This window comes from Prionailurus bengalensis, chromosome E2, assembly GCF_016509475.1.
Source record: "Prionailurus bengalensis isolate Pbe53 chromosome E2, Fcat_Pben_1.1_paternal_pri, whole genome shotgun sequence".
Classification (NCBI taxonomy): Eukaryota; Metazoa; Chordata; class Mammalia; order Carnivora; family Felidae; genus Prionailurus; species Prionailurus bengalensis.
In genome coordinates this window covers 3,376,257-3,477,191 of record NC_057352.1, presented here as the reverse complement: position 1 = coordinate 3,477,191, position 100,935 = coordinate 3,376,257, and the positions used below count along the sequence as shown (strand labels likewise).

At 57.4% G+C, this 100,935-nt stretch overlaps 7 protein-coding genes and 1 long non-coding RNA gene across 15 annotated transcripts; all 8 read right to left on the bottom strand.

Moving 5' to 3' along the window:
• Window positions 1-6,866: 6,866 nt before the first annotated feature.
• Window positions 6,867-20,866, bottom strand: TNNT1 (troponin T1, slow skeletal type). 2 transcript variants are annotated; one of them, XM_043598306.1, is made up of 14 exons: window positions 20,801-20,866; window positions 18,809-18,850; window positions 18,688-18,701; window positions 18,484-18,510; window positions 18,210-18,242; window positions 17,453-17,474; window positions 15,018-15,078; window positions 14,622-14,738; window positions 14,338-14,415; window positions 12,452-12,565; window positions 11,412-11,521; window positions 8,235-8,325; window positions 7,702-7,742; window positions 6,867-6,991 (listed from the first exon to the last, which is right to left on the bottom strand). In XM_043598306.1, exons 2-14 carry the CDS (start codon window positions 18,838-18,840, stop codon window positions 6,946-6,948), a joined length of 786 nt encoding a protein of 261 aa, XP_043454241.1. In that variant the 5' UTR covers window positions 18,841-18,850; window positions 20,801-20,866; the 3' UTR covers window positions 6,867-6,945. The 2 variants fall into 2 exon arrangements, with proteins under 2 accessions (XP_043454241.1, XP_043454242.1); XM_043598307.1 differs by lacking the exon at window positions 18,210-18,242.
• A 1,364-nt stretch (window positions 20,867-22,230) lies between these two features.
• Window positions 22,231-25,559, bottom strand: TNNI3 (troponin I3, cardiac type). The gene is made up of 8 exons (XM_043598308.1): window positions 25,411-25,559; window positions 25,147-25,156; window positions 24,915-25,001; window positions 24,480-24,521; window positions 24,072-24,203; window positions 23,579-23,668; window positions 22,844-23,020; window positions 22,231-22,386 (listed from the first exon to the last, which is right to left on the bottom strand). The coding sequence occupies exons 1-8, from the start codon at window positions 25,419-25,421 to the stop codon at window positions 22,303-22,305; spliced, it is 633 nt and encodes a 210-aa protein (XP_043454243.1). The 5' UTR covers window positions 25,422-25,559; the 3' UTR covers window positions 22,231-22,302.
• A 437-nt stretch (window positions 25,560-25,996) lies between these two features.
• DNAAF3 (dynein axonemal assembly factor 3) lies at window positions 25,997-32,488 on the bottom strand. Of its 2 annotated transcripts, XM_043598304.1 has the most exons (12): window positions 32,400-32,488; window positions 32,199-32,287; window positions 31,768-31,910; window positions 31,499-31,592; window positions 29,597-29,754; window positions 29,142-29,324; window positions 28,734-28,859; window positions 28,505-28,627; window positions 28,177-28,306; window positions 27,282-27,393; window positions 27,044-27,118; window positions 25,997-26,959 (listed from the first exon to the last, which is right to left on the bottom strand). In XM_043598304.1, exons 2-12 carry the CDS (start codon window positions 32,281-32,283, stop codon window positions 26,506-26,508), a joined length of 1,683 nt encoding a protein of 560 aa, XP_043454239.1. In that variant the 5' UTR covers window positions 32,284-32,287; window positions 32,400-32,488; the 3' UTR covers window positions 25,997-26,505. The 2 variants fall into 2 exon arrangements, with proteins under 2 accessions (XP_043454239.1, XP_043454240.1); XM_043598305.1 differs by lacking the exon at window positions 31,768-31,910 and having other exon boundaries at window positions 32,400-32,414.
• Window positions 32,489-36,432: 3,944 nt separating this feature from the next.
• On the bottom strand, window positions 36,433-43,143 carry SYT5 (synaptotagmin 5). 2 transcript variants are annotated; one of them, XM_043598303.1, is made up of 9 exons: window positions 42,996-43,143; window positions 41,827-41,950; window positions 41,098-41,270; window positions 39,417-39,536; window positions 39,136-39,303; window positions 38,613-38,780; window positions 38,221-38,335; window positions 37,818-37,951; window positions 36,433-37,035 (listed from the first exon to the last, which is right to left on the bottom strand). In XM_043598303.1, exons 2-9 carry the CDS (start codon window positions 41,903-41,905, stop codon window positions 36,835-36,837), a joined length of 1,158 nt encoding a protein of 385 aa, XP_043454238.1. In that variant the 5' UTR covers window positions 41,906-41,950; window positions 42,996-43,143; the 3' UTR covers window positions 36,433-36,834. The 2 variants fall into 2 exon arrangements, with proteins under 2 accessions (XP_043454238.1, XP_043454236.1); XM_043598301.1 differs by having other exon boundaries at window positions 38,221-38,338; window positions 42,996-43,142.
• A 590-nt stretch (window positions 43,144-43,733) lies between these two features.
• PTPRH (protein tyrosine phosphatase receptor type H) lies at window positions 43,734-67,728 on the bottom strand. The gene is made up of 22 exons (XM_043600972.1): window positions 67,125-67,728; window positions 64,339-64,372; window positions 63,855-64,121; window positions 61,438-61,692; window positions 59,941-60,295; window positions 58,617-58,681; window positions 58,121-58,511; window positions 56,797-56,861; window positions 56,386-56,691; window positions 54,566-54,835; window positions 53,327-53,626; window positions 52,716-52,982; window positions 50,834-50,912; window positions 50,665-50,712; window positions 47,699-47,789; window positions 47,232-47,322; window positions 46,879-46,955; window positions 46,651-46,785; window positions 46,281-46,403; window positions 45,904-46,064; window positions 44,419-44,554; window positions 43,734-44,311 (listed from the first exon to the last, which is right to left on the bottom strand). Exons 1-22 carry the CDS (start codon window positions 67,173-67,175, stop codon window positions 44,201-44,203), a joined length of 3,678 nt encoding a protein of 1,225 aa, XP_043456907.1. The 5' UTR covers window positions 67,176-67,728; the 3' UTR covers window positions 43,734-44,200.
• A 1,878-nt stretch (window positions 67,729-69,606) lies between these two features.
• LOC122493740 lies at window positions 69,607-72,754 on the bottom strand. The gene is made up of 2 exons (XR_006300030.1): window positions 71,209-72,754; window positions 69,607-71,011 (listed from the first exon to the last, which is right to left on the bottom strand). It is a non-coding gene; the product is annotated as an uncharacterized LOC122493740 (long non-coding RNA).
• A 3,165-nt stretch (window positions 72,755-75,919) lies between these two features.
• TMEM86B (transmembrane protein 86B) lies at window positions 75,920-78,085 on the bottom strand. 2 transcript variants are annotated; one of them, XM_043598299.1, is made up of 3 exons: window positions 77,834-78,085; window positions 77,340-77,586; window positions 75,920-76,794 (listed from the first exon to the last, which is right to left on the bottom strand). In XM_043598299.1, exons 1-3 carry the CDS (start codon window positions 77,882-77,884, stop codon window positions 76,412-76,414), a joined length of 681 nt encoding a protein of 226 aa, XP_043454234.1. In that variant the 5' UTR covers window positions 77,885-78,085; the 3' UTR covers window positions 75,920-76,411. The 2 variants fall into 2 exon arrangements, with proteins under 2 accessions (XP_043454234.1, XP_043454235.1); XM_043598300.1 differs by having other exon boundaries at window positions 77,340-77,583.
• Window positions 78,086-79,039: 954 nt separating this feature from the next.
• PPP6R1 (protein phosphatase 6 regulatory subunit 1) lies at window positions 79,040-100,484 on the bottom strand. Of its 4 annotated transcripts, XM_043598293.1 has the most exons (24): window positions 99,958-100,484; window positions 91,214-91,446; window positions 90,755-90,941; window positions 90,510-90,647; window positions 90,352-90,417; window positions 88,939-89,051; window positions 88,740-88,853; window positions 88,200-88,362; window positions 87,963-88,115; window positions 87,707-87,841; window positions 87,313-87,377; window positions 87,106-87,221; window positions 86,934-87,019; window positions 86,688-86,777; window positions 86,505-86,602; window positions 84,449-84,506; window positions 84,173-84,354; window positions 81,240-81,364; window positions 80,996-81,143; window positions 80,827-80,897; window positions 80,643-80,724; window positions 80,158-80,268; window positions 80,005-80,076; window positions 79,040-79,894 (listed from the first exon to the last, which is right to left on the bottom strand). In XM_043598293.1, the coding sequence occupies exons 2-24, from the start codon at window positions 91,438-91,440 to the stop codon at window positions 79,891-79,893; spliced, it is 2,604 nt and encodes an 867-aa protein (XP_043454228.1). In that variant the 5' UTR covers window positions 91,441-91,446; window positions 99,958-100,484; the 3' UTR covers window positions 79,040-79,890. The 4 variants fall into 4 exon arrangements, with proteins under 4 accessions (XP_043454228.1, XP_043454229.1, XP_043454226.1 ...); XM_043598294.1 differs by lacking the exon at window positions 99,958-100,484 and having other exon boundaries at window positions 91,214-91,514; XM_043598291.1 differs by lacking the exon at window positions 99,958-100,484 and having other exon boundaries at window positions 79,998-80,076.
• Window positions 100,485-100,935: the final 451 nt, after the last annotated feature.

The following is a 100,935-nucleotide window of genomic DNA, read 5'->3' as shown; positions in this document are numbered from 1 at the left end:
GGCAACCTTCGGGCCTCGCTCAGCCCCGAGGCACGCTGGGAAGTCCGCAGCTCCCGGGCAGCTGATGTAGGGGAGGGTCCCGGGAGCGCCGGGAAGCGGGGTCTCCGGGCTGGAGGCGCGCCCCGGGGTGTGCTGGGAAACGCAGGGACCAGTGGCACGGGGCCCGGGAGTCGGAAAAGATATAACGCTCATTTTCCCAGCTAATTCTTTGTGGGCTCTTTGGTCTGCTTGCTTCAACTAGAAATAGGAAGACAAGGACGTTTGTCTTCTGTCCGCAGCCCTTACGCCCAGCGCCCAGAATGGAGCCTAATAGAACGCGACCGGAGATAGTTTCTGCATGAATGAATTACCATTAATTCATTAATTCCCGACCAGCACGCCCCGCAACCCAGAACTCCCGCGGGACAATTCTGCCTCCCTGGGTGACCGCCCAGGTCATGCAGGGAGATAAAATCTGTAGCCAGAAGTCACGGCCTTCGGTCCACAGCCCTAGCGCACGCCGGGAGGTGTAGTCCTTAAGGCCACGCCTCTAGTGACACGGTGGGTCCTAGGCAGAGCCCCAAACATCGCAAATGACCAGGCTCAAGGGGAAGAAAAGCCCAAAGTCCCTTACAGTAACCCCTGGATTACATCCGGGAAAGGAGCCCAAGGGGCGGGGTCCACAAGGACGCCCGTCCTTCTCGCGCTCGCACGGTGGGAAATGTAGTCCAGGCTCTACATCCTCGCATGTCATGCTGGGATTTGTAGTCCTGGGTGAGGCGTTCCACGTAGCACTTTCAAAGCAAGAAATAATCTTCACCTTAAGTGTCCTGTACCTAAATCCTGGATGGGAAAGATGCAGGCACTTCGAGATCGGAAGAAAGACCCGTACAAACCGTACAGAAAGGTGCTGAAATCTGGATAGATTTTTTTCCCAAGGGATGTTGGAGTTACCCACCCACTCCAAAGTCCTCGGCCCTGTAGGAAGATATAAACTACAAATCCCATGAGGTCTGCGGAACGCTGGCGGTAGAAATAAAGGGAATAGGTGTCCCGGTGGTTCTTGGGATGTGTAGTCCCTGAACTCGCACCCTTCCCACAGTTGTACACACCCATCCTCCTTCTGCAGGGGGCTTAAAAGACAAGCAGTAAATCAGCCCTACAGTTGTTACGTGTGGGTGTGTATGTGTGTGTCTCGGTGCCTGTGCACAACTGTGACACATTATAGCCTTGTGTTTTTGCGATCCTGTGTGTGCCAAGGTGCATGCTGTTTATAAGGACTCGTATTATGTCTGTAAGTGTTCATATAAATATGCCTGTAAAGTTTTGTGACTGCGATTGTTTCTCTGGAGTATCTGCTCAACCCACACAACGAGGTGTGAGACGTGTTCCTACCATCAGCTCAATTAGCAATCTTTACACTGTCTGTTGTATTTAGGCTCCAGCCTCTATTTTAAAATTCTCTTCTGCTGCAATGGTGAAGAATTCCAGCTCTGATCTAGGCAATCATGGGTTTGACACTTGTTTCTGCCCACTTCCCAGCTGTGGGGTCTGGGGCTAATCTCCGCCTCCTGGGGTTGTTGAGTGTGTACATGTGATATCTGGTAGGTTTCAGACATTGGCTGTGTCTACCTTCATAGGCACTCGTTGAAGTTCTCTTCTTCCCTTTGCTTTTCGGTGGTGAAGGTTTTTTCACTTCCCAGGCCTGCTGCTGGCTCTCAAGGCTAACACTGGAACTGAAATGCTTAACCTTAGAAGTACAGACCCCCCCTCCCTGCTGGTGAAAATAACATCAGCAAGATAAGAAGAAGATGTTCCCTGCAATGGCAGAAAAAACAGACGCTGGTCTGCGTCATAAAGATGGTCCAGATAAAGGAATAAACTAAAGTATCAGGTTTACTCTGTTGTCCAGTGTGAAAACAGGACTAAGCATTTATGATATTTGAAAACTGTCCTCGGCAGAGTTATTTGCACAGAGGAAACTTTTCAATTTAAGGGAGAAATGTGCTGTGAAAGATACTGCATAGCTGACCTTCTTGTGACTATCAGCACATCTCCTGGGCCCTCAAACTCACAGCAACAGGAAGGAGGCTTTGTATTTGTTAACCGTGCCAAGAATGGTGTTCTCCCAAATATCATCCTCAGATGTGGGCACAGGGAGAAGCCCTTCCCTTGCAGGGAGTGTCGGGGGCCAAAATGAGTACAGAGGAGGGATTTTGCCCCAATGTGTAGAACCATGTCTTCCAGATCTGGTAACATATGATCTCTTTTTCTACCCAATGACTTCCATGTGCTTGATTCTCTTTCTCTTCTTTTCCTCATGGGAATGTTTGTCTGAATTGTTATTATTACAATTCCCTGCGCCTTCCCCATTGCGGATTTGTTAGGGAGGGAGGAACTGTGTATGTGGTTTACAGGATGTCAAACCAGTGGGAGGCACACCCAAACCTGACTGAAGGGGCTGGTCTGACCCCAAGAACCCGATCTGACCACCAAGACCCTGGGCTTTTGTCCTTGGGGAGTGGGTCAGTGTGTTCCATGTCCAGGATCTGTATATGTGGGTTGGGTAGTCAGAGGAGTGGAGCATGTCAGAGACAGCTAATTGCCTGCCCATAACTCTGTCTCCTCCTCAAAAATAGAGCACTGGTTGGGGCACCTGGGTGGCTCAGTTAAGAGTCCAAGTTTGGCTCAGGTCATGATCTCACGGTTCGTGGGTTCAAGCCCCACATTGGGCTCTGTGCTGAGAGCTCAGAGCCTGGAGCCTGCTTCGGATTCTGTCTCCCTCTCTCTCTCTCTCTGCCCCTCCCCTGCTCACACATTGGCTGTCTCTTTCTCAAAAATAAATAAACATTAAAACACACACACACACACACACACACACACTGGTTTTATTTGAAGTAGCAAAACACCCAGCTAGCTAAAGGGCAAGCCAGAGACCTAACCCTCTCTGCAATTAGGAGAGGCCAATAAGATGGGATTGAACATTGCTGGGTGGGGCTTCCAGAAAGGCTCTAGAAAGGGTTTTGGTTAGCTGAGAGGTGCACCGTTCTGGTCCTCAGCTTTCTGCTGTCTTCCCTTCCTGGAAGCGGATGTAACAGCTAGAGCTCCAGAAATCATGCTGTGACCACAGTGTGACCTCGTGGACGGAAGCAGAGCAGAAAAGCAGAAGGAGTCTCAATTCTTGATGGCACTTTGGACCTGCCTTTCCTGCCCAGGACTGCCTACCTCCTTCCCTTAGGCCGTGTGTGAGGAAAGCAAACCCCCAATTCAACAGAACCAGTGTTATTTTGTGTCTCCCTTACCAGCAGCCAAACATAACTCCTAAATGACATTGTTGGCGTAGTGCTGGCATTATGATGGGAAGGGATCTGAGTCAAGTGCAGAAATGTGAAGAGGCATTCACAGGATGACCATGAAATAAACAAAATTCTGGGAGCATGAGATTAGGCTGAAACGCATGAAAGAAAACCACATATGTCCCTCCTTAGAGACCTCCAGGGGCGCCTGGGTGACTCAGTCGGTTAAGTATCCGACCAGCTTAGGTCATGATCTCATGGTTCATGGGTTCGAGCTCCACGTCAGGCTCTGTGCTGACAGCTCAGAGCCTGGAGCCTGCTTTGGATTCTGTGTGTGTGTGTGTGTGTGTGTCTCAAAATAAACATTTAAAAAAAAGTATATAGAAAGACAATTATTTTAAAAAGAGAGAGAGACCTCCATAAGAGACCACATGGAGAGAGGTCCCAGCCACCCCAAACGGGGCCACCCTAAGCCAACCATTCCCACTGAACCAGCAGAAGACCGTGGATGCACAAGCAAAAATCCCAGACAAGAGGCGTGCCTCCATGGCCCAGTCGGTTAAGCGTCCAGCTCTTGATTTTGACTCACGTCATGATCTCACGGTTTTTGAGTTCGAGCCTGTCAGGCTCTGTGCTGACAGTGGGGAGCCTGCTTGGAATTCTCTCCCTCCCTCTCTCTCTCTCTGACCCTCCCCTGCTCACACACTCTCTCAATCTCAATATAAAGAAATAAACTTAAAAAATTAAAAAAAAAAAAAGCCCAGACAAGATCAGCCATGCCCAGAAGAACTGCCCAGCTGAGCCCAGCACAAACTGCCAACCTCATAAGCTAAATGAAAGGTTTCCAAGGAGCGCCAGTCAGATGTGAGGTGGTTATTCTGCACAAGCAAACGGATACAGGCAGGCAGCTTCCAAGAGGCCCTCGAGTTCGCTGATTGCAAGCTTCATGCTGTGTGGATAGAGAAAGTGGTTTCACTAATGCGCCATGTGGGGGAGGGTAGAGACTTAGATGTCCCGTATTATTCGTTTTCCCCTTCTTTCACATCATAATAGAACTGCTGATTCAAAAAAAAATTGGTAATGTTTATTTTTGAAAGAGAGAGAGAGGGAGGGAGGGAGACAGAGTGCAAGTGGGGGAGGGGAAGAGAGAGGGAGACACAGAATCCGAAGCAGGCTCCAGGCTCTGAGCTGTCAGCACAGAGCCTGATGTGGGGCTCGAACTCACAAATGTGAGATCATGACCTGAGTTGAAGTCAGACGCTTAACCAACTGAACCACCCAGGCGCCCCTAGAACTGCTGATTTTTTTTTAAGTTTATTTATTTTGAGAGAGAGAGAGAGAGTACAAGTGGAGGAGGGCCAGAGAGAGAGGGAGAGAGAATCCCAAGCAGGCTCTGCACTGACAGCGGGGAGCCTGATGCAGGGCTCGAGCTCATGAACCTTGAGATCATGACCTGAGCCGAAACCCAGAGTCGGATGCTTAACCGGCGGAGCCCCCCAGGCACCCCTGGAACTGCTGATTTTAAGTTGAGCTTAACAGTCCAGTGAGGACAAGCAAACAGCTACAGACACGGCAACAGAGCTAAGTTCTGCCAGGAGGAAAGAATGGGCGGGGACGTGTCTGTCTCCTGCTTTACCCTCCACGGCTGTCTGGAACCAGAACTGGGGGAGCCATCACAAGGTCCCCGTCGACTCAAGCCCCCAGGACGAAAAGGCCATAGGCCCCAGGGGGGCTTAAACAGAAACCATTCACTTCTCACCGTTCTGGAGGCTGGAAGTCTGGGTCAGGGTGACTGTGCGGTCGAGTTCTGGTGACAGCCTGTCACCTCCGTGCTGTGTCCTCAGATGGTGGAGAGACAGTGCTCTGGTCTCTTCGAGTACTCACAAGGACACTAATCCCATGACAGGACCTCCACCCTCATGACCTCATGGAAACTTGGTTACCTCTCAAAGACCCCACCTTCCACAAACCATCACACTGGGGATTAGGGCTTCAACCCACGGATTTTGTGGGGACATATCAGCTATGTGTGCGGGATCAGCCATCTTCCCCAAGCCACTGATATTTGGGATTCGGGGGCCCAGAACCCAGGCCCCTATGTGCTCAGGAATGTGTGCCCATCCTAAAGGTCACAAAGGTGGGCACTGCTTTGTCACTAAGAGCGGATCCCTCTCCAGTGAGCAACTTGAAAATTGTTTTGTTTGGGTTGGTTTTAAAATTCAGATATAGATCAGTTAGGCATCCGACTCTTGATTTCAGCTCAGGTCATGATCTCATGGTTTGTGAGTTCGAGCCCCGTGTTGGGCTCTGCGCTGACAGTGTGGAGCCTGCTTGGGATTCTTTCTGTCTCTCTCTCTGCCCCTCCCCTGTTCACTCTCTCTCTCTCAAAATAAGGAAACTTAAGTAAACATAATGAATAAAGTAAATATAAGTAAATAAGGAAAATAAGGAAACTTAAAAAAAACATAAAAATAGGGGTGTCTGGGTGGCTCAGTTGGTTAAGCGACCAATTTCAGCTCAGGTCGTGATGTCGCAGTTCATGGGTTCAAGCCCCGCGTCTGACTCCGTGCTGACAGCTGGGAGCCTGGGGCCTGCTTCGGATTCTGTGTCTCCCTCTCTCTCTGCCCCTCCCCTGCTCATGCTCTGTCTCTCAGCAATAAATAAATGTTAAAAAAAAAAAAAAAGAAAATTAAAAAAATAATAAAATGTACAGTTCAGGAAGTGCCTGGCTGGCTCTGTCAGTGGAGGGTGTGACCCTTGACCTCAGGGTTGTGGGTTCAAGCCCCATGTCGGGCTCTCTGCAGGCGGCACAGAGCCTGCTTTGGATCCTCTGTCTCTCTCTTTCTGCCTCTCCCCTGCTCATGCTCTCAAAAATAAATAAATATTTTTAAAAATCATAAAAATAAAAATAAATAAAATGTGGTTTTTTTTTTTAACTGTATAGCTCAGGGGCTTTTTATATTCACAAGCTGGTGTGTGATACCATCACCACTAAGGCATTTCCACCCCCCCCCTCCCCCTCCCCCTCCCTCCCCTCCCCCAGCCCCTGTAACCCACTCATCTACTTCCTGCCTCCGTGGATTTGCCCTCTGCACAAGTCATACAAATGAAATCACACAACCTGTGGCCTCTTGTGTCTGGCTTCCTTCACCCAGCGTCCCGTTTCTGAGACTGGTCCACACTGCAGCCGGTGTCAGGACCTCCTCCCGGTTTATGGCTGAATAAGCCGCCTGAGCATGCGTTCCTCGGTTGCTGGACATTTGCATGTGTCTCCACCTTCTGGCTGTTGTAATGTTGCTGCCAACATTTGTGCACAGTGTGTGTGTGTGTGTGCGCGCGCGCGCGCGTGTGTGTGTGTGTACGGACGTATGTTTTCAGTTCCCTCGGGCAGACCCCTGGGAGTAGAATGGCTGGGTCATCCGTTAACCATGTTTAGCCTCTCCAGGACCTGCCAGAGTGGTTCCCACACGCTGTGTGACATTCCCACCAGCAGGGGGGAGGCTCCACCTTGACACCTCACCCTATGGAGCGTTGTAAGTCAAGGGGACCGGACAGGCTGGCTGCGGGGTAATAATGATAGAACTCGGTAAGTGTCTGTAAGCGGAGCATTTATTTCAAACCGCAGAGACGGGACAGGTCCTCCCAGGGCTCCGGCTCCAGCCCCAGGGCCTCACTTCCAGCGGCCTCCAACGCGGCCCTTCCCTGCCCCCTTCCGGCTGTAGGAGAAGAGAGAGGGGGCGTCAGGCAGGACGGGCTCCCCCAGCGTCTGAGGTGGGCCCTGCCCGCAATTCAGGAAGGCCCTCCCCCACCCCCCAAAAAAATCCGGCTCTCCCTGCCCAGAGGAAGCGGCAGGCAAACGCGGCTTGATGGCATAAGGCCGGCTCCCCCGACCTGAGGGAATTGATGTCCGTGGGTGCGCTCAGGGTGTCCCTGTGGAAGCTGATAAATGTTTAGCAGGACGGGCTGGGGGAAGGGAGGCACGGGTGAGTGAGCGTGGGTAGCACGCAAGATGGGGCAAGGCTGGCGGGAAGGACGCAGACGGTGGAGGCATGGAGAGAGGAACCGAGAGCTGGAGAAAAGGAGGCTAGGGACGCGGAAATAGTCACGGCCGTTACAGCGGTTACAGGCACTCAGGGCGGGCCGCGCTGGGCACCGCAGGTTTTGACCGGCTTCCCCGGCCTCCCTCCACCACGGGCCGGGAGCACCGACCCCTGCCCCTGCGACAGCCCGGTGCGCTCCAGCCATCGTCCACCCTCCCTGGGGGCAAGATGGCCTGCCCCACTTGACAACCCGGAGAAGGACACACAGAGAGAAAGGGACAGATGCCAAGAGGGGGTCGAGGGACTGGAGGGGAGCCACAGGGAAGGAAAGAGGAACCCCAGGGTCGGAGCAGGGGCGTGGGGCTCAGCGGCCCAGGCACACTTACAACTTCTGGGCGTGGCTGATGCGGTTGTACAGCACGTTGATCTGCAAGGGGAGAGAGGGGGATGATGGGGCGGGGGCACGCCCACCCACCACGCCCGCCCACCCCTGCTCCACGCCAGACACGCACGCACGCCCCTGCCCTGCGCAGGACACGCCAGACACGCATGTACGCCTGCCCACCCCTGCCCTGCACCAGACACGCCCACCCGCCCCTGCCCTGCGCCAGACACGCACGCATGTACGCACGCACGCCCCTGCCCTGCGCAGGACAGGCACCCAGGCATGCATGCACGCCCCTGCCCTACACCAGACCGCCCCTGCCGTGCGCCAGACACGCACGCACGCCCCTGCCCTGCGCGGGACACGCATGCATGCACGCACACACTCCCCTGCCCTGCACCAGACACGCCCACCCGCCACTGCCCTGCGCCAGACACACACACACACACACACAGACCCCTGCCCTGCGTGGGACACGCACGCACGCATGCCCACCCCTGCCCTGCGCTGCCCTCCGTGGGACACGGGTCTCACCTCATACTTCTGCTGCTTCAGCTTCGCCATAAGGTCAAACTTCTCGGACTCCAGCTGGTGGATCCAGTCCGACAGCTCCTGGGCCTTCTCCCTGGCAGGGGCAGAAGGGCTGTCACGCACCGGGCCAGCCCACAGCCCAGAGAGAACGGTCCAAAGCCACACGGCCAGTCTCCTCTAAGTTGGGCATTATTGGTACCATTTCGTTAAGAGGTGTGGCCAAAATATTCAAAGTGAACGGAAGAAAGGGGGTTTTTAAGTCTCTGCCCCGTGTCTCCACATCCAAAAGTCATTTCCGTAGGGGAGAATAATGTCATGGTCAGGAACTCGGGCTCTGGAGTCAGGAAGCCCCGGTTCAAATCCCCTCTCTGCTCTCTTCTGGCGAGAGTGATTCCCTAGGATCCGGTTTCCCTCTCCATAAAATGTACACAAAAATCTGTGGCTGCCTGCTCTATATCTCTTCTCCCTTTCTTCCTTAGACACAACCTTTGGCAACAGGTCCAGTTAAAAAGCTACTCTCCCAGGGGCGCCTGGGTGGCTCGGTCAGTTAACCGTCCGACTTTGGCTCAGGTCATGATCTCGCCGTCCGTGAGTTCGAGCCCCGCGTCGGGCTCTGTGCTGACAGCTCAGAGCCTGGAGCCTGTTTCAGATTCTGTGTCTCCCTCTCTCTGACCCTCCCCCATTCATGCTCTGTCTCTCTCTGTCTCAAAAATAAATAAACGTTAAAAAAAAGAAAATTAAAAAAAAAAAAAAAAAAAGCTACTCTCCCAAATCTCCCTGTGCGTGAGGGTGGGGGTGACCAGTGGGGTGAAGGCAGTCATTAGGCTCGGCTTCCGAGCAAGTCTTTTGTGGCTCCTTCCTTGCGACTTCTTCCTGCTGCTTGGATGTGTTGGCTGGAGCTCCAGCAGCCACGTTAGACTATGAGGTGATTTTGAAGATGGAAATATGGGGCTAAATGTGGCAGAGCAGAAAAACAGGAGTCTGGGTCTCCAGTGATTTTGTAGAGGTCCCATACCAGCTATGGACTACCCTAGTGTCAGATTGCTTCTCTGTGACAAAATCAGCCTCTGTATTTTAGGCTGCTATGGACAGATCTCTTTACTAGAGGCCAAACTTATCCTTTTTTTTTTTTTAAGTTTATTTATTTACTTAGAGAGAGCGCACACGAGAGAGAGAGAGAGAGAGAGAGAGAGAGAGAGAGAGGCAGAAAGAGAGAGAGAGAGAGAGAGAGGGGGGCGCCTGGGTGGCACAGTCGGTTAAGCGTCCGACTTCAGCCAGGTCACGATCTCGCGGTGCGTGAGTTTGAGCCCCGCGTCAGGCTCTGGGCTGATGGCTCGGAGCCTGGAGCCTGTTTCCGATTCTGTGTCTCCCTCTCTCTCTGCCCCTCCCCCGTTCATGCTCTGTCTCTCTCTGTCCCAAAAATAAATAAAAAAAAAAAAAAAAAGAGAGAGAGAGAGAGAGAGAGAGAGAGGATCCCAAGCAGACTCTGCACTGTGAGCCCAGAGCCTGAGGTGGGGCTCAAACCCATGAACTGTGAGTTCATGACCTGAGCTGAAATCAAGAATTGAATGCTTCGGGGACTGCGCTGACAGCTCAGAGCCTGGAGCCTGCTTCGGATCATATGTCTCCCTCCCTGCCCCTCCCCTGCTCGTGCTCTGTCTCTCTCTGTCTCTCTCTGCCCCTCTCTCTCTCTCTCTCTCTCTCTCTCTCTCTTAAACATAAATAAACATTAAAAAAAAATTGAACATTCAACTGACTGAGCCACCCAGGCCCTGAGGCTAAGCATATTCTTAACTGACAAAAATCTGCAATAAAGCTAGTGTCACTATTCATTTGATCATTACTAGCCTTCCTGGTTTTCTCTCGCTAGCTACCGCCCTCTGCTCTGGGGCATGTTTTTATCTAAAAAAATTGTATACACCCTCAAGACCTTTATCTGACGAATACAGTTGAGATAACAGGGCCTAAATATTAGCGGACCCCAATGACAGTGGCTGTGTGCTGGTGGACAGGGGAAGAAGAGGACAAGAGGGAAAAATTAACACCAGCTGCGTATTATTTTATGCCCTGTGATAACGTGCTCAGAAGGCAGGGCACATGGTGAGCTGCAGGCTGGAGCCATTCAAACACCTCCCAGAGCTGACCCCGCGAGCCGTGTCCTCACGCTGGTAGTCTGAAATCCGCATGGTGAGAGTAGTTACGTCGCAGAAATGGGCAAATGCTATAATCTGGAGTCTCTGCCCCCGGAGACCCAGGTGTTAACCATCACCCCATTTTATACCACAGCGAGCCCAGGGTTCAAATCCCAGCTCTCAAGCTTGCACGCTGTGCAGCCCTGGAAAGCTCACTTAACCTCTCTGTGCCTCAGGTCCCTCATCTTTAACATGAGGATAATGATAGGATCTACCTCACAGGGTCATGAGCCCTGCAGCCATCCCCTTCACTATCGTCGCCTCACCGACCTTTCCCAGGCGGACCAGGTAGGCTGTGTCCTCCTATCCCCATTTTTACCAGTAAGGAAAGTGAGGCTCAGAGAAATTACCTAACGTGCCTAAGATCACTCAGCAGTGAGCGGTGGAGCGGGCACTGAGCGCTGAGCACTGACGTCAGAGGCTGAGTTGCAGACCCCATCACTGTACAGCCCCCGGGGTGGTGGGGGTTCCTGGCTGTATGAGCCACGTCCCAGGCCAGAGTACATCAGCACAAATGACGCCCCCGGAGGAAAAGTCCTCCGCAGACTTCCCTCTGACGGCTTGTCATGAGATGTGGGCTGTCCGTGAATGGGAGGTGAAGGGGGAGGTACAGTCTGGTGGGGCAGAGACGTGGCTGGAAAGTTCTCACCGGCACGTCTAGCTTCGATTCAGAGAAAAGACGGGGCCTTCGTAACTTTCCACAGGACATCAATGAGTCAACATAATCTCCTAAATTTGGGGCAGTTATTTCATCTGGCCTTATTACCTCCCAGGCTCCACAGGTCACGGTACCCACAAAAAGTGGGTCCTATACCAGTGACATGTTTCACAGGGAAGACAGCAAGGGGCCCAGAGAGGGGGAGACACTTGCCTGAAAGTCACACAGCACGAGGGCTCAGACCCGGGCTTCTGCCCTCCCAGAGCTGGTCCCCTTATCTCCCTGTCTTACAACAAGCCCGTCCCACGCTGAGGCCTCCAGGACACCTACCGGAGTTGGTCTTCTCCCATGTGGTCGATGTTCAGAGGCTTTTTACGCTCAGACAGGATGCGTAGTTTCATCTCCCGGCCTGTCTGGCGCTTACCACGCTTTTGCTCTGCCTGAGGGTACAGAAGGGGAGGTACTCAACTGTGGGACACATCAGAACACAGGGGGCTGAGCTCCTCGCCACCTGTCCCTACACCCAGGAATCCGAGCCCCTCTTCCCTCAGACCCAGGAGTCCTGGCCCCTAGCCCCTCCTCCCTCAGACCCAGAAGTCCAGACCTCCACCCCCCTCCTCCCTCATACCCAGCAGCCCAGGCCCCCAACCCCTCCTCTTTCAGACCCAGGACCCAGACCCCCAGCCCCTCCTCCCTCAGACCAGGCCTCAGGTCCCCAGCCCCTCCTCCCTCAGACCCAGGAGTCCTGGCCCCCAGCCCCCTCCTCCCTCAGACCCAGGAGTCCAGGCCCACAGCCCCCACATCCCTGAGACCCAACAATCTGGGCCCCCAGCCCCTCCTCCCTCAGACCCAGAAGTCCAGACCTCCACCCCCCTCCTCCCTCAGACCAGGAGTCCAGACCCCCCAGACCCTCCTCCCTCAGACCCCTCAGCTCTTCCTCCCTCAGACCAGGAGTCCAGACCCCCAGCCCCTCCTCCCTCAGACCCTGAAGTCCTGACCCCCAGCCCCTCCTCCCTCAGACCCAGAAGTCCAGATCCCTCCCCCTCCTCCCTCAGACCCAGGAGTCCAGGCCCCCAGCCCCTCCTCCCTCCTCCCTCACACCCAGGAGCCTAGGCCCCCAGCCCCTCCTCTTTCAGACCCAGGACCCAGACCCCCAGCCCCTCCTCCCTCAGACCAGGCCTCAGGTCCCCAGCCCCTCCTCCCTCAGACCCAGGAGTCCTGGCCCCCAGCCCCCTCCTCCCTCAGACCCAAAAATCTGGGCCCCCAGCCTCTTCCTCCCTCAGACCTCCCCTATCAGGAACCAGAAGTCTAGGCCCCCAGCCTCTCCTCCCTGGGAATGTAGACCTTAGGTCCCAGGGGACTGAACTCACCTTGACCAGGTAACCTCCAAAATGGGCTCCCATGTTGGACAGAACCTTCTTCTTTTTGGCATCATCCTCAGCCCGCTTCTTGGCCTCTTCTTCCTCCTTCCGCATTTTCTCCTCCTAAGGGAAGAAAGGGGTTAACCCCAAGGCCACCCTCTGGGGGGAGGGGTCTGAGATTCCAGTGGGGGAGGGGGGGGCTCAGGTGTGAGCTGATGGAAGCAGCAATCAACCAGACCCAAGGCACGGGACAAAGTCAAGGTCAGGAAAGGCAAAAATGCAGGCATTCTGCTCCTGGCCCTTCCAGGCCCGGCTCTGTGACCACCTGGGCTCTGTGACCACCTGCGGCTCTGTGACCACCTGTGAGTCCCTTTCCTCTCTGGTCCTTAATATCCCTCAAGCAAGAATTAAAATGCAAGGGATGTGCCTGCTTGTTTTCTACATTCCTGAAGCCTGAAGGCCGATGGTGAGCGTTGCTGTGTGGCCTCAGTGCAGATACTCACCCTCTCTGGGCCTTCATCTCCCTTATTCTCAGGAGACAAGAATGTCTCAGAGGATGAAGGAGGGTAACTGGTGACGGGGCGGGGGGCTTGGGGCACTAGAAGGGGCTGAATGGCCTCGAGCCTGAGGAAGGGGTTCTGACGGCATCCCCACGTTTCAGAAAGTCTGCACCGCATGCCCCAGAAACGGTGGCTTTCAGACTAACCCCTCTGCCCCCTGGAAGTGCTGGTGAGGTGGGCACGATGGGTTTTTGCAGGCCCCACCTGAATCAGTTTCCTCCTGCTGCTGTAATTGGCAAACTGAGGGGCTTAAACCAGCAAAAGCTTATCACCTTACAGCTCCGCGGGTCAGAAGTCTGAAATGGGTCTTACGGGCTAAAACCAAGGAGTGAAGAGGGCCGGTTCCTTCTGGGGGCTCCCGGGGAGAATCTACTCCCTTGCCCTTGCTTCTAGGCACCGCATGCAACCCTTGGCTCCTGGCCCCTTCCTCCCTCTGCAAAGCTAGCAGAACAGTATCTTCAAGTATCTCTGACTCTGACCCTACGGTCTCCCTGTTGTAAGGACCTTTGTGATAACACGAGGCCGATCTGGATAATCCAGAATCATCTCCCACCTCAACGTCCTTAACTCGATCGCACCTGCAAAGTCCCTTTTGCCATGCCAGGTACCATATTCACAGACTCTGGGAATTGGGACATGAACATCTTTGGGAGACCAGTATCTTGCCGACCATGTCAGTCTACTACCAATCTTTGAAAGTGGTTCAGGCGGACCACTCCTTGATTCCAAGTCAGGTCGTGCCTCCAAGGCCCTACACCAACGGGAATATTCTAACCAGGGGCCTACAACTAGCCAGCAATTTGCTCCAAGATGGACAGGTGACCAGTCTGAACGCACCCCAGGATCATGCAGAAGACAGACAAAAGAGTTTGAGCCCAAGTAGCTGGTGGTCATTTGTCACCCCTGCCTGAGAACGGGATGTCCAGTAGGGTGACCAACAACTCCGTTCGCCTAGGTCTGATGAGATACAGGATTTTCAGGGCGCCGACCAGGAAAGTCCCAGGCAAACCCAGGATGAGCTCACCACCCGCAATGTCCATAGAAAGGTGAGCCCGGGGGATGGGAAGAGAAGAGCTGGGAGAGTTTGCTTAAGTTCCTTGATCCAGCCATACCTGAAGCAAGTCACACTCTACACTTGTCTAGTTATGTGAGCCAATAAAATTCTCTTTCTGCTGAACCCAGTTTGGGCTGGGGTTTCTGCCCCTTCCAACCGACAGATCCTTGAATAACACAGCACAAGGGCTCTCTCAGGACCGCAGACAATATCATGACTGGGAAATGGAGCAACCAGCTGAGGAAGTACATTTGGTCTCCCAGGGGAGGGGAGACACCCACCGCCAGCTTAGCCTGACGCTCGCGCTCCTTCTCGGTTCTGAAGCGCTGTTGTTCAGCTCTCTCTGCCCGGCGCCGCTCCTGGAGGAGAGCGAAAAATGAGGGGGTGTAGGAACCCCCAGCCCTCCCCACCCCCTGCAAAGGAGGTCAAGAGCAGAGATGAGCTAGTTTGCGTGCGACCACCGACTTAGGCAAGCGCCCAAAGATTCGGCCTCGGGCCTGCCCTGGACCCCAAGGAAGGCCCCGGGGGAGGGAGGGGTTCACCGCACCCCAGTCGCCCCACTCACAATGCGCTCTTTCAGCGCTATGAGCTCCTCTTCCTCCTTCTTCCGCTGCTCAAAATGCACGTCAATGAGCGTCTGCAGCTCCAGCAGATCCTTCTCCATGCGCTTCCGGTGGATGTCCTACGGCACGGAGGGTGCGGGCCCCCGTCATTCCCGGGCAGGGCGGGGGAGGAGGCACCCGCCTGCGGGCACCTCTGCGCGACGTCGGGGGCGGGGCCCCCTGCCGGCCGGGACGGGCTTGGACAGTCTAGAGAACCCGGGGCGCCTTCGCGATGTTTCCAGCAGGTGGCACTAGCGGCCCACTCGGTTCATTAGGCGCCCTCCCAAAGGGAGCGGGACGCTGCGCCTCTTCCTAATTTGCACAAAAGCGCCCCGGGGACCGGATGTCCAGGTACTTACATCGAAGTCCACACGTTCCCCTTCTGGGATCTTCGGGGGAATCAGCGGAGGGACCACAGGCCTGTCGGGCGGAAAGGGGGGAAAACTGGAGCTCCCGGGCTGCGCCGACCAGCAGGTGGCAGCCACGCGCGGTTCGGAGCACCAGGCAGATGGCTGGCTCGTCCGAAGCCAGATTCTGTGGGCTTGCCAGTGAAATTTCCAAAACTTGCCTCCAGCAAACGCATGTAAAATAGTTCACTAATAATGTTTCCTACCGATTACATGTTCAAATGATGAAATTTCAGATATAATGGGTTGAATTTTAAAAATGCTGTTAAGATGAATTTTACCCGTTTTGTGTTACTTTTTAAAACGTGGCTTGTAGGGGCGCCTGGGTGGCGCAGTCGGTTAAGCGTCCGACTTCAGCCAGGTCACGATCTCGCGGTCCGTGAGTTCGAGCCCCGCGTCGGGCTCTGGGCTGATGGCTCGGAGCCTGGAGCCTGTTTCCGATTCTGTGTCTCCCTCTCTCTCTGCCCCTCCCCCGTTCATGCTCTGTCTCTCTCTGTCCCAAAAATAAATAAACATTGAAAAAAAAATTAAAAAAAAAAAACGTGGCTTGTAAAAAATATATAGTTACAGACGCGGCTTGCGTTGTATTCGTACAGGGCGGTGCATTGGCGGTGGAGCATGGTCAGCCCTCCATCCGGCCTTAATCGGAATTCTCTCTTCTGTTTTTTTTTTTTTATGTTTTTATTTATTTTTGAGACAGAGAGAGCATGAGCAGGGGAGGGGCAGAGAGGGAGGGGGACACAGAATCCGAAGCAGCTCCAGGCCCCGAGCTGTCAGCACAGAGCCCCACGCGGGGCTCGAACTAACGGAGTGTTCTATCATGACCTGAGCTGAAGTCGGACGCTTAACCGACTGAGCCACCCAGTCGCCCCTCTCCTCTGGTTTTTAAGACAGCACGTTCACCTGATTTCTTCCTGCTCCTCTGAAGGGAGCTCTTCTGAGAGCTTTGCCCTTTTATTCATCCATGGGACACTCTCATGACCCGTGTCCCTCACTCCCGGGGCTTTGATTATCATTAATTATGGGGGATTCACCGACTCCGTCTCCAGCCTGGACTCGCTTCTAAGTCCCAGACTCAGGTTAACAGGAGCCTCCTGAACATTTCCCGCTTTCTCACATGTCACGCCCTCGCTGAACTCATCGACTTCCCCAAGACCGAGTGGGGTTCCCAGCCCAGACCCCAGACCGTGGTCCTTTCCTCCTCCCTCCCTTCGCCCCAATGGCAAGTCCTGACCCCTTTGCCTGGCAATCTCCCCAGTCTGTTCCCTCCTTTCCACCCCTTGCCCCCTGCCCCAGCTCAGGCCTCAGTCCCTCTCACCAGAACCTTCCTGCCAGCCTCCTCCTGGCCTCCCAGTCTCCAGCTGTCCACCTTCGGTTCCTCGTCTTTCATGACTTTAGAGGGGCATTTCTAACACCCAGATCTCATCCTTAAGACAAAGTCCAAGAAACTCAGCATTCAAAGCCCTTCTCCATCCGGCCCCAGTCAGCTCCTCCAGCAACTTCTCTCCTCCCTCACAGACACATTTCACGGTTCCCTGGCTAAGCCACGTGCCTTTGTACCCCTGGGCCTTTCATATGCTGTTCCCTCTGCCTGCAATGCCCTTCCCCTGAGGCCTTCCCTCCTCCTGAAGCACACCTATGATCTCTTGCTCCCCCTTACTCTCTCACTCAGGTCTGTCTCCTCTACTCAAAACCCTTCCAGGACTCCCCAGGGCCCCCGGCCTTCAGGGCCCCGCCCCTTCTTGTCCTCCACACTCCAGCCACAATGGAATTGGTGTCACTGCCCAAACCAACCCAGGGAACTCTGCTTCTAAGTTATTTCTTATGCTTGCGTTGCTGCCTCCTTGCGTCTCCAAGCTTGGGCCCCGATGTCACTTCCTCCAGGACCCTCTGCCCCCATGAGCTTTCATGGCCTCCACAGAGCTGCCTAGTTTGGAACCTCATCATCAGAATGAGCTGTGTCTGCGTCGGTTCCCTGAAAGCCTGGCCTAGATCCAGCCGCCACACCCTGCAGGCTTTCTCACCTACAATACCCCTCCGGCCTCCTTCAGCTAGTGAACTCTTCATCCCTCAGGACTGAGGCATCACCTCCCCCTGGGAAGCCTTCCCTGACTGCCTAGGGCAAACATAGGGCCCTCTTCTGTGCTACCATCACTGTAACGGGGTCTGTTGCCCCAACAGAGCAGACAGGGTCTGACTTGCCCAACACCACGGGAAGGTCTCTGGAACGTGTGCTGAAAGAAGGAAGCCCTGTCCTTTCCCGTTTCAATTGCCCCAGCTCCTTTCCTGCTCCCCCCCACCCCACCCCCACCCTATCTCTGGTGGGGCACACATTAAGGAGGATAAGATTGGGACGCCCCCCCACCTCCACCCTCCTAGGATCTCACCTTGGTTTGGGCCGCTCCTCTTCTAATGGGGAGACACAAAGAGATAATTAACAAGAGTTCATAGGGGCGGGCCTGACACGCCCAGAGAGGGAACGCCCCCCTCCAAGCTATGGCCCCCAGGAGCAGCTCTAGGGGAGAGGCATGAGTGGGGGGCAAGAGGGGGGAAGGAAATCAGGGTGGCCGTAAAGGAGGAAGAGGGTCACACGCATCAGATATACATTCAGAACTGGTGTGGGGATCCCCCCCCCACAGGGGTCCAAACCCCCAGACCTTCCTCCTATCACCTGCCCAGAGCTCAGCTCCCCCCCCCGCACCCCCCTCCCCCGCATTAAGACCTAGCACTGCAGGGTGTCCCCAGCCCCTCCCCCTTGGGGACACAGGAATCCCGGGCTCCCAGTAATAGCCCCTTCTGCAACTCGGGCCCCAACCTTTGAATGTATATGGAGGAAAAAAATAACAGACAGGGTCGGGGGCGAAGATGGGCGGGAGGGGGAGGGTGCCTGTCCGCAAACATCCAACCCTTCTACAAGTATTCCTCCAGGTTGGGGAAGAAGGCTTGGGTGTCGGTCCCTTTAAGAAGGAAGGGAAAGGGTTAAAGCCTCAGCGAGGCCATTTCCCTTCGTGGACACCAGAGGGCGCGCGAGCTCTCCGGGGCTTAAAGGACCGGGCCTGGGCGGGTTACAGGGGGCGCAGGGGTTCCTCGCGGGGGTCAGGGCCCGAGGAAATCGGTCTCGGCAAGCGAAGCAGCCGCGGTTACCTCGCTCTGCCACCGGCTCCGGCTCCTCGGCGGCTGGGAGGAGGCAGGGGGGAGGGGGAGAGGGGAGAAGCGAGGATGGGGGAGCGAGGGGGAGCGGCCACGCCGGGGAGTGGGGGGCAGAGAGGAAAGAGAGGGGAGAGGCTGTTAAAGGACCTGAAGCCGGGGCGGTCGGGAGCCCCGTCCCCGCCGGCCTCTGCCCTGCCCAGCGCCCCCTCCCCACCCGGCCCCGCGGGGCAGCCCTCGAGGCTGCAGCCCCGCGGAGTCCAGGCCTCACCTTCCTCCTCCTCCTCCGCAGCCTCCTCTGCAGGTAGGGGTGGGGACAGAGAAAGCAGGGTTAGGAGCCCTCGGGGCCCGCGCAAGGCGCCGGAACCCCGGAGGGTGGGCGTGGGGGCGGTGGGTGACCCCGCCTGTCCTCTCGCCTCCCCGCCTCCCGCCTGCGTGTCCCCAGGCCACCAAGGCCGGCCCACTCCCCACTCACCTTCGGGCTGCTCCCTGAGGGCAGGGATGGGAGGAAAGAGCGAGAGGGACGGTTAGACGTCTTGCAGGTGGGAGAATGTTCCCACATCTCCACGCCCCCAGCCCTCCCGCCTGCCACTCACTCCTCATATTCCTGCTCCTCGGCGTCAGACATCCTGTGTGACCTGAGGACCAGAAAACGCAGCAGTGAGCTGGGGTCCCGATGGAGGAGGGGCTGAGGACCTGGACTCCTGGTCTGAGGGAGGAGGGTCTGGAGTTCAGGACTCCCGGGTCTGAGGGAGGAGGGGGCTGGGGGCTGGACTTTCGGTTCTGAGGGAGGAGGTCCTGGGAAGTCAGGACTCCTAGTTCTGAGGAAGGAGGGGCTGGGGTTCAGGACTCCCGGGTCTGAGGGAGGAGAGGCTAGGGTCAGGACTCCTGGGTCTGAGGGAGGAGGGGCTGGGGTCAGGACTCCTGGGTCTGAGGGAGGAGGGGCTGGGGGCCTGGGGCCTGGTCTGAGGGAGGAGGTCCTGGGGGTCAGGACTCCTAGGTCTGAGGGAGGAGGGAGGAGGAGGACTTCCAGGTCTGAGGGAAGAGATCCTGGGGGTCAGGACTCCTAGGTCTGAGGGAAGAGGGGCTGGGGGCCTGGGGCCTGGTCTGAGGGAGGAGGTCCTGGGGGTCAGGACTCCTGGGTCTGAGGGAGGAGGGGCTGGGGGCCTGGGGCCTGGTCTGAGGGAGGAGGTCCTGGGGGTCAGGACTCCTGGGTCTGAGGGCCTGGGGCCTGGTCTGAGGGAGGAGGTCCTGGGGGTCAGGACTCCTAGGTCTGAGGGAGGAGGGAGGAGGAGGACTTCCAGGTCTGAGGGAAGAGATCCTGGGGGTCAGGACTCCTAGGTCTGAGGGAAGAGGGGCTGGGGGGCAGTACTCCTGAGTGGGGGCCTGGACTCCTGGGTCTGAAGGAGGTGGGGCTGGGGGCCTGGACTCTTGGGTCTGAGGGAGGAGGGGACTGGGGGCCTGGGTCTGAGGGAGGAGGGGCTGGGTGTAGCTGGGCTCTTAGGTCTGACGGAAGAGGGGCAGGGGGGCGGCAGGGGGCCAGGACTCCTGGGTCTGAGGAAGGAGGGGCCGGGGGCCCTGACTGGGAAAGGGCTTTGGGCGGTGTGGTCAGGCACAGCCCCAAAGCCACCACTCCTGCCCCTCCACCACCACAGCTGTCCTCTTTTGTCTTATGACATGTCCATGGGAACCCGATCTGAGCTGGGATTAGGGAGAAGGTATTTGGGAAGGGACTGTGGCCTGAAGACAATAGCTGTCCCACCTCCAAAGGCTATTTCGGGGGGATGTCGTAGATGGTGAAATAGAGGACATTTCCTAAGAAGGGATTCAAGGGGGGAGGCTCCTGGGAGACTTAGTCACACCCGCTCCCTCCCACCCCTCCCCCTCCCCTCTGGCTGGTTACCTTCCCACCTTTCCCCACTGCCCACAGCCTAGGAGGAGGCAGGATGGGACAAGAGCAGCCCCGTCCACAGACCTCATCCTGACCCCTACAGGGACACCACCCCAACTTTGAGGTCCTCCAGGCTCCACAGTACCCAGGTTAAGAGCATCCCTAAATCCCGATACCCGCAGATCCTGAGACCCCAATTTACGACGTCCCTGGTTTCTGGGGACACGCAAGTCCTCATGTCTCCAGATTCCGAGACCCCAATACTTGAGACCCCAGACTGTGGGCTCAGACTTCCTCAGATCCTGACGCCTGAGGTCTTAACACCTAAGTTCTGAAGCCTCAGCATCCTGAGACCCCCAATTCCTGAATCCCCAGAGTCTGAGGCCCCCAGTCCTGACATTCAGATTGTCTAATATCCAAGCCCAGATACCCCCCAATTTCTGAGGTTCCCTCAGACTCAGACCTCCCAGGTCTGAAGGTGTGCTCCTCTGGGACGCCCCAATCTCGGCACCCCCAGACTCTGTAATTCCCAAATCCTAATACTCCATCCTAGGTCCCCATAAGGGCTGAGCTTCCCAAATTCTCAAGCCTTTATTTGGTGCTCCCTCCACCTCCGTGGCTCCTCTCCACACCCCTCCCGTTTCCCTCCCGTCCCCTCCTCCAAGTACAAAGTCCCTGGAGACAGCAGGACCGTTACCTAAGGCTGGGTCTGCAGGAGCGGAGAACGGCGGGGCAGAGCCTGGCTGACCGAGCTGCAGCACCCCTGGGTTTATAGCTGAGGCTCAGCCCCGCCTCCCAGGGGACAGGGAGGGGGAGGAATTCCTTTCTCCAACCGGGAGTCCCAGCTCTGGGGCGGCCCTGCCCCCACTCGGGCTCCACATTTAGGATCCTGGCTCCTCCCGGCTGCTTGGGGACCCCTCCACCCCATCAGCACCGCCCTGATCCCAGGCTGGGTCAGGTGACCCCGACCTCTGGGCTCCCCACCTCCCGTACAGCACGCTGCACTCTCTGCTTTGGAGTCCCTGGGCCCAGCACACAGTAGGTCCTTGGAGAATAGTTATTGACAAAAGGGGGACCGTGGGGCGCTTTCTCCCTTGTGGTTTCTGTCTCTGGGCCTCCACCTCTCTGACACTGTCTGCCTCTCCTTTGTCCCTGTGACTCTCCGCCCGTGGGTCTGTCTTTCCCTCTGTCTCTGTCCATCTCTCTGTCTCCCCCTCCCCACCCCCACCCCTTTGTCTGCCACCAGGATTCCACCCCGGTGACAACAGGCGCTAAAGCGGGGAAGCAGGTGTGGGTGGGGGGAGGGGAGAGGGTGTGGTGTCAGGCCCGCACCACCTCACACTCCCCCACCTCCATCTGACACTGATCTGTTTTGGTGTTCCTCCCCCCCCTCCTTTCCCTGCCAAGCCGTGACCTTGAACTCTAGGGGAGCCAGCCCCAAGGGCGGGATTCCTCACCCCTCCTGCCTCCCGGTGTCTCTGTCTCTCACTGTCTGCCATCTGTTTCTATTTCTGTGACTTTCTCAGAGGGGGGGGGAGGGTCTCTTTGGGTCTGTTCCAGGCTCTCCCTGGAGCTCTCTGCGTCTCTGTGGTTTTCACTCTGCACGTCTCCCCATGCATTTTTGTCTCCACATTTCTGCGGGTGTCTCGGCCAATCTGCATCTCTCGGTATCTGTCTGTTGGTGTCTGTCTGTGACCCCGTTTCTGTCTCTGTCTGGCTCTGGATCCGTGTCTGTGTCTTTCTAGCTCTTCCCGGGGAGGGGTCTGTGTCTCTGCCCTTCCCCCTACTTGGGCCCCTCTTTTTGTCTCTTTCCACGGCCTCTGTGTTTCGTTGTGTGCATCTGCCTCTCCATTTCCCCTTTCTTTGCAGATCTTTCTAGGAATGGCTGTCTCGTCTCCCTCTCTTTGGGTCTCTGGCTCTCTCTGGGCCTGTGACTCAGTCTCTCTGTGTCTCTGTGCGTGTCTCTCTCTGGGCCTTGGTCGGGGCATCTCCGTGCACCCCCATTCTCACTCCCAGAGGAGCTGTGAATGCCCGCACGGCCCCTGGCCCTGCTCCTGCTGTGTGGTGTGGCTTCTCCGTCTCCCTCACACCAAAGCCCCCGCCCCGGTAGCAGACGTGCAGCCACTCTTAGCTCAGAGAGAAGCTTTATTCCTCAGGGACGCCTTCTGCCTTCAGGGCCAGGGCGGCGGGGCAGCCGGCTCAGCCCTCAAACTTTTTCTTGCGGCCCTCCATGCCACTCAGCGCGTCGATGTTTTTCCGCCAGTCTCCCACCTCCCGGTTTTCCTGGAGGAGTGGGTTCAGAGGTGAGGGGCTCTCAAGTATCCTCCGCCCACCCTCCAGCCTCTCCTTGGGATGTCCAGCCCGGGATCTGGTTCTGGAACACTCCTTGTCCCCTCAGGCAGTCCCTTCAAACCCCCCCCACCCCACCCCATCCTGTCTCCTTCAGGCACTTCTGGCCTCCTTGCTTGCTTGTTACTTCCTATTATACCCTGTGGCTTCCCTTCTTGTCTCCCGCGTGCTCTATTCTTCTATTCCTCTCTAGTGGGGACTTCCTGTTGTAGACCTCAGGCGCATTTTGACTCCTTGCTACTTCGTTTCTCCACAGTGCCTGTTGAGGCTCCCTGGCCAGATTCTTCTCCCCATAACCCAAGTACCATCTGTCCTGAGCTTAGGCCCCAGGAGTGCTCCCCCCACACCCTCTCCTCTGAGCACCCCCTTTCCTGGCCCTAGCCGCACTCACCTTCTCTGTGTCCTCCTTCTTCACCTGCTTGAGGTGGGCCCGCAGGTCTAAGGACTCCTTAGCCCTAGTGCCCAGCAGTGCCTGCATCATGGCATCTGCAGAGATCCTCACCCTCCGCAGGGTGGGCCGCTTAAACTTGCCCCGAAGGTCAAAGATCTTCTGGGTCAGATCTGCGATCTGGGGGCAGCCATAAGGGGAGTGGAGACTTGCCCTCCTCCGGTTCCCCCCCCCTCCCCCACCCAGCCCCACTCTTGCACCCTACACCTCCCTCCTATCTCCCTCCAGGCCTCATCCAGGCTCCCCCTCGCTCAGCTCCCACCGCCTTCAGGAAAACATCCAAGCTCCTCATCCAGGAACTGTCAGCCCTCCCGGATCTGCCCAGACTCATCTCTGAAAAACACTGACACTTCCTGGCCCAGCTGCACGCGTCCCACAAAATTCCCTGTGCCATGCGTGAGCTTGCTCGTCAACCCTCCGCGCTCCGGCGACACATTTCCGAGAACACATCTTCTGTTTTCCCACCTCCTGGCTGCTGCATGCTGTTCCCTCTGCCTGGAACAGCCTTCCCTAACCGCTTTATACTCATTCTTCTGCTCCTGTCTGCCAGGCCCACAGGGCTGACCCGGGTCTCTCGGTGTCTGCCACCACAAGCAGCTGCAAGAGATCAGGCTGAGACCACAGCCCCAGGCACCACACCCTACCCTGGAAGGAAGAAGACTGCCCAGTGCCTCCCACCTCTGTGATGTTCTTGGTGACTTTTGCCTCCACGTCGTATCTCTCTTCATCCACTTTGTCCACGCGGGCGTGGAGTTGTCGGCACAAGTCCTGGTCAAGGAATGTGGTGTATGTGGTGGTGCTGGTGGGGGCGGGGGGGGTGTGTCCCGATTCCTGCATCTGAGGGAGGAGGGGCTGGGGGCCTGGACATCTGATCCTGCAGGAGTAGTTTGAAGCCTGACTCTGGAGCGGTTGGAACAAAGGGTGCTAGGAGCCAGGGGTCCTGAGAATCTGACGGAATCGGGGCTGGAGAAATCAACCTCTGGCTTTTGGGACTTGTAGGCAGCTGCGGGCCGTATTTCTGAACTCCTGAGGGGAAGGATTGGGAGACTGGACCCCAAGGTCCGGAGCAGAAGTGGGGGAGAGTGACTAGACCTGTGAGTCGTCCCAAGGATGCAGGACGGGACACTAGGAACCTCGGATCCCGGGCCGGGCCGGAGTCCCCGAGGAGTACCTGCAGCTCCGCGAAGCCCAGCCCGGCCAACTCCAGAGGCTGGCACCGCGTGCTCAGAGCGCGCCCCTTCTCTCCGCGCCGCTCCTCCGCCTCCCGCTCAAGCTCCTGCTTCGCGATCTGCAGCATCAGGGTCTGCGGAGGGGAGGCCGGGGACCGCAGCCCGTCCGGGGCAGCGCATGAGGGCCGTGCGGTACCGGGAAAGCAGCGCCGGCCAAGTCGGCCTTCCAGTCCCCAGCTAAAACGGTCTTCTGGAGACACGCCCCTCCGGGGCCTGTCCATCATTCCAAGGCCCCGCCCCCTCGTGGGGCTACCCACCACACGGCCACGCCCACCCATACAAGCACGACTCTCCAACCCTGCTCGCCCCCCGCGAGGACACCGAGGCGCCCTCTCCAGGCCTATCCTCACCTTCAGCTGCAGTTTCCTCGAGGCGGAAATCTTGGACTTTTTCTGCCGGGGTGAGACGGAGCAAGGAGCAATCAAGGCGGGGAGGCGAAGACGGGCCTCACGGCCGCTCCCTCAAGCCCCGCCCAGATTCGGCCCGCCTCCAACGCCTGCCCTGAATCTACCGGAGGCCACGCCCCTTAGTCCCCTCCACCAATCCGGACTTCTGACTGATTAGGCACCGCCCCTTACGCCCTAAGCAATCGCAGTTCCCATGGGCAACGGAACTCCGCCCATACGCAGCTTTCACCAATCCGAGCCAGGCCCTCGGCAAAGCTCCGCCCCCGAGGTGCCCCATCCGCCTTGACTCCGCCCACCACCGGAGCCCCGCCCCTCCTTCCCCAGGTTCAGACAGCCTCCGCGGACTCTGAGCCCAGACTCGTGGAGCTCGGCGCTCACCTTGGCGTGCGGCTCCGTGGCGTACGCACGGTAGTTAGCGGAGGACCGGCGTCGGACCGGGGCCGGCGCGGGAGGCGGGCAGCCCGCCTGCGGTTGGGGGAACGGAGCCGCGTCACCGCCGGATTCCCCAGCCCCCCTGCACAAGGTCTCCTGGGGCTGCAGCCTCCCGCCCCAGGTCCCGCCCTGCTGCTCCCTCCCTTGCCGGGCGCCTCCCGCCCGCGTCTGCTCTCACCGCATCGTCGCTGCTGGAGGAAGAGAGACCGGGAGCGAGGGGTTAACATGGGCCTGTGTCCTGTCCTGCCAGCCCAACAGCTCCCCCGTCCTCGGGTCCTAGGAGGTCTGATTCCCAAACTTCCGTCGTACAGACACCCGGGAGTCCTGTCTCCACCTCCCCTCTCAGGCTGTGTGCCCAGCCTCGCAGGTCTGGACCCCGGGAGATCGCCCCACCTCTCGCCGCCTCGGACCTTGGGATTCCGGGTTACCAGGCTGCACTCACTTGTCCGCCATGCTGAGACTCAGGCCAGGGCTTGCAGGAGGCAGAGAAGGGGCAAGAGGCGCTTGGAGGGTCAGTAAGGAGGCGTCCGGGGTGACCTTGAAGGCCCCCGGGACTTTGGTCTCCTCCGGCCTGCCCAAGCTTCCCGGAGGACACTGAGATAAAGGGCGAGAACTGAGACTAAATATACTGCTGCCGCCTCCTCCCCCTGCCCAGGATGCGAGATAACTGGGGCGCGTGAGGGGTGGGGTGGGCCATGCTCCAGCTGGATCACCCTTCCACCTTGGCCTGGGAATCCAGACCCCTCCTCCTTCCGACCTAGGAGTCCAGGCCCCCAGTCCCCTCCTCCCTCACACCCAGGAGTCCAGGCCCCCAGTCCCCTCCTCCCTCACACCCGGGAGTCCAGGCCCCCATCCCCTCCTCCCTCAGACCCAGGAGTCCAGGCCCCCATCCCCTCCTCCCTCAGACCCAGGAGTCCAGGCCCCCAGCCCCTTCCTTCCTCAGACCCAGGAGTCTGGGCTCCACCTCCACGCTAAAGTGCAGTCTCCATGAGAACTATGGTCAGTTTCACTGCCCCAAACCTCTTAGCCACTCAATAAATTTTGATTTATTTCAGGATCCAGGTGTGGCCCAGACTCTCACAGGCAACAGCACAGAGAAACCCACTTCTAGTTTACTTGGAACAAGGTCTCCTCTCTTGACCACCCTAGGCCCTCCCCTTCCCCAGCCCTGGAGACAAGACTGAGGACAGGAAAGCTACACGGGCACACGGAGAAGAGGACCCCGCTCTCTTTACTTGGACCACGTGGGTGCTGACTAGCCCTGGAGAGCAGACCACCCCAAACCCCAGTTAAAACAGGACCTCTGGCGACAAGGGGACCACACAGAGGGCCTGAGCCTCAGGGCCAGATCGCCAGGCTGTGTGTAGAGGCTCAGGAATGAAATGGAGAACTCTGAGAGAACCATCTAGAATTCTAAGAACAGACTATAGCATTCCAGGAATGTAATCTGAAATTCTAGCAACACCTCTGAAGCTGATTGAGAATGTTGAGAGTGTAACTGAGTATCCTACAGGCGGGCTCTACTTCCAGGACCTGACTAGAGGTCAGAGATGGGGGGCTGGGTATCTGGCAGTCGGGGCAGACTCTCTGGTTTTGGGGTCTGACTCCCTGTGGGCGGAGCCTGAACCTCTGAGAGTGAAGCCCGAGACTCTGAGGGTAGTTTGAGGCGCTCAGAGGGTGGGGTCTTGCCTTCCGAAGGCTGGGTCAGGCCCTCCGGGGGCGGGTTCCTTGCCTCAAGGGGCGGGACCAGGGCGTCAGGGGGCGGAGTCGCGGATTGTACAGAGGGCGGGACCAGGGCGCCAGGGGGCGGAGTCGTGGATTGCACAGCGGCGTGGCTGCGGAGGCAAGCAGAGTCCCCGGACTTGCAGAAGCGTGCGAAGGTCTCAGAGGGCCTGTCCTGGTTCTGCGGGGTGAATCCAGCCGCCTGAGCTAGCTCCCCGACCCGGGCGGAAAACCCCTGCAGCTGCTCTTGCCGCAGGTCTACCAGGTACCTGCAACCAGGAAGTGGTGTGTTAGGGGTCCTGGCTGACGGCCGTCAGCCTGGACGTTCCCTGCCCTGTCCTCTGCCGGCTCACCGGGCTAATTCCACGATCAGGTGTCCTCCGGGAGCCACGCAAGCCCCGAGGTCGGGGCTGAGAAGATGCACCATCCTGGGCAGAGAAAAGGGGAGGACTGAGGCTCAGACTTGCAGGTCCCGAGGGAAGAGTGGGGCTGGGGGATCCGCCCACTGATTGAGGACGGTCTGGGGGCCAAGATTCCTGGGCCTAAGGGAGGAGATGTTGGGGGAGAGAAGTCCGGGAACCTCCCTCTTACCCACAGGCCACGTAGAGAAGCTGGAACCGTCCCTCGTAGCAGCTCTTGTGGTGAAGGGTTTGGGCAGAGCCGAGAGGCAGGAAGTGAACGGTGAATTCCGGGGAAGGGGCAGCTGGGGAAGACTCGCAGAGTTAGACAACAGACAAAGCTTGGAGATAACACTGTTTGCTTGTCTTGAAGCCCTTCCTCACAAGTGGGTTCCTGGAAAATTCTGGGAAAGTCAGCCCGGCAGATAGAGAGACCCATCTTACAGACTAGGCAACTGAGACTCAAAAGAGGGCAAGAGTGGGTGGCCCTTCCTGGTGCCACAGGACATCCAGGAAGAACCAGGTTGGGGGATGGTTACAAGGAGGCAGACCGGAATTGAGGTGTGGGGGAGGGGGGGCGGGGTCTCTCCAAAAGTGAGCTGGGACACAGCACCTTGTTAGAATGTTCTCGTCTCTTAGTCTTCTGCAGGTAGGATTAGAATTCTATCAGAATGCGCAAACCATAAGAGACTCTTAAATGCAGAGAACAAACTGAGGGTTGATGGGGGGAGGGGGAGAGGGGAAAGTGGGTGATGGGCATTGAGGAGGGCACTTGTTGGGATGAGCACTGGGTATTGTATGGAAGTCAAATCGACAATAAATTATATTTAAAGAAAATAATTCTATCTGAATGACAATAATGGTGTTAGGATTTAGGAAAGGGAGAGAAATACAAAGAGAAGAGAGAAAAATCGACAACCACAGGTACAAGAGACCATTTGTCCAGGCACTGGAGGCCGTATCAGTACACACTCTGGGCTCGAAATCCCTGGAACCCGAAGCCCAGGATGGGGGTCCGGGTCCCACTCCTCCCCGGAGGATGATGTGAAACTCGCATTTCAAGAGGGTGAGCTGACTGGCACGCTTACCGCGCTCCGGGCTTCCAGGGCCCTCGCCGTGCACCTGCTCAGGGGTTCCGTGGTTGGCTGTCGGGCGCCCCCAGCCGGCCACCTCTCGGAACAGCTCCGTCACGTTGTGCTGGGTGATCTCACTCGCGGTCTGGGGAGAGAAGGGGCGCGGCCAGGGTGACCTGGCAGGGCCTAGAGTACAGCACCCCTCCCCCAACGCCCAGCGCAAGCATGCGGTGACGGATGGGATGCGGGTTAGTTTGGATTTCCAGACTGGGCTGAGAAAGTATGGGGGAGGAGGGGGGCCTCGAAAACCCTCTCCCAGAACCCAGCACCTCCAGGCGCCCACCTTGACTGGCTGTCCGTTGCTGGTCCGCAGGAGGCTCTCATCGTCCGCTTCGATGCCAAAGGCCACGAATGGTCCCGTGGCAATGTCCCCCCAGTACCCGCGCGCTGCGACACGCTCCCCGTGCTTGAGAAAGCAAGGAGCGAAGAGGCAGGTAGGGTCAACGTCCAAGACCCCGGTTCCTATGTCCCCGAAAAGAAGGATCGGCCAGGGCAGGGAGGTAGACACTCACATGGCTCAGGAGGCGGCCGGACGCAAGGGTCCGGTTGGGCACGTGGTAGGCGCTGGAGTCTCTGAGTTCAAAGGCGACGCCTGTGTCCCTCCAACGCCGGAACTCACGAGTGTGGATGACTCGGGCCTGGGTAGGGAGAGGAATGAACAGAAGCCTAAATAAATCTGGCATATGGCTCCCCAGCGTCCTCCCTCGGACCCAGGAGTCCAGGCCCCCAGACCCTCCTCCCTCAGAGACCAGACTGCCAGTCCCTCCTCCCTCGGACCCAGGAGTCCGGCCCCTCAGCCCCTCCTCCCTCAGACCCAGGAATCAGGCCCCCAGCCCTTCCTCCCCCGGACCCGGGAATCAGCCCCTTCTCCCTCAGACCCAGAAGTCCAGGCCCCCAGCCCCTCCTCCCAGGCCCCTGACCCCGCGGTCGTGCAGCTTCATGTGCAAATCCCAGTCGCTGACACCGCGCCGGGCGTCGTAACGGGAGCCCAGGTAGTGACGCAGCCTGGAGTCCCAGAGGCGGCTCATGGGGAAGACCTCAGGACCCTTCTCCCCGCCGGCCCAGAAGCGGAACACAGCCTCCAGCGCGTCGCGCTCGCGGAACTGCACGGCCAGCACGCGTGGGGAGAGAGCGACGGAGAGGCGGCTGCAGCGAGAGCGCTTCCTTCCGCTTTACCCTCCCTGCCATCCCGGGGCGTGGGAACGAGTCTCCCATTTCTCAGACGAAGAAACCGAAGTTCTGAGAGTACCCCCCTAGCGCACATCCCACAGTGGGCGCCGGGGAGCTGGGGTTCGACCTCCATTTACGAAAACCCCTTTGGATCGCCCAAGTGCATTGTTCCCGTGGCCGTCCGGATCCTGGGCGGTGACGCCACCTTGAGGGCGCTCAGGCTGAGCCAGGGCAGCTGCTCCGCCAGGCGGTGGGGCTCCGGGACCAGGCGCGCCAGGCGGTCGGCCTGCGCGCGCACGAAGGCAGCCACCTGGGGGCGCAGCAACGCGTTCCCCCACACCTCCAGGAAGGTCTCGCTCCTCTCTGGGGAAAGGTGGGGCTGGATTAGCGGGGACAGCAGAGGAGTGAACCCAGAAATGAGACCCCTGTGGGTGACGCATACCTTCTGTAGGGCAATCTCATTATTTTATAGTCACACATGCCTAAGGGACACTGGCAGACCCCCCCCCCCCATCCATCCCTCAAACGGGAAGAATTACTTAGACCTAATCTGGGCCTCCTAGTCTTCCCCGCCCTCCAGGTGAGCCCAGTCCTGAATTTCATGTTTAAATTTTCCTCCCCTTAAAGAAGAAAAGGTTATAGAGAGAGATGGAAATGGAGATTTATGCATGTTAAAATACCATAGCGTCAAATTGTTCCATTTTAGTAGGAATCTTTTTCTTTTAAGGTTTTTATTTGTTTATTTTTGAGAGAGCGAGAGTGGGAGGGGCAGAGGAAGAGAGAATCTTAAGCAGGATTCACAGCCGGCACAGAGCCCGACACAGGGTTCCATCTCACAACCAGGAGGTCCTGACCTGAGCCAAAATCAAGAGTCAGAGGCTTAACCGACTCAGCCACCCAGGCGCCCCTAGTGAGGAATCTTATAAGAGAACTGTATGCCTTTAGTTGGACACACATACACATCCGTATCAATGCATCTGTATCAATATATGAGTTGTTTAAGAATCTTATAATAGAAAACTATATACCTTAAGTTAGATTAGATTAGTTCTAGTTTCAGAACCTTCTACAAGGTGCATTGTGAAATGTGTGCACTGTATTCTGAAGGCTCTGGGCTGTTAGCGACAAGTACCATCCATAAGTATGACAACAAAGTCTATATGACAAACCAGGAGATATACATTTTTTTTAAAATCCTCACAAGAATTCTATGCGGAAAGAATTTCTAGGATCCTCATTGCATCAGTGTAGAAACTGAGGCCCAGAGAGGGGCAGAGACTAGCCCCAGGCCACTCAGGAAATAGAGCTGGGATTTTTTTTTTTAATAATTTTTTTCTATGTTTATTTTTTAGAGGGAGAGGCAGAGTGTGAGCAGGGGAGGGGCAGAGAGAGAGGGAGACATGGAATCCAAAGCAGGCTCCAGGCTCTGAGGTGTCAGCACAGAGCCAGATGCGGGGCTTGAACCCACGGACTGTGAGATCATGATCTGAGCCGAACTTGGACACTTAACCGACTGAGCCACCCAGGTGCCCCTGGAGCTGGGATTTGAACAGACTGTCTCAGTCCAGACTTTGCTCTAGGCACTAAGCCGAAGTCGAAGTCATTGTTACTGAGAAATTATCCTTTCTGCCTCCCCACCCAAATCCTCCTCCCCCCTTCAATCTCACTTCCAAGGCTGCCTCCTCCAGGCAGACTCTCTGGGATTCATGTCTCTAACTGAGAAGACTCAGGCCCATGGGAGGCTCTGGCTGAGCTCAGCCAAACCTTCCCCACATCTGGGAGACTCACTACCTCTTAAGAAGTCCTTTGATCTTTTTTGGACTTCTCCTGTGGTAGGAGGGTTTCAATGGTTATCCTGTGTCATGCACCATACAGAGAGTTTAGGTGGATTTTCTCCCGGAATGCTTTCAATGGCTCTAGGAGGTGGTATATTTAGCCCCATTGTACAGGTGGGTAAAGCTGAGGCTCTGAGACTATCAAAGAATGAGCGAGTAATGGAACAGGCAACTGTGACCCAGAGGTGTAATTGCACCATTGAAATGCCAGAATCCCTGCGGGGTGGGGAAGAGCCGCTGGGGGCCAGAATGTCTGGGTCCTTGTAACTGACCTTGCAGCCCCATCTTCTCAGGTTCCTCCAAGGCTAGGCTGAAGATCAGCATGTGTCGGGCTACAGCTTCCAGATTATTCTCAAGCACATAGAACTGGAAAGACAGGATGAAATGATTCCCTGCCTCCTAGGATACCCAGGAGTGGGAGCCGCCATCCTCGTCCCTCCACAGGACCCAGACATCCTGTACACTGGCTTCCTTCAAACACAGGAGTCTGGGCACTCACCTTCATTCTCCTCTCGCCACCCACCCCACAATCCCGGCTCACATGTAACCTCCTGCGAGGCCAGAGAGCTGCCCGGGCCAGAGTCCGAAGCAGGTGCCGCCCATCCACGGATCCCACCAGCAGTACATCTAGCTCGGGGGTCGTGTGCTCTGTATCCTCCCGCAAATCTGGGTCCACAGGAGGACCTAGTAAGATGACACAGGCTCGGGTTGGAGACCTGGAGAGCCTCCCCCTGCAGCCGCCCCAGAACGATGGACTACAACTCCCAGCAGGACTCGCACGCCTGGCCTAGGTTCCCGAGGGAGCTGTGCCTCTAAGCATTCTGGGAATCGTAGTCCTCAAAGGCCGTTTGGGACGCCCAGTGAAGGGCGGCGCCGCCGTTGGAGCCTCAGAGAACGTTTGCGCGCCGCCTGCCGGGCTGGGAAGGCAGCCGCCGGGTCAGATGTGGTCCGGGGGGGGGGGGGGGGGCTCACTCTCAGCCTGCAGGTCCAGCGCTGGGGACAAGCCCCACCAGGACACGGAGCCGAAGCCTGTGCCAGAGCCTGCCGGTGTGGTCATCGCCCTGCAGGACAGACATCCTGGGAGTCCCCAAACATCGTCTCTGCCTCACCCACCCATTCCCCTGTCACCGCCCCTCATTTCTCGTCCCTCTCCTCCATGTGACATCCCCTCACCTCTATCCTTTCAAAGACTCCGGGTCGCCCCCTCCCTCCCTGCTCGGTGCTGCGCGGCTGCAGTTCTGCACCCACTACACACAACTACCTCTCGCCCCCTTCCTTTTCGACCAATCACCCAATGAGAGTACGCGGGTTGGCACCGGCGCGATCAACTGACCAATGAGAGTGAGCGGGACCGGCCCGCTGCGAACTTTTGGCCAATGGGAGCGCTTGCAGGAGCGGAAGGCGTATGGACGCGGTTGTCATGACGACGGCGCTGGAGGAGAAGGGGCGGGGCCAAGACAGGCTGGGGCGGGGCAGGAGAGGCGGGGGCGGGGCCAGGAGAGGCGGGGGCGGGGCCTGGGGCGATCCACATATCTGGGATGGGGGAGGCCTAGGCACATTCAAATTGACACAGAACAGGAATAGAATCTTGATTAATTCGAATTAAAGTGAGGCGGCCTAGGGGCGTCTGGGTGGTTCAGTCGGTTAAGCGTCCGACTTCAGCTCAGGTCATGATCTCATGGTCTGTGAGTTCAAGCCCCGCATTGGGCTCTGTGCTGACAGCTCAGATCCTGGAGCCTGTTTCGGATTCTGTGTCTCCCTCTCTCTCTGACCCTCCCCCACTCATGCTCTGTCTCTCTCTGTCTCAAAAATAAATAAACATTAAAAAATTTTTTTTAAAAAATGCATTACGTTACAATAAAGGTAATACAGGGGCCCCTGGGTGGATCAGTGGGTTAAGCATCTGACTTCAGCTCAGGTCGTGATCTCACAGTTTGTGAATTCAAGCCCCACATCTGGCTGTTGGCACAGAGACTGCTTCAGATCCTCTGTCCCCTTCTCTCTCTCCCCTCCCTGGCTCATGCTCTCTCTCTCTCTCTCTCTCAAATAAACATTAAAAACTTTCTGAAAACAAATAAGAATTTTATATTTTACCCATCGTGGATTTCTTTTTGGATCAATTTTAATCTTTCAAAAATATTGTATTAAAATGCTATTTATCTTGATTGCTGATGATTTTGTTTTGTCGGCTTCGTCTTAGATTTGGGAACCTTCATCCTGACCCTGGGAAATACTATATTACTGCATGATGGCATGCTAATAGGCCTCTCTTCTCGGCTTTGTATTCAGTGACTTCACATCGGTGGCTTGAAATCAGCCATGCTGGGAGTATTTACACCATGGAAATAGGCAGACTACACAGCAGGGCTTCATAAAGTTGGTAACAGCACACCGTGGGAGGCACACCAAGTCTCCTCTGGCCTCCACGTCTGAATCCTTTGCGTATTTCCCTCTGCTACACCAATTCCCTCCTCCCCGACCCCCAAAATGTCCAACTCCAGCAGGGGATCTTTCTCTGAGTTCTCTCTTGCCTTCCCTTTCCAGCAGAATGGCCACAGCAGTCTATACCCTGTGACTCCCAGTACTTTATATTCAGGGAACCCAATGGTAGGATGCTGGAGAATATGGCTTTGGGTGTCAGACATGCCTGGCTTTACATCTTGCCATCACCTGCTGGCTGAGAGACCTCGACCAGGTGAGTTAACCTGCCTTTGAGTTTCACAAGGGCAGGACTCCAGACCAGCCCCAGCACCCAGCACGGTGTGCAACACCCAAGGAGCCTGGCTCTCCAGCTCCACGACCTGAGGTAAGTCAGTCACCCTTTCTGTGCCTCAGTTTTCTGCTCTGTAAATTGGGAACGGTAACATGCAGCTGGCTGTGGTGTCAGGGATTGAAGGGGGTCCACCCGCCATCCAAGGACAGTTCTGGGCACTGGGGAGTGAAGCTGGGTCTCAGCAGTCCCTGCAGGACTCACTGGCCTCCTGGCTCTTTTGAGAACATACCAAGCCTGCTCTTGCCCCAGGGCCTTTGCAACTTAGGGTTCCTTCTGCCTGGGATTCTCTTCCCCTTCATCTTTATTTTATTGTGGTAAAGTACACCCAACATAAAGTTGAATGACACTTAGGATATTCACAATACTGTGCAACCATCACCACTATCCAGCTCCAGAACTTTCTCATCACCCTGTGCTCATTAACCAGTCTCTCCCCATTTCTCCATCTCCCTAGTCCCTGCAAACCACGAATCTACTCCCCCCCCCCCTTTGGATTTGCCTCTTCTGGATATTTTACACAGATGGAATCATACACCAAGTGGCCTTTTGTGTCTGACTTCTTTCACTTACAATCACGCTCTCAAGGTGCATTAAGCTGTAGCATGAATCAGCACAAAAACTCCTTCTTATGACTGAATAGTATTCCATTATACGTCCCCCTCATCTTTGCGAGCCTCATTCCTTCTTGTCGTTCACAACACAGCCCAAACATTACCTCTTCAGGAAAGCTGTCCCTGACTGCCCTTTCTAAATCATCTCGGCCCTCACTAGCTCACTGCCCACACGGATCACCATTTGTAATGATTTTGTTCTTCTCATTTGTCGGCTTTCTTGTTGAGACGTGGAACCAGGGACTCTAACTCAGAGCAGATTCGATCCCAGGACTTAGAGACAGACTTTCTGGCTGTATGATCCTCAGAGGTCATACTACTTCTCTGAAGCCCAGTTTCCTTATTTGTCGACTGGGAATAATAATCACGTCCATTTCACGTGATGGCTGTGAGGATTATTGTTACCGGCAGTAGCAGTAATAATGATAATAGTAATGCATAATGCTGTTTTCATTAAGATGTCCCCTAACTCACTCACACATACGAAATTATTGCATTTTTAAAAGAAATTTGTTAAATCGCTTAACGGGGCATCTGGGTGGCTCAGTCAGTTAGGCGTCTGACTTTGGCTCAGTTCATGATCTCACAGCTTGTGATTTCGAGCCCCATGTCGGGCTCTGTACTGACAGCTCAGAGCCTGGAGCCTGCTTTGGATTCTGTGTCTCCCTCTCTCTCTGCCTCTCCCCCACTCATGTTCTCTCTCTCTCTCTCAAAAATAAATTAAAACATTTAAAAAAAGAAAAAAGGAGAAATTTGTTAAATCGCATGGACATCACAACCTGTGTAACATCAGATTTCCCTTTTCCCATTGGCTATCAGGAAGCTCAGTGCAAGTTAGTACTCTGCCTTTTCTTTAGTATATGGGGGAATCTTTTGCCTCATTCTCCACTTAACCTGCTGGTCAGAGAGCTTTCTTACCAGGACACCTGGGTGGCTCAGTTGGTTGAACATCCAACTTTGGCTCAGGTCATGATCTTGGGGTTCGTGGGTTCGAGCCCCACGTCGGTCTCTGTGCCGACAGCTCAGAGCCTGGAGCCTGCTTTGGATTCTGTGTCTCCCTCTCCGTCTGCTCCCCCCCCCCCCAACTGCTCGAACTCTGTCTCTGCCTCTCTCAAACATAAATAAACATTAAAGAGAGAGAGAAAGAGAGAGAGAGCTTTCTTACCAAATTGCATGGACCTCTGTCTGCCACCTGAAATCCTGTCCAGGATAAGAGGAAGGAGAAGCCAATGTAACGATCATCTTTCCTAGACACAGATCAGGAGGCAGACTTTGTTGAAGGAAGACAGGGGTGTAGTTGGAGGCATTGGCTTGTGTAACTCTGTCCTTTCTGCCCGTCGCTGGGAACTTCATTCCCAGACTCTGCGTCTCTACTTTGTTTCCTTGATGAGAGTAAGTCGTTTGGAGGTAAAGTCTGGATTTGCATCAACTCGGGGTTCCCAGCGTCCAACAGAAGCTGCCACACGGAAGACATCATGAAAAATAGAATGGATAAACGGTGGAAGAAGAAAAGGAAGGGAGGGAAATATGGGCATGGAAATCTATCTAAGTCATGGGTGAGGGAGCGGATTAAATTCATGAGCAAGTAAGTGATTCATGGACTCCTCACAACGAGCATAAAGTAGGTGTTGTCATTACCACAATTTTTTCAGGTGAGGAAATTGAGGCTTGGAGGGGTAAGTGGTGGATGGTGGGTGGGTGGGCCCGTTTCCCTCAGTGTGTTTCCAGGATGGGCAGCCCTATCCTTGCCCTTGTGCGATCCCACCTTCTTGCCAGCCCTGCCCCTGCCCGGCCCCCATCGGTGAGCATCAGGTCAAGCCACCAAAGTTGCTGAGTATTTATTTGGTCCTGGAGCAGTGCAGGAATCCGACTAGGGACAGGAGCGGGTGATCCTGTGCAGGAAGAGGGGCACTTGGGAGCGAAGGGGGTAGTAGGCTGGGTCACTGATTGTCAAAGCAGAGCGTGGGACCCTGGGGGTGGGGGAGACCAGATGGCTCCCCTCCCCCAGGGGTCCCTGGGGCTTCTGGGTATGTGCTTGGTGGGAGAGTTGGCAATTACCACGACTGGTATGATGGGGGATGGGACGGCAGGACTGTGTCAGGTTGGGCGGAGTGGCGGTGGTGAGCGGCCAGAGAAGGCTTAAAGGCAGGCCCGGGCCTGGCTTTGGCCAGGAGTCTGAGGTCAGGGGCCGAGTCCGGGCTTGGCAAGGGGCTGGAGTTGGGGATCAGGGTGCAGGCAGCGGCCTCGCTCGGTCGGGGGGCCGCAGGGAGTGCCACTGGGCAATGGGCCGCCGGGGGCTGGCCAGCATGTCCGCCCAGTGCCGCAGGCCGGCTCCCCCTGCCGCCGCCCCTACCGCCACCCTCCCGATGGCCTCGTTCTTGCCCAGCTTGTCATAGTCCAGCACGGTCAGCTCCACCTGGACCTTCTGCACACAGGAAGGGCAAGGGGAAGAGAGAGGAGAGTTCAGGAAGGAGGCTTGGCGGGGCGGACCTGGGGTACCATTGCTCAGGAGACCCCTCTCCCTAGCAACCAGAGTTCCGGGGGGACTTGTTAGCGCCCTGGGCTAAGACCTCTCAGGGGACTCAGACGGGGGATGTGGTGGGAGGTGAGGGGGTGGACAGCCTCTGTTCGAGTGATGGTCTGGATGCTTTCTTCCTCTGGAATCAGCTTTCAAAGGAGATAAATCCTAAGTACCTCCTCAGGGAACAGCCTCCTAAGGGGGACAGACCTGGAGGGCTCTTAAATGCGTGCAGTGGCCAGGCCTGGGTCCTGCTAAAGAGTGCTGTGGGGATATCTCTTTCTTAGTACCCATTACTCCTGAGGGGGCGGGGCATCCTGTTGCTTGGGGGCGGGGCATCCTGGACTTAGTTGGGGGGCGGGGCATCCTGGTCTTGCTTGGGGGGTGGAGCATCCTGGTCCTCCTGGGGGCGGGGCATCCTGGTCTTGCTTGGGGGCGGGGCATCCTGGACTTACTGGGGGGGGCGGGGCATCCTGGTCTTGCTTGGGGGCGGGACATCCTGGTCTTGTTTGGGGTTGGGGCGCCCTGACCCTCATAGGAGGAAACTGAGACTGGGAACACAACCTCAGGCCCCCAGGACCTGGAAGTTGCTAAGGAGTCTCCCTTCCCCTAGCAATAGGGGTTTCTAATGGCCCGGGACCCTGGGGGAAGGGCTGTTCTGACAGAGGCTTTGGGCAGTCTGAGCTCACCTGCACCTGGTCACAGGGCACCTCAAAACTGAAGGCCTCATTGTAATAGGGGTTCAGAGTGTTCTTCTTGATGGTCGTTTTCTTCTTCCGCACCTTTTTGCCGCCTTGAAGCAGGTGGACCTTGACATATGGATCTGGGGAGAGAAAGGAGTCTTACAGCCCCACCGTCAAGTCCAGGGGATCGCGTTAAGGGGGCATGAGAGTCCGGAACAGCACACCCTCTGCGCACCCCTCACGCCTCTCTGTCTCTCTCTCTTTCTCTGACCAAAGCAAATTTATATCCTCCAATGCAGTCTTGGCCTCCCCCTCCCCCAAGGGACCCTCAGGACCCAGAAAACAGCCAGATCCTGTGCTACTGAGCCTCCGCGCCACCACCGAGATCATTTCCTTGCTTCCCACACACCGGAGAGCCCCCCTACGTCCATCTTCTTCAGGTTCTTAGCCTCCAGGACGATGACGGTGAGTTTCCCGGCCGTAGGGACATAGCGGAGGGAGAAGCAGATGTCACCTAGTTTCTCCTGCTAAAAGACAGAGGAGGACCCATCGCCGGAGCCCCTGCTTCCCATCCGTCCCCTCTCGGACCTTTCTTCCCTCCCCCTCCCCTTAGAGTGGAGTTAAGACCACAGAGGCACAACCCAAGGAGTTGGAGAGGTTGTACCAGGAGAGCCCCCGGGTCTAGCCCTTCGCGGCAGGTGCAATGGCTAGAGCCCCGAAGGTCCAAGAAGCCTGTGATCTGATTGGCCCGGGCTCGCAGTGGGCGGGCCCAGCCGTGGGGGCGTGGCCACGCCTGCTCACCTCCTCCCGAGGAGCTGCCTGCAGCTCTCGCCAGGCCAGCACCGGCCGCCCCAAGTCGACGGAACTCATGGGGATCCGCACCTCCCCAATGGCATCGTTGCGGGAGAAGCGGTCGAAGTCGTACACCGCCATGACCAGTACCCTGCCCCCCAGCTCCACGTAGGGGACCTAGGTGAGGAGGCCACAGAGAAAAGAGCACAGGGTGGAGAGTAGAAAGTCAGACAGACAGGAAGTGGGGCGCAGCACATCCAGGTAGAACACAGCGGGGGGGCGGGCAGCAAGGGTTCAAGGGGACCGGTGTGGGGAAGTCTGTGGAACCCAAATGGGACAGCCCAAGGACCCAAGGCACAGCCCAGGGGTCAGCAGTGCCCCACAAGGGCAACCCAGGGTCCAGTGTCACAGTCTCCAGAGCTGGTGGCTGCCAACAGGAAGAGCTGAAGCGGTCGGTCCCCAGGATTCCAGGTACGGGGGTGGGGGTGGGGCGCAGGTTGCCAAGCCGGGGGCACGGAGGCCAGGAGCTCACCTTGAACGCAAAGTTCTCCCCAAAGTGTGGGTTGAGCGTCTGCCGATGCACCTTGGTCTCATACCGCCGCCGCTTGTCTGGCAGCAGGTAGACACGCACATAGGGGTCGGAGGAGCCGCCCAGGTCCAAGGCTGCCAGGCCCTCTGCTTGCAGGATGCCCACCAGCAGCTGAAAAGTGACGAGGAGGCTCTAGTCTTAGCCTCCTTTTTGGCGCCTCCTCTGAGAAGGGGCTAGAACCCTCGGGCCCTCCCCTCCACGCCATGCCCCTCCCCCACACCCACCTGTCCACTCTGGAAATCGTAATCGAGTGAGTACTGCAGTCGTCCTAGCTCGTGCTTCTCTGCCACCTGCGACCCTGGCCCAGACGGTGCTGGCTCCAGCTCCTCCACTTCCGGCTGCACCTTAGGGAGCCGGGGGCAAGGGCAGGTGAACTCTTCCCCCTGACAGTGGGATCCTCCACGCCCAGAAGCCAAGGGAGACTCACAGAACCCTCAGGCTACACCTGAGCACTTGCAGGGCAAGCGGAATCGGTGTTTGATTAGTGATGTCTGGCAGAGGCAGGGAACAGTAAAGGCGTGATTCATGATGTCTGCTATGGGGCAGAACAGACTTGGGGACACGTGCAGTGCGTGGTGCCTAGACTAGAAGAACGCAGAAGGTTCTACTTCACACGCTAAAGGAATATTGGGGTTGCTGTCCAACTTGACGTGTTGACTAGTGATGTTGCCACAGAAAAACATGGAGGAGAAACAGTATATTTAGCCTGTCCTGGCCATTCTGAACTGGAACAAGACTTCTTAACCTAAGCCATCAATTTTCAAAATTCAGTGTGAATCAGAACTCTCCTGAGAAATCCGACTTCAGAGGTTCTGATTCAGCAGGTCCGGTGCAAGATCCAGAACTTGTGTTTCCACAAGTACCTGAGGTGATTCTAATGTAGATGGTCTTTGGGCGTCATTGGCTTAAGGGATAGGGACTGAGGGGTGGAGGCTGGCTCCCAGGACTCTAAAGGTCATGCTTCATGGGTGATAATTATAACAGATAACAGCCATTTGTTGACAAGGGAGGAGGGGAAACACGAGTTACAGACCACAAACTTGAGGCTCACAGAAGGACAGTGAATTTCCCTAGGTCACAGAGCTGGGGAATGGTTCCTCTCGGTTGGAAACCTAGGACAGCCTGGCTCCCAGGTGAGCATCATTTCACTCTGCACTCAGAGGCCTAATGCTCAGACCCTCACACCTGTTACCTTTCATTTTCGCTCCAAGGACCTCTTTCAACTCATGTTTCTTTCATTCTCTCGAGACAGCCACACCAGCCTCCTCTCTGGCCTCTTTGCCTCAACTGTGTCCTCCACATGGGTTCCGGAGGGGTCATTCCAACACCCGCGTGACCCTGTTCCTCGCCTGCTCACAAATCTTCCATGGCTCCCAATTGCCCTTGTGACATGGATACTACTGAGCTCTTCAGACACTCACTCTGGAGTGCAGTATATTTACACTCTATGCTCCAGCACAGAGTGAAAAATGACTCGTGGTTTCTCAGATATGCCTCAGAATCTGGATTCCAGGCCTCAGCACATGCTGTTCCTTCTCTCTGTTCTTGGCTAACTCTGTGTGTTCCTTGGGTCTCAGCACAGAAGATGCCTCTACTGGGAAGCTTCCTTGGACTCTCTGGGTTACCAGGTGGTTTTTCTGCACTCCAGTATGCTCTGTGCTGCCCCTGATATGGCACATAACACCCTGAATTGTGAATGTCTGTGTGAGTGTCTGACTTCCCCACCAGGCTGGTTCTCATGAACAGTGACCGGCCCCGGCCCATCTCCAGGTCCCCAGCGTCCCGGTTAGGGCTAAACACACAGGGGACATGAGTGAATAAGATGGGCACAGGAGGGGGGGAGAGCACGGACTGAGGCTGGGGGTGCAGGGAGAGGCAGGGCTGAGGGGCTGGGCCAGGCCACACCTTGTCTATGTAACTCCGTCCCAGCTCCTTCACTTCCTGAAGGTGGACCTGGGCTTGGGCCTGAATCTTCTTGCCCGACCGCCTCCGACAACGCTTCCGGTAGAGGCAGAAACAGCAGCTGAAGACGAGCAGGGCTGAGACCAGAACGATTGTGGCCAGGGCCCAGGGGGGTACTGCAGAGGGCATGGAGACAACACTCAGTGAGGCCCTAGGAAGCAAGCTGGCTGATTCAGTCCGGGTTACATGTACAAGCCTTAATCCTGGCCAGGTTTTCCCTCCAGCCATTTCCATTCCATTTTATTCCCGTATTTTCCTTCCAACTGATCTCACCTATAAAGCGATTTGATGCCCTTATTCTAGGCTGACACCGTCCAGATTTTCTTGCCTGTTAACTGCACCTTCTCTTCCACCCCCTTTCTAATTTCTGCTCGACCCACTAATGCATTTAGAAGCCATGCCCCTCCCTGGCTTCAGTTTCCCTATCTTTGAAAGAAGGGAGAGGTGGGCCTTCCAATCCACAATCCGAGATCCCATTCCATTCCACACTTTCTGATCTGGTTCTCTATTTTCTTGCAAACCTGTCCCTCTTCCGTTTCACTCGAAGTCCAGAATTCCAACTACAATACCACCCGGATTTTCCAGTCCGCCAACGGAGGACACCCGTCCGAATCCCGCCCCTGAGAATCCTAGCCGGGCTTTCCCTCCACTCTGGCCCCGAGTCTCGCTCACCAGGGCCCTGGCCGATGCGACTCGAGTCCGGAGGCGTGTCGGGCGCTGGAGGCCCTGGGGTTGGGGGCTCCGGGAACATGGCGGCGGGGTCTCACGGTCCTTTCTGTGGAGGCACCCAAGAGCCCTAGCCCCCCACGCCCACCCCGTGCATTCATTGACGCTTCCGAACAACGAAGAACTCCAACTCCCATCGGCACCCTGGGCGACCAGCGGCATAGGAATCGGCCAGCAGCCGCGAGGCATGCTGGGGGTTGTAGTGTCAGCCTCTCAGCGATGGAGGGCGGGCGCTGGCGTGGGCTCGAGGACCTAGTTCCATCCCAAAGGGATGCCCCCGCCCTCCAAGGCCCCCGAGGAATCCCGCCGACTTCTACCCCTTCGGTGCCAGACTCCACCGGCGTGAACCGGAAGTGGGCGAAGGCGGGCGTGGGAACCGGAGACCTGGGTTGTCCCGAGCACCGGGTGGCTCGGCTCGGGCGGGGCTGGAGTAATGCTGGTTGCCCCTGGCAACGAGCTGTTGCCGAGACAACAGGCGGGGCTGACGTTCAGATGCGGAATCCAGGCGCGGCCAGCTCGCTCTACGCGCGGTCAGGACCCCAGCCCCGGACCCCCAGCCCCGGACCCCAGGCGGAGCGAGCTTGGGGAGACGGCAGCCTCGGCCGTCGCTCCCCGCGCCCACGGCTGGCTCCTCCCTCCACATCTGGCCCTGCGAGCCTCTCTCGCTCCTGCCGGGGGCTACCTGCTGCCACCGCCGGGGGTGGGGTGGGCTGGGGGCCCACATCTTCTCGGCCTGTCTGTCTCTCCCGCGCATCCCGAGCTCTGTGTTCACACCTGTCCTCATGACCGTCTCTGCCTCCACACCTCTCCCTCCACTCCCGATTTCTGCCCATTCCCCCACCGGCCCCTCGCTGCCCCCCTATCTGCGTCTCTCTTGCCCTCGGCCTGTGGTCTGGTCTGTGTCCCGGGGTCTCCCACCCTCCCCCCTGCCTGCTCCTCCCTCCCCTCTGCTCTTTGTTTCCACACCTGTCTCTAAATCGCAGTCTCCCCGTTTCAGCCTCCAGCCCTCCCACTCCTGTTGGGCCCTCCCTAGTGTCCCCCCACGCCATATGCCCTGTCTCTCTAGGGATGAGGATGAGCAGGGGCCTTAAGGAGGGGGTCCCAGAGGCTCCTACCTGCTCAGCGGCTGGACCGGACCCTCCCGGGAGACGCCCAGGCGCTGGCCCCGCCCGGACCCCGCCCCCGCACGCGGGCGGGTGGCGCTGTCCTGGGTGCTGATCACTGAGCCCGGTGGGGCGGGGGCGCGGCAGAGCTGTGTGTGTGTGTGTGTGTGTGTGTGTGTGTGTGCGCACGCGCGTGCGTATTAGGTCTCGGGTAGATGGAGAGCCCGTCCCCTCCCCTTGTCCTGCCCCCAGCCAGGAGCCACCAGGGTGCCCAGGGATATTCACCCTGGTCCCAGTGGATTTTCTGCTTTCTTGTCCAACTGTCTGGCATCTAGGCCCCCTCTGTCCGCCCCTACCCCCACCAGGATGCCCTGTCCTAGGACCCCAGAGACTGTCTCGGGAGACCCAAGTACCCAAGTAGTCAGGTATCCAGACACAAGACTCAGCGTGAAAGTCTCTAGTGAATCCGCCCTAGACATCACCCCACCCTCTAGGATCTCCTAGCACCAGGCCCAGGAAGCAAGCCCCTATGCTCCTGGCTTCAGGAACCGGACAGACACTGGAACACAGTGTGGACCTCCAGCCCTCTCTAAGAGACTCAACCATCCAAACACATTTTTTTTCGGGTGCAAAATTATGGGTCTCGCTTCTTCCCTAGGACATTTACCTCAGTGCTTAAACATCAGGAATCCAGCCCCACTCCCACCCCAATATTATTTCCAGACCCAGAAATCCACTATAGCAAGCATCTCTGGGGGAGAATAGTGATTTAATAAATTATGGGATAGAAGAAAAAGATATGTACACGCAGTGGGCTGCAGGGAAATCTCAAATCCTAGAAGACAGATTTGGTTTCTGGAATAAAAAATGGGATGGATCCTGTCTGCCTTTGCACCAGGGGTAGCTAGAGTTCCAGACGCGAATTTCTTCCTTTCCCAGAATCCAGCAGCCTAGGCCTCCAGCCTCCTCCTCCCTCGAAGAACTAGGAAAGCCTAGCTCCCATCCCTCCTCCTCCAAGGGACCAGGAATCCAGGATACCCGCTCCCACCTGCGCTCTGTCCTCCAGGGAAACAGTTTAGACACCAAGGCCTCCCCTCCTCCTGCAAGACTCAGGTGTCTGGGACCCCAGCCCTCTGCTCTCCCAGGGCTCCAGGAATCTGGGCTCAAGTGGAGATCCAGAGTCTGAGTCTCCACTGGGGTCTCAACTCTCTTGTGGCTTAGACATTCTCATACAGCGGGTTCACGTACGAAGCCCCTTTCTCTGCTGGGGCTAGGGGTGACTGCTGGAGACCCTGCAGGATGCACTGGTGCAGGAACACGTACTGGGCCTGGGGAGGAGCACGGGGTAGGGGGTGAGGAGTGCCCTTCTGAGCCTGGGCCTGCTTTCCCCCCAGGCCCCACCCCCACCCCCCTGTACCCTCGGGAACCCCATCACCTCAGTCTGTAGCATGAGAGGCCTGCTCTCCCTCATCTTCCGCACGTAGCTGAAGGCTCCCACAAAACGCTCACGCTCCAGCTGCCGCAGCAGGACGTCCAGGGCAATGAAGGTGCCTGTGCGGCCCACGCCAGCACTAGGCAGGAACAAGAAGGGGTCAGGCCACAGGAAGGGGGAGTCTTGGCTGATTGGAGGGATCTATTTTTGGAGCACCCGGGATCAGAGTTTTTTATTCAGCAAGATAGCATTCTGGGGGGATACCGTGTAAGTGGTAAAAGCCACTGTGTGTGACTCTGCCTGGAGCTCCTTCTGTCTGCCCGGCCCTGCCTCCAATGCCCTATGCGCCCTTGTCACTTTTCCCAAGCCTGAGAAGTAGGAGCTAACAGCACACCCATTTTACAGATGGAGAAATGGAGGCTGAGAGCAGTGAGGTCGCTTGTCTGTCCCTGGAGACTCTGGAGCTCACACACGAGAAAAAGGAACTCCCAAGCTGACCATTCAAAAATATTTTTTAAACATAAACCCATTTTAAAGTAAACAGTTCAGTGCCATTTAGTACATTCGCGATGTTGTGTGACCACCACATCCAATTAGTTCCCAGACACTTTCGTCCCCCCAGAAGGAGACCCTGTACCCGCTAAGCAGTCGCTCCCCACTCTCCGCTCTCCCCAGCCCCTGGTGACCATCAATCTGGCTCTGTGGGCTTACCTATTCGGGACATCTCCCATAAACGGGATCCTACTACATGTGACCTGTCGTGTCTGTCTCATTTCACTCAGCACCGTGTTATCAAGGTTCTTCCACATGGTGGAACGAACCAGTGCTTCGATCCTTTTTCCGGTTCAAATCAACCGCCTTAACCATTACGCAGGAGTCCCTTCTGTGCTTGGGGGAGGGGATGACCCCCTGCTGGGGACACCTCCAGGGGGTGCTATCCGGGACAGGGCGGCAGCAGAGAATGTAAGAGTGCCACCACAGGCATCAGCTTGACCCCTTACGCCTTGAACCCAAGACGTTCACTTTCTGACTGGGTTTCCCCAGCGCTGTAATGGGGAGGAAACCCTTTTGGTCATGAGGTTGCCCTGAGGACCAGCAAGACCGTGACTGCGGAGTTTCCATCACGTCACTGGCGGTACGTGCTCCCCGAATGCAACTGTCACTGTAACCAGAGCCCCCATTTCAGAGGCTGTCGGCCACTCTGGAGCAAGCCTCTTTTCGTCCCCCCCCCCCCCCCCGCCCATAACCTCCTCTACAGTCTTCAGTATCAACGACAGGAGAGTGATGGGCGGGATGAGGTTCCCGGCGTGCACTGGAGGTGTTTCAAATGTTTCTCAAAACCTTTGACTGTTTCTCTCTCCTGCCCCTCACCCCTTCCTCCCTTCTCTCCACCGACGCATTCCCCTCCTCCTCTCTTCCATCTCCTGTAGAAGGTTCTGGTTCCCGAAACCGGCAGGGGCTGTTCTCTTAGAGCCAGCGGGTCCTCACCTGCAGTGCACAATGGGGGGGCCTCCCTCCACGGTCTGGTCCAGCCACTGCCGGACCATCTTCCAGAAGGCCAGCAAGGGGTCTGGGGAGTGGGGGACGCCGTGGTCTGGCCAGGTCATGTAGTGGAACTGACGTACACGTAGTGTCTTCTGCTCTTGGATCTAGGGAGAGGGAGGGGAGGCTGGGCAGGGAGCGCTCAGCACCCCAGGGTGGGCTGGTTTCTGACTGGTGGGGGGCATCCCTGGGCACACTGTGGTCCCCTGAGACAGTGACGCAAGTCTAGGCTTCAGGAGGGGTTCTGAGGAGTCGACTGCCCAGATAGTTCTGGGGGAGGGAGCGAGGGTCGGGGTGGGGCTGACAGGGTGGAGCAGACTTACGTGCCGGACCCTCAGGTCTCGTACTGTCCAGTTCTCCAGCACCTTCTCACCCTCCAGGGCCACTTGTAGGTGCCCGTATGTGCATGGCTGGGCGTCTAGAGGCCAGTAGTACTCACACTTCACCTGGGGAACGACTGAGAGGTCAGAGAACCTGTCCTGATGCCCGTCTACACCGGGGCTCTTGTACTCAGTGCCTGGTGATGAGGCGAGACCTACAGGCAGCCAGGTGTAGATTCATCCCAGCCAGGAGGACCCCTCCTTCTCAAGGCCACTGGGTTATATGGACCAATGGATGGGCTGAGGGTACTGGAGGAGGTTGGGGTCACATGGGAGGTCAAGGCTCAACACCTAGACCCTGCGGATCCCTCACCCGGCCGGACTCCACACAGTTGGTCAGCATGACCAAGGTGCGGCTCTGCTGCTCCCACACCAGGCGCCAGAAGTCAGCCACCGTCTGGGGCAGGGGGCCCTGGGCTGCAATGAACTCGCGGGGGCCCCAGAGACCCTGATGGGAGAAAACAGGCAGGTCACAACCCCCTCCAGTCCTTCTCTGCTCAGCTTTGCTCAACGCCCTCCCGGTTCGCAGCCACAACCTTACAGGTATGAAGCTGGCGTTGATGTAGTCGGAGCCTGGTTCCTCCTGCTGGGGCTTCAGGGACACCCGGGACCAGTCGTCTAGAGGAAGAGGCCAGCATTAGTTAGTGAAGCAGAGACAGGCGTGGGAGACCCAGGAAGGTGTGGAGACAAGACTGAGACCCAGGGACTGAGGGCACACAGGCTCTGGGAGCCCTAAGAAGGGTGGATTGACTTCAGCAGGGAGGAATGGGCTGGGTGCCCTCCTCACAGGGGGTAAGAGCTTTGTGTCCCATAGGGAATAAGGGAAGGGGCCAGGGATGGGGTATTGACAAAGTCACAGCCAGGGGTAAAGTCAGCAGAGGCTTTAAAACTCACAGGGCAGCACATTTCGGTAACGGTTCTTGGCACTGTTTTCGAGGGCTGAGGCCACCATTTGAGACTGCTTGGTGCCCTCCAGAGCCAATCGCTGCGGGCAGAGGCAGAGAGGGGGGTGGGGAGCATGGACCCTGGAGTCTCTCCATCTTCCCCGGAGGGCACCCCCGTTCAGCATCGCCCCACTCACCCCCGCGCCCTGGCATTCTGTAGCACCCGCAGAAACGTGTACCATCACCCCGCAGGGCATTGGGGAGGCTTGGGGGACAGTGGGGACCAGAGAGGTAGGCAACAGAAGACACAACTCGGGGAAACCAACGTGTTTCCTTAGGGCTGACCCGAGGGCGCGTAACGGTGTCACAGGCGAAAACATAATTGTGCCTGAATTTTTTTGCATACGCAAAGAAAGGTGTGGCGAGGTCTGGGGTGGGCACGTGGGGCTCAGCTCAGCCCCTCGCTCGTCACCACACCTGGTACTCCACCGCGAAGCCGCTGTTGGCATCCTTCTCGTTCTTCCTCACGTGGGCAGCAAAGTCTTGTGCCGGAATGTTCTCCAGGAGGCTGTGGGAAAAGGGCAGAGTTTAACTTCCCTTGGCCCTGTGATCTTGGGATAAAAGAAAGGGCTTTTTTTTTTTAAGTTTATTTTTATCTATTTTGAGAGGCAGAGAGCAAGCGGGGGAGGGGCAGAGAGAGAGACAGAAGCCCAAGCAGGCTCTGAGCTGTCAGCAGAGTCCGCCGTGGGGCTTGAACTCACAAACCGTGAGATCATGACCTGAGCTGAAGTCACTGAGCCACCCAGACATCCCTGGGCCTTTTTTTTTGGGGGGGGGTCGCTCTTTATTTCTTTTGACCCTCTTCTCCCGACTCAACTACCCTCCACCCTCTGCCTCGGGCAACCAGTATCTGTTCTCAGGTTCTATCAATTCAGTGTTTTAAATTTTTTTCAAATATGGGGCACTTGGGTAGCTCAGTCAGTTAAGCATCAGACTTAACTTCGTCAGACTTGATTTCGGCTCAGGTCATGATCTCCCAGTTCAGGAGATCGAGCCCCGCTGACAGTACGGAGCCTGCTTGGGATTCTCTCTCTCACCTCTCCCTCTCTGCCCCTGCCCTGGTCACTCTCTCTGTGTGTCTCTTTCAAAATAAATAAATAAACATTAAAAAAAAAAAAAAGGCAGGACATTGGGACACAGGCCACATCATGGGTGAATCTGGGGAACATTATGCTAGCTCAGATAAGCCAGTCACAGAAGGACCAATACTGTGTGAATCCACTTCTGTGAGGTAGGTCCCTAGAGGAGTCAAATCCAGAGACAGAGAGTAGACCGGGCGGGGCACCAGGGGCTGATGGAGGCGGAGGGGGGATCCTGTTCAATGGGGACAGAGTTTGGGTTTTGCAAGATGAAAAAGTTCTGGAGACAGACGGTGGGGACGGCTGCACAACAGTGGGAATGTGGGGGCGCCTGGGTAGCTCCGTCAGTTCAGCGTGAGCTCGTGAGTTCGAGTCTCGCTTCGGGCTCTGTGCTGACGGCTCAGAGCCTGGAGCCTGCTTCCGATTCTGTGTCTCCCTCTCTCTCTGGCCCTCCCCTGCTGGCTGTCTCTCTCTCAAAAATAAATAAACATTAAAAAAATTTTTTTAAAAAGTCTTTGACCTCACGCAGCTCCAGCTCCTTCTTGCTCATCCTCTTGTAAGACAGCTTTATAAACACTGTCTTGGCCCAGTTCGGAGGCCGGGGGCTAGAGGCCAGTCCGCCCTTCTTGAGCAGTGGTCAATCCCACAGGCCCACCACCTCGTGCATGTGGCTGTCACACGCTGAGCCACTATGCAGCTGCCCTCAGCCCTCAGGCCCGGGTGCCTGACAACCAGAGGCAGCCCTTACACCCCGGAGCTCGCCCAAATCATTGCACTGGCCTCGAGCTACCCATTCCTTCCCACGGAAACCATAACTAAGGCTCTTGCCCACCATTGTCCCCACTTCCCCTGCCTCCCGACTGAGCCTGTGTGACTTACTGAGGACTCCCCTCTTGGGATCTGTTGCCTTTATCACACCTAAGCAACAACAAAGCCTGTTAACACAGCCCGTGCACGTTTAAACTGCTCACACACACCAGTTTTCTCTGCTTCTTTTCTCCACATCACCAATGCCTGGTGTCTGCAGCACCACTCCACAGGGGAGTGACCCCTTTCCCCAAAGTCCCCCTATCCTATTTGCCTCCTTATCTCCAATTCTTTTTTTTTTAATTTTTTTAATGTTTATTTATTTTTGAGAGAGAGAGACAGAGCATGAGTGGGGGAGGAGCAGAGTGAGAGGGAGACACAGAATCGGAAGCAGGCTCCAGGCTCCGAGCTGTCAGCACAGAGTCCGACGCGGGGCTCGAACCCTCGAACTGGGAGATCATGACCTGAGCCGAAGTCGGACGGACGCTCAACCCACTGAGGCACCCAGGTGCCCCTCCTTATCTCCAATTCTAAGGGCCGCCTCTCAGTCCATCCTTGGAGGGATGGCTCAGCAGCATTTAGTTCTGCTCCTGTCTTCTTCCTGGACCCGCTGCCCCCACGTGACACTCTGGTGCCACTCTGCTCAGTCGCCGAGATACCCAACATTCTCTAAATGCTCCCAGCATGCTCCTGCCCCAGGGCCTTTGCACCTGCTGGCTCCTCTTCCTGGAACGCCATTTCCCAAGATGTGCACATGAGTCTGTGCACAAATGACTTCCTCTTAGTCATCTTCTTGGTATGGCTTTACCTGGACAATTTTCTCCAATTTTCTCTAATTTTAACACCCTATCTTAAATATTCTTCTACCTTTTCCGGGGTGCCTGGGTGGCTCAGGAGGTTAAGTGTCCAACTCTTGCTTTCAGCTCAGGTCACGATCTCACGGTTGGGAGATGGAACCCCGCGTTGGGCTCTGTGCTGGGCATGAAACCTGCTTGAGATTCTCTCCCTCTCACTCTCTCGCTCTCTCTGCCCCTCCCCTGCTTGCCCTCTCTCTCAAAAACAAAAGGAAAAAATAATAAAATAAAATCGGCTTCTACCTTTTCTATCGCCACTTCTTGCTCTACTGCCTCCTGTATCACAACCTCTATTATCTTGTTTATTAATGATTTTTTTTGTGCTCGAATGTAAGCTTCACGAAGGCAGGAATCTTTGTTTCTCTCACGGTGTCCTCTGTGCCTAGAACAGTGCCTGACACATGATACACGTGCTGAGTGAATCTTTTGTTGGAGGCACATAATCCCAGAGCTGGAGTTGGTTCCAGAGCCCCTGGCCCAGGCCGGAGGGGGGCGATGAAAGGCTTGCGATCCTTGGGGCAGAGAGCATTGCGTGTCGGGGTTCGCTGAGCCCACCCGTTGACCTATCCGGTGACCAGCAAGCACCCCTCGATTTGACCTGACAGTGCTTCTTCCAGATACTTCTCCAACTCTTTCTGCTTACCTGGAGCCCAGAACCTTGGGTGCCGGTTTCCTCTGGCTCTTCTTGTGCCTGGGAAAGAGACATTGGAACAGAAGGCTTGGGGGGTCAGGCCGGAACAGGGATCCTCACCCTCTCCCTGCCACCCCGTCCCCACCCGAAGATGGTCAGTCAGCCCTGTGACGAGTCCCACCTCTTCTTCAGGAAGAAAATCAGCAGGCCCACCAGGATGAGAAACAGGACCACGCCAACGATGGCTCCGGCGATGACCCCTGGGTTAGGAAGTACGGGGACCGTTGGAGTCAGCCTCTTCCACTGGCAACCTGTCTCTCCTAGCTCTGTCCTCACCCAGACTGTGACCGGAGGGCTGACAGGGCAGATGCGAGGGCAGAGAAAGGAGAGGAGAAGGCCTCTGGATAGAGCCCCACCTCCCACCCAACTTTCCCGAGGAGCCTGGTCCAAAGATATCATTTGCTCAGGTAACCTGGCTGCCAGAGTGCCTCTTCCCCTCCTTGGCCCAGATTAATGATTCTCGGCGTGGGCGATTCTGTCACCGATGTCTGGGGACATTCTGGGTTGGCACCATGGGAGTGGTGTTGCACTGGCATCCAGCAGGCGGGGGTCAGGGGCACTGCTCAACATCCTACAATGTACAGGACGGCCCCCACAGCAAAGAACGATCCATCCCCAAATGTCAGTAGGGTCAAGATTGAGAAACCACATTGACGGCATTGATGCCTCCCGCCAGAACAGAGACTCGTGTTTTCAGAGGTTCTGTTTGCTAGCAGAAGGGCACCCCTGCAGTGGTGGTGCCCACGGTCTTGGCCCCAGGCTCTAATGGGCACAGATCCCTCAGGGTCTGTCCTTAGACATCTGGTCTTGGAGCAGACTCCAGCCTGCCTCCATCAGCTGTCGTGGCCCCAGGATGCAGCTTCCCAACAGCCCTGGTTACGAGGACCTGTCAACAGGCTCTAGAAGGGTCTCACACAGCCCGTTCCCCTAATGGACCTGGTCCCCATGGACACAGGGATCTTTCCTCTCCCTTCCAGAGACCCTCTTTGCTGCTAAGCAAGAGACGTTCCTGGGCAGCAGGAACCAGAGAAGCCCAGTTGGGCATCTATCTATCATTGCCCCAACCTGCCATCTCTCTCCAGATAAGAGACGCAATCTTATAAGAGGTCCTGATTCATAGAAGGTGACAGATGGGGCCCAGTGAAGCTTATGGCCACCATCAAAGGTATATGATCAGAGTTTTACTAAGTATGAGGCCCAAACCTCTCCCAAATACGCCACCAATGAGTGGAACATGGTGCAGTCGTGTTGGGGAAAAAAAGTTTGGCACTTCTCCAGAAGATAAACACAGAGTTAAGTACTTGATCCCACAACTCCATTCCTGGGGATATACCCAAGAGAAAGAAAGTTCCTTTCTGCACAGGAATGGGTACATGAATGTCCATAGCACCATTACTCATAATAGCCAAAGAGTGGACACCACCCAACGGACCCATCCACAGACGAACAGATAAACGAAATGTGGTCTCTGCATACAGTGGAATATTATTTAACAATAAAAGGCAATGAAGCACCGATACGTGCTACAACATTGATGGACCTTAGAAATGGTACAGCAGGTGAGAGAAGCCGGCCACCAAAGACTGATGACACACATCACAGAAGGATGATGATATTTTTAGGAGACGTCCAAAACAAGCAAATCTATAGAGACAGAAGATAAATTTGAGATTACCGAGGCCAGGTTGGTGGGGAAGTGAGGGAATTAGGGGCTGATGGTGTAAGGAGGTGATTTTTCTTTAGTGAGTAATGAAAATAGTGTAAGAGTGATGGGTTGGCCAAGTCCTGTGGGTGTAGTGAAGCCATTAGCTGTACACTGTCAGTGGGTGAATTGTATGGTATGTGAATTATATCTCAAGAAAGTGGTTTTGAAGAAAGCAGCAAAGAAAGCAAGCAGGGAAACACAAAGGACCCCTTGTGTAGGTAAGACTCCTTCACAACAGAGCCCGATGGGATCTAGAGAGTCTTTCACCGTAGCTCTGTCCCCGTGGGGATCTGCTTACCTGCATTCTCCGTGTGGCAGGTCACAGGGGCAGACGGGGCCCTCATTCCATCCCAGATGGTGGTGACGGTGGCTGGGTAAGACTGAGCTGGCTGGAGATCCCACACAGACACGCCCCTCCCACAGGACGATCCATTTTGGCAGTCCCGCTGTCCACCCACCTGCAACTCAAAGGCCTCGTAGCCTCCCATGGGGCAGGACCAGGTCAAGATGACCCCGTGGCCCCCAGAGGTGCTGATGCAGGAGGTGATGGTGACTGGGCTCGGGGCTGGGTGGAGGAGACAGGAGGAGTCAGTAGGAGCCATACAGGGTGCCTTTCCATCTCCCCACCCTACCCCCGCTTCCCGCCGCTGGTGCCAATTCTCTGAGAACTAGCACATCCTTTCCCTCCCAAAACCAAAACACCTCTCTTCACCTCTCATTTTCTGTCCTCCCCCAATGGACACGCAACAGATCCCTTCGGACTACCACTCCCATGAGCCCTTGGGCTCTCTGTATCACTGCAGCTTAGCAAGGCATGACCCCATGGCCTGATGGGATTTGGAGTCCACTCTTCCCATTGCCCCCGGACCCCACCTCAGCTCCCACCAGGTAGAAGGGGGCCCATCTCACCTGTGGATGCAAGGAGGCTCTGCGCATAACTGGTCACGTTGTTCCTGTCTGCCCACACGCTGAAGGTGTACAGAGTCCCGGGTTCCAGGGTCTGCACCTCATACCAACTGTCATTGGTCCTGCCTGTGTGGTTGGTCTGATGTCCCTGGGGGTCTTGCTGTCCCTGGGGATGTCCCCCAGGGGTCCACTGGACCCAGTACGTGTAGAGCTGAGAGTGAGGGTCTGTGGGGACCTTCCACCGCAGGATGATTGAGTTGCTCGTCTGGTTTTCCTTGTGTAGATCCATGACTGTGTTGGGAGCTGAGGAGGGAGGACAGGAGGTCAAGGGGGTGGCTGTATCCTCAAGGACCCTCCCGCCTGAGCCTGCCCACCTTCCCTGACCCCTCAGTCACCAGACGAGTCCACTTCCTAAGAAGAGTGAACCTCAGAAGAGAGGCCAGGTAGGGACCAGGATCACCAGGGCCCTCTCTGTCCTGAGTCTATCGCCCTGGGTCCTACGCATCACCTTTCTCAGGTGAGCAGACCGAGGCAGGGTCCTTCCTTACTTCTGGGCCCTTCTTTTTTTTTTTTTTTAATTTTTTTTTCAACGTTTTATTTATTTTTGAGACAGAGAGAGACAGAGCATGAACGGGACAGGGGCAGAGAGAGAGGGAGACACAGAATCAGAAGCAGGCTCCAGGCTCTGAGCCATCAGGCCAGAGCCCGACGCGGGGCTCGAACTCACGGACCATGAGATCGTGACCTGAGCTGAAGTCGGACGCTTAACCGACTGAGCCACCCAGGCACCCCCGGGCCCTTCTTTCTTGACGGAGCTGTTGTCTTTAGTCTTCTTAGCCCAAATAGCCGAAGACTAAACAGTTCCAGGCTCCATGCACACACAGTGAACCTAGTTCCTGGGGGTAATTTTGGCTCCTGTCACACTTGGAACCCTTCACATATAGGCTGAGAGCTGGGTTGCTTGGGGTTCAGCTAGTATACTGGGATGAGCCGTGCCCTTCTGTCTTCTGGCTTTGTTGGTTCCTGAGGGGTGGTGCTGGATGGTCAGGGGCTCTCTTCATCCCCAAAGACAGACCTCACAATTAGAAAGTTCTGGCTGCAGAGGACGGACTCTTCCTAGAAGGCAGACTTACAAGCTCAAGGTTCTATGAGGCTACGTGGGGTCACCAAAGTCTCCCCAACCCTCTCTCTCTCTCCCATCCCAATAGTACTGGCTCTGTCTAGAACCAGCGCGAGTCTCACCAGTGGCTCCAGTGAGTGTCCGGTTGTCACTGCTGACCTCATTCCTCTCTGCCCAGACGGTGATGATGTACAAGCTCCCAGCTTCCAGTTCTGTTAGTATGATCCCGGTATCTGTGGTGTTCCGGATGCTAATGGCGCTGGTGCTCTCCTTGACCCATGAGACCCCGTAGGTGTAGAGAGGATGATCTGGGTCCGAGGGAGCTGTCCAGCTCAAGGTGATGGAGCTGTTGGTCTGCTTCTGCACACTGAGGCTCGTCACTGCGTTGGGGACTGGCAGAAGGAACAGAGGGTCAGAATATCCTCTCCCTGGTCCACGAGAGTCCAAAACACACGGACGGACCTCCTCCTGGGGCAGCCAGCCTTGTTAAAGAGCATTTCTAGACAGGGAACCTGGGGGTAGGGACGGGACACCTGCAGCCTTATGCTCAGCCGCAGACTCCCAGACAGGCCCGTCCCCAGAAAAGGCCACCTGTCTCCTGTGGACTCAGGATTTGGGCACAGCTCGGCGAGACCGTAAAGACGGTGGCTGCATCCCAGAACCCAAAGGTGGTGCGATCTTTGCTGGTTCTTCAGCTCTCACCAAAAGAGAGAGTGGGCATTGATGTTTGTCATCGGGGGACTTACTGGGGTTCTTGTCTGGAACCAGCACAGAATTCATTCTTTTCTGCCCACACAGAGACAAGTTATACAAGGTCCCAGTTTTGGGTCCCTCTACCGTGAAACTGAAGCTTTGGATAAGTGTTAGGTCTCAATTCTGTCTCCCTCTCCAGTTCACTGGACCCAATAAATGTAGTCCCAAAGGCCAGGGCCCAGGGGGCACCTCCCAATCTGAGTGATGGAGTTGGTGGCCTGAGCTTCCATTCTCAAGACCGTGATACACTTGGGAACCAGGAGAAGAAGAGTCGGAGGGTCAGAGTGTCCACATTCCATGGTACCTAATGTCCCCACAGTTGAGGCAACGTGCCTGTGCTCCCTACACAGTCCTGGTGGCTAAGGAGAGACATCCCCTAGTCTTAATGTCTGTATTCTAGAGGGTCCCAGACCCTGACTGATCCCAGCTCAGAACCTGTGATGTTCTTTCTTCAACTCCTGGTCAACATGACCCAAAGAGATGCTCAAAAATAAATAAACGTTTTTTATTTATTTTTATTTTTTTAAAATTTTTTGGTAACGTTTATTTATTTTTGAGACAGAGAGAGACAGAGCATGAACGGGGGAGGGTCAGAGAGAGGGAGACACAGAATCTGAAACAGGATGCAGGCTCTGAGCCATCAGGCCAGAGCCCGACGCAGGGCTCAAACTCACGGACCATGAGATCGTGACCTGAGCTGAAGTCGGACGCTTAACCGACTGAGCCACCCAGGCGCCCCCGGGCCCTTCTTTCTTGACGGAGCTGTTGTCTTTAGTCTTCTTAGCCCAAATAGCCGAAGACTAAACAGTTCCAGGCTCCATGCACACACAGTGAACCTAGTTCCTGGGGGTAATTTTGGCTCCTGTCACACTTGGAACCCTTCACATATAGGCTGAGAGCTGGGTTGCTTGGGGTTCAGCTAGTATACTGGGATGAGCCGTGCCCTTCTGTCTTCTGGCTTTGTTGGTTCCTGAGGGGTGGTGCTGGATGGTCAGGGGCTCTCTTCATCCCCAAAGACAGACCTCACAATTAGAAGGTTCTGGCTGCAGAGGACGGACTCTTCCTAGAAGGCAGACTTACAAGCTCAAGGTTCTATGAGGCTACGTGGGGTCACCAAAGTCTCCCCAACCCTCTCTCTCTCTCCCATCCCAATAGTACTGGCTCTGTCTAGAACCAGCGCGAGTCTCACCAGTGGCTCCAGTGAGTGTCCGGTTGTCACTGCTGACCTCATTCCTCTCTGCCCAGACGGTGATGATGTACAAGCTCCCAGCTTCCAGTTCTGTTAGTATGATCCCGGTATCTGTGGTGTTCCGGATGCTAATGGCGCTGGTGCTCTCCTTGACCCATGAGACCCCGTAGGTGTAGAGAGGATGATCTGGGTCCGAGGGAGCTGTCCAGCTCAAGGTGATGGAGCTGTTGGTCTGCTTCTGCACACTGAGGCTCGTCACTGCGTTGGGGACTGGCAGAAGGAACAGAGGGTCAGAATATCCTCTCCCTGGTCCACGAGAGTCCAAAACACACGGACGGACCTCCTCCTGGGGCAGCCAGCCTTGTTAAAGAGCATTTCTAGACAGGGAACCTGGGGGTAGGGACGGGACACCTGCAGCCTTATGCTCAGCCGCAGACTCCCAGACAGGCCCGTCCCCAGAAAAGGCCACCTGTCTCCTGTGGACTCAGGATTTGGGCACAGCTCGGCGAGACCGTAAAGACGGTGGCTGCATCCCAGAACCCAAAGGTGGTGCGATCTTTGCTGGTTCTTCAGCTCTCACCAAAAGAGAGAGTGGGCATTGATGTTTGTCATCGGGGGACTTACTGGGGTTCTTGTCTGGAACCAGCACAGAATTCATTCTTTTCTGCCCACACAGAGACAAGTTATACAAGGTCCCAGTTTTGGGTCCCTCTACCGTGAAACTGAAGCTTTGGATAAGTGTTAGGTCTCAATTCTGTCTCCCTCTCCAGTTCACTGGACCCAATAAATGTAGTCCCAAAGGCCAGGGCCCAGGGGGCACCTCCCAATCTGAGTGATGGAGTTGGTGGCCTGAGCTTCCATTCTCAAGACCGTGATACACTTGGGAACCAGGAGAAGAAGAGTCGGAGGGTCAGAGTGTCCACATTCCATGGTACCTAATGTCCCCACAGTTGAGGCAACGTGCCTGTGCTCCCTACACAGTCCTGGTGGCTAAGGAGAGACATCCCCTAGTCTTAATGTCTGTATTCTAGAGGGTCCCAGACCCTGACTGATCCCAGCTCAGAACCTGTGATGTTCTTTCTTCAACTCCTGGTCAACATGACCCAAAGAGATGCTCAAAAATAAATAAACGTTTTTTATTTATTTTTATTTTTTTAAAATTTTTTGGTAACGTTTATTTATTTTTGAGACAGAGAGAGACAGAGCATGAACGGGGGAGGGTCAGAGAGAGGGAGACACAGAATCTGAAACAGGATGCAGGCTCTGAGCCATCAGGCCAGAGCCCGACGCAGGGCTCAAACTCACGGACCATGAGATCGTGACCTGAGCTGAAGTCGGACGCTTAACCGACTGAGCCACCCAGGCGCCCCCGGGCCCTTCTTTCTTGACGGAGCTGTTGTCTTTAGTCTTCTTAGCCCAAATAGCCGAAGACTAAACAGTTCCAGGCTCCATGCACACACAGTGAACCTAGTTCCTGGGGGTAATTTTGGCTCCTGTCACACTTGGAACCCTTCACATATAGGCTGAGAGCTGGGTTGCTTGGGGTTCAGCTAGTATACTGGGATGAGCCGTGCCCTTCTGTCTTCTGGCTTTGTTGGTTCCTGAGGGGTGGTGCTGGATGGTCAGGGGCTCTCTTCATCCCCAAAGACAGACCTCACAATTAGAAGGTTCTGGCTGCAGAGGACGGACTCTTCCTAGAAGGCAGACTTACAAGCTCAAGGTTCTATGAGGCTACGTGGGGTCACCAAAGTCTCCCCAACCCTCTCTCTCTCTCCCATCCCAATAGTACTGGCTCTGTCTAGAACCAGCGCGAGTCTCACCAGTGGCTCCAGTGAGTGTCCGGTTGTCACTGCTGACCTCATTCCTCTCTGCCCAGACGGTGATGATGTACAAGCTCCCAGCTTCCAGTTCTGTTAGTATGATCCCGGTATCTGTGGTGTTCCGGATGCTAATGGCGCTGGTGCTCTCCTTGACCCATGAGACCCCGTAGGTGTAGAGAGGATGATCTGGGTCCGAGGGAGCTGTCCAGCTCAAGGTGATGGAGCTGTTGGTCTGCTTCTGCACACTGAGGCTCGTCACTGCGTTGGGGACTGGCAGAAGGAACAGAGGGTCAGAATATCCTCTCCCTGGTCCACGAGAGTCCAAAACACACGGACGGACCTCCTCCTGGGGCAGCCAGCCTTGTTAAAGAGCATTTCTAGACAGGGAACCTGGGGGTAGGGACGGGACACCTGCAGCCTTATGCTCAGCCGCAGACTCCCAGACAGGCCCGTCCCCAGAAAAGGCCACCTGTCTCCTGTGGACTCAGGATTTGGGCACAGCTCGGCGAGACCGTAAAGACGGTGGCTGCATCCCAGAACCCAAAGGTGGTGCGATCTTTGCTGGTTCTTCAGCTCTCACCAAAAGAGAGAGTGGGCATTGATGTTTGTCATCGGGGGACTTACTGGGGTTCTTGTCTGGAACCAGCACAGAATTCATTCTTTTCTGCCCACACAGAGACAAGTTATACAAGGTCCCAGTTTTGGGTCCCTCTACCGTGAAACTGAAGCTTTGGATAAGTGTTGGGTCTCAATTCTGTCTCCCTCTCCAGTTCACTGGACCCAATAAATGTAGTCCCAAAGGCCAGGGCCCAGGGGGCACCTCCCAATCTGAGTGATGGAGTTGGTGGCCTGAGCTTCCATTCTCAAGACCGTGATACACTTGGGAACCAGGAGAAGAAGAGTCGGAGGGTCAGAGTGTCCACATTCCATGGTACCTAATGTCCCCACAGTTGAGGCAACGTGCCTGTGCTCCCTACACAGTCCTGGTGGCTAAGGAGAGACATCCCCTAGTCTTAATGTCTGTATTCTAGAGGGTCCCAGACCCTGACTGATCCCAGCTCAGAACCTGTGATGTTCTTTCTTCAACTCCTGGTCAACATGACCCAAAGAGATGCTCAAAAATAAATAAACGTTTTTTATTTATTTTTATTTTTTTAAAATTTTTTGGTAACGTTTATTTATTTTTGAGACAGAGAGAGACAGAGCATGAACGGGGGAGGGTCAGAGAGAGGGAGACACAGAATCTGAAACAGGATGCAGGCTCTGAGCCATCAGGCCAGAGCCCGACGCAGGGCTCAAACTCACGGACCATGAGATCGTGACCTGAGCTGAAGTCGGACGCTTAACCGACTGAGCCACCCAGGCGCCCCCGGGCCCTTCTTTCTTGACGGAGCTGTTGTCTTTAGTCTTCTTAGCCCAAATAGCCGAAGACTAAACAGTTCCAGGCTCCATGCACACACAGTGAACCTAGTTCCTGGGGGTAATTTTGGCTCCTGTCACACTTGGAACCCTTCACATATAGGCTGAGAGCTGGGTTGCTTGGGGTTCAGCTAGTATACTGGGATGAGCCGTGCCCTTCTGTCTTCTGGCTTTGTTGGTTCCTGAGGGGTGGTGCTGGATGGTCAGGGGCTCTCTTCATCCCCAAAGACAGACCTCACAATTAGAAGGTTCTGGCTGCAGAGGACGGACTCTTCCTAGAAGGCAGACTTACAAGCTCAAGGTTCTATGAGGCTACGTGGGGTCACCAAAGTCTCCCCAACCCTCTCTCTCTCTCCCATCCCAATAGTACTGGCTCTGTCTAGAACCAGCGCGAGTCTCACCAGTGGCTCCAGTGAGTGTCCGGTTGTCACTGCTGACCTCATTCCTCTCTGCCCAGACGGTGATGATGTACAAGCTCCCAGCTTCCAGTTCTGTTAGTATGATCCCGGTATCTGTGGTGTTCCGGATGCTAATGGCGCTGGTGCTCTCCTTGACCCATGAGACCCCGTAGGTGTAGAGAGGATGATCTGGGTCCGAGGGAGCTGTCCAGCTCAAGGTGATGGAGCTGTTGGTCTGCTTCTGCACACTGAGGCTCGTCACTGCGTTGGGGACTGGCAGAAGGAACAGAGGGTCAGAATATCCTCTCCCTGGTCCACGAGAGTCCAAAACACACGGACGGACCTCCTCCTGGGGCAGCCAGCCTTGTTAAAGAGCATTTCTAGACAGGGAACCTGGGGGTAGGGACGGGACACCTGCAGCCTTATGCTCAGCCGCAGACTCCCAGACAGGCCCGTCCCCAGAAAAGGCCACCTGTCTCCTGTGGACTCAGGATTTGGGCACAGCTCGGCGAGACCGTAAAGACGGTGGCTGCATCCCAGAACCCAAAGGTGGTGCGATCTTTGCTGGTTCTTCAGCTCTCACCAAAAGAGAGAGTGGGCATTGATGTTTGTCATCGGGGGACTTACTGGGGTTCTTGTCTGGAACCAGCACAGAATTCATTCTTTTCTGCCCACACAGAGACAAGTTATACAAGGTCCCAGTTTTGGGTCCCTCTACCGTGAAACTGAAGCTTTGGATAAGTGTTGGGTCTCAATTCTGTCTCCCTCTCCAGTTCACTGGACCCAATAAATGTAGTCCCAAAGGCCAGGGCCCAGGGGGCACCTCCCAATCTGAGTGATGGAGTTGGTGGCCTGAGCTTCCATTCTCAAGACCGTGATACACTTGGGAACCAGGAGAAGAAGAGTCGGAGGGTCAGAGTGTCCACATTCCATGGTACCTAATGTCCCCACAGTTGAGGCAACGTGCCTGTGCTCCCTACACAGTCCTGGTGGCTAAGGAGAGACATCCCCTAGTCTTAATGTCTGTATTCTAGAGGGTCCCAGACCCTGACTGATCCCAGCTCAGAACCTGTGATGTTCTTTCTTCAACTCCTGGTCAACGTGACCCAAAGAGATGCTCAAAAATAAATAAACTTTTTTTTTTTTAAATTTTTTGGTAACGTTTATTTATTTTTGAGACAGAGAGAGACAGAGCATGAACGGGGGAGGGTCAGAGAGAGAGAGAGACACAGAATCTGAAACAGGCTCCAGGCTCTGAGCTGTCAGCACAGAGCTCGATGTGGGGCTCGAACTCACAGACCACGAGATCACAACCTGAGTGAAGTCGGCCGCTCAACCGACTGAGCCACCCAGGCGCCCCTAAATAAACGTTTTTTAAAGGGGAGAGAGAGAGAACTGCAGCAGGTGGCACTCACCTGTGGTGGCGTTGCAAATTGTGGCGTTGCTGGCGACTCCATTTTTCTCTGCCCACACAGCAAATTCATACAAGGACCCGGGTTGCAGTCCGTCCACCACGAAGCTGGTGTTGGTTGTGTTCTGCGTCTCACTCCCATTCCACTGGATCCAGTAGACGTAGTTCTGAAAGTGAGGGTCACCTGGCTCCTCCCAGATCAGGGTGATGGAGCTGGTAGTCTGAGCCTCTACCTTCAAGTTCCTGACGGCATAGGGGCCTGAAAAATTAGGGAAAGGGGTCCGGTGTCAGCAAGGGAGCAGATCAGGGGTACAGTCAGTGGACATTTTTAGCCCTCAAAGTGTCCAGTCCTGCCTCAACTTCTGGTCCCAGGAGAGGTAAGGCGTGTGGTCTAGACCAGCACTTGTCCAACTTTAGTGTGCGTACATAACACTGGGGATCTCGTTAAGATTCGGGTTCTCGTTCGGTGGGTCTGAGATGAGACCCAGACTCTGCATCTCCAGCCGGTTCTCGGCACACGCCGGCACTGCCCACCCATGGACCAGAGTTTGAGTAGCAAGGGTCTAGACCAGCAGTTTCCAACAGAGCTGTTGCAAAGATGGAAATGCTGTTCCAAAGCCCAGTATAAGAGACACTATCCCAGGGGGATACGGAGGGGGACTGGGACCCCCTCATCTGAGCTCTTGAGCTCATAAAACATGAAACTGGATTTTCCATTTTAGTGAACTGAATTTTATTTTATTTATTTATTTATTTTTCAACGTTTATTTATTTTGGGGACAGAGAGAGACAGAGCATGAATGGGGGAGGGACAGAGAGAGAGGGAGACACAGAATCGGAAACAGACTCCAGGCTCCGAGCCATCAGCCCAGGGCCCGACGCGGGGCTCGAACTCACGGACCGCGAGATCGTGACCTGGCTGAAGTCGGACGCTTAACCGACTGCGCCACCCAGGCGCCCCAGTGAACTGAATTTTAAATAGCCCCACGGGGGCGCCTGGGTGGCTCAGTCGGTTGAGCGGCCGACTTCAGCTCAGGTCGTGATCTCGCGGTCCGTGAGTTCGAGCCCCATGTCGGGCTCTGTGCTGACAGCTCAGAGCCTGGAGCCTGTTTCGGATTCTGTTTCTCCCTCTCTCTCTGTCCCTCTTCAACTCGTTCTGTCTGTCTGTCTGTCTGTCTCTCTCTCTCTCTCTCTCTCTCAAGAAATAAACATTTAAAAAATGTAAACTATCTTCTGGTTCTTTTATATGTCGATTACATTTCAAAATGATAATATTGATAATATTTGGGGGCACATGGCTGACTCAGTCAGTAGAGCACGCGACTCTTGATCTCAGGGGTGTGGGTTCGAGCCCCATGTTGCTCGTGGAGCCTGCTTTTGAAAATGGATAAGCCTGGGTGACTCAGTCAGTTAAGCATCTGACTCTTGATTTTGGCTCAGGTCATGATCTGACCTGGGCTCGAGCCCCATGTCGATCTCTGTACTGACAGTGAGGAGGCTTCTTGGGATTCTCTTTCTCTCTCTCTCTCTGCCCCTCCCCCACTTGCTCGCACATGTGCTCTCTCTCTCTCTCAAAATAATTAAATAAACTTGGGGTGCCTGGGTGGCACAGTCGGTTAAGCGTCTGACTTCAGCCAGGTCACGATCTCACGGTCTGGGAGTTCGAGCCCCGCGTCGGGCTCTGGGCTGATGGCTCAGAGCCTGGAGCCTGTTTCCGATTCTGTGTCTCCCTCTCTCTCTGCCCCTCCCCCGTTCATGCTCTGTCTCTCTCTGTCCCAAAAATAAATAAACGTTGAAAAAAAATTAAAAAAAAATAATTAAATAAACTTTTAAAAATGATAATATTTTGGATCTATTGAGCGAAATAAATTCTCATTTTATAATTGATTTCACGTTTCATTTTACTACTTTTAAATTTCTTTGTCTTTTTAAGTAATCTCTACACCTCATGTGGGGCTCAAACCCACAACCTGGAGATCAAGAGTCACATGCTCTTGATCTGAGCCAGCCAGGCACCCATCTTTTTACTTATTTTTAAAGTGGTTGACATTGGGGCACCTGGGTGGCTCGGTCGGTTAAGCGTCCGGCTTCCGCTCACGTCGTGATCTCACGGTTCGGTTCGTGGGTGGGAGCCCGGCTTTGGGCTCTGTGCTGACAGCTCAGAGCCTGGAGCTGCTTGGGATTCTGTGTCTCCCTCTCTCTCTGCCCCTCTCTTGCTCATGCTCTGTCTCTCTCTCTCTCTCTCTCTCTCTTTCAATAAATAAACAAACAAACATTAAAGTGGTTGATCGAAAACTTAAATTTACACATTTGGCTTCCGTTCAATTTCTCTTGGGCGACAGAACCTGCCATGTCCTTGTCGCTGCCGGCCACCTTTTGGGAAAAGCAGAAGTCGAGAACATGGCCATGACTGCCTCTCACCTGTGCTGTTTTGCAGAGTCTGCTTGGAGCTGTTGGTCTCTTCCTGCTGCACCCACACGGAAGACTCATGCGGAGACCTGGGCCCAAGTCCGTCCACCGTGAAACTGGTGTCGGTCGTGCGTGGGGCCTCAGTTCCGCCATCCCGTCCGCTCCACAGGCCCCAGGGGGTGTGGTGCCTCCGGTCCAGGCCACGGGGCGTCTGCCACTGCAGGGTGATGGAGCTGGGGGTCCGGTCCTCCGCAGTCAGGTTCCTGCCGGGGCTGGGGGCTGAGGATCAGGAAGGAGGGCCCAGTGTGAGCACAGGAGGTCAGTACTGGGCCTTCCACGACACCCAGCGCTTGCCTGAGTCCAGAAAGGACCGTTTCCTTGAGTGCCGGCCATGGATCACCGTGCCCTCCGTGAGACCACCTCCCCACACCAGAGCTCACACGGGTTTGGGTGCAACCTCTCCGTGTGGGCGGTAGACTCAGCAGGGGTCACTCACCAGCCGCCCTGGCCCCTGTCCAGCTGCACAGGCCCTGGGAGAACACAGAGGGGAGAGTCAGACTCTGAGCCTCGTCTCCCTTGACCCAGGGGAGACTGCAGGGCTGGTGGCAGGGGGGAGGGGGGAGGAGGGATCTGGCCAGCCACCCTCCTGTCCTCTGCCCTAACCCAAGTCACTGGGGCCTGAGGGAGAGGAGGGACACAGCCAGCTGTCTCCTCCCTCGAGGCTCTGCTCTAACAAAGGTCACTGCAACATCCATCTGTCTTTTCTTGGTGTGTGTGTGCTGCAGCCGGGAGTGTGGCAGGGGCGGGGCTCCAGGGACCCAGGAGCTAGGGTTGGCTCCACTGATAAGGCCAGGGGATAATGGTTACACATTCAGAAAACTATGGCTCTGGAAGACGAGGGGCAGGAAGTTAATCAGCAAAGTGGTAATGGGGGAAGATACTGAGGTTGGGGACCAGGAGCCAGACACCTGGTCTGAGGGAGGAGGGGCCGGGGGCCTGGACCCCTGGGTCTGAGGGAGGAGGGGTCTGGGGACCTGATTCCTGGGTCTGAGGGAGGAGGGGGCTGGGAGCAGGACTCCTGGGTCTGAGGGAGGAGGCGCTGGGGGCTGGACTCCTGGGTCTGAGGGAGGAGGGGCTGGGGGTCTGGACTCCTGGGTCTGAGGGAGGAGGGGGCTGAGGGTCTGGACTCCTGGGTCTGAGAGAGGAGGGGGCTGGGGACATAACTCCAGGATCTGAGGGAGGAGGGGGCTGGGGGCAGAACTCCAGGATCTGAGGGAGGAGGGCGCTGGGGGTCTGGACTCCTGGGTCTGAGGGAGGAGGGACTGGGGGCCTGGGCTCCTGGGTCTGAAGGAGGAGGGGGCTGGGGGCCCAGACTCTGGGTCTGAGGGAGGAGGGACTGGGGGCCTGGACCCCTGGGTCTCGGGGAGGAGGGGCTGGGGACAGAACTCCAGGATCTGAGGGAGGAGGGGGCTGGGGGCAGAACTCCAGGATCTGAGGGAGGAGTGGGCTGGGGGCAGGACTCCTGGGTCTGAGGGAGGAGGGGGCCAGGGGCTTGCACTCCTGGGTCTGAGGGAGGAGGGGCTGGAGTCTGGATTCCTGGGTCTGAGGGAGGAGGGCACTGGGAGCCTGGACCTCTGGGTCTCAGGGAGGAGGGGCTGGGGGCCTGGACTCCTGGGTCTGAGGGAAGAGGGGCTGGGGGCAGAACTCCAGGATCTGAGGGAGGAGGGGGCTGGGAGCAGGACTCCTGTGTCTGAGGGAGGAGGGCACTGGGATCCTGGACCTCTGGGTCTGAGGGAGGAGGGGCTGGAGTCTGGATTCCTGGGTCTGAGGGAGGAGGGCACTGGGAGCCTGGACCTCTGGGTCTCAGGGAGGAGGGGCTGGGGGCCTGGACTCCTGGGTCTGAGGGAAGAGGGGCTGGGGGCAGAACTCCAGGATCTGAGGGAGGAGGGGGCTGGGAGCAGGACTCCTGTGTCTGAGGGAGGAGGGCACTGGGAGCCTGGACCTCTGGGTCTGAGGGAGGAGGGGCTGGAGTCTGGACTCCTGGTTCTGAGGGAGGAGGGCACTGGGAGCCTGGACCTCTGGTCTGAGGGAGGAGGGGCTGGGGGCCAGGACTCCTGGGTCTGAGGGAAGAAGGGCTGGGGGCAGAACTCCAGGATCTGAGGGAGGAGGGGGCTGGGGGCAGGACTCCTGGGTCTGAGGGAGGAGGGGGCTGGGAGCAGGACTCCTGGGTCTGAGGGAGGAGGGGGCTGGGAGCAGGACTCCTGAGTCTGAGGGAGGAGGGGGCCAGGGGCTTGCACTCCTGGGTCTGAGGGAGGAGGGGCTGGAGTCTGGACTCCTGGGTCTGAGGGAGGAGGGCTGGGGGCCTGGACTCCTGGGTCTGAGGGAAGAGGGGCTGGGGGCAGAACTCCAGGATCTGAGGGAGGAGGGGGCTGGGGGCAGGACTCCTGGGTCTGAGGGAGGAGGGGGCTGGGAGCAGGACTCCTGAGTCTGAGGGAGGAGGGGGCCAGGGGCTTGCACTCCTGGGTCTGAGGGAGGAGGGGCTGGAGTCTGGACTCCTGGGTCTGAGGGAGGAGGGCTGGGGGCCTGGACTCCTGGGTCTGAGGGAAGAGGGGCTGGGGGCAGAACTCCAGGATCTGAGGGAGGAGGGGGCTGGGAGCAGGACTCCTGTGTCTGAGGGAGGAGGGCACTGGGAGCCTGGACCTCTGGGTCTGAGGGAGGAGGGGCTGGAGTCTGGACTCCTGGTTCTGAGGGAGGAGGGCACTGGGAGCCTGGACCTCTGGTCTGAGGGAGGAGGGGCTGGGGGCCAGGACTCCTGGGTCTGAGGGAAGAGGGGCTGGGGGCAGAACTCCAGGATCTGAGGGAGGAAGGGGCTGGGGGCAGAACTCCAGGATCTGAGGGAGGAGGGGGCTGGGGGCAGGACTCCTGGGTCTGAGGGAGGAGGGGGCTGGGAGCAGGACTCCTGGGTCTGAGGGAGGAGGCCTGGGGCCGGGACTCCTGGGTCCGAGGGAGGATGGGCTGGGGGTCTGGACTCCTGGGTCTGAGGGAGGAGGCCTGGGGCTGGGACCCCTGGGTCTGAGGGAGGAGGGTCTGGGGCCCGGACTCCTGGGTCTTCGAGGGCACGCCTGAGTCTTGCCAGAAAGCACAGTTCACTCTCACAGTGGACGGCAGTATCTGAGAGCCCAGGTGTGAGGCTCACTGACAAGCCGGAAGCCTGCTTCCTTCTCTGGGAAGCTCCTACTCCCTCAGGATCCCAGCTCCCCACCCCTGTTTGGGAGCACTCACCAGCAGCACCAGGCTCCCCCAGGCCCCGAGGCTCCCTCCGGTCCCCATCATGTCTCCAGACACTGCCGAGGGACCCAGGTGTCCCAGCCCTGACCTTCCACCTGCTGGACTTTAAACGCGAGAATTTCCCCTTTCTGAGTCTCATGGTGGTGAAGCCACGGGCCAGGGTGGGAAGGGAGGAGGAGGAAGTGGAGGCTCCCGGCCCCGCCCCACCCCTCAGCCCGGTCCTCACCTCTGCGCACTCCTGCGCCCCGGCCCCGCCTCTCAGGCCTGCCATGGGGTCTCCCCTCCCGCGTCCCCTCACACTGCCCCACCCAAATCGCCTGGGTCAGGGGCCGCTTCCCCGCCGCCTCCGCCATGAATGCACAGAGCAGGTCCTGAATGGTCAGGCCGGAGTCAGGCCTGGGAAAGAGACACCTCCAGCTCCATCTGTCAAGGGGCAGAGGAGGCTGGGTCCAAAGCCCTGTCCTGAGGTGGGCTCTGTGCATTGACTCAGGCCCCGTCACCTCTCCCTGCCTCCACAGCACAGCGGCCCTCACGGTGTGAGCCCTGTTCATTATCACTCCTGTCTGCCTATCACATATGACATGGCATATGGGCCCCCCCGTCCCCCCCCCTCCCGCCAGGTGCACCCTCCTCCTGTCCTCCAACCATCTCCCTCCTCCCCTTCCCTGGGGATGCAGTCAGAGATGGACCACACTGGGTTGGACGGGGTCAGGACCCTGTGCTATTTCCGTCACAGGCCAAACTGTTAGTATTTGCTTATTTGCCTCCCCCGCCCCGTTTGACCTTGACCAAGTGGCTTAGACTCGCAGTGACTCAGATTCCCCAGCTGTAAAAACGTGAATACAACTGCTTATCGATATACTGTGGGTAAGAAATGACTGCGTACATATAAAATCTTAGAATGATGGCCGGCCCTTTTAAAACGCTTGATAAATCATAGCCACATTTATTTATTTGTAATCGTTGTTCGTTTATTTATTTTGAGGGAGTGCAAGTGAGCAGGGGAGGGGCAGAGACGAAAATCCCAAGTAGACTCCACACTGTCAGTGCAGAGCCCGACACAGGGCCTGAACCCACAACCGTGAGATTGTGACCTGAGCCAAGATGGAGTTGGATGCTTAACCAACTGAGCCACCCAGGCGCCCCAATTTTTGGGTCATCCCTAAGACCTCCAGAGTCCAGAAGAGCTTTTCAGGGCATTTTTGTTGACTTACTGATTCTGTTCATTCCTACCACCAACCGCCTGTGTGACCTTACCAGCCTCCTCCAGAGCGAAGGACCTGAGAGCAAGAACAACACAGAAGTCACACTATCCTTGATGACCTTGCCTCAGAAGGCACACACCATCATTTTCAGCACATCCTCCTCAGGATGCCGGTCAGCCCCTTTCATGTGGGAGCGGACCGCACAAGAATGTGGAAGCCGGAAGCATGGACCCCTGGGGCCATCTTGGATGCAGGCAGCGACCCCATCATGTGCACGCATAGTAACGCGTTGGCCATTTTTACCACTTTCTGTAACATGAATCCTCGTTTGTCAAGCACATGGGATAAAGTGGGAAACAGGGAGAGGCAGTTACCACTTTACTGCTGGCTCTGGGAGCATCTCAGTGCTTCGACACCATCCCTGCCCCAGAGGAGGAGAGGGGGCTCAATTCTGTGCCCCAGGCATTTCATCAGCCTGTTTCTTTTAGGATGAGTCTTCTGTCCAAGGTGTCCCCAGGGTACCCAGGGCATTTGCACCTACCCTATTTCTAAAGACAATGATCTTGACAGTGGGGTTCAGCTACCCATTCATTCCAGGTACCTGTCTCCGTGGGGCTCTGCTCACCTGCGTTCTCCCTGTGGCAGGTCAGAGGCAGACGGGGCCCTTATTCCATCCCAGACGGTCATGACCATGGCCCGGTAGGACTGAGCTGGCCAGAGATCCCACATGGACAGACCCCTCCCACAGGAAGATCTGTCCTGGGGGGGTCTAGCCAATCTTCTTCCCAAAACCAAAATACCTCTTCAGCTCTCATTTTCTGGCCTCCCCCAATGGACACGCAACAGATCCCTTCGGACTACCACTCCCATGAGCCCTTGGGCTCTCTGTATCACTGCAGCTTAGCAAGGCATGACCCCATGGCCTGATGGGATTTGGAGTCCACTCTTCCCATTGCCCCCGGACCCCACCTCAGCTCCCACCAGGTAGAAGGGGGCCCATCTCACCTGTGGATGCAAGGAGGCTCTGCTCATAACCGGTCACGTTGTTCCTGTCTGCCCACACGCTGAAGGTGTACAGAGTCCCGGGTTCCAAGGTCTGCACCTCATACCAACTGTCATTGGTCCTGCCTGTGTGGTTGGTCTGATGTCCCTGGGGATCTTGCTGTCCCTGGAGATGTCCTCCAGGGTTTCACTGGACCCAGTACATGTAGAGCGGAGAGTGGGGGACTGTGGGGACCTTTCACCGCAGTTCCCTTGTGCAAATTCGTGACCGTGTTGGGAGCAGGCACGTGGGGGTGCGGTTCCTGGAAACATCTCCCTCACCTGCTCTCTGCCCCAGAGCACCTGTAGATATCTTTACTCGGTGAAGGGGTATGTGTCTCAGCCTCCCAGGCCCCCTTCCTCCAGTGGAGCGTCCATGATGTTGGGTCTCCCACCTGTCACATCCTCCTAGTCCGGGGGACCCAGTAGGTGGAGGGTGAATGGAGTCTTTTGGGTGAGGCCAAAGTCCGGAGCTGGCTGAGTCTGGAGACCAGAAACTTGGACGTGGATACTTTAGGGTATGTCTTGTCTTCTAAAGCTCTCTCAGAGGTAGATTGGGAATGTGTGGTGATTGCCCAGCCCTGTTGCTAAGGAGGGACACCCCCTAGCAACAGGGCTCCATCCCTTGAGCTCAAATGAACTGTCCAGATCCTCGAAAAGAGGCCCAGAGCAGCCCCTTCCTACCAGCCCAGAAGTGCCAAATCCCGAACAGTTGTGTGTCTCACCTGTGGGCAGGTCAAAGACTTGGGTATCACTACAGACTCCACTCCTTCTCTCCTGGATGGTGAAGGTGTACCAGGCCCTCCTTTCCAGTCCCCCCACCATGACCCATGTCCCTGAGATGTTCAGGATCTCACTGGCGAAATCTGGCTCACAGCACTGGACCCCGTAGGTGTAGGGTGGATGGTCAGGGCCCAGAGGAGCTGTCCACATCAGGATGACAGAGCTCATGGTGTGGTCCTGTGTCCCCTGGTCTGTCACCGGATTGGACACTAAGAGACGGGACACGGTCAGCATTCCCAAATCCCTGAGTACCTGCACCACACCGGGACAGACCTGGGTGCTGAGGACGTTCTCTAGAACGAGGGCCCAGAAGCTAGAAGCCTAGGATGGGATGTCAGTCTGGGGCCCTCCGCCCCTGATCTGTGAGTCAGGAGGCCCCACAGACATCATTTCCTGTTCTCCTCGTTAGAGCCAGATGACCACATCTCACCTGTGGACACGCTGCCTATGTGTCTCAACAAGGTCATGGGAGTGTCGGCTCCCACAGTACTCTGCTAGAGCACTGTCTTTACTAATTACCTCCTACTGTTGCCTCAAAGCTGGAAGTGGTCTTTGCTAATCCTCAACTCGGTGACTGTTGTGGGTCGAATTGTGTTGTGTCCCTCAAAAAGATATGTCCACATCCTAACCCCTGGTGCCTGTGAATGGGACCTTATTTGGAAGTAGGGTTTTTGCAGGTGTAACCAAGGTAAGATGAGTTTGCACGGATTACGACGAGCCCTAAATGCAATGACTGGTGTCCTTAGAAGGAGAGAGAAATTTGGACACAAACAGCAAGAATATACCCTGGGAGGCTGGAGGCGGAGATCGGCGTGATGTGTCTTCAGACCAAGGAGGGCCGAAGGTCACCAGCTAGAAGAGGCAAGAAAAGATTCTTGAGGCTCCAAACAGAGTGTGACCAACACCTCGATCTCAGAATTCCAGCTTCCGGAACTGTTGCTTTAAGCTCTCCGTTGGTGGCACTTTCTTATGCCACCCCCAGGCAACAAATGCAACGACCTTACTTTTACTCTTTGGTAGCGTCATCCCTAGGGAGGGTCATTTGTCACCTGTAGACGTGCAGAGGGTCTCCCTGGAGCCGCTCACTCTGTCCTGTTCACACGAAGAATTCATACAAAGTTGGGGTTCACGTGCATCCACAACAAGCCAGGGTCTCTGAGGTGCTGTGAGCACCACCTGGGATGCTCTCCTTAGACAACTGGATCCCATAGAAGTATATCTGAGGGCCTGGACCCTCAGAGACCTCCCTTCTCGGGGTGATGGAGCTGGAGTCTGAGCCTCCACCCTTAGGCCTCTGACTGGGATGGAGCCTGCAAAGGGGAAGGAAGATAGGCCTGTTAGGAGAAGGCATCAGACAGTCCCCTGCTCCTTCATCCACCCCAAGCTCATCCACAAATCCCAGAAAGCACAGTTCCCATCAGTTCTGCAAGGACCCCCCCTGAGTCTTCCGGAGGGAACCCCCAGGGGGCTCAGGGGCGTGGTAGTCCAAGCTCTTCTGTCAAGAGTGTGTGTGGAGGGGTGTGGGGTCATCAGTGAGGTTTGGGGACAACTCACCACCAACCACATGGACGTACACAGAATAGTCCACAGTTTGCTTATTCACTCACGCGCTGACGGACACGTGGACGGCTCTCGCCTCTCAGATACTATGAACAACACCGCTTTGAACCTGGGTGTGCAAATATCCCTTCGAGACCCCGCTTTCAATTATTTCGGGCATAGATCCAGAAGCGGGATTGCTCGATCGTATGGTAACTCTATGTTAAATTATTTTAGGAGCCGCCATGCTGTCTCCCACGGTGGCTGAAGCATTCTACATTCGCACCCACGGTGCCCGGGGTATCTCCCATGCTCACCAACACTTCTGAGTTTCTTCTTTGGTGGTTGCCATCCTAACGGGCGTGAGGTGGTCTTGATTTGCATTTCCTTAGCGACCAGTGATATGAAGCATCTTTTCACGTGTGGCTCATTCACTTTTTCTCTCTGTTATTATTAACACATTCCTCTGACAGTGTAGGTCTAGCTTCTGTATACTTAACATGAGCAAGCCTCCTGTATGTGATCTGTTCCCCCTTTCTGCCACCACCTCCTCACCCCTGCGAAGACCCGTGTGCCCTGCTCAATCTCTCTGACTCTGCACAGGAAGCTGCCCGCCGTGCGAACGCCCTCCTCGCCCTGCCTGAACTCTGACCCTCACGATGAACCGCCACTGGGGATGCCTGCACTGCTCAGTCCCGCCAAATGGCTTCAGGACTGAAATGTCTCAAGAGGGAAGGAAGAGGGACAGGAAGAAGAAAAAGGAAGAAAAATATCTTTGGTGGGGTGTTTTGTTGATGAACAAAGTTCTAAATTGTTTTTCAAACATTTTATTTTGAAATTATTAGAGACTCCCAGGAAGTTGCAAAAAATAGTACAAAAGGTCCTGTGTGAACTTTGTCCCACTTTCCCCAGGGGTAACATCTTACACACACATAATTCAATATCGAAAGCAGGAAACTGGGGGGCCTGGGTGGCTCAGTTGCTTAAGCGTCCGACTCTTGATTTCGGCTCGGGGTGATGATCTCACGGTTTGTGATTTCCAGCCCTGCGTCGGGCTCTGTGCTGACAACTTGGGACTCTCTCTCTCTCTCAAAATAAATAAATAAAACATGGGGTAAAAAAGTAATTTCTAAAAAATAAAAAGCAGCCTGCCAGGTCGGCGAACACCTGGAGGTGTGGAGAGAAGGCACGGAACCCCCACGTCCTTTCCGCGTGCCTGGCATCTCTCCCGTGAGCCACATCCCTTTGGCCCCAAATCTGTGATCTGGTAAGTGACATGCTTTCCTGAGTTCTGGGAGCTGCTCTATTGAGCATGCTAATCAAACCCAGGGAGGGGGTCTCAGGAACCTCTGATCTATATAGCAGATGGTCAGAAGCCCAAGTGACCGCCTGGATCCGAATCGGCCTCCGGGAGGGGCGGGGCTTTCCTGTGGGGCCTGGCCCTCCACTCTGGGCTGTGACTGTCTCCAGGTAGCCAGCATCAGAATGCACTTGAACTGGGGGACTCCAGTGGGTGTCAGGGACTTTTGCTTGGTGGTGTGGGGGAACCCTCACACTGGAATTGTGTAGAATCCTAATTACTTGTCCTTGTGGAACCCTGGAAAGGACCCAAATCCCAAAGGATCGGTAACACGTTTAAAGATGAATTATGCCGGTGGTTGCCTTGGGCCGGAGGGGGTAAGTGATCGGGGAGGTGACTGCTGGAAGGCACGGGTCTCTTTTTGGGGTGATGAAGGCTCCCAAATGGATTGTGGTGATGGTTGCACAACTCTGTGAATGTACCATGAACCATTCACGTGCGCACTTTTTTTTTCTTTTCTTCCAACGTCCAACGTGAGGCTTGAACTCCTGACCTCAAGATCAAGAGTCACACACTCTACTGACTGAGCCGGCCAGGCGCCCATAACCTGCACACTCTAAATGGGCAGTTGGATGGTATATGAAGGGCGTCTCAATAAAGCCATGACCACATTTTTTGCTGGAATTGAATAGAAACGACTTCAAACAGGACATGGTCACAGCACAGTGATGACAGTCAACGATACTGTATCATAAAAGTTCACAGTTGTTAGGAAACCAGATCTACTTGTCCCCACCGCACACACGCATGGACATACACACTGTTGCACAGACACGATGTTGTCTGTAGGCACATTTCAATAAAAAAAAAAAAATTTGAAGGGGTGTCTGGGTGGCTCGGTCCTTTGGGAGCCTTTTTTTTTTTTAAACATTTATTTATTTTTGCAAGAGAGAACGCTAGTTGGGGAGGGGCAGAGAGAGATAGGGGAGACACGAATCTGAAGCAAGCTCCAGGCTCTGAGCTGTCAGCACAGAGCCTGATGCGGGGCTCGAGCTCACCAACCGCGAGATCATGACCTGAGCTGAAGTCGGACACTTAACCGACTGAGCCACCCGGGTGCCCCAGAAGCCCAACTCTTGATCTTCGTTCAGGTCATGATCTCACGCAGTTTGTGAGTTCGAGCCCCGAGTTGGACTCTGTCCTGACAGCACGGAGTCTGCTTGGGATTCTCTCTCTCTCTCTGCCTCGCCCCTGCTCATGCTCTCTCTCTCAAAATAAACATTTAAAACATTTTTGAAGTTACTCTTTAGACAGATAGAGGCGGGAAATTTCCCTCCTCAGCACTTTCCACGGGGGCGGGAGATTGTTCTGGGGGTGCTGTAATGGGGGGGGCAGAGAGAGGGTCTTCACTTTACCTCCGTGCTCTGATGGCTGACAGAGCACCCAGGACCTGGGCAGCGTGACCGTGACCCGCAAGTAGGCCTGAGGCAGGGGCTTAAGGCAGGTACCACAGGCCCACAGGCCTCTGAGGTTGGGAAGGGCCAGTCACAGCCCCCAGATCACTCGCCCCTGACCGGGTTGCCCCCCAGCATGCATGACTTATCTGGCAGGGGGTGAGTGGGGACCCTGGCCTGAAGGTGGGGCAGACTGGAAAAATAGGGCTGGGCCCAGAGAATGCTGTTTCGAAGGGACACGTGCACCCCCATGTTTATAGCAGCACTATCAACAATAGCCAAAGTATGGAAGGAGCCCCAATGTCCATCGATGGATGAACGGATAAAGAAGATGTGGTGTCTATATACAATGGATTATTACTCGGCGATCAAAAAGAATGAAGTCTTGCCATTTGCAACTACGTGGATGGAACCGGAGGGTATGATGCTTAGCGAAATACGTCAGAGAAAGACAAAAACCGTAGGACTTCACTCATATGAGGACTTTTAAGATACGAGCAACGAGCAAAGGGGGGAAAAAAGAGACAAATGAAGAAGCAGACTCCTAACTACATTAAGAGAACACACTGGTGGTCACCAGGGGTGGGGGGATGGGGCAAACAGGTGACGGGGATTAACGCATGCACCTGTGAGGAGCACCAGGTGCTGTGTGGGAGTGTGGAACGACTATATCGCACCCTGGAAACCAATACCGCACTGTAGGTAACTAACTGGAATTTAAATAGAAACTTAAGGGGCACCTGGGTGGCTCAGTCAGTTGAGCGTCTGACTTCGGTTCAGGTCACGATCTCACGGTCCGTGAGTTCGAGCCCCACGTCAGGGTCTGTGCTGACAGCTCAGGGCCTGGAGCCTGCTGCTTTGGATTCTGTGTTCCCCTCTCTCTCTGACCCTCCCCCATTCATGCTCTGTCTCTGTCTCAAAAATAAATGAACATTAAAAATAAATAAATAAAAACTTAAAATAGGGAGGGGCTCTGGGGGTCCCCCAAAGCACAGCGTGGATGTAGAAGTCTCCCCACTGCTGTAAGAGTCCCTCAACGCGCAACGGAGAGCACACGCTTCATTGACATAACACGCGTCGCACGTGCAGGCGTGTTTTCTGAGCACGGACAACTTCGTGGTGCTCAACACACGTGATCGTGACTCCCCTCTTGGTATTCACCCCAAACCCTGACCGAAGGGGCCTGCTCACCCCCGTTGAGGGAGTGCTGGCATTGGAGGTCACTCCCTGGGGTCTCCTTCTTTGACCTCGTGAGGCCCCTCCCCCAGGTGTCACCTGGGTCTGGAACTCCCCGAGGGGCAGACGCACTTTGACCCTGGTGCACTGGGGGGATTCCACGTCTCATAAGCCCAGGCACCGGGCCCGCGTGAGGTTAGCGTCACTACATCAGACACCTACAAACGGGTCACGCGGGCTCCACCTCACGGTGAGAGTTTTTACCCCAAGAATGATAATTAAAAAGAAAGATTCAGTGCACAACACTGTGAATGTATTTAATGTCACTGAATCGTACATTCAAAAACGGTTAAGACGGTATGTTTGTTAACGAAAGAAAAAGAGAAAGGACCGTTTGTTGTCGTTGTGGGCAGCCCTCCCCCGGTGCCCCTCCCCAAATACTAGAGATGGCGCCATCCCAGCGGGCACTTCACTTCTGGACACAAACTGGGGCCAGAGGGAAGGGGGCAGGTGGACGTGGGAGGCAGGTGGCAGGCAGGCGGGTCCCCCCGACGCGGGTGTGGTTGAGGGGTCTGGCATCCAGAATCAGGCCAGAGGGAAGGCGGCAGGAACTTGGTGGTACCGGGGATTCTCAAGTGTCTCTGGGTGGACCGGCCCCTGCAGACAGGAGTCCAGGAGCCCGGCTGCTGTCCCCCAGGGGTTTCTCTGGCCAGGCCAGTCAGTCTGGAGGCCCAGGGCCTCGCGGGAGGGGAGGGGGCCGATACCTGCTCGTGCGAGCCGTGGTCAGCGGGACTTGAGCCTGGGGCTCTGGAAGGCGGACAGGGCAATGAGGAGCTGGGCGGCGTAGTAGGTGGTCATGACCACCAGGCGGGCGTGGGGCAGGGACTGCACGAAGGCGTCCCAGGCCAGCACCGAATCCGAGAGTGTGAAGAGCAGGGCCCCCCAGCGGGCGCTCCCGCCCCTGGCCAGGCCGCGCCACAGCATGGACGCCAGGACCAGGGAGTAGGTCACCAACATGGGGACCATGCCAGGGGGGAGGTGCAGCAGCACGAGGCCGTCGTACAGGAAGAAGGCCGGGACGATGGGCAGCAGGAGGCCCGGCCGCAGGGGAGTGAGGCCGAGGGCCCAGAGGTAGAGCAGGTGAGCCACGGTGAAGGCCGTCACGCCTGGAGGAGACAGGGGGGGTGGTGCCTGGTGGGCCCGCTTCCCCACGTGGCCACCTTGAAGTGCAGAGCCTGAGGGAAGGCCCGCCCCAGGTGCCAGCATCCACCCTGGCCCCAGCACCTGTCTGCTGGGGTTACGGTACCCGCCTCCCCGGTGCAGGTCTCCCTTCCCCCCGAGCACCAGAGTGACCTTAAAACACGCTGCATTCCATCCTCACTCCGCTTAGAACTGTCCGCTGACTCCCCACCTTGCTCTGCTCCCCACTGGGCCCCGCCTGCCCACCCACCCGTTTTGACTCGCCAGCAGCTTCCCACCCCAGGGCCTTTGCACTTGCTGGTCCCTCTGGCCCATCCTTCCTCAGATGGCTCCTGCACCCTCTTCAAGACGTTACTTTCTTGGTGAGGCCGTCCTGGACCAGCTAAGGCTGCAACACGTGCAGCCCCTCTGTTTCCCTCCACACAACGCACACCTCCTCAGGGAACGCTGCCCGGCCCCCTCAGGGGAACGAGAGCTCCGCGAGGGCAGGGGCCTGTGCCCGTGGGCTCACCATAGAGGAAGGCCTCAGGCCAGATGAGGCAGGCGTCCCCCACGGCAGAGCACAGGAGGGCCCCCTGCAGGAGCGCCCTGTAGCCCCGGTCCGAGCGCGCCGCCCGCAGGAACACCACCAGGCACAGGACGGGCAGGCACTTGACAAGGGCGCTGATCCAGGACGGCTGGTCTTCAGGGATCCAGAGGAGGAAGTAGATGGCACAGGTGAGAAGGAACGGGCTCAGTCCCCTGCACAGGTGCAGCTGCTTTGGGGGACAAGGGAGTCACTGAGCCCAACCCGGGCCGGGGCTCGGGTGTGGGGGCTTTCCATTCTGCACCCCCCTCCCCGCCCCGAACCCAGCCACACTGTTGTGGGGGCTGCTCAGGGACCGGGACGTCCCACCTCACAGATCCCAGCCTCCCCGAGAGGGCCAGGACCCCCCCAGTTCCTCCACGCTGCTCAGGTCCCCTGGTGCCCAGGCCAGACCCCCTCCCACACCCGCCATCTCTCACTTGGACTGAGAAGCAAGGCTTTTGGGACAGACCCTCTTCCCAGGCGTCCATGTCGGCCTATGACCCCCCCAGACTGGTGCGTATGTGGGCACAGGCGGCTTTGGGGGTGGAGGGGACAGCGTGTGGTTACACGTTAACCCGAGGAGCGTCCTGTGGACTCTGGGACTGATAACAGGGCTCAGGGAGATGCTTCCCCCGCCCTGGGGATGGCCCCACCTGGCACCGCCGATAAGGTGCTGGTCAGGACCCAGGGGTCCCTCCTCCCCCACAGCACCCTGTCCTCACCCCCTAGACCTGCCTTCTGCGCACCCCCCTACCTGCCTCCTCCCCACCCCCGGCCCGAGTGTGGTCGTTAAGTGCCCTTCACATCCTCCCCATGCCCAACCAGTCAGGAAGCACAGGGCAGGATTCCAACACCCTCCCCTATGCCCAGGACTCCCTGCACCTCAGCAGGGGAGCGGAGCCCCATCACCCTGTCTCGGGAGGCAGGACCACCTTGGATGGAAACTCCCTCTGCACCTGCCCACCCAGTGTGCCCCCTGTACTCTGGCCTCCCTGCCACACGCGGTCCTCGGTTCCCGCTCAGGACCCCGAAGCCCTCCCCGTGCCCTGGACGGCCCCCACGCCAGCCTCTTTGCACCCTCCTGAAGGAGTGAACGCCAGTGTCGGGTTGGGCAAGGTCATCACTGCTGAGCTGGTCTGCAGCTTTGGAAGTCATCGGAACAAAGGCTCCTGTGCACATCAGCAAGTGTACCTGGCCTGTCCCTCACTTCTAGTTCAGAAGGCATGAACTACTAGGTGCCCACCTATCTTGGTTGGCTGGCCACCTCGGACGCCCTCTGCTCCACTGCAGGAGCTGAGGCTCAGGGGCTTCTGCAAGGTCACCCAGCCGTGTCGCTCCCCCGCCCACCGCTGCCAAGGCCAGGGATAGAGCTGCCACCTGTGTGTGGAGCCAGGAGACGGGACACACAGAAACCCCAGGACAGGGGACCTTGTGGGGACCAGGTCCCAGACAGGGCTGGGCAGGGTTCTGCCCCTCTGCCCCAGGCATTCCTCCTGCGCTGAGCCGGAGTGATCCCACCCTCTGCAGAGCAAGGAGGTCCAGGAGCCTAACTGCGCTCTGCGGGCCACACCTGGGGTCGCGAGGCCACAGTGCAAGGACAGCTCGGGCTGCCCCTCCCCGAGTCCCAGAACTCAAGGTCTCAGTGGGAATCTTAAACTGTATTTATTTATTTATTTATTTATATTTGCAATATGAAATAGAAGCTGGGCACGAACACACGCACACTCACGCCAGCCTGGGGAGGGGGAGCTGGGACAAGGTCACTTGGCAGCTGGGCTGGACCCCAGACCCTCGGGCATGGGAAGGGGACCCCAGCCAGACCCCTGCCGACCCCCCGCCCCGGGGTCCATGGGAGGTGCGGAAGTCTCAGTGAGTGCATCAGGGCCCCACAGGAATGTCCCCGAAGAGACCCCGTCGGATGGGGACTGCCAGCTCCTACAGAGGCAGCAGGGCCGGGCAGGGGTCCTCTAGCCCCCAGCCCGGGTCAAAGTGCAGGGTCCAGGGCAAGGGTCTGGGCAAAGGCACGGCCCCCACTCGGGCCCTCCCCCGAGGCGGACCTGAGCCGAGTGTGGGTGTGGGCATCTGCACCGGAGGCTGGGGGCGTGGTGGGGGGGGGGGCAATGTCCTCGGGATGGGATGAAGGTCCAACCCGCTGTCCCGCCCGCCTGGCCTCCTCCTGGCTCTCCACCCACCCACTCTCTCTATATAATATATAATATAGGTCTCTCTCTCTCTCCTTTCTCTCTACTCGACTCTGTATCTTTATTCTAGGAGACAAAACTCCATAATTTCTTTTCTCAGTGCAAATGGGGGTGGGTAGGGGCCTGTCTCCCTGGCACCAGGCTCCTGGGAGTCCAGAGGAGAGAACGTGGGGGCAGATGGGGGGGAGGGGGTGATGGGGCAACAGGGCCATCGTGGGACCCGCCCTGCCCCCACTCGGGCCGGGTCCACGTGGAGTATGGAGAATTCAGCCGCCACCACCAGGACCAGGCAGTTACCTGGGAACCAAGAGGGAGACCCAGGTGAGCAGCCCGCTGCCCCCACCCCCGCAGCCCCCCGCCTGCCCAGCCCCAGCCCAGCTGCTCCCCAGCCAGCCCTCACCACTCACTGGGAGCCCAGGGATGCTGGCCCTCCCGGGGCAGAGCCGCTGGACATCGGAGGTGGTGTAAGGGCCTGGGCACTGTCAGAGGAGACAGATGTAGGAAGGTCAGTGCCTCCCCCACGTGACCCCGGCTGCCCTGGGAGGCCGCACCACACTCACCTCTGGCTTTGGGGGAGCCCTGAGGGCTCTGGGCTCTTCTCCCCCTCTGTGGTCTGGGGGTGCTGGCAGGCCGCGGGGGCTGGGACGGAGGTAGCAGGGTCTCTGGTTGCACTGTGTGTAGAGGGCGGATCATCAGTGGGGCTCCCATCACTAATACCCTGTGGACCCTCCCACCCCTAAGAGGTGCACAGCCCAGGGTGGACCCTCCCATCAGAGACCCCTGGGAGCCACTAGGCAGGAGGAGATCCAGATAGCTCTGCACACCGCCTGCCTGCTTCTGGGAGCCTTCCCAGCCCTGGGGCCCTGGGCTCCAGGGTCCTCTGTGGCATCCACACGTGGGCGCAGGCACAGCAGCGGACCCTCAGTCGCCACGAGGCCCCGAGGCAGCAGCGCAGACCTGGGGGGTCCTCTGAGGGCCATTTGGAGCAACTCCAGGGCAGGACCAACCTAGGGGCCAGGCTGCACCTGTCTCCCAAGCCGCTCACCTGTTCAAGGAGCTGGGAGTGGAGCGTGTCCCTCTGAGGGTGGCCTGGAGGTCCCCGAAGCTGACCAAGGCCTGGCAGGGGGCTGTGCGGAGAGAGGCCAGGAGACCTGAGCTCAGCGAGGTCGGGCATGGGCAAGACCAGGGGACAACGGGGTGGGCGGTGGGGCTGGGCAGGCGACGCTCACCCGAGGGCTCCGCTACTGTGCTGCCGTCTGTGGCTTCCTGAGGTGCTGAGGGGGACGCGGGGTCCTGAGACCTGGGGGGAGGGCAAGGTTGGGGGAGCAGCTCAAGGGCCAGCTGGAGTCAGCACTCCAGCCCAGGGGCCCAGGGACTGGGTACCCGCTGCGGCCTTACCTGAGCTGCAGGGCGGAGAGGTCCCGGGGAGCGCCGAGGGGCCCCTGTGGGGCAAGGAGACCAGAGCTCGGCTCCTTCTCCCCAGAGTCTCGGGAGCCGGTCGGGGTGTCTGTAGGCACTGGGTCAAAGGTGGCTGGCCAGCTGGGGCCTGGGCAGGGGGAGGGAGGAGGGAGGGGTGAGCACAGCAGGCAGATACCCCACGTGCGCCCCGGCATGCCCCACCCTGCGTGTCGTGTTCACCCACCTGGAGGCTGGGGGCCAGGGCCGGGGTGACAGGGGGGCCCGGTCCTCCCACCGGCCGCTCGGCTGTCACCGTCATCCTCGTCCTCCTCCTCGTCCTCATCCTCGCTGTCTGTGCTGCCTCCACTCCTACCCGGAAACCACTGGTCAGCGGCTATGCTGAGACATAGCCAGGTGTCCTGACTACCCGGGGACGACAGAAGGGATGGACGAGTGGGGGCGGCAGGGAAGCCACAGCACAGGCAGGTCAGGGCCTTCCGGGGCCCATGGGGTGAGAAGATGCCAAAGCCCATCCTTAACGTGAACAGCCTCCCCGCCCCCACCCCTGACCTGACACTCTCCCTCCAACCACACACTCGGAGCGGCTGCTCCAAAACTGTGCTCTAAGTATCGACTGACACACGACCCCAGCCCAGGGGACAGCCCGACTGGCCTATGTGTTGCCAACTGGGGAATGGTTAAGAAATGACAAGGCTCCTAAGATGCCGAATGCACCATGGTGTGAATGGTTACCGACTGGAAAGGGACCCATCTGCACGCAGCTGAGAGTAAACGCAGACGTTCAGCAAAGAGAAAGCAGAAGGGAGCTTCCAGAGTCGGGGGTGGGGGGGTGGGGGCGGCAGCGCATCTCCTAAACCCACAAGGACCATCACACAAGGTGGAGGAAGCCCAGATGCTCCCCAAGGCCAGGAGCAAGACCGGGGCTGCTCTCCACTTCTGCTCAGGACCATACTGGAGGCCAAGGAGGCAAAACAACAAATTAAGAGGCATCCGGATCAGAAAAGGAGGGGTAAAGCTCTAACTGCAGATGACGTGACTGTGTTCAGACGACCCCAAGGAGAGCGAGTGCCGCAGAACACAACGTCGACGTACAAAAATCCACTCTATTTCTGTACACTTGTGACAATCTCAAAATTCCACTTATGTAACATATGTAGGGATAAATTTAACACAGGAAGCATGAAACTTATACCCTACAAAAGACCCAAATAGAAAAAAGACGTTCCGTGTTCACGGACTGGAGGATGGGATGGGGCTCACAAGGCACAACCTGAGCTGACCTACAGGTTCCAGACGGGCCCTCTCAACCCTGGCTGGCTTCAGTTGTTGAAATTAACAAGCTGATGCTAAAATTCACACCGAATCCCAAGGGACCCTGAATAGGCCACACAGTCTTGAAATACAACCACAAACTTGCAGTCCTCACGCTTCTTGATTTCAAAACTTAATACAACACGACAGTAATCAAAACAGGGATGGGGCGCCTGGGTGACTCAGTCAGTTGAGGGTCTGACTCTTGATTTCAGCTCAGGTCATGATCTTACCATCATGGGACTGAGCCCCACATCAGGCTCTGAGATGAGCATAAAGCCTGCTTAAGATTCTTTGTCCCCCTCTATCCCTCTCCTCTGCTCATATGTTCTCTCTTTCTCTCACTAAAATAACAAAAGAAATTAGGGGGTGGTGCCTGGGTGGCTCAGTCAGTTAAGCGTCCAACTTCAGCTCAGGTCATGATCTCACGGTTCGTAGGTTCAAGCCCTGCATCCGGCTCTGTGCTGACACCTCAGAGCCTGGGGCCTACTTGGGATTCTGTGTCTCCCTCTCTCTCTGCCCCTCCCCTCCTCACACTCTGACTCTCTCTCTCAAAAATAAACAAGCATTAAAAAAATTTTTTTTTTTTTAATTTATTTTTGAGACAGACAGAGACAGAGCATGAACGGGGGAGGGGCAGAGAGAGAGAGGGAGACACAGAATCGGAAACAGGCTCCAGGCTCCGGGCCATCAGCCCAGAGCCCGACGCGGGGCTCGAACCCACGGACCGCGAGATCGTGACCTGGCTGAAGTCGGACGCTTAACCGACTGCGCCACCCAGGCGCCCCTAAAAAAATTTTTTTAATGAAAACAAAAAAAAATTAAAGACAAGGAGATCTTGGAGTAAGGACCAATGGACCAAAGAGGCCAGTAATAAACCCACACATACAGTCAAATGATGTGTGACAAGGGCACCGGGTCCATTCAGTGGGGACAGGGCAGTCTCTTCGACAAGAGGTGCTGGGAAGACATTCACACAGAGAGAAGAGGAAGCTGGACCCCCACTTCACACCATACACACACAGCTCGCCACGGGATCAAAAACCTAACTGTGAGACTCTTGGAAGAGAACATGGGGTGAGTCATGACTGGGGTGTTCAAGGACACACACAAGTACACACCAGCCCAGCCAGTAACACAACAGCACACCCAGCAGATGAGAAGTGAAACACAACCACAGCCATGGTGGGGAGGGGGGATGTGTGTGTGTGTGAAGACCTCACAAGTAGGAGGAGGAGGCAAAATCTATAGGGCAGGAAGTCAGGACAGCGCCACCTTCAGGGGGCACAGTGGCACGGGGATGGCTCCACTCCCTCATCCGGGTGCTGGGGCTGGCAAAGGGGTGTCTGTGGGGCCGTGCACGAAAAAGTTAAAACTACACAGTGTAATCCTAAAGCCAGAAACCACAGGGACAAAGGCCCTGAGCACCTGTTCACAAGGCACGAATCTGGGGTGTGCAGAGAGCTGGTCACAGCCTGTACGGGAGACACCATCACCGCCTCTCCTGTACTGGAGCGAAGGCATACCAATGCCACGTCGGTGGCTCTGTGGGGACACCCGAACGAGAGCGAACATGGGGAGAACAGAGCGGAGAGACAGATTCGCCTGCACCAAGCCATTCCTCAAGGACCCACCTCTCTCCGGCCACACACGAGCCACTGCCCTATTCCCTCTGTAGCCGACCTAAGCTTAGCTGGGTTTCTGGCATTCAAAACCGAAGTGCCCCACCTAATACACACCACGTTCTCACGCTTCTCATCCACATTAGCGGGCGAAAACCACACCTCGGGGGCCCGACCGCCCCACGTGCCGGGCTCCCGGCTGCAGGAGGCGGAGAGGACTCACCGCACACCCGGGGGCTGGCCCAGACGGACTCCCCTGGCCAGCTGGCGGCCCTGCCAGGCACCATCCTCCTCATCAGATTCCCCGGAGCCCTGGCCCTCCTCCTCGTCCTCGTCCTCGTCCTCCTCGTCATCAAACTGCTGGATTCGGTCCTTGTAGCAGATCTCCAGCAGGCTGGCATTGGGCTGCGGGGTGCAGGGTGGGAGGCTGGGGTGGGCGGCACTGTCTGCAGGACCCCCCACCCCCACCCCCGCACGGCCAGGGACGGGGGGTACTCACGTTCTCGTCGTCGGCGTTGAGGGAGAAGGTGATGTTGGCGGTCTTGTCGAATGGCGCGCTAGGAGAGAAGTACCACAGCAGTGAGGCAGTGGCCGCGTCAGGGCATCTCGAGGTGGAGCACAGAACGCCTCTGTCTCCTGTCTCAGCCCTCACACAGGGACGCCCGTTAAGGCGTAAAGATTACCGTCAAGGTGAGCTCTTTACGCAGGCACATGCTTCCCTGGGGAGACAGTCTAGTGCCCACGGTGACTGGACCCAACACGGCACGGTCAGAAATGGAGACGCAACCGTGTGCCGACTCTGATGGACGGCACCTACTCTGTCTGTTCCCTATTCTGTCCCCGTGCTGCCCTGGGCCTCTGGTAGCTGGGGCAGCCGCACGCAATTTAAGCAGAGACCAAAGAAACAAAACCGAATGAGACCGTGGCCACGGGCCAACAAGTGGGGGCCGTCGTCATCCCTCCTGTCTCTGAGGAGTGAGAGCCGGAGGTTCCCAGCGCCAGGCCACAGCACACACGGCCCGCATATCCAGCCCCAGCCGGAGTGGGGCGAGTCTGGGGCTGGGACTCACCTCACCCCACCCGCCTCTCACGCCTCTCACCCCGCTCACGGGGCCGACACCCAGCTCCCTCTGCTCAACTCCCTTTCTGAAAGCCCCATGAAACACTTCCAGCTCCAGGGAAGTGAGCGCACGCGCTTTCGATGCCAACACAAAGTGCTGCCGGGAGCGTCACTTAGTCTCCTCCCGCCCGTCTCCGCCTCGTGTCCTTCACCCACTTCTCTGGCGGCGTCGGACATCTGTCCGTCCCCCGCGTTATGGATACTTCCCACGTTACCACGTGCCCCCCTCCCCCCAGGAAACACTGCCACGAAGATCTGCGGACAAATGGAGTTCAGTGATCGGAGCGCTGTCCCAGCTCCTGACACCAAGCAGACACGCCCACGCGGTGTCCCCGCGACCTCTCCACCCAGACACGCAGAGCTGGTCCCGGTTGGGAAGTCTACTCTGGCAGCCTGAGCCCTGCCGGGCAACGTCTTCAGCTCCAACATCCTAAAAATATTCATCTACCTTCCACTCTAGAACACTTCATGGCTTTCAAGGTTTCTTAAAGGAGTCTGTAGCCCCACTGGAAATGATGTGACGGTGGAGGCAACAGTTTCCATCAAGAAAACAGCTGGTAGTCCCCACACCGTCCTCCACCAGGGCGGGGTCTTCTCTCTAGGGTCCAGGGCTCGGAGACACAGGCAGAACCACCAAGCCATCCATGCACCCGGCACTGAGCTGGGCAGGGTAGCAGCGGACACAGAGCTCACGTCCACACAGGCGAGGCAGCCCAGTCGCCAGCCAGTGCCCATCACACAGCAGTGATCCTGCTCCCACACCGGCCAGCACGCACCTCAGTCTCCCCAGCTCTAACGGGGCTCCTGAGCCCTAAGCAGAGGAGGATGGTGGGCACATGATAGGACACCACCCAAGAAGCACCCAACACACTGCTAGCGATGAAGCAAACGCAGACAGGGACCTCAGCTCAGCTGCCCCCGACCCAGGGACATCCGTGGCCCCCCAGCCCCCACAAGTGACACTCAGCCACTGGCCCTCTGCTACCTTCCAACTGCTGCCACTAGATTGCTCGTGCAATTTACGTGATGTTAGAAAATCCTAATTTTCTTCTCTTGACTATAAAAGCAACAAATACCTGTGCTGGAAAGCTCGGAAAATAAAGAAGAAAGTTGGTGACGGCAACACCAAGTTAAAATATTGTTACACCACAATTACAAACAAGCACAACTAATCACTGAAAGAATTTCTCCCGTCAGCCTGGGGCCTGTCAGCCTGGGGCCTGTGCAGGCGAGGGGATGTGGGGGCCACTCTGGCTTCGAGGACCCATCCCAGGAGCTCCACACGGCCCGGCTCAGGCCTGGCTCGGCACAAGGCCTGTCCCCACCCACACCAGGGAAGATGGGAAAGATGGCAGGAGGAGCCACAGGGCAGGTGAGTGCTCACTTTCCGACCCACGGCCCCGTGCCCCCACCCTGTCAGGGAGGGCGCACTTACTTCACACTCTCTTCCTGCTCCCCAAACTCCTCGTCGTTGAAGCCAAAGTGGTCGATGAAGGCAGAGGTCATGCGCTGCATCTGGAAGTCCATGAAGGCCTGCGGAGGAGGGGCGGGGCGGTGGTCAGGGGCTGGGTGGGGCCCGGAGGAGCAGGCCAGCCCCCGTCCCCGCCCCGCAGCCCACCTGCTGCAGCACCGCCTCCTCCGGGAAGCTGAACTCCTTGAGCCGGTCGTCCTCATCGTCGCTGGAGGAGTGCAGGTGGTGGGTGCTCACCTGGGACAGGTGAGCAGGCAGGAGTGAGGACCAAGGTGGGCAGGGTGTGGGCGGATAGGGGTGAGGACCAGGGCGGGGAGGTATGGGCGAGTAGGGGCGAGGACCGGAGGGGTGAGCACAGGGGAGAACCCCGATGGAGGGGAGAATCAGCCTCACCAGGTCCACTGTGTTCTTCCTGTTAGTTTCTGCCAAGGGTCCGGACACGAAGGCCTCCCACTGCTCCTGCTGCTCACTGGGCAGGTCTGCTCCGAGGGAAGGAGACAGGTCGTGAGGGGCCCCACGGCGTCCTCCCCTGCCCTCCAGAGCTGGGGTGTGCCCAGGCCCTCACCCTTCAGCAGCTGCCCCAGCTGCTCAGCGTTGGGCCCCTTCTCCGCGTTCTGCACCAGGGCGTTGGCCAGTCTTGTCAAGTGGCCCATGTAGCCCTTGCGAGGGCCCCCTGCAGACCTGGACAAGATCAGAGGCCGAAGCTGGACACTGGCCACACCTGCCCCTGCCCCGCCCTCCCCTGGGGGCAGGGGGCCCGGGGGATGCTCACTGCACGAGGTCGTTCTCCTCCCAGGAGGTCAGGATGCGCTCTACCAGGCGGCACTGCTGCAGCAGCTGGGACAGCAGGGTGGGTGTGGGGGCGGGGCCAGACTCCGCCCCTCCTCCCCTGCGTCCCTCCAGCCCCACCCCCATGGAGGTGCTGCTGGACAGCTCCTCCCTGAGGCCCTGGGCTAGATCCAGGGAGGCCATCCCTCTGTCTCCCAGGACACCCGCTGCCCTAAGGGCACCACATCCCGCACCTACCTGCACATCACCCCCCATTTCTCGAAGACAGACCTTAGACAAGGCCGAGCCCCACCCCCAGCACGCACAGGCGCCCAGCAGGCAGACCTGGGGCAGAGCCCACCTGAGGGGAGAGAAGGGGACCTGGGAGCCCAGCTCACATGTTTCACGACGGGGTTTGGAGCAGGTGTCTCGAGGCCACTGTCGGAAGGAGGCCCAGCGCTCAGCATGGCGCTCACACACGACTCCACTTGAGCATGCAGGAAGTTGTTGAACACGTAGTGGAAGAAGAGGTCCTGGGTGGGGGAAGCACAGGCTGGCGCCGAGGCCCCCCACCTGCCCTCTGCCCCCAGCCCTGCCCAGGGGCCCCCGCCCAGTCCTGACCCCCTCGGCCCCCCACCCCCCTACCCTCCGCACCAGCATGGTGTTGGGCACATCCAGTGCCAGGAGCTCCTGGGTCAGGGCTGCATCGTTGGCGCTCAGGGCGCTGGCCAGCAGCTTGACCACGTGCAGCCGGGTGTTGCCCAGTGGTGGGGCCAGGCTGCCCCATGTAGTACGCAGCGGCTCCAGCTACAGGCAGAGGGGTGGCTCAGCACTGCCCAGGATGTGGGGCCACCCTCCCTGCCACCCTCCCTCCCCGGCATCCCAGCCCACCTCGGGGGGCTCAAGCAGGAGCTGGTGGAAACGGCCAAGGCGTGGGCGCAGGGCGTGCAGGGCGCCTACACTGGACGTGGTGCTGTCCAGGGTCGCCTGGGCCAGGAGCTCCAGCTGCCCGTCCACACTGCTAAAGAAGTTGTTCACGGTCACAGACTCAGACCTGCGGTAGGGGACAGGACAGAGGACCTGTGTGCATGGATATGCACACGTGTGGCACTTCTGGGAGTGAAAAACTGCTTCCCTGGGAAGGGTAGGGCAAGGACCAGGGGCGGGTGCTCAGGGACTGTGCAGGACAGGCCCCACTGTCTCAGGCAACCACCTGCCTGAAGGGCCCTGGATTCAGACAGCTACCTCCAAGCCACAGGCGGTTTATTTGGCCTCAGATATGAGCAGAGGACTCTCTTCCCGGGACCCTAAGTGACCACCAAGAAGGGGCCAGCCCTTGTAGAGGCCATGTCCCCATGAGTTTCGCCTCTAGATGCAAAGGCTGGGCTCTGAGGGATGGCTCAGCCACCTGGGGGGGCTGGCCCCCCTCACCTTGGCCTTCTGGGCTCCAGCAGGGTCAGCAGCACCTGGATCCCGCTCACGATGACAGACTGGCTCTGCTCTCCCTCCAGCATGTTGCTTAGGAGCTGCTCGATCGTCTCCTGCCTGGGGCAGGGGACAGGGCGGGGTCAGGGTGCAGGGTTCTGGACAATTTCCCTCCCTGGGCCTGGGAACTGCCCCGCAAACCCACTTCTCCAGGGTGGCCAACAGCTGATCAGGCTCTGGGCTGTCCTGGACCTGGATCATCTGCTCCCGGCTCAGGCGGATGATGTCGCACAGGGACTGGGACGCATTGGAATGTTGCTGGGGAGGCAAACAGAGAGCTGAGGACACCAGCCCAGCTGCTGGGCCCTCGTGAGCTGACCAGCTGGCCTGTAGGAACACAGACATGGGGGAACACAGACATGGGGAAACAAATGCCGAGGGAAGAAAACGAAGACACCAAATGCTGGGAGAGGACAGACGACGAAGAAATGGGAAACCCAGGAAAGCTTCCTGGAGAAGGTGACACCCCATCTGCTATAGTCAAAGGAGGGAACGACCAGATAGATGTCCAGAGTTTGGTGAGTGGATAAATACCAGTGATGTGTCTGCATGCCAGAACATTCCTCAGCCTCAGAAAGGGACGGAGCACTGACATGCCACAACACAGGTGAGCAAAGAGGCCAGTCATGAAAACCATGTATTTCGTGATTCCATGAGTCCAGGAAAAGGAAACCCAGAGACAGAAAGCAGACTGGTGGCTGCTGGGGGCTGGAGGACCGCAAGGCAATGGAGTGACAGCTAATGGGCACAGCATTTCCTTTCTGGGGTAATGAAAAAGTATTCTAAAACAATGTGGCGATAATCACACAATTTCGTGAACACACTAGAAACCGCTGAATTGTGTTCTAAATAGGTGATCCACATGGCACGTAATCTACATCTCAACAAAGCTGTTACAAAGAAAAGCCAAGAGAGAAACACGAACACAACTCTTGAGTGTAACCTACTGAGCAGCTGCCAGGGCCCACCTGTGCAGACCCCAGACCCACCCGGGCCATGGGCCGCTCACTCTTCAGAGCCCCTGTGCCACAAGGCCTGCACAGCCCTCACCCTACAGGGACGGATACTGGCTAGATGCTCAGGGCTAACTCCCCACGCCTGTGGGCCTCGGCTCTGTAAGCCAGCAGCTCCGGAAGATACTGCGAGGCCCCGTGAGCTGCAGTGAGGATGCGGAACTTCTGTATGGATTCTCTAAAGCACAAGTAGGGTCTATCTGCCAGGTCACAGTCAGCAGGGGAGGGGGCGGGGAAGGGACGCGGGGGGGGGGGGGGGGGGAGGCTGGCAGTGAGGGGGCCTAGAGCCCGAGGCCCCTCGCCAGGCTGCGACCCATCAGATGCTGGGCAAGGTCCTGGTTCACCAGACCCCGTCCGTGTGGGTCCGGCCCCTCTTACTCTCAGCAAGAGACTCAAGGGCATGCACACACCAGGTTCTAAAGCTTCCCTTCTTCACCAGTTCACCTCTTAGGAAGGGAGGAGGGAGAAAAGCCGGTGTGAAGAGCAGATCTGAGGGAAGAGGCCGGGCCACAGGGAGGAACAGCAGGCGAGTAGGGGACACTCACATTGTCATCCTTTGACGGGTGGATCTGATCAATGAGCCGTTGCACGATCTTCTCCTCATTGAGCCACTGGGGGTGAGAAGGAGGGGCGCTCGGCTCACTGGCCCGCCCACCTCCGGCAGGCCCCACCCCCTCCCGGCAGGCCCCGCCCCCACACTCACGTTGACCACGTCCTGCCTCAGCTGCGGCCGCTCCACGCAGGTGAGGAGACGCAGCAGGAGGTCCATGATGGCCGAGGTGCCGATGTGCTGCAGCAGCAGGTCCACGAAGTCGTCCTTCTTCCGCAGGAAGGACACGAGCTGGGGGCCAGAGGGGCAGCGCTCGTCAGGCTCGTCACTCGGCCCGACCCAGCAGGGCCCGCGCACCTGCCCGCCTGCCCGCCGCCCTGGCCCTGGTGCGGCGGTACCTGGTCTGTCTTGCGGTTGATAAGGATGCCCATGACCTTGCTGAAGAAGCTGGCGAGCAGTGGGTTGAGGCTGCCGCTGCTCTGCAGGAAGCCGTAGAGCCGGTTCAGGAGGGACTCGTCGGCACCCAGCGCGTCGTTGATCTGGGGCACGTCTGAGGTCAGGATCTCGCAGGCCACGCTCGGGTACCTGGGGGGTTCACGTCCAAAAAGGGTGGCAAATGTCAGGGAAGCTGGCGGGGCCATCCTTGCCTCCCCATGCCCTCCTGTCAGAACCCACTCGTGGCTCCCCACTGCCCCCAAGGCTACAGTCAACCTGAGCTTGGACCCGACCCCCACCGCCCTTCTCCCAGGCCCACCCCCAGGTGACCTCTGACATCCGCCTTCACCCCTGCTTCCCGGCCCCCCGCCTGCACGGGGCCCAAGTAGGGCAGTGGCCAGGACGGACGGGGTGGGGCTCACTTGTAGCGTAGCCGCTCCTCCCCGCTGGCGGGCGGCTCCTGGGTGACCCAGGCCACCATGGCCTGCAGGTGCGGCGGCTGCAGCAAGAAGTCCAGCAGCTTGCGGTTGACGACCTTGCACTCCTGCAGCACGTCCTCTTCATCCAGTAGCTCGGGCAGGCTTAGGTCCTCCCGCTCCAGCAGCGCGTCGAGGTGTGAGCTCGTGTGCAGGTCAAACTTCCAAAACATGGCGCCCTGGGGGCGGGGCCTGTCACACACCCGCCTCTGCCGGCTCTGCCCCGCCACGCTCCACTCCCTCCACCTCAGCCACCTATTGCTGGATGACCATGGCAGCCTGACAGGGCCACCCTCTAGTTCAGAGGGTAGTGCACACCTGAGGCCAATGGCCCTGACCAGCCCTCCGCCCCCAGTCGCGGGTGAAGTCCGGGGGCCGGGGGGGGGGGGGGGGGGGGGGGGGCTGGGGGTGCACACACGTGGCCTGCAAAGAAGAGCCCTGAGGCTGTGCAGAGCCCCTGCGATCCTGTCCCCGTCCAGGGCCTGTGTCCACGGTCCCAAATCTGGGCAGGGACCCTGGGAGTACGGGTGGGAGCAGTGCTCATCCTGGAGCCTCTGGCATCAGACTCGCTTCAATCTGTATTTGAACAAATTCAAATGCCCCCATGGTCGCCAGCATGGGGCTGCTGGCCAGCCCAGCAAATCACCATGCCACGTGCAGGGCGTGGGGCGGCGGCAGAGGGAAGTCTGAGATGTCTCCAGGCTGTGGCTGTTGCCTGGATTCTACATACACACACACAAACACACCCAACCCCCCCCCCCCCCAGGGCCCGGGACAAGGAAGAGGAAAAGCGGGGGAGGGGGCCCTCCCAGAAGAGCCGCTGACTGGGGCCCAAAGGAACCAGGACAGGGTGACTGACTCAGTGGGGAGGAGGACAAGGCTGCGTCCCACTCCCCGACCAGGAGCACTTCACCAGGAGCACTCCCTGGGTGCCTGGGGGTCTGAGCCCACTATGCACGTGGACTCAACCAGGCCTCTACAAAGGCCTACGGCTCCCAGTCCAGACCTCCTGCTAGGCCTGCCCTGGACTTGCCACCAAGCTCCCAGGCCACTAGTCCCCCACGCAGAGCACCCGTGGCCCCCTCTGAGGACACGTCGCCACCCCGCTGCAAGACAGGCAACTCATGCCCAGGAAAGTTGGGGGCTCCCCAGCACCACACAGGTGCTAACCAGAGCTCACATTCGTCACCTGCCTGGGAAGACCACCTAAAGCAGAGGCCACCGAGGATGGACTGCGAGGCCCTCCCTCACCTTCTCCGCCCCACACCACCCACCATGGAATGGAGCCCAGGCCCAGAGCACAAAGTGGCTCTGACTCCCTCGGGAAGCAGCCAGGACTCAAAGCCAGGGCAGAGCGGCACACGCATGGCTTCGGTCCCTTCGAGACACCGCCCCCCCGCACCCAGCCCTCCCTCCCAGCCTCTGCGGGAGACTACTCACCTCCAAGCGTCCTCCCCACCCACCGTGCCCAGGAACAAGTGGCTCTAAATTTGCAATGATCCCAGATCTGGGGCCCTGGCGATTCCTCGGCCCTGGCTCAGGACGGCGGCAGGTGGAGTGGAGTAGACACCACCATACAAGACGGCAGCAGGCACCAGGTCCCTGCCAGGGTGGCGGGGGCCCTCCCACAGGCCCAGAGGTCCCGTCCCACAGCACACAGGGACTCTCCCCTTAGCCCTCCACCCTCCACTCCACGCTGGCCACTTTTCTAAAACACAAACTTGAGTGCCTGGTGTTTGCTCGCGGCCAGAAGCCCAAAAGGGCTCCCTGGGTCTCGCCATTTGAGACCCCAGGGGTCCCTGCCAGCCTTCCAGCCGGCTCGGGCCAAGCCCAGCCTCCCCTTGGACCTCCACTCCCACAGCACTGGCACACACCGGCTCTCTCACACCTACACGGCGCCTCCCCAAGGAAGCTACAGCCTGGCTCCTCACAGGTCATCCTGCAGCTGCCATTTAGGGGTGTGCCTCCCCCAGCCTGCGGCCGGCCCTCCTGAAGAGGTCCCTGCAGGACATCACGGCCCCAGCACCATGCTGGACATCTAGGCCTCCCGGCATCACAGGAATGGAGGGGGCCCCTTCCCTAACATGCCAGACTGATGTCCCACATCAGCTGTGTACTGACAGCTTTCAGGACCGTCTGGCCTTTATCTCTCCCTACTCTCATGACTGCCCCCCAAGAAGGTATGGATGGTCCCATTTTACAGGCGAGGATGCTGAGGTGCACAAAGGCGACTGTCCACCCAAGCTCCCGGAAGGTAAAGTCTCCGGGCGGGGGGCCTTGTCCTGTTCACTTACAGAGGAACAGGCAGGCTCAGGCCCAAGTTTGGGCAGGGCCAGCTCAGCCTGGCTCTGCCATCCTCACCCAGACTCTGACGGTCGGCCCCTTCCCGGTCCTCGGGGGCTTGGCGGGACACTCAGCTCCAAGTCTAGCGCTTACTCAGGAGACACCTCTGAATTCAGGGAGGCACAGCCTGCACACCTGCCCATCACTCAGTCACTGGGGGCGCTTCTCTAACCTGCAGAACCCTCACCCCGACCAGACCCCGTCACCTCTCTCCATTCTGTTCCACAGGCATCCAGGACCGTCTTGCTAAGATGGAACCTGACCACGTCCTGTCTGCTCAGGAGCCTGAGAGCTTCCCTCTGCTCTCAGATACGTCTAAATTTTGCCCCGGCTGCAGGCCTGTGTGAGCTGGCTTCTCCAGCCGCCCTCACACCGCGTTCCTCACCCGCACTGGACACACCGGCTTTTCTGTGTGCAGAGCACACTTGGCCTGGGATCTTCTTAGCAACTCTGCTCTTGCTGCCTCGCCGGCCTGGGATGTCCCAGTAACCGGCTCCTTCTCATCCTTGGGGTCTCCTGCCAAGCCTCTACCCCCCGAGAGGGTGGAAGCAGTGCTCTGGCACCCCCTCCATCCACCAGCTCTGGAATGTGCACCCCGGTCCGCACGACAGTGTGCTGTCACACGGTGCACGTGCCCTGGTGCCCTGACCAGATGACGGGCAGCACAGGCACAGCCTTCCTCGTTAGGCTGCTGTGAGCGCCCAAGGGTAGCACCCTGCACAGCACCTGGTACGCGATTCGATTATGTTCAAAATAGCAGCAGAAAGATACCCCCGTCTGCAACCCCCCACGTGTCATAAGGCCCCTGCCCCCTCTGAGGCAGCAGGTGACATATCTGCCAGGGCATCGCTCTTCCCATGTCCCTCCCCCCCCCCCCCCCCCCCCGGTTAAACCACAGTCACAGGTGGGGGTGGGGAGGGGAGGAGGGCTGAGCCGGTGCTGAGTGTGTGCACCTCCGGGCCGTGTGACGGGGAAAACATTGAACATCACCCCCCACACTCTAAAGTACTCAGCGACTCTCCTTTGCATGCAGGCAATTCCCTCCATTTGCTGAGATCCTAGACCTTCTCAAGAAACCCTTCTATGCTTGATGGACGTCCTCTCTCTTTGGGTAACAAGTCTGTGACAGGCCTTGTGCTAAAGGCCAGAAAACTAAGGGCTGGCACAGGTGACTCACCAGCCCCAAGGCACTGAGCTGGGCAAACCTGGGGCCAGGACCCCCTTGAGGGGCAGCCACCACCCAGGCTGTGAGAGGCAAGGAGCTCAATGTGGCAAGCACACCACCTCCTTCTCCACTGGAGACTCACGTGAGGGGGAGACCAGAGAGTTCAAAAGACCCCCTAAGCCCAGGGAATGAAGCCAGTCACCAAGGACTGCGTGTTGTAGGACGCCACTTAACGTGAAACATCCACAAGAAGCAAACCCATAGACAGAAAGCAGATTAGTGGCTTTCAGGAGCTGGGGGAGACTGGGCGTGGGGGTGGGAGCACCTGCTAATGGATATGAGATTTCCTTTTGGGAAAAGCATATCTAAAAAAAAAACCCCAAAAGTTCTAAAATTGAATGTACACAATTTTGTCCGTTACACCTCAATGAAAAAAACCTACTATGGTGATGTCTGCACAACTCTGAATATACTAGAAACCACTGACTTGTGCACTTTAAATAAATGAACCACATGACGTATAAATTGTATCTCAACGAAAACCACTACCAAAAACAAAACCAAAGTTGCTCAAGCCTGTGGTGACAGGGCCGGGGCCAGGCCTCACTCTGTGTCCAAGTCACCCAGAGCTAACCAGACGCCAGCTTCCAGAAAAGCTGAAGCACAGAAAGCATGGACAGGTTCCCCCTTCCACACCCCCAACATCTCTGAGCTAAGCAGGACGCCCCACAGCTGAGGGGCAGGGCGGGGATGGGGCCCAGACAACATCCCCTGAAAACCTACACACCAGCATGGGCACCTGGGCTCCACATCAAGACAAGAGAGTGAATATTCCCATTTGACAGACATGGGGACAGGGGCCCACAGGGACAGAGCCGTGGCCACCAAGAGGCAGAACCAGGACTCAGACAGCCCCCCCATCCTGTCTACTGGCGGAAATTGTCAAAGCCGAGATCCGCCCACTTCCAAAGCACCTAGTTAGAGGGCACGGGATCAGGGCATCATCCCCAACCTCTCCCACGGGTTGGTTGTGGACAGCAGCTAGGGTTTCCTTCCCCAAGCTGCTTTCCAGAGAGCCGGTGTAAGGTGGGGAGGGGCGGGCGGGGGAAGGGGGGAGAGGTGGGGAGGGATGGGCAGGAGAGGGCCCGCCCACCGTAAGACAGGAGGGTCCAGGTGGTATGGGGAATGAACTCCAGGGGCCTCAGAACCCAGGTGGCCCCTTAAACTCTCAGAACCTAAGGTCGTTCCTCCAAAAATCAGAGAGGCTGCAAGGATCACACCAAGCGAGTGGTGGCTGGTGCCTACAAGCATCACGTCTCAAGCTCCACACAGAACAGAGATGGAGATACAGGAGAACAGGAATACACACACACACACACACACACACACACACACACACACACACACTCTCAATTCACTCCAACCTCAAGTCCTGATGGCCAACCCCATCTTCCCACTTAACAGAACTTGCTGGAAGCCCTGGGAATTGGATGGGCCGGGGGGGGGGGGGGGGGTTTCCATTCTCACTCTAATGGGGTGAGCCTGGGCCAGGCACCTGGTATCCTGGAGCCTCATCTCCTCATCTGTGAAATGCGTTCACAGCCCTCAAGAAGAGTCCTGTGAGAACGGCCAGCTCAGGCAGGTGGTCCTGACACGGCAGTGCTTGGCAGCTGGTGGCCCCTTCCTGTAGGTCCCTGACCCTGCCGAAGCCCACACACTCCCAGCGGGACGGAAGGAGCTGGACAGTAACCCAGGGGTGATAGCTTCAAAACCAGAAAGCCCAGAGACAGACTCTCCGCACACCTGCTTGAGCGACCCAGGTCATTCAAATACTCTGGCAGCCGCCTCGCACCCCACCACCCCCACCCTGTGCAACTCTTAGCAAACTTCAAGAAAACGGAAGTGACTACCACTGGTTTTTAGCAACCGTTTGAAAACCATGACTGGCTGCAAACGGAAGAAGGGGAAACTGTAAATGAGAAAGGAAGCCATTAAAAAAGAAAACCACCTCTCTCTCTGCCAGCTTGGCACCATCGCCGCGGGTCTCTTGCTCTGCTGTGTTGTTCTTAGGCCTGTGACAGCAGCTGCCCTCCCAGGAGCCTGCCCACCCCGCCCCTGCCCTGCCCAGGCTCAGACAGGGCCTGACTGCAGGGCCCAGAGCGCCGGCCCCACTGCACCGCCGATCTGCCTCCACCACCTCTGTCGGTGCCAGGGAGCCCGGGCCCGATCCTCTACCTTCCACCCCTTCCTCGCCCGCCCTGGCCATGAAGCCCCTGCCATGAAGCGCATCTGGGGTGGCCACCTGAGTGGCCCAGGGGCTCAGGGGAGGGTCTAGCGCTGGCAGAGGCCGTCTCTGGCCTGCAGGCGCCGCCACCCTCAGCCATCACAGGGCCACAGGCTGCTGAGATGAGACACGAGCCCTAGCAGGGGAGAGAACCCATGACTGAAAGGCCGGCCTCAGCCCCTTGAGCGCTCAGCAGGTCCAAGGGCTATGAGACCACCTCCCTCAAGTCTCCCCAACTGTCAGCTCTCTGCCAAGTCTGGAAAGGGGGTAGGGGACTTCGATTCCGAGGATAGGACAACAGTAACGGCGACCCCACAACCTCTGAGTAGGATGCAGAACCCAGCACAGACCTAGCAAGGTAGGCAGCAGGATGCCCATTTGGGACAAGGGCCACTGAAGCCAGGGAAGGAGGGACCTGGCCACAGCCACAGAGGACAATAAGCTGGGACTTGTCCATGGCTTGGGAAAGCCTGGGAGGGGTCCCCAGTTAGGGGGGCACCCCAGACCACATTCTCCCAGGGGAGGTGGCCACTTGGGTCCAACCCCGGGAGATGGAATAATTAGGAATTAGAAGATTGCAGGCCCCTGGCCAACGACTAAGGAGGGACCTGAAAGCTCACATTCGGGACTGTCACTTGGATCAGTTATGGGTTCAAAGGAAAAAAGGAAAACGGCTATCAGATTTTGAAATAGCCCTTGGAACACGAAGAGGAGCAGAGTCAGTGTTCCAGGGAGATCCAAAGTCAGAACAGCCTGGGTTCCAATCCTGCCTCTCCAAATATAATCCCCGTGGCCTTGGACTGCATCTCCTCCCTCGGGAGACACCTCACGTTACCATAAGATCACACCTCCCACGGGAAGATCTATAAAGCGGGTGTTCAAAGAGAAAACCATGCTTGGCCTGGAAAGGAGGGCGTGTCCCCACCCCCCACGTGCTGAGCCTGCCCTAGAGAGCTGGTGAGCCAGGGGCGCCCGGAAGGCCTCTCGTTTTCACCAAAGCTCCCTGGCCTCTCTCACCTCATCTCTTGCTGCAACCCGCATGGTGCTCAACACTCCCGCCACACCTGGCTGCTCGTGGGCACCCTTGCCTCTGCCCTGGCTGGCTGCTCCCTCTGCCTTCCCTCCAGCTCTTTGGGCCTGACTAGCTCCTCCTGGGTCCTTCAGGCTTCGGCACAGACACCACTTCCTCCAAGAAGCCTCCCCAGACTTCGTTAGGGGCCTGCTCCACACTTCCACAGCTTCCGTAGTCACCCTATGACAGCATCCGAGCGCTCTGTGACAGGATCTGCCTGTTCAGTCACCTGCCTCCCTTTGCAAGATGCCAACTTACCGGGACTTAGCATAAGGCCAGGCCCACAGCTAGAAATACTTATTAAAAAAAACACCTCAAGTCCAGAGGGGGAGCGTGACCTGTTGAAGGCACTTCCCATAGACCCTGAAAAAGTGCCGGTGATCGGGGTAGGCGGGAACCAGAGGGCTCTCCTCTGATGCAGAGAAACTGTAGATGAACCAACAAAAATCCCTGAAAATACTAAAATAAATCAAAATACACAACTCAGAACACACAGCCACTCACGAGTACCAACAGGGCAGATAAGGCAAAACTGTACACGACACCCAAGCTAGAGAGCAGGGTTTCTGCGCCGCAGCACTGCTGGTATCTGGGGCTGGAAAATACTCTGTGGCGGGGGCTGTCCCGTGCACTGTACAACGTCCAGCAGCATCCCTGGCCTCCACCCACCAGTAGCACCTTCCTCATAACAACCGGCACCTCCTGCCATTGCCAAATGTCCCCTGGAGGACACAACCGCCCCAAGTTGAGAGTCACCGCAACACGTAATCCCGAACCTAGTAATAACACTCCTAAAAGCTACTGATCCTGGAGCACTTCCTGTGCCTTGCGTGAGGGTCCAGGCTTCCCGAAACGGCCCACTGAATCCCCACTGAATCCCCAGAGCCGCCGAGTGGAAGAACACTGACATCAGCACCATTTTACACACCACTGAAGTTTCTTTACCACTCCGAACCCGGTACCACACCTAACGCATCTTCCTTTCCAGAAACATCTTGCCTCTGGGGCCGGAGTGAACGGTAACGTCTGTGGCCTCAGCCCAGGCTCAGGTGTGTAAAAGAGCGAGCAAGAAAGACCCTAACCAGGAGATCACATTCGAGGGGCTGGACAGGCAGCGGCACCAAGGCCCTCCACCCGCCCGCTCCCGACACTTCTGCAGACCACTCCCCGGTTCCCACCTTCACAGGCTTGCACGTGCTGCTCCTCCCACCCGGAAGGCCCTTCTTCCCACTCTCCATCTGTCAACCCCCTACTCGTCCCTCCCAGACAGAGAACGCCACGGCCACCAAGCCAGGCTCCCGAGCCCCTCCTCTGCGGCCTGCAGGCCCTGAGCCACCTCCGTCACAACACCCCTAATTGTGACTGTCCGGCAGGGCCTTTGTCTCCCCAGGGCAGGGCCTGGGGCCGGTCCCTGCCTCTGCCGCCTGCCTTCAGCAGGCCTGGCCGGCTCCGCAGGCTGCTTCCAGAGCCCTCCTCACACGATAAGCCGGGCAGGGAGCAGGGAGAGCCTTGCTGTTCTAGTGGGCCTGAGCCCGGGGCAGGGGTACGGGCAGGGTCAGAGGCGGGGAGTCTAAGGACAGGAAGGGGGTGTTCCAGGGAAAGGGGCTGAGGAGGAAAAGATGGAGATGTCCCAGGAGAGTGGGGCTGAGTCCGAGGAGGGGAAGTTGGAAGCGAGTGGGGGAATCGGAGGGAGACCGAGGAGGTGAGCTGGCCGGCGGGAGGCCGAGAGGAGAGACTAGGGAACTTGGCCGGGGGACGGTGGGGGGGGGGGGGTTCCGAGACCTGGGGGGCTGAGAGACCCTCGGGGAACCCGGGAGCCCGCTCACCTGCGCGGGGGGGCGGCGGTTCCTCGCACTCGGGGCTCATCGGGGCGCCCCCCCCGCCCCGCCGCCGGCGGCTCCGGCCCCGCCTCAGGGGCCCGGTATGAGGGGGCGGGGGGCGGCGGCGGCGGGGGCTCGCGCTAGCGCCTTCGGGCCTAGGGGGCTCCCCGCGCGCCGAGCTCCAGAGTCCGGGGGTCAGCGCCGGCCGGGAGCGGACGGAGGCGGGCGTCCGGGGCTCGCCGGCGACCGGGGCCGCGGAGAGGTCGGTGCGGCCGCGAGGCCGGCGAAGGCCCTCAGCGGGGAAGTGGTCCCGGCTGGCCCGGCCCGGCGGCGCGCGGGAAAGCAAAGGCCGGTCAGGGAAGACGTTGTCCTCCGCAGTCCGAACAGGCCGCAGGGCTGAGGAGCGGCCGACGGAAGCCGAGGCCCACTTCCTTCGGCGCCCCCTTCCTCAAACGGACCGCGTCTTCGGACTCGGCAGTCGGCTCGGGGCCTCCGACGCCCGGCTCCGTCCGCCACTATCCCACAATCCCCTAGCGCAGGGGCACGCAGGAAGCCCCGCCCACCCGCCGCCGACCGGGTGCGCGGAGGCCGCGCGCCCGGGCCGGGGCAGTGCGTTTGCGCGCTGGGCACAACCACGCCCCTCCGGCCCAGCCAGAACACGGCTGCGGATGCGCTTGCGTTGGTTTGGGCCAACGGTCTCTCCCTGAATAAACCCAGACAACCCAACGCGCAGGCGCCACCGCACGCGGGTAGCGTTTGTCTACGACTCCGTTCCAAAGTCCAGAGCAAATCCTGCTCCAGGATTTCTCTTCCCACTTGCTCCTTTTGGAAATCCATTCCGTTTCCTCCAATTATTTCCTGCTTTTGCTCCAGGGTCCAGGTCCTGGGTAATCCGCACCCGGTTTTCTCTCCAACCAGGGCCCCGCGCGCGTCTGCCTCGCGCGGTTCTCGACGCCTTCTCTGTGCGTAAAGCTGACTTAGGTC

Coding starts and splice junctions, on each gene's coding strand:
- TNNT1 (XM_043598306.1), bottom strand. CDS start 18,840: ATGTCTGACGCCGAGGAGCAGGAATATGAGGA. Junction 18,243..18,483: donor TGCGGAGGAGGAGGAGGAAG/GTGAGGCCTGGA, acceptor GCCTCCTCCCAG/CCGCCGAGGAGCCGGAGCCG. Junction 15,079..17,452: donor GAGGAGCGGCCCAAACCAAG/GTGAGATCCTAG, acceptor TCCGCCCGACAG/GCCTGTGGTCCCTCCGCTGA.
- TNNI3 (XM_043598308.1), bottom strand. Junction 24,522..24,914: donor CCACGGAGCCGCACGCCAAG/GTGAGCGCCGAG, acceptor TCACCCCGGCAG/AAAAAGTCCAAGATTTCCGC. Junction 22,387..22,843: donor AGAAGGAGGACACAGAGAAG/GTGAGTGCGGCT, acceptor CCACTCCTCCAG/GAAAACCGGGAGGTGGGAGA.
- DNAAF3 (XM_043598304.1), bottom strand. CDS start 32,283: ATGACCACACCGGCAGGCTCTGGCACAGGCTTCGGCTCCGTGTCCTGG. Junction 31,593..31,767: donor GGCCTCGCAGGAGGTTACAT/GTGAGCCGGGAT, acceptor CTGTCTTTCCAG/TTCTATGTGCTTGAGAATAA. Junction 28,628..28,733: donor CCGGCCGCCTCCTGAGCCAT/GTGAGTGTCTAC, acceptor TGCTTTCTCAAG/CACGGGGAGCGTGTCGCAGC.
- SYT5 (XM_043598301.1), bottom strand. CDS start 41,905: ATGTTCCCGGAGCCCCCAACCCCAGGGCCTCCAGCGCCCGACACGCCT. Junction 39,304..39,416: donor ACGATTTCCAGAGTGGACAG/GTGGGTGTGGGG, acceptor GTCACTTTTCAG/CTGCTGGTGGGCATCCTGCA. Junction 38,339..38,612: donor AGGCAGCTCCTCGGGAGGAG/GTGAGCAGGCGT, acceptor TCTGTCTTTTAG/CAGGAGAAACTAGGTGACAT.
- PTPRH (XM_043600972.1), bottom strand. CDS start 67,175: ATGATGGGGACCGGAGGGAGCCTCGGGGCCTGGGGGAGCCTGGTGCTG. Junction 56,862..58,120: donor GGAGACTTTGGTGACCCCAC/GTAGCCTCATAG, acceptor CTGAGTCCACAG/GAGACAGGTGGCCTTTTCTG. Junction 47,790..50,664: donor CCCAAGGTTCTGGGCTCCAG/GTAAGCAGAAAG, acceptor CTTTTCCCACAG/CCTCCTGGAGAACATTCCGG.
- TMEM86B (XM_043598299.1), bottom strand. CDS start 77,884: ATGGACGCCTGGGAAGAGGGTCTGTCCCAAAAGCCTTGCTTCTCAGTC. Junction 77,587..77,833: donor AGCCTTGCTTCTCAGTCCAA/GTGAGAGATGGC, acceptor TGTCCCCCAAAG/CAGCTGCACCTGTGCAGGGG. Junction 76,795..77,339: donor GCCTGAGGCCTTCCTCTATG/GTGAGCCCACGG, acceptor TGTCTCCTCCAG/GCGTGACGGCCTTCACCGTG.
- PPP6R1 (XM_043598293.1), bottom strand. CDS start 91,440: ATGTTTTGGAAGTTTGACCTGCACACGAGCTCACACCTCGACGCGCTG. Junction 87,020..87,105: donor GCTGGGGCAGCTGCTGAAGG/GTGAGGGCCTGG, acceptor CCCTCGGAGCAG/ACCTGCCCAGTGAGCAGCAG. Junction 81,365..84,172: donor GGCCAGCCCCCGGGTGTGCG/GTGAGTCCTCTC, acceptor GTTTCCGGGTAG/GAGTGGAGGCAGCACAGACA.